At 41.6% G+C, this 144,179-nt stretch overlaps 4 protein-coding genes across 5 annotated transcripts; 2 read left to right on the top strand and 2 right to left on the bottom strand.

The window, feature by feature from the left end:
- Positions 1-3,490: 3,490 nt before the first annotated feature.
- LOC147905264 (protein NODULATION SIGNALING PATHWAY 2-like) lies at positions 3,491-5,163 on the bottom strand. Its single transcript, XM_087383903.1, has one exon. The coding sequence runs from the start codon at positions 4,836-4,838 to the stop codon at positions 3,675-3,677; it is 1,164 nt and encodes a 387-aa protein (XP_087240029.1). The 5' UTR covers positions 4,839-5,163; the 3' UTR covers positions 3,491-3,674.
- A 51,113-nt stretch (positions 5,164-56,276) lies between these two features.
- LOC147905263 (protein-tyrosine sulfotransferase-like) lies at positions 56,277-80,395 on the top strand. Its single transcript, XM_087396757.1, has 11 exons — positions 56,277-56,466; positions 56,798-56,978; positions 57,062-57,133; positions 60,435-60,714; positions 60,965-61,108; positions 64,774-64,878; positions 64,965-65,133; positions 65,830-65,900; positions 66,272-66,391; positions 79,852-79,992; positions 80,173-80,395. Exons 1-11 carry the CDS (start codon positions 56,415-56,417, stop codon positions 80,386-80,388), a joined length of 1,551 nt encoding a protein of 516 aa, XP_087252883.1. The 5' UTR covers positions 56,277-56,414; the 3' UTR covers positions 80,389-80,395.
- An 8,844-nt stretch (positions 80,396-89,239) lies between these two features.
- LOC147905262 (uncharacterized) lies at positions 89,240-136,234 on the top strand. Its single transcript, XM_087378841.1, has 2 exons — positions 89,240-89,354; positions 135,348-136,234. Exons 1-2 carry the CDS (start codon positions 89,240-89,242, stop codon positions 136,232-136,234), a joined length of 1,002 nt encoding a protein of 333 aa, XP_087234967.1.
- A 2,538-nt stretch (positions 136,235-138,772) lies between these two features.
- On the bottom strand, positions 138,773-142,012 carry LOC147905261 (catalase-3). Of its 2 annotated transcripts, none has more exons than XM_087396653.1 (9): positions 141,854-142,012; positions 141,533-141,626; positions 141,360-141,456; positions 140,832-141,109; positions 139,854-140,630; positions 139,662-139,751; positions 139,419-139,486; positions 139,236-139,329; positions 138,773-139,127 (listed from the first exon to the last, which is right to left on the bottom strand). In XM_087396653.1, exons 2-9 carry the CDS (start codon positions 141,545-141,547, stop codon positions 139,068-139,070), a joined length of 1,479 nt encoding a protein of 492 aa, XP_087252779.1. In that variant the 5' UTR covers positions 141,548-141,626; positions 141,854-142,012; the 3' UTR covers positions 138,773-139,067. The 2 variants fall into 2 exon arrangements, with proteins under 2 accessions (XP_087252779.1, XP_087252698.1); XM_087396572.1 differs by having other exon boundaries at positions 141,533-141,615.
- Between the last annotated feature and the right edge of the window lie 2,167 nt (positions 142,013-144,179).

Here is a 144,179-nt window from a genome sequence, read left to right as displayed (position 1 = left end):
TGTAGAGCAATTATATGGCTTGAAATCTCATGATTGGCACAAGATGCTCCAAGTAAGTATTTTTTATGCATAATATCTTTTTCCTTTCAAATTTGTGAGTGAATAGCTATAAGCAACTAATCAACCACCTCCTCGCAGGTTCAGTTCATACTACCTACTAGCATTTCACGTAGTGCATCAAAGGACGTGAAAGATTGTATTTACAAGATGGGCGAGCTTGTGAGGTATGTGAGCTCAAAGGAAATAGATCCCACCACGCTTGAGAATGCTCAAGTTATGTCAGTGGAGGCGGTTTGTTTAGTGGAGGAGACATTTCCACGTTCTATTCTCACAAGCCGACTACATCTCATAGTGCATTTGGTGGATGAGATTGCTATATGCGGTACTATACATGCACGATGGTTGTTCTTCCTCGAGCGCTTCATGAAGACCTTGAAGGGCTTCGTGAGACAAAATGCAAGACCCGAAGGTAGCATGGCCGAGGGTTGGTTGGTACAAGAGTCACTTGTATATATTTCTGAGTTTCTTGTTGATGTGGATAGCTCTCTCCCACGACTATGGAGAGAAGATGAAGACCTAAGGATGACCTCTATTGTGCCTCAAGGAAGAGGACGCAACAAAGTAATAGACACGGAGTTGCGTAATAGTATCAACCTCTTTTGCGTGCTTAATAGTGATGTGATGAAAAGATGGGTGACAAGATACGAGGATGCAAAGGCAAGAAGACAAGAAGAAAGGGCCCTCTTTCGTACACACCACGGATCTCGTGTGCCATACCCTCAGCGTCTAAGAGCACTTCCAAAGGATATTCATGTGGATTGGCTACTTGATGAAATGGAGAAAGCAGAGAAAGACGAGGGGATGCATATCACAATGGAAGAATGGGAGTATGCTAGGGGATGCATGAGCAAGGTCGGTATATAGAATGTTATGCATAAGTTAGGAGGTTTTTATAATTTAGATTGCTTATTTAATTGATTTTTTCTTGGTGTAGTGCACTATGTTCAATGCTATATGGTGTGAGGGCAAGCATTTTCGAACACAACGGATTGATGATAAGAGAAACACACAAGATTGTGGCATCATTGCTAGCTTTGAGGGAGCCAATGGAGTCATGGATGATTATTGTGGCATAATCCAAGATATCATTATGCTTGACTTTCGACGCTTCTTTGTGTATGTTTTGGATGTAAAGTGGTTTAAGGACGTGGTGGAAAGAGGCCCTAATGCAACAATCAAACGCCATGCAAGTGGCTTTGTAACTATTGACTCCACAAAGTTTTGGCAAAGTAGGAAGGACACACTAATACTACCGCAACAATGTGAACAGGTACTGTGCACACACATAAAAATACTCGCTTTTAAATATTTGATGCAAGAAAAGTAACATGATTGTATTTGTGTTTGAATTAGGTTGTCTATCAACCAATGGTGGATAATAATAGGTGGTGGCATGTCATACCTATTATGCCACGTTCCAAAGTGATGTATAGTACATTTACTAATATGGAGCGTATGGAGGATGATCATGCCCATGGACGTGATGATGACCGTGATACAAGAGAGGAGGACGATCATGAGATAGGAGATATAGATATTGAGGCCGGCATTACCCATGAGGACGAGCCTACCATTGGAGATCTTGATTTCGATGAGCACATGAGTGGCACAAGTAGTAGTGGGTTGAATGTATTTGTAGATCTAAACACTTGTTTGGATTTTGAAGTAGATAGTTTGGCAAGGGTTGATCTCATTGAGGATGAGATTGAACCGTAGCCCCACAATTGATATTGGCAAAACTATTTTACATATTGTCTCATTCTCCTCATTTCCCTTAATTCTTGTATATGTGGGCTTGCAAAAAATTATGTGCTTTGGTAATCATGGGCAATGTTTGGAAAGCAATGATGTACACCAAAATCTCACTTTCTGTATTCTCTGGAGCGCGTCTAACCCCGCGTCTAAATGCGCGTCTGAGTCTCAGTGTAAACACACAAATAAACGCGCAAATACACGCGCAAATAGACGCGCTAATAGACGGGATGTTAGACGGGCCCATATTTTCTCAGGTCTAACGCGCAAATAAACGCAGTGATTGACGCGCAAATAGACGAGCATTTAGCCGCGCTAATAGACACGCCTGTAATTTCTCTACTAGAGCAATGCCTATAGACGCGCTCGCTATTTTGCGCGTCTACCAAGCGCGTCTATAGTTGCTTTGTGTTGTTGTGAAGGATTTTTGGGCTTCGTCCAAAAACAATAGAAAAAGTCCAAAATTAATGAAATAGGTGTTTTACCTAAATCCTGATGAATCGTATTGAACTTATCTATGAATGACTCAACTGGTTCCGACTCCTCGAAGTCCAAAGGGAAAACATCTGCCATGAATAAGAGCTCTTAGAAACCAAACACAAAATTTCCAAATGGACTCATTACACTTATAGGTGAAAAGTGTACATAGATATAAGAAAGGCTCACAGTGTGATGGTATCCTAGATTGGGGTGGTAGCGCGTTTGGTCGCCGATACACTTTTTGTGCTTAAATGCTTGTGCTAAAAGAACACAATTTTAGCACTTTTCAAGAGGTGCTTGCTTGTGACATATCCACCAGCCATGTAAATTATGATTGGGCATTTGCACATGTGTCCCATGACACTCATAAACTTGTAAGCTTTCATGATACCACTACTTTAGTTGTAACTACTGCTTCATCCATCGCATGTTGTCTCCCTTGTCTCACTCGTGCTTGTGAATGAATTGAGCATTCTTTCCCTCATTAGATGAATGAATGGTCTATTTTAAAAATTCATTCTTACATGTGCTTGTAAAGAAATTAGCATTCTTCCACTCATACATGTGGATGAGTGGATGGTTTTAGAAAAAACCATTCTTTAATCTATAATAATTAAATTTAAAAGTCTACAAGGTTACAAACTCGTTACAAATCAAAATTATGTTTGCACTTTTTCAAACTAGAGATACAAAAGTACATCTACATGCATTTTTTTAAATTTTAAATTAAAGCATATGACTGAAATCATGACTTTAAAATAATAACGTGTTTCATAAAAGAAGTATAAATTAAAGCATATAACTTAAATAAAATAATAATAATAACGTGTTTCATATAGAAGAAGCATATAAACATAAATTCAAATCAAGTCACACATGATTATTTGAATGGTCATGTTATTCATTTAGCTTTGAAATACTTATCGTATTTTTGTCCTCTCACATATAAACACGAATATAAGTAAATAAGGAAATATATAAATATATGGAAACACTCTCTATTTCATGTTTTCATAGATACTTAACAAATAGATAATTATGTAGATTTTCTTCATTAGAGATTATTAATGTTCTTAAACACGTTAAAATCAAGTAAAATTAACCAACCTCCCAAATTTATCACAAGATTTCATTCGTAGATCATTGCAGAATACTAAAATTCTCGTGTAAATATCATTGTATCTAAAGTCCTATGTATCTACTAAAGTATTCTGAAAATAATATAGCAAAGTGTATTTCTTGTAAGTTTTCCTAAATGGCTATAAACTTACATAGAAAAACTTGATTGAAAGATTTTGTAAAAATACTTTTCGTTTGAACTACTTATCTGCATACAAAAGAGCCCCCATGTGGCTTTGCATTTGGTGGTAGTGAGGAGAAATTTAGCAGGTCCAAACGCAAGCCGCAAATAGGCCTATAGAGTGCCATCGAAGAAGCAAGCGATCGCCTTCTATCCCCGCAGAAAAACCATCTGGATATAGACTCAGAAGAAGCCTCGCCTGACAGTGGTTACTGAGCGAAATTGGAACGGACTCGAATCCTAGGGAACGCACGAAGCAGGACCAATGCCTGTTTTCAGGATAATCCACCGGATTTTCTGGGACGTGCAAGACTGAACCACCAAACGTGACCGTGCTGATGATGTTAGTTGCAATGTAGTTCCTCTCTACAATTATGCAAGTGTCGTTCTCGTCAGGTAAACTGGCGCCGAGTGAGTCAATCAGGGCAGAATAGTACTGAAGCGAGCCGAAAAAATGATCAACAAAAGGTATATTGCTGCTGCAGCCCAGATCTTCCTCGACAACAGTCAAAACTTTCGGGCAAAGTTTTCTGATGACTTCAAGGAATGTTTGGACCGAGCACTCACTGCGGTATGACATGTGGGGAAGATGTATCATGCAGTTACCTGCTAACGTTTCTCCCTTGACAAGCTTTATCGTTGATGGATGGAGCTGGTCTCCAGGACCAACCTTAACTTGATTGAAGCTGAAGGATAGGTTTATCGAGGAAGCAAAATCTGACAGGCGTCTTCCTGTTTTCGGCAAGGCAGATGACCCATGAGTCCAATAGATGGCAGTTATACTTAAGTGCAGAGGGGCTTCCCCTTTTGTTGAGGCAAAGCTACTCATAAAAGAAGACCACTGACTGCCATCCGATACGTCGTAATCCACAATATGAAGCCTAGAACACCCCTGGGTTGCTTCGAGGATAGCTTGATTAGCTGTGAAATGGCTGAATTTGATATAGGGAGTCCACTCGTGGAGTACAAGGAAAGCGGCAAGGGTCTGTGAAGAGCTCAAGTCCCGGTCCACATTCCATGCCAACCGAGGAATGAAACCGTCCATGCGGCAACGCAATGCATGGCTGAAATAAAATGCTATTCTTTGCATCGGATCACTTCTGGTGGAGGACAAGTCCTCGAGGCGGTCCACGATAATCTCTGCGAGGTCATTGTTCTGGGTGGCCACAGCCTCGGCAGCTGCAGAAAGAAGGTGAAACAACCTCATAGCGTGAAAACAGTGTTCAGATGCGAGAACGTCGTCCATGGCTGCAGCTGCGTTTGGCGAAGGGGATGAAGAAGCAATGGAGTCATTGCGTGCGCAGTCGAGCTGTGCCTGCTGGTTGCAAGCTTTAATTCCGAAACACTCATGGCGATCGGAGGATTGCGACAGAGGTGGGGAAGCAGGAAGGTGATTGCAGAAGCTCTCTTGATCATCAAAGAGGACGCCATGACAGGCAGAGATGAGGCGTGCAGCGATGGAGGATGGGCCTGAGAAGCGGTCGTGCAAACAAGAATCTATGCCTGAGTGTACTTCTTATTGTACACGTTATTTGACCATGCTTTCCCCTAGAGGATGCTCCTGACGACAATCTTTCGTTTTCAATCAACGTTCATGATTTCATTAGTATTCCTTTAAGAGCCTTAGAGGATGCTCCTGACGACGTGCAATCCTTCGTTTTCAACGTCATTACGTATTCCTTTAAGAGCCTTAGAGGATGCTCCTGAGTCCTGACGACAATCCTGAGACAAACATGTGTGACAGTGTGGGTCCTCGGCAGCTATGCCCCTCTACGGTACTTTGGGTGGGCGGAAAAAACCGGGCGTTTGCACATTGAGACTACCATGTGTTTAGGCTAGGAATCTATTTGTCAAAGGACCTTTGCACATGGAGCCAATAAGAATGCCATGTGTTTAGGCAATGAATCTATTTGTCATGGTTGCTCCCACCCTAGACCAAAAGGCCTAACTAGATAACGTTGAACTATTGCCTTCAAAGAGCGTTCAAACTTTGAATGTGTGATTCATACAAGTGATCTATGACAATCATAGGACAATCGTTGAAAATGCAACCCTTCAAAGGCATTACAAACCTTGGAATGTGTGATTTATAAACAAGCAAAATTCTAATTTAAGTGATGTGAAGCATATGCCACCATTGAGGAAAATAAATGTTCTATCAAATGGTTTGAAAAATATGCAATAGAAGTTCCATGCCTAATATTTTAAAGCTTGTTAAATTGTGCATGTAGCCTTCATGTAGTAACCAACAAGTACGACTCTTACCTTTACCACTAATTCTTTTGACAATGTATAAGGAATGATATTTAAAGATTGCTTTCCACTTTACAGGTCCACATTCTATTTTCAAATGTTCTTTTTAAAAATGATAGCCCAAATTGAGATTATAAATTGCTAAACACATACATATGCACACAAACGCGCACGTGCGCACGCGCACACACACACACACACACACACACACACACATACACACACACACACACACACAAACACACACACACACACACACTTCCTACACCTTCCTCTCTTTTTAACCCTGGCCCCTGTGGTTGTCTCTCTCTCTCTCTCTCCTGTTTTTTATATTCCTAAATTTCTCATTATTTTTTATTTTCCCTAATTTTCCTTATTTTTTTATTTCCCCTACTTCCCTTTATTTCTCCTAAATTTTCTCCCTTTTTCTAACACTATATCCCCAATTTTTAAATCTAGTTTCTCAGTGGCTTCTTTATTTTACCTACCTCAAATTTTTTCTTTTTCCTTATTTTTTTCCTTTTCCCCTATTTTCCTTTATTAATGGCCTTTTACCTTTTCTATAAATTTTCTACTTTTTTTCTTTTCCATATAATTTTCGTATAATTTTTCTAATTTTAATGATTTTTTCTAACTTGTTACTTATCTCCTAATTTTTTTAATTTTCTTTATTAATTTTGAGTAATTTACCTTATTACTTTTCTTTTCTTGTTTATTATCCCAATTTTCTTTTCCCCCTATAGGTTTTGCTTATTTTGTTTCTTCTTTTCATTATTTTTGGTGGATCTATTTGAAAACTTTTCCCTACTTCCCTTTAAATGTTTCCCTTTTTAATTTTACTAACCCCCCGAGGGGCCCCCCTCTTATTTTGCTACCTTTTCCTACTTTCCTATGCCCCCCCCCCTCTTCTTAATTATTCCTAGCCACTCCTTAACCTAACCTCACTACTGTAACCCCCAAAATAACCCCCCCTCGACTTTCAAACTCCCCATTTTTATAAAACTGATAAATGATTATTTATAACCCCCTCCTCGTGGTTTTTGCCAGCCTACTATTCATGCCTTTTTGTGCACAACCTAGCCTCCCTAGCTCTCTTTCTCCCCGACTGACCGACCCTCCTACCTATTTAATAGATGCTTCCCTTCTATTCTACCCACCTCTTCTACTGGTTTCTACCTCGTGCGGCCCTACCTACGTGACTGCCCAATGCCCACAGCCCCCACTCACATCTCCTACAGTATGTACTCTGCCCCTTGAACTCCGTTTTCTGCCCACCTCCTCCGGCTTCCATGCTACAGTACTGCCACCAGGCTTTGATGCTAGCTTTGCTCGACGAGTCGACCTCCCAATCGTGCATGCGTAGTCTAAAGAAATCCCCTCTTCTTCACTCGGATCTCACCCACGAAGGATTACCAGGTACTCCTTTCTCTGGCTTGTATGAGAACTACCTTGCTTTTAGTACACTGTAGTACCATTCACAGTATCTCCTCCTCCTTCTAAATCTTTTCGCCCTTTTTCTTTCACCCGGTCTTCCTTCACTTATTGTAAAACTCTCTCTCCTTTCTATGTTTTGGGTTTCCTTGCCCTCCCCCTTTGTAGTTACCTATTCCCCACCCCCCCTTTATATGTGATAATACCCCCCTTCTCTATTTATTCATCCTCTCCTCTCTCTATCTATATTCCCCCCCCTCTTCTAGTTCTTAATGCCTTTTTCTTACATTAATACTATCTAACAAAATGCGTATATGTCCCTATATTTTTTAAAGATTTCTTTCTATAAATACTTTTATCCTATGCTTTCCCTCCCTCTCTGTAGATTTCTCTATACTTTTCCCCCTTACCTCTCTATAGATCTATCTAGATCGATTTTCCCTTCTCTATTTGTCTCTATAGATATATAACCCCTACCCCCCATCCCTAATAAATATTTACCCTTAATTTTCCCCTCATCTCTATTTCCTTTTTTTCCCTCCTCTTTCCGTGCTTCTCATATTCTTAAATTTGTACCGTAAGTTTTTGTCAACCCTTCATCCTAACCCTACATAAATCCTCTTCCTATCCTTATCTTATTTGTGATTCTAGGACAAACCCCCCCTACTTCCCCAAATTTTCCACCAAACCTTTTTTCTCTTACTAATCCTAATACTTCATTTCCCCTTCCCTAGTTCTCCCATTTAATTTCTCTCCTCTCCTATTTTAAGTAAAGATGTATGTTTTCTATCCTCCTTCCACCCTCCATTTATTGTTTACGAACTTCCCCTCACCTTTGTATAAAACTCAAGATTGGTTCACTTCATTCCACAATTTACAAAACATTTTTGGTTTCACTTATTTATACTACATCGAGCAGTTTAAGTTCTTGGAAAAAGCATCTAATTTATTGTGACTCCGATAATAAGGAAGGGGTGTTTATGACATCTGTCTTCCCAACCTAAGCTGAGATGGTTCTTACCATGTTTTCTTGTTGGATGGTGACAGGTATGCAGACCCCCCTCTTCAATAAAGGTGATGCTGGCCAAGACTTATCCAAGCTCTAGTTTTATAAAGTTATGCAAAATCATTTTTTGGCCCACCACCTGGCAACTTTTAGAGGTTCACCTAAGTGGGACCTTGACCTCGGAGCTTGGAATACCTGACAGATTTGTCATTTTTTCACCAACTTTTGTGTTATGAACACCCATATAATAAATAATGTTTTATCCACCCTTAATTGAGTTTCGTGTGCCGTGTTGTTAAAAGGTTTTTTTATTTAAAACACACACACACACACACAATATAGAAGACTGCTACTCTACCCTGGCTACACACACACACACACACATTTTCCTATTTTTGGAACCTCTCATGAGATTTTGGTTCATTTATAAGCTTGGGAATAAAGTTGATCATTCTTACGACTGTTCCATATGTCTAATAATCTCGTAATGGCCTCTTGAAACTTAAGGAATTTTACAATCTCAAAGAACATCTCAAAGAACCAACCTCAAGATGCTTTTTGAAATTTAGTATAGGTTAACCCCCCTCCCCCTTCCCCTTTCCCCTTAATATTCACACCCGTACTAGCCCCACACATTAAATTATTGACCTTTTATCTTTGTACTCTCTCTTTGCCAATCAATTGATGGCACTCTATATTCATAATTCAAGCACCCCTCCTAATTATTTACACTATGCTATGACGCCCAATTAAATTATTGACCTTTAATATCTTTGTAATCTCTTTTCATTTGATGCCACTCTATATCTATAATCCAAAAGAAACACCCTTTCTAATTATTGGACTTTACCCTGTGAACCACCCCCCTTATAAATTATACATATTTAACCCCTTCCCCCCCTCTCCCCTTTTACCTAGCTACCACTTAACCTAAAATAAACCTTTCTAAAATGCAACCAAACCACCTAATGGCACTAAGAGCATCCCAAGTGAATATACCTCCCCACTCTCCTTACACGTGCCACCACTCGTGACATTGCATGGTTCTTTGTGTTGGTTTTTTCTCCCCTTTCTTTATTAAACTACCCCTCCATTTACATGCACGACTGCATCCACTCTTACTAATACTTTTCTTTGTCCATGTCTTCATCTCAGGTTCATGGCGATTTCCCTTATGAAATGATGTTCTCATGTAGCTTTTCATTGTGTAAACTTTGTAAGTTAGGCTGTCCATCTTATGGCCTTCTTTACTATTCAGTTTCTTGGCTCTGTTGCCTCCCAAACCTTTCGTATGCGTCAACTCCCGACTTGATAGCCTCCCACTTGGTCCTGCATGAATCTTACCTATGTTGAGGTGCATACAAATTATTGTACCCATTGGATATGCTTTGGATGGTTGAAGTCACCACAAACCCTATTTTTCACCAAGTGTTATGCACAATCGTCAAAAAACACGCTCTTAGGTGTGTTATTCGAATGTGCGCATACCCAATCGGCACGATAATCTTCATGTGCATCAATCCCACATACTTTGAGGTGCATGAAAATTATCATGCCCATCGAATATTCTTTGGATGGTCGAAGTCGCCATAAACCCTATTTTTCACCAAGTCTTATGCACTTCAAAAACACGCTTTGAGGTATGTTAGTCAAACACGCACATGCCCGATGGGCATGATAATTTTTATGTGCATTAACCTTACCTATTTTGAGGAACCTACAAAGTATTATGCCCATGGGATATGATTATGATGGTCGAAGTCACCACAAATCCTGTTTTGCACCACAATCACCAAAAAACATGCTTTGACGTGTGTTATTCAAAATCGCACATACCAGATGGGCATGATTCTTTTCACACACATCAATCTTACCTATGTTGAGGCACGTGCTGAGAGTGCTCTCAACGGAAGCAAAACGGAAGAGGGAGAGAGAGAGAAATAGAGAGCCACACAAGTTTTTGGTGGGTGTAGAACACCCTAATCTTCTTTTTCATTCATTTATATATGTGTTTGAGTATTGTACATAACCGGGGTAAAGGCACAGTGACCTTTAACCCCCACAACCTCCGACTTAAAGGACAATGCAACTTTAAGGGAGAACAACCAATGAGCATACTATCCAATGCCCATCAATACATGACAATACTCAAACCGCTAACCAGGTAGACTCTTCGTCAGCATATCTGCAGGGTTATCATCTGTATGAACCTTGACAAGCTCTATGTGCTTGTCCTCAAGTACCTCCCTAATGAAATGGTACCTGACCTCAATGTGTTTGGTCTTTGCATGAAAGATCGGATTCCGTGCTAGCTGAATAGAACTCATGGAATCACTATGCAATGTTGGTATATATGTTTATTCCACAAATCTCCCACTAGCTGATCAAGCCATATAGCCTCCTTGCAACCCTCTGTGGCTGCAACATACTCAGCCTCTGTGGTAGACAAAGCAATGCACTTCTGTGTGCAAGACATCCACGACACTGCACCACCTGCAAAGGTGAACACATAACCAGAAGTGGATCTCCTACTATCCACATGCCTTGCATAGTCCGAATCTGTGTATCCAAGTACACGCATGTCTCCTCTACCAAAGCAGATGCACATCTCCTTGGTACCCTTCATGTACCTCATGATGCACTTAACTGCCTCCCAATGCCTCTTTCCTCGATTAGCCATATATCGGCTAACAACTCCCACTGCAAATGCAATGTTTGGTCTAGTAGCTATCATAGCATACATAAGACTCCCAACCACTGATGCATAAGGAACCTTAGCCATCATGGTCCTCTCCTCATCTGATTTGGGACTATCTGTATGACTCAGTTTCACTGCCTTCCCCCCCTCCATATTGAAACACTACAATACTTTTGTAACACATACTCCTTCTGTGAAAGCCAAAGGAGTTTCCTACTCCGATCACGCGTGATGCTGCACATACCAAGAATATGACCTGCAAGTCCCAAATCCTTCATATCAAAGACCTCATGCAACTTGGCCTTTAATGCATCTTGCTCATAAGTATTCTTGCTAGCCAATAGCATATCATCCACATATAGTGCTAGGAGTATCACGCTATTATCCTTCTAAGCCCTTTTATTGTAGAGGCAGTGATCAATTTCACTCCTTCTAAAACCCTGGGATCAAATGAAAGCATCAAACTTCTGATACCATTATCTAGGCACTTGCTTAAGACCATAGAGACTCTTCTTCAGCTTGCAAACTAAATGCTCTTTGCCCTTTTCTTCAAAGCCTTCCGGTTGCACCATGTAAATTTCCTCATGCAGATCCCCATGCAAGAAAGCTATCTTGACATCCATCTACATAAGCTCTATATTCTCTGCTGCCACTAGTCCAAGCATGCACCTAAGTGTGGTCATCTTCACAACTGGAGAGAATATCTCATCAAAGTCCACACCCTTCTCTTGCTTGAACCCTTTAGCGACCAAACAGGCCTTGTACCTAGGCACATCATCACCTGTGACCTTCATCTTGTAGACCCATTTACATGGCAATGCTTTCTTTCCATGTGGCAAAGAAACCAAGTCCCAAGTCTTACTCTTCATAAGTGAACTCATCTCTGATTGCATAGCATACTCCCACTTGCGTTGATCCTCGTGCATCATAGCCTCTCTGTAGCAAGAAGGCTCCCCACAATCAATAAGCATCACATAGTCTACCCCTGGAACAAACCTATCAGGTGGCGGTCTAGACACTCTAGATAATCTTCTCAAGGGCATTTTAGCTTGCTGTCCCACCTGCATATCAGCCACATTTGGCTCATCATTTCCACCAATAGATGATCCATCATCTACCCTTGATTGTATACTTGTGGGAGTACTTGGTAGTACCATTTCTTGCACATTTGGTGCATGGACAGCTTGCTGTCTATCAACATATGCAGGTGATTCACATCCTGGAAAGTGATTCTCCTCATTTCCACATCCCTCATGGGTGCCTTATGCATCTTCTTCTCATTGAAGACTACATCATGGCTGCGTATGATATTCTTTGCTTATGGATCCCAGAGACGATAGCCCATCTCTCCACTTCCACCATAACCCAGAAAGGTGCATTTCCTAGACTTAGGATCTAGCTTCTTTCGAAGCTCTTTTGGCACATGTTCATATGCCTCACACCCAAATATACGCAAATGAGAGTAAGAGGGCTTCTTGCCACTCCATGCCTCTTCAAGAATACCACCATCCAAACTCTTACTAGGTGATCTATTGATCACATGCACTGCAGTCTTCAGCCCAAAAACCACTAGAAAGACTTGCATTAGAAAGCATGCATTGCAACCTTTCTTGAATGGTACGGTTCATCTTTTCTGCAACAGGATGTTGCTCTGGAGTACGAGGGGATGTGAGCTCCCTCTTAATCCCACGTGTATCATAGAAATGCTGAAAGTCATGAGAGAGATACTCTCCACCATTGTCAGTCCATAGGCATTTAAGCGTTCTACCTGGCTGGATTCTCAACCAAGGCCAGCCATTTCTGAAATACCTGGAACACATTACTCTTCCGAGCTATAGCAGAACGGAAGCAGAATGGAAGAGGGAGAGAGAGAGAGAAAGAGAGAGCCACACAAGCTTTTGGTGGGTGCAAAACACCCTAATCTTCTTTTTCATTCATTTATATATGTGTTTGAGTATTGTACATAACCCGGGTAAAGGCACAGTGAACTTTAACCCCCACACATGCAAAGTATTGAACGTTTTTACACCAGAAAGGAATGCTATTAAGTCAAAGTTAGCCACTTTCGCCAAATTCACGCATTAAAAAGACACTCTGATCAACATTAACCTGGTTAACAAGTTCCTGCTTCTCCACGGTAATGATAATAAGCAGATCTATACAGTGCACGATTGTTTCATAACAAATCACACCATGTCTTTGAAGCTACTAGATCTATACAAAGAGACACTCTTTGAGTCACTTGGTCATCCTATAAGCCTGGTAAACATCTTCCTGTTGAAGAACCTAATGCAACTAGTCTGCCCTCACTACATGAACCCTAAGACCATTTCATACAGTGACAATACCTTGAAGCTAACGGATCTCCTTAAGATGGCGTTTAGCCTTGAAGAGTTTGTCGACACTAGTCCTAGCGAGTTTAGGGATGAAAAGTACTCCATATATCCTGGAATGATCGATAAAGAGTATCACAGGGTCTGCCACCCAATTCTGACTGAGCACTTCAAATTCTTCTTGAACTAGATTGTACGGTCTTTGGAGCGCAAGAAGGCCAGTAAGTTGTCGGAACGTGGTGAGGTATTGATACATCACTACAATGTACACGTGATATATCTATGTGGTTTTGTACTCGATAAGGTCCATGGCAATAACGATTACTTGAAGGAGGTTTCTCTCCAACGTGAAGCTCTCAATAAAAAGATGATGGAATTTAGGAGGTTATCCAGTGACTCGAAACATCCTGGGAATAATTATAGATTGACATGAAACAATACCAAACATTTGATCCTTTATGGATCTATTTAATGAAAAATTTCTTTCCTTTTGCTAATGATCATTCAGGCCACCTAAAGTACCTGGGTTGGAAATCAATATATTCCAATCTTCTCTTATACCAAAATCCTATCTGATCAGCTTGGGTGGAACTATTGCTAATAATGGCAGTTACTTTGGTGCTGGGGTTTAGACTTTGATATAATACTCACAGAGATATAACTACACTGCACCAACAAATAAACAAATGTTAGATCATTAGATTTAATTAAAAGATTGAAGTAGCAACCAAAAAAAAGATAGTATCAAACTTGAGGATGGCCAAGATAGCATTGTCATTAACCTATTTGGAGAGGATTGAAACCTCCTCTCTACCAAATCTCAAATATTGAGCTTCTTGTTTCAAAATGGCCCTAACTTCAAAGAGCTTCCCATTTTATCCAATGTAGCGAAATTTGCAGAATGGGTCTATGTCATAGCTTGTATTCTATGTTTGTGGTTATTCTACTTTTTTATCATGTCTTTAAGGCTCTTCTACTCATGGGATTCTTCAACCAAAGTTAGAGGTGATTGCACTGCTGAAGTAGAAGGGAGTGTCTCCATATTGACTTCATCCATTTCTTCTCCCTCTATTGCCTACAAACAAACATGAAAGATTAGATTCATTATCTTTAAAGTTAAATATTATTTAAAAAATGGTATTTAACTGAGAAATAGAGATTTCATACCACTAAGTACTCTGATCAAGTCATGTGAGTCCATTTCTTCATCATCATCATGTGGGACATTATGATCTTTGAGGTCATCATCCATGTCATCAGTCTCCTTGTGCTCTACCTCTTTTTCATAACTTGTGGGGTTAGATCCACTTGAAGTTGAAAATAGGCCATGAAATGCTTGTTTTCAATAATATTTGTGGAGTTTCCTTTTCTGAGGAGATCCTCAAATAAATATCCCATCCTGCATAAGGTGACCTCCCAACCTGTCGACAACAAAGTCTTCACCATGGTAAGCAGGAGACTCCCACTTTTTGCAGGACTTCCGTAGTTGTTTTTTTTATAATGTATGGACTTGGAAATATCTTGCTCTTTTAGCATCAATTGAAAACTTTTTGAATTCCCTCTTATGTTCTTTTGTAGGGAGTGATCAAGGTTGGGACTCCGCATACACAAGAAAATGATTCAAGATATTGAATCGCTATGCCACATTCTCTCTTGCCTCTCTTTGTTGCATAAACACGGTACTATAGATCTTCAAAGCTGAAGAATATGCTCGCTCTAGAGTAACCTACATGGCTTCTTTGTCTTGTTTATCAATAAAAATGACAATGTTGCAAATTGCCACTTTGCTAATGGTAGTATATACTATTCTATCAATGAAGTTATGGATCTCATCACTAGAAACTTCATTGATGAAGAATAGTTATGGCTTGTCCCATGCTGACTCATTCTTGATGAAGTCATCTTCTAAAACTCCCCTATAGTCCACAAGATTTCTAGACTCTGACGTAACCTCTACACTGAACTGAAAGCTTTGGTGCATATTTATTGGCATCCTTATCTCATTGATCAATCTTTCCACATATGCAACCACCTGTTGTGGGATTTCTTTTCTCATGTAAGAGGTTACTACTTGTGACCCATCTTCATCCTTTTTTATCCACTTGTTTGCCCATAGCTTTATCTTGGTTGTTGACAAAGATGCTATATGCTTAACAACATTATAGTCAATGTTACAATGACTAAGTGGGATGTCTTTCTCTGTTAACAAATACTTAATGGCACTATTCGCTGTATCACGCCTCACCTATACATTGATGCATTCCTCCAAGCAGTGGTCTTTTTCTTTCTTTCTGAAAAACCATTCTTTCTTTAAAAGCTTATGGGCTGCCATGGATGCATACTTGTTAGGTAGGTACTTTAGAGGTCTCCACATCCTTGCGGTCAACTCCTTCTTATCCATCACCTTTGACTTTCTTGAGATAAACAAAGGATCTTCATAAGTCAACTCTCCATGCTCACATGCAATGCACACTTCAAGCATCTCCTCATGGACACTTCAAGAGGATGAAAAATGATGGAAGTGTAGTGGACATATTTGTCTCTCACCACCTTGAGGCTTGTCATATTTTCTTCTTGCTCTTGAGTTCCCCTTTGGAAGCATGTGCATAATACAGTTAAAGATGATATGGCAGATGGTGTTGCTCGAAATGTTAAACCAGATGTATGGAAATGCTTAGACAAGCTTTTCTAGCTTTGTGACAAAAAGACATGGACCAAGAGCAATCATCGTGCAGAAGAGGAGCTTAAAACTTTTGGAAAATCAATGAAACAAGCATGGACAAGCTGCAATATATGCATAGTTTGTACTTTCAAACATGGTTTACAAAATAGTGACTTAATATTTTTTGTGATTGTAGCATATTCTATATAACCACCATCCATATTTTGTTAAAAAGTATGGCTGCCCTACAATATGGTCCACACAAGGAATGGAAAAGTCTCATTACACAGCAAGAAATGCTTTTTTTTTACATACATAGCATTTTGGAGGAGCACATAAGGCAAATAGTCTCAAAGAAGTATTTCAATGGTTTTTTAGAGCTATACTTCAAAGGTTGCAAAACCATAAAAAAGTTTCATTGTCAAAAGTTAAACTTGCCTTTAATATGGCACAAAAGAAAAGAAGAAGGCAGATCCTTGATAATTCAACAGCTGCACAGAAACACGCAGAGTAGAGGTAGTCAAAGGTCTTTGTGACTCACAAGTGGATTGATGGAGTTGGAAACCTTGTGGAGATTTATAAACCTTATGGAAACCTTTGTAATATTTTCAAGAAAAAATCAGTACAAATTCTGAGCTATCTTTTCTTGTAGGACTTTGTGTCCTTTGTAACTTTTGACAATACAATATATTTGACTTTACTCTTGTACTTCTTTTACATCGAGCTGCTCTCCTTTGATCTGTTTAGCCTCAGAATCTAGTAGAAGCGGCTCTCTAAACCTAATCAAATGATGCTTTCCATAATTATCTAATTGGCTAGGATCTTTGATTCCAAGTGCTAAAGTGTAAACAGTGCCGGACAATGTCTCTGTATTGGAGATATAGTTGTTCTAAATATGTTTTTAAATCATGTTCAGTTGGAGCCATTGGAACCTATGAAAATACATCGTAATGTTAAAAAACACATTAAAAAACGAAGGGGATGGAAAGGGAGTGAGAGAAAGAGAGAAGGCACCTTCAGAAACTTCGACAGTAGGCCAAACTGGATCACACCTGAGTGAGACGGATTCGACCAAATGAAGAGAATTCCTCCTCTTCCCCTCTCTGTCACTCCACCTCTTTCTCTCTGCTTCACGAACCAGATTCCTCCTCTTTTCCTCTCTCTCTCTCTCTTTCTACAAAAAAATTAGGAGGTGGATCTATAGAAGTTGGAAAGGATTGATGTCCATATCTTGAAAAAAACGAGTGTTAAAGCTGAAGGAAAGTGATCTAGGACATAAATTATACAAAAATTGAAATAAAGAATTGACAAAAAGTGATCGAGGATAGGACTGCCTCAAAGAGATCCTCACTTTTCATCACTCTCAAAGCTGGGGTAGCTCACTGTCCATCCCTCACTATTGCTCCCTCACTTTCCTTCCCAGAGATGGCCAATTACTACATGACTACATTTATCAAACTGAAATTTTGTCTTAAATACCTTTTATATGGACCCATGAGCAGAAAGTCATTCGAGGAGGATATGTTACGGACGTGGCTGCTTGAATTGAACTCAGCAAAAGAGATGAATATTTCTAGCTTTTTTTTTTGTTTCATTGAATCACGTAACTCTGATGCTTATGAGCTAAATTTTTGTACAGGATATGGCGGTGGCTAGAAGCTGTATTGAACGAAAAGGTGAAGATGAGGAAATCTAGGGGTGAAAAGAGAAGCTATTGTATGCTTATAAGTCGGAAGAAGCCTCGAAGTAGCTTGTGAGGAGAGCCTATGATGAGATTATAGATGCCAATCCTGGTGATGAATGGTTTGCGGATTTAAAGTCTGCTTGTTTTCACAAAGCCAATGTGATAGTAGGCACTTTCGAGGACATTTGCTCTCTCTAATGGTGTAATAGACAAGTGATAGATATATACTTACACAAAGACATGTGTTTTCTAAAGTTGTAATACAAGACTTTTCAGTTCTTTAATGTAATAGAAAATGGATCAAAATATATTTCCCTCTCTCTTACACACACACACACACACACACACACACACTCTTTATCCTCTCTAGTCTACCTCTCTCTCTCTCTCTCTATCTATCTTAAAAACATTTTCTTGCTTGTGTGTGTATGTGTGTGTGTGTGACAGTCATAGCAGTGTGTTTCTCTCTCTATCTCTCCCCCCTCCAACCCTCTGTCTCTCTCTCTCTCTTGGTGTGTGTGTGTTATTAACTAGAATTGAAAATGAGGCATGAGGCTAGATGCTAGGCATGGCGACGCTCGAGGGCCATGGAGGAAAAGGGAACGTGAGGGGAGAAGCGTTAACATAGGTGGGGAAAAGGGATTAAGAGGGGTGGGAATGAAGAGGGGGAAGAGGAGTATGTACATGATGGGAGATGGAATGTAGAGATGGAGACATCAAGGGAAGAGAGTCATGCTTTATTTGAAAGGAAGGATGGAGGGAAATCAAAGTACTAGCTAGGTGGCTTTACAAAGAATGAGCGTGTCCCATCAAGGAATAGCCCCCTCCTTTTATAGCCAAGAGAGGGGGTCTCTCCCAATCGGTGCATCCTCCCACATGCATGGTGTATGTGGAAAAGTCTCCCATGTGGGCTAGGTGGGTACGCACTCTCAATTGTGTGCGACAACCCTTTGCCTCATTTTTCCACATAAATCAAACCCCATATCCCAAGTCTAAGATACTCCCTTGGTTTCCTCCCAATTTTATAATACGTTCAAACATCTAGGAGGACAAGTGGAGGGTTGGCACAAGAAGTCTTGCCACCTCATCCTACTTTCCCCATTATTTAACTTGCATTCTTGGACTATCCACCCCCCCCCCCACATGGGCCTATCCTACATGGAGGGAATAATCCAATATAATATCCATCTCCACCTGTTTTATATTACTTCTCCCATGGTCCTTGGGCCATGTCTCACTAAATGCAGGCATGGCACCGCCTAGGTGGAGGGGTGGCACATGGAGGAACCATGCCACCTTACCATTTTATAATATTACTACCATGGATTATGTACAACACACCTTATGGGTCCTCTTATGTGGAAGGGTGGCACATGGTCATGCATGCCCTGCCACCTCAACCCTGGGCCCTATGCACACCATATTTTATTATACTATTGCCACACATACAAGCACACACATATATTTATGCCTTTTACTTTGGTGAAATTTATCCATAATAGTCCCCCCCCCAGGTAGGGGATGCACAACATTTCCATGCCTGGGACCATCACGAACAAAGAAGGGCTTGAGATAACGCTTGTTGATCACCTTCTTGCCATATGGCTCATGCAGCTCCTGTACTTGTACAAACCCATTGCTATGTTCCTTGATGACTTTGTATGGGAGGAACTTTTTATCCATTTGGTGGTCCAATCTGTTATCAAAGCATAGCACAACATCCCCCTCAGCAAAGTGTCTTTCCCATCCGTTGCAAATCTTAGCATCCAAGCGGGCTTTTGTCGGTATTTTTGGGCCTTTTGTCGGTATTTTTGGATCTCTATTTGATGTAGGGCAAGGCATCGGGTTTCATCTAACTTCTCAAGTTGTACCAACCTGGCCTCTACATGTTCATTTTCTGTCATCCTCTATTCTTGTGCCAATCTCAAGGCCGAAATCTCTATTTCTAGTGGTAAAACGGCCTCAGTACCACACACCAACTCAAAAGGAGTGTGAGCTGTAGACATTTTATGAGTGATGTTGTAAGCCCACACGGCTTTAGTGACCTTCTGATCCCACTGGCTGATCCCACTGGCTCTTGTTCCCTGTGGCCATTTTTTCCATGGTTTTACAAAGGAGGCCATTGGTCCGCTCCGTTTGTCCCATGGATGCTGGACAATAGATGCTAGAAGTGCGATGATCAATACCCATGCGATCCATGAGCAACTCCACTGCTTCATTTAAGAATGGACTCCCATGGTTAGATACTATTTCCATGGGTGTCCCAAACCTTGTGCAGATACATTCAAATATGAAATTTGAAACTACCTTACCATTTGTAGTGGGGAGGGCGATAGCTTCAGCCCACTTAGTGACATACTAAGTGGCTACTAACTTCTTTTTGCGGGTAGTTATGGGTAGGGGCCCAACAAAATCTATTCCCCACTTCTGAAACGGATGGATGGACATCACTGGGTGATGTTGCCCAGGACGCAAATCCTTCCTACCAAAGAATTGGCATGGTTCACAGGTTTTGCAATACAAAGTGACATCCTTGAACAAGGTCGGCCAATAGTACCCAACATGTAAAATCTTCTTAGCTATATAGTCATTGGCATAGTGGCCTCCACAAAATCCATCATGATAATGCTTCAGTACCTTAGGTACTTCATCTGCATCAATGGCCCGTCTCAGTACCCCATCCATGCCTTGACGGTACAACACCCCATCAAAGAGAGTGTAGCACCTACTATCTTTGCGGATTTTCTTTCTCTCATAGCTAGTACTTTTTGGAGGAAAGGAGAAAGCGGCCAGAAACCTATAGATACCACTATGCCATGGATCCCCAACTTTTATGGCCGCTACAAGGGTTACATCGAGGCACTCCTCTAAATAAATCAAAGCATTCTTCCAGTTGGAACAACCCTCTTTTACAATTTTGAAAGAAAAATCATATTCTTGTAAAAATGCCAACCATTTGGCCAACCAGCCCATGGGATTTGGTGATTGAAGAACTTGCTTTGCAAGACAATTGCTACAGATTATAATGGACTTTCCAACCAGATAATGCTTAAATTTCTCAATGCAGAACACGAAAGGCAAAGCATGCTTGTCAGCCTTAGAGTAGCGTCGTTCAGTTTCGAGCAATTGTTGACAAGCAAATCGAATGGGATACATGAACCGATCCTCCCCTTGTTGGAGAAGAATACCTGCCAGAGTGTGCTCACCAAACCCAGGATTGATATAGAAAGTCTTTGACCAATTAGGATTGCGTAGAATGGGTTCTGAAGCTAGAGCACTCTTGACTTGTACAAACCCATGATCACAATCCTCATCTTAAGAGAAATCAACTCCCATCTTTTAATAGCATAGTCATGGGTCACGTCAAAGCAGCATATTGATCAATGAAGTAGTGATAGTGTCCTGCTAGATTGACAAATGAGCGTACCTGACGTTTGGTTGTTAGCGGGGAGAGCTTGAGGATAGATTCTACCTTCTCGGGGTTAGGCTTGATGCCCTCGGATGAGACAATATGTCCTAGTAACCTCCCTTGAGTGGCTCCAATGGTGCATTTATCAGGGTTGAGGCTGGCATTCGCATCATTGACCCTTTGGAAGGCCAACCTAACCTTCATGACGTGCTCCTTATGTGCCAAGAATATACAGAAATCATCTAAAAACACCTCTAAGAAAACCCCCAAATATGGAGCAAACACCATCTGCATAAATCTTTGAAAGGTGGCAGGAGCATTGGTGATGTCAAATGGCATTACTTTGAATGCAAACATCCCCCAAGGTGTGGCAAATACAGTTTTAAGCACATCCTTCTCAGCAACTCTGATTTGATAAAACCTGGAGTAATCATCACAGAAAGTATACATCTCATGACCACTTACCTTCTCAAGAATGAGATCTTGAAGGGGAAGATGATGATGGTCCCTCTTGGTGGCCACATTGAGTTTCTTATAGTCGATGCAGACCGGCCACTTGTTGTTTTCTTTGGAGTGACTACCACTGATGAAACCCATTCAGTATTGTGAATCGGAACAATAAACCTAGCTTCTACAAGTTTTTGCAACTCTGAGCGCAAAGCATCAGTCTGTAGGGGTCCTAATCTTCGATACTTCTGAGCCACTGGGGCTTTGCATCAGGCTTCAGCTCTATCTTGTGTTCTATGGTAGTCACATGGCAAAGGTGGTGGTAGCTAGTTGCGAAGAGGTCATGGAAATCTTTGAACATTTCTAAGAACTCATCTTTCTCACTTGGAGTGAGGTTAGGGGAAAGCATAGATTCAAGCTGTTGAGGACTAGCTGTGACCTTTTCCGCAAGTGGCGGGGTCGGAGACACCCCCATCATGTAAACTTTCTCCTCTGAGAACTCCTCCACCCCGTCTGACTCTTCCATTGATTTAGACATCGAGGATGAGAGAGTATCACTGTCTTGCTCCTCCTCTTGTTCTGGTTCAGTGGCACCTGGTTGCACCGGGATCTTCTCCTTAGAAGCACCAAAAGACATGTGTCCTATCTTCGAATAGCTAACTACATCACTCTTTCTCAGCCATGTCCTCCCAAATATGGCTGGGTAACTCCTGCCTGTATCTTCAATGTCCACTCCATAGAAACTAACGGTGGTGGTTAACCCATTGACAGTGATGGGCAAATCCTCAATGACTCCCAGGGTGGCAAGTCGTCGACCATCTACTACCTTGATTCGAGTGGAGGAACGCCTTGTGCATTTAAAATTCAATTTCTTCATGATATGGGGCACCATGATATTACATGCAGCTCCCCCATCAACACACACACTTTTGACATGGCAGTTATCTATGATGACATCTACTATATGCAGGTGCCGATCAACTTCTTCAAAGATGGAAGAAATCTCTCGTACCTTTTCCTTTTTCTTGTTCTTCCTTGTTGAGAGGCCTTGTTGTAGCTCACGTCTCACCTTAGGGCTTAATGCTATTAGTTGAGGAAGCATGATGCTGACTTTGCATCAGGCTTTAACTCTATCTTGTGTTCTATGGCAGTCACATGGCAAAGGTGGTGGTAGCTAGTTGCGAAGAGGTCAGGGAAATCTTTGAACATTACGTGCGGATGCACGGGAACTACGAGCAGGAGTTTTGTAGCCACGAGAAGAAGATGCACGGATGCAAAGCATGAGCAGAAGATGCACGGATGCACAGGAACTGCGAGCAAAAGACACGCAGATTGGAGGCGCAGAAAGAGAGAAGTTTTGTAGCCACAGAAACAGAGAACCATGAGCAGAAGATGCCGCAGAGTCGCACATAGAAGATGCACATATGTCACAGATTAGAGGTGTAGAAATAGAGAATCATACACAAAAGATGCCGTGGAACCGCACACAGTCATAGGAGTAACAAATGTCTATGGATTTTATGCCACTAGCTATGGAGACCTCGTATCCCAGCAGCCACACCAATTCTATTAACTAGAAAAGAAATCAAGGCATGCCGCTAGATGCTAGGCATGGCGATGCTTGAGGGCCATGGGGGAAAGGGAACATGAGGGGGGAAGCATTAACATGGGAGGGGAAAAGGGATTAAGAGGGGTGGGAGTGAAGAGGGAGACTATGGCACAAGGGGGAAGGGAGAGGGGGAAGAGGAGCATGTACATGATGGGAGGTGGAATGTAGAGATGGAGACATCAAGAGAAGAGAGTCATGCTTTATTTGAAAGGAAGGATGGGGGAAATCAAAGTACTAGCTTAGTGGCTTTACAAGAATGAGCGTGTCACATCAAGGAATAGCCCCCTCCTTTTATAGCCAAGAGAGGGGGTCTCTCCCAATAAATGCATCCTCCCACATGCATGGTGTGTGTGGAGGAATCTCCCATGTGGGCTTGGGTACACACTCTCAATTGTGTGCGACAACCCTTTGCCTCATTTTTCCACATAAATCAAACCCCATATCCCAAGTCTAAGATACTCCCTTGGTCTTTCCCAATTTTATAATACATTCAAACATCTAGGAGGATAAGTGGAGGGTTGGCACAAGGAATCTTGTCACGTCATCCTACTTTCCTCATTATTTAACTTGCATTCTTGGACTATCTACACCCCCCCACATGGACCTATCCTACATGGAGGGAATAATCCAATATAATATCCATCTCCACCTATTTCATATTACTTCTCCCATGGTCCTTGGGCCATGTCTCACTAAATTCAGGCATGGGACCACCTAGGTGGAGGGGTGGCACATGGAGCACCCATGCCACCTTAACATTTTATAATATTACTACCATGGATTATGTACAACACACCTTATGGGTCCTCTTACGTGGAAGGGTGGCACATGGTCATGCCCTGCCACCTCAACCCTGGGCCCTATGCACACCATATTTTATTATACTATTGCCACACATACAAGCACACACACATATTTTACCTTGGTCAAATTTATCCATAACAATATTTTCATATCCAAGCTATCAGCAGGCTAGATTGTTCATCTAGACCCAAAAAATCATTCTATCAATTTTCATATGTGTTCGAAACATACCTACTGCTTGCTGATTTTATGTCTCTACAAAAAACCCCCCAAAACCCACTTGATGAACTATATTCTTGGAAAAATTCTTGCTTTATGAACAAGTGATGAGGAGAAGCATTGCTTGCCCAAATGATTTCTTAGCTCAACTAGTTAAGAAAACCTTTTGGTAGTGGATTTTAGGTAAATTTGCTATCGGACTTTGAGTTATCTGGACCTAAAAATGTCCAAAGCGACTAAGATGTGCCATAATTTAATCCCCATAATTCAAGGACCTACACAATTGGAATTCAATCGCCAACACAAATAAGTAAATCAATTTATAAGGCCAAGCATCCAAATAAAGCCAAGCATACAAGTCTACTTATCACAAAGAACCAAAGAAATGCTGGAAGGATGATCAAAGAATCTAATAAAATATGAAGAGGGGAGAGGAGAAGACTGGAGATGAGGAGAGAGGGCACAGCTAGAGAGCGCACCACAAATGACTAACTGTACACTAGATTGTAGAATATATACAAACCCATTTAGGGTTAGAGTTAGGGCATCTAACCCTTTCCTTTATAGCAATCTATTGGGTTAGTGCTATGCACATATGATCACATGATGTTGAGGGTGAACTCTCAACACCTTCCCTCAAGATCAACATCATGAAGTAGGCCTTCCCTCAAGATGATGAAGAAATGGTTGGATATTTGTTTGACAACCATGATATAGCACCTTGACCAAGGAAAAATGCATATCCCTATGTGGATCTCCTGGTTTCATGATCTCCGGCATAGTCACAGCCATAGTATCCGTGCAACTGTGGATGACTTCCTCTGTATTCTATCCCAAATTGTCTAGTACCTCTGATTTATCTCAAGACTCTTTTGGCTGCATTCCAGTGAGACTGTTTTGGATTTGCCATAAACTATGCTAGTAAGCTTACCTGGGCTGCCAACTCAATATGTATTATGATACTACCCTCTTCCAAAATCCAGGGTATGGGGGAACAAGGTCCATATAGAATATGCATGGATTCCCTTGAAAATTTTCAAATATGCAAGGGAAAAATATGAAAATCTCATGTCCTCCCTCCCACAAAATATAAGGCATATACCTTGAAAAATATGCAAGATTTTACGATTTGTACATATTTTTCATAATATGTGAGGTCCAGGGGGGGTCTTTTGGATGAGGGGGGGGGGGGGTAACAAAAAATACACTAAAATATGAAAACCCATCTCCTTTCAAATTAATATAACTTTTTCATGTGTTACCTAAATTTCAAGGTGTAAAGACATATTTGAAGCTCTTTTAGTGTAGAACACATGTTAATTTGACTAATTTCTACTAATGGCATATTTTTAAATTCATCTCATACTCAAGATTTTGATAGGTTTTTATTACTAAAGGGACTTGGCACCCCAGGTGAGCTTAATGCATAACAAATATTTGTCCGTGTGATAGTCAGATATATAAGAGATCCTATAAGCTGCCTGTAGTACCTGTCATTAACTGTAGGCTTTTCTGAATCTTTTGTAAGTTTCAAACTTTGTTCCATGGGAGTGGTTACAATCTTGCAATCTACCCTATGAAACTTCTTCAAGAGACTATCAACATACTTGTGCTGACTCAAGAATGTGCTATCCGAATCTCTAAAGAACTCAATACCAAGACTATTAATAATGCATAAGTCCAAGATCTTTCATGTCGAACTCTGTAGATAAGTCTTGTTTTATCTTTTTGATGAAGCTATCCTTGCTTCTTGTCACAATCAGATCATCTACGTACAAAAGTGCAATAGTAATGTCTTCCCCTTGAACTTTGTAGTAGAGAGTGTGATCTGCATTGGACTTCATGTATTCCAGATCAGCAAATCTTGTCGATTCTGCTGTACCAACGTCTGGGTGCTTGCTTTAAGTTGTAGAGACTTTTCTTGAGATGGCAACCCTTATTCTCCTTTCTTGGTTCAACATAACTTGTTGGTTGTTGCATGTAGACTTCCTCATTTAGGTAACCATTGAGAAATGCATTCTTGACATCAAGCTAATACAAATTCCATCTACTGAGTGTCGTTAGTGATATCAAGAACCGTATGGAATCCATCTTTGCTACTGGAGCATAAGTCTCATCATAATCTTGACCATATTGCGGTGCAAATCCTTTTGCAACTAGTCTAGCTTTGTATCTTTGAATACTGCCATCTAGATTATACTTCACTTTGTATACCCATTTGTTTGATATGGCCTTATTTCCTAGTGGAAGGTCACATAATTCCCAAGTATTATTCTTATACAAAGCATCCATTTCTTCATTCATAGCAGTTTGCCATTCTAGATTGTCTACTGCATCTTCAAAGTACATTGGCTCTTCTGTAGCCATGATGGTAGGCATAAGAGCATAGTTGATGGTTTCAACTTGAATCGCTTTTCCTTTCTAAGGATATGTCAATTTGATTGGAGGTTTGCTTTTCCTAGTAGACCGTCTGAGCTGCTGTGGCTCTGCTTGGGGTGTTTTTGGCAATTCTTTCTCTTCACTTCATCAATCTTTTCTGTAGATGACTGTGAAATCGGTGTGTCTATCTCCTATGCATTTGAGGTTTTCCATTCTAATTCCTCATCAAAGATTACATCCTTGGAGATAATGACCTTTCGATTGATGGGATCATACAACTTGTATGCTTTGCTTTCTTCACTATAGCCAACCATGATGCATTTGCATGACTTCGCATCCAATTTCTTGTGATGATCATTATGTATGTGGGCATATGCTATGCAAGCAAATATGTGGAGATGCCCAATGTGTGGCTTGTGTCCAGTGAATGCTTCATAAGGTGTCATACCCTGAATCAGTTTGGTAGGAAGCCAATTAAGCAAATAGTTTGTAGTGGCTATTGCTTCTGCCCAATACTGATTCGGAAGATGCTTCTCACTAAGAATTGCTCTAGCAATATCTGCTAAAGTACCATTCTTCCTTTTAACTCTTGCATTTTGCTGAGGAGTATCTGCACATGTGAATTGTCTTTGAATACTTTGACTTCTGCAAAAGTTCATGAATGCTGAAGACATGTATTCACCTCCTCTATCTGATCTCATGACTTTGATCTTTCTGCCTCTCTGGATTTCTACCATGGCTTTGAATTCTTGAACTTTAGATTTCTCTTTCAAAAAGTAGACCAAACAATATCTGCTATAGTTGTCGATGAAAGTCAAGTAGTAAAGTGAACCATTGATGCCGCGGGTCTGGGCATAACCCCATACATCTGTGTGTATCAAATCAAGAATACCTCTTGCTCGAGAGATGCTTCTGCCAAAGTTGGTTCACTTTTGTTTGTTGAAGCAGCATGCTTCACAAACTTTTCCAAGAAACTGTAGCTTTGGAATCCTGATTGCCATATTCTGATTCCTGAGATCTAGCAAGCTCTTGAAATTAACATGACTATATCTCTTGTGCCATTTTGTGGATAGTGGCATCTATTGCGGTTGAGCTGACATGGCATGATGATTTGGTACTGAAGCTAGCATTCTGTACAAGCATCCTTCCTTGACACCTTTTCCTACTAGTTGAAATCTTCTAGATTTTTGTCTCTGCTAGTGCATTCATCTCCGTCAAAGATGACTCGGTAGTTGTGTTCCATCATTTGACCTACTGACAAGAGGTTCTTGTTGAGCTTTCAAACATAGAGTACATCTTTCACCAATACTTTCGTACCAATGAAATTGTTCATAGGGATAATGCCTGTCCCTTGAACTGGATTCAGTGTATATCTACTGTGTAGATGACATTCTTTTGACCTTCTAATGGTTTCATCTCTGTGAGCCATTCCTGATGATTTGTCATGTGAGATGATGCACTGCTGTCGATGTACTAAGGATCTTGTTTTGCTTGGTCGACTTGGTAGCTGAAATCCTCTTTTGGATTGCAATAAGTGTCTAGGTACACTGTATCAGTTTGCTGCATTTCCTCATTTGCAAGATACATATTCCCATGTTCATTTGCAAAATGACTGTGACTAGAATGTCCACCACGATGATTTCCTCTACCACAAAAATTCCCTCAAACTGCTAGATTGACCGCCTTGGTCGTACTGGTAGCCAAACATTTCAAAAGCTCTATCTGGAGGTGATGATTTGCATGATCTGAATTTGAAAGAAGCATTCTAGCTAAAGAATATGTGAAGGATAAGAAGGGAAGGAAAAGAAACAAAGTGACTTTGAATCTTTTACTGAGATGCCAACTCACTTTCATGTGGAATTATTAGAACGAAATAGTATAATTACTTTTGGAGCAAAATCCATCAATTTCAGCATCCTAGATTACAAGAGAGACCATTGAGGACAACAAGTTTGATCACATGGGTCAATGTTTGCTTGGGTATAGCTGATCATGAAACTATTTTCGGGGCCACGAAGCGATGCAATCTAGGGTGAAATTTTGAATTTTGCATGGATCCGCACTCACGTCAAAAATTTTTCCAGCGTCATGATGGCGCACTGGCATAATAATGAGACGCAATCTATTTATTCTAAACACCGCAGAGCCTTTTGCCGTAGCTTTGCAGACTATCACTGGGCACCGCACCCATGTAGATCATTAAAATTCAAGGTTGTCTTAGAGAGACCATTGCACTGGTTCTTAGTGTAATAATGAGATCCAATCTATCATTCTGAACATTGTCGCTGTAGCAAAATCTCTGGCCTGTGATCACGTAACCTTTTGCTGTAGCTTTGCCCATGCAAATCATAGGTTGTCTTAGAGAGACAACTGCACTAATTTTTGGCATAATAATGAGACACAATCTATCATTCTGAGCATCACCTCCTTAGCGAAGTCTCTAGCTTGACGACCTGTCATCGCCCAGAATTCAAGGTTGTCTAAGAAGGCACACCTATGGAATTGGAAAATGAGAAAGTTTCTATATACCATGCTTGTGCAGATAGTAAACCTTTACAGATGGCCAGCTTGGGAGAATAGAAACTTTACATAAACGTTTCCTGATAGGGGAGTTAGGGGTTAAGGCACAAACACTCTATCCCATCCTAATGGCTGAAATAGGTATCATGCCTCTAGAAGGGAAAGCATTACGTCAATTCATGGCTTACCTCAACAAACTTAAGAAGATGGACGCCAATAGGATACCACACAAGGAGATGGAAGCTATGCAAATCATAGGTTGGCACAGAGAGGGCATAAAATGGATGGAATAACGGGGTATAACAGTCGCTGATATACTAGAAGATGCATGTGAAATAAGGGAGATTGTGACGCTAAAAGTGCTACAGAAACTATGGCAAAACCTGAGGACAAAAATGCAGCTCTATAAACAGGAAATTAATTCAATGGGAAGCTGGAATGCAAAAATACCTTGAGGAAGACATATCAACATTTAAAAGGCATCTAATCTGCAAAATCAGAACTAGTTCACATGATCTCGAGGTGAGAGGGGTTGATGGGCAATACCCAGGATCCCCAAATAGGAAAGAACCTACAAAATCTTCCCCACAAGGGAGGTAGAAAACAAGTAGCAACTACTCCTAAGATGTAGAGCCTATGCACAGATCTAAGAAGGTTATGGGAAGAGCAGAGATAATCTAAAAAATCTGCTAGAGCAGCCAGCCCAAAAGCAAGGAAGCTACTTGACAGAGATATTGGAACACTGCAACAAGGTACTAGGACTGACTTAGGATAATGAGACGATTAGAATTGCCAGAGACGTGGACCTAAAAAAGGCATGGTGGATAACCTTCATATCCACTCACTCGACACATGTTGGCATGGATTTTATTCCTGATGTGTCCTACTCATATTCTTTTTGTTTTGAATGAAAATAATGGAATATCATTGCTTTGAGTGGTATAGTGGCATATGTAACACATACGAAACTAGGTTTTGTTGCAACGACAAGAGATAGAAAAGGATCTCATGGATGAAAAAGAGAAGGCCATTAGAAAGGGAGACATAGTTGATAATTCGCAATATAAACCTGATATGATTGTTAGACATATATTAATCATATGAGCAAGATTTTGGGCGGATGTTGTTTGATCTTTTTGGAAGTGGAAAGATTCACTATATGCCGAGTGTTGTGGATATGGTGAATCTGTGTCTCTATGACTCTCCCATCTCTATCATGTACGAGCCTTGAGGTCTGTTGCAATCGTCTGCTATCAAAATTTGGGGCTACGTGAATTTGGGGCTACGTAACTACCATCGCCTCTGCCTTCAAGGTGCTCCACAGCTCTCTCTCTCTCTCTCTTTCTCTCTCTCTCTCTCTCTCTTTCTCTCTCCCCCTCTCTCCCTCTCTCTCTCTCTCTCACTCTTTCTCTCTCTCTCACTCTCATATCTCTATATGCCTCTCTCTCTCTCTCTCTCTCTCTCTCTATCTATAGATCTATCGATCGATCTATCTATCTATCTATCTATATATATATATATATACCGTTCACATCTCTGTCTCTATGTCTCTCTGTCTCTCTCTCTCTATCTCTCTCTCTCTCTCCCTCCCTCCCTCCCCCCCTTCTCTCTCTCTCTATCTCCGAAAGCATGCTCCCTCCCTCCCTCCCTCCCTCCCTCTCAAGGGGTGCACTACTAAGAAACCTTATGTATCATGTGCATTCAAGGGGTATTTAAAAAATCCCTCAAGTAAAATTTTCCCCACAATAAAAACACCCCTATTTACTTATGAACTAAGTGATTTTTTCCTAAAATTGAATAAAAAAACCCCTCCTCTTATTGTAATTCTGTTAAATTTTTTCAAAAATTGAAATTAAATACCCCTCCTTTTGAATGCACGTGGTATACTAAAATTGTGTGAGGTGAATCCCCCCCGATCCCTCCCTCCCTCCCTCCCTCCCTCCCTCCCCCCCTCTCTCTCTCTCTCTCTCATATGTCTATATTCCTTTCCCCTCACTATATGCCTTTTGCATCAATGACTTTGCAAGCCGGAGGGGGAGGGGGAGGGGGAGTCTTTGCAATGATTAGGTAGAGGAGGTCTCTGTCTCTCTCTTTCCCTCCCTTTTTTTGAATTATGGTTTCAAAATTCAAGTTTCAAATTTGAATCTCACAACTCCAACTCTAGTTTCAAAATTCAAATTCAAAATTTGAATTTGAAATATGAACTTTGGATTTGAATTTCATATGTAATTTCAAAACATAATATGTATATAAATAAATAAATAAATAAATATTATTTACCTACACATGAATTCTTATCACTAGGAAGTCTGTCAAATTTTATTGGTACACATGTGCACCTACACACATATATATTTACACACACACACACACACACACACACACACACACACACACACACACACACACACACATTTGTTCATAGGAATGCATGAGTGGGTACCCTTAAAATCCACGTTTTATTAGTATGCTCCATTAATGTCCTATGGAGAATGGATAAATGTGGATCATAAATCATGATGATGCTTGATTTTTTTATGGAGTGTGTTGACACAAATGCATGAGTATCTATGAAGGAACCCTAAACCTTTGTATCTGTAGATTGGACCCCTCTTGAACCTTTGTCAATTTGATAAACTTCACTTTCTCTACTTTCACATAGAGATTGGCACCAGTGCCATTCTCCATAAACCAATTTGGAGAATGGAACTAGTGCCATTCTCTACAACTCCACATGGAGATTGGATCTGATGCCATTCTCAACAACCCACACAAAGATTGGCACCAGTGCCATTCTCCACAAACCATACCTACACAATGGCAATTGCAGGGCAATTGTCCCATTCTCCACTGACATTCTCTATAATCTCACACCAATATCCATGTGGGCGGGTAGAAAATGGCAGTATTACCAATCTCCATGGGTGTCTGAAATTGCTAGCACAAATGGAGATTAGCACCAGTTCCATTCTCCATAAACCAGCAATGGAGCAAATCTTCATATGGTTTATGAAGAATGGCATTGGTGCCATTCTTCTAAACCCACATGGAGAATGGAACAAGTGCCATTGTACATCTAGGATTATGGATAATTGCACCAGTGCAATTAAGTGCCATTGTACATCTAGGATTATGGATAATCATTAGGGGAATTTTGGACTCAAAAAGGGCCTCATAAGGAGTGGATTAGCAAAATGGATTAAGAACTAATAAGGTCTATAAAGGCTCCCATCACCCCCATATGAGTCTAAAAAAGTACACATCCCTAGGATTTGGTGGTCCCAAAAAGTGCACCTCCCTCTCCCACTTGGAGGATCCCCACCATGTGCAAGAACTCCACCCTCTTTATACCCCAAGGTGGTCCCCGCTCCTAAAAAGTGTCTCATGGGTACTACGCCCCCCAAAAATTTGAAAATTTTCAGAAGTGCCAAAAATGACCTGAAACCCTTCCAAAACTTCCCCCAAACCATGCATATGCACCCAAATCCCTTTCTAACCCTTGAATCCTTCTTCTACTCACAATAGTCACTTTCGAATGCCTTAATCCTTCTTTTTCTCACTAAATCACTTTCTAACCCTTGAATCCTTTTTCTTCTCACCATACGCTTTTCTAACCCTCTCATGGCTCCATTGCAAGATTCTCCTACAATGTGGGGCTTGGTAGTTGATAGTGTAACAACAAAGCTATTTTGTAATCTTTTTTTTTTAATTACTTTCACTCAGTAACTCAAATCTATTTTCTCACATCTCTCATTGTTCCATTTCAATGTTACCAACAAGAAGTAGAAGTGTTCCCTGAGTTACAAGCGCATGTGACAAAACGTCTTCTTGGCAGGTTGCGGTGGAGCAAGCAATCAATCAAAGGGTGTAAGCTACATGGTGCATGAGGGCTACGTCTAGGAATTATGAACCACCTTCTCCCTATAGCTTATTGGATAAACATTATTCAAATCTTTTCAAATATGTGGAAGTAATCTCGATTGGATTTCAAGGAACTTGAGCATGGATGGATAGAACATTGAGGCAATCAAAGGTAGAGGTAAGAATCTTCTTTAACATGATGGAAGTGGTCATTCTTTAGCATTTACCACTATACCCATCAACATTTATCTGTCTTGTATGTGTTCTTTTCCTTTAGAGGACACCTATTATATTATAGTGTGTCCTTTTGTAGACAATATATTTTGGCTCCCCAATGGATGTTGCTTATCTTGCCCTTTCTATGGTAAACGATATTATTTCATTCTAAAATGAATAAATGTTATCATTCTCATGAAATAAAGTAAAATCATAATCTATGTTGTTTTATTATTGTTGTCTTGTTCTTGCTGCTTGTTAAAGTTTACCCAAAACTCAATTTCAAAAAGGCCTCTTGGCCTCAATGTGCATGTGGGTGTGCAATTGGATCAAACAATGTAAGTTTGGTGCAAATGTGTGCTTGGCCAAGAGGACTTTGTTGTGTCTTATGAGGTTACTTCTTGCCCCTAATCAACCCCTTCTTGGTGATTAGCAAGTTTCTCTATAATGAACACCAGTACACCCCATTAGCCACACATCTATACAAAAAATCAGTTGAGCCAAGAAGAACAAGTATTGTGTAAACAAAGAAAGGCAACCACTTGAACTAGGCTTCAACAAGATTGAGCCCCAAATAGTGGTTCCCAATAAATAAAAGAGAAAAAAGATGATTTGGAAAAATATTAGGCAATCTTGACCCCCCCTCCCCCTCCAAAAAAAACTATTAGGCATCCTTGATTTGTTAGGAACCAATATTTGGGGCATGGAGAGACATTCCCCCAAAAAAAATTTGGAAAAAAATGGCCAGATGGCCCCAGGTGTGAGCAGGCGCGACTTTTGGCCAGACGGGGAGGCCAAAAGTCGCGCCTGCTCACACCTGGGGCCATCTGGCCATTTTTTTCCAAATTTTTTTGGGGGAATGTCTCTCCATGCCCCAAACACTGTTCCTCAACATTATTTGGGATTTGAAAAAAAATGGCCAGACGGCTGTAGGTGTGAGCAGGCGTGACTTTTGGCCAGACAGGGACCCTGTGTGGCCAAAAGTCACGCCTGCTCACACCTAGGGCCATTTGGCCATTTTTTTTCAAATTATTTGGGATTTGAAAAAAAATGGCCAGATGGCTATAGGTGTGAGCAGGCTGTCTGGCCGAAAGTCACGCCTGCTCACACCTAGGGCCATTTGGCCATTTTTTTTCAAAATTTTTTTGGGGGAATGTCTCTCCATGCTTCAAATACTAGTCCCCAATAGTATTTGGGGCATGGAGAGACATTCCCCTTTTTTAAAAAAAAAGACCAAATGGCCCCAGGTGTGAGCAGGCGCGACTTTTGGCCAGACAGGGATCTCTTCTGGCCAAAAGATCCCTGTCTAGCCAAAAGTCACACCTGCTCACACCTAGGGCCATCTGGCCATTTTTTTTCAAAATTTTTTTGGGGGAATGTCTCTCCATGCCCCAAATACTGTTGGGAATAGTATTTGGGGCATGGAGAGACATTCCCCTAAAAACAATTGAAAAAAAATGGCCAGATGACAGTATTTGGGACATGGAGAGACATTCCCCCCAAAAAAAATTTGAAAAAAAATGGCCAGATGGCCCCAAGTGTGAGCAGGCGCGACTTTTGGCCAGATCACATTGGGGGCCATTTGGCCATTTTTTTTCAAATTTTTTTGGGGGGAATGTCTCTTCATGCCCTAAATAATGGTCCCCATGCCTACATGCAGGTGCAATTGATTTGATCTAGCAAGTTCTCTCTTTTTTTTTAAAACACTGGGAAAAAACAGCCCGGTTTGGAGGCCCATATCTTCTAAATGGTGCAAGATATGAAAATAATTCATAGTATAACTTTTAATAGTCTTTTGATTCCCTACAACTTTTATCATCATCTCTTTCTCCCAAACTTGCCATCTAAGGCTTTAAATTTGCATTTAGAATTGGGCACACAAATCCAAGCCAAGAAAACACTTTAGAGTGCCTTTTTTACATCTTTGGGCCATTATTTGCCCATCTGAATGGTTGAACCATGTAAATCACAAAGTATCAAAGTTGTAGCTTGGTGTAAAAATACTAACCAACAGATATTATAATTTTTTGATTTGGTAACAAAAGGGATAAATAAAGATAATAAAAAGAATAGAAAAGATTCTAAAAGAACTAAGAAAAATGATGGTTTCAAGGGATCAAGCTGTCAAGTGTCTCACAACACAGTGAAAGAGAAGGCTACAAGGACCAGTGAGGATGAAACAACTGGTGAGATGGAAAAAAGTTTAGATGGAACAACAAACATTAGGGATAAACTAGACATAGAATTTAAAGATAGAGAGACAACTTTAGGAGGAAAATAGGGAGGTAATGAAATCGGACTTGATGGAACAGATAGTGGAGGTGATGAAATGGGGTAGTGGTGGGACACAGGTTAGAGGATATGGTGAGAAGTTATTTGAAGAAACAATCATATAGTATAAGAAAATCTAGCACTTTAAGGCACAAGTATGACATGCTTGATGGGAGTACGCAGAGTAATTTCCATTTGGTCTGGAGTTTGAAGTTTTGATCCCAGTGATGAATTGCTTCATAGTACCAAGGCAATATGTCTATAGGACACTGACGCACAGCTACGTCAGTGAATTGGTCAAGATCTTTGTAATGAATGCAAGACTTGTAGCAACGTGTGCCTATCTTATGTGACACCATACAGGCACAAATACTCCTATGCGCAAGAAAGAGATAAAAGTGAAAAAGTATAAGTATTGGATTCTCGTTAGGGCAGCATTCGATATATGCTACAAAGATGTTTATAACTAAAAAAGAGGGAGAAGCCTTCAATCAACAAAAGGGTTTCTAAACATGGAGGTGTGAAATAATCATGGTCAATGTGCCAGTTGAAGCAAGTTGCAAGATATCATCACTGGCCAACATGGAGGCATAGACCGTTTTGAAAAATCAGCCATACATTGACATCTTGCAACACTTAAGGGCACAGTGGGTTGCATTCAAAAAACTAGCCCAAGGCCTTGTCAAAGGGCATAAAGATCGACAAAGTTGGGATGTGACTAATAAAGTTTGCTTTTTTGCATTATTTACTTCAAGTATTTTTATGACTTTGTAAAAGAAGTGATAGTAGTATTTTTGACATGGTAATGGGAGAATGGCACTAGTGCCATTCTACTCTCTATTACATGATTTGGATTAGAATAATTTCTAAGATGCTTTTGATTTTCCTCAAAATTTTGTAGGAGCCACAAGCGTGTCGATGGCCTCTAGCTTTGCTACCAAGGACACTCACATGGTCACATATGATGATGACATCTACAAAAAGTGGATTAGGATTTTGACCTTGGTTAGGTAGGGTGATTTTGAGAGTCAAATTCGTACAATAACATACATGAGTTGTTTGTTGGGATCGGAAGATGACCATGTACATGCACTTCAAGCATAGATTGAGTTTGAACAAATTGTCTTGGTAAAGTCAAGTAAGGACAAAGACTCCATTGAAATCTCTCAACAGGCGATGGAGATAAGCATTAAAAAACACTAAGAGAAGCACTCATCAAGGAGTTCAACTTATGCCACCCTTTGCCCAGACATCAAACATGGGACACCCTTGCAAGCTAGTTCAAAATTGCTTCAATTTTTTGTCAGAGCTTGAAGGATCATGTGAGTCATGGGTCATAGAGAAGCTGCAAGTTGGTAAGGCCACACTAGAATTTTTGGGGCAGCTCCTTGGAGTCTTGAATAAACTTTATATATGATGTGTTGTCAATGCCTTGGCATTGTGATTGCACTGGGAGGACACACTACAACTTCAAGGTAAATGGATAGGATGTGTGTTTCAGAGCATGGTATGAGATGCATGGAATACCAAGGACATTGTTTTATCAATATTGGGAGCAATTTGAGAGTGGTGTGCAATGATATGTGCATGGGAATATAGGGATTGTGAGGAGGAGCAGAGATCACACAGGTCTGGGTAGGGCTCTCATTCAACACTAAGTCTTTGTGGATAATAGCACAGAGCATATGCATCACAAGAGTAGAACCATGCTAGATGGTTCTAGAGAGACACAACAAGTGTGATACCAAAAGTATATAAGAAGATAGACATCCTGCGTGAGTTCAACACTTCGCTTAATCAACATGGTTATGAGAGCCTATCCACATCCACATTTGGCAAGATTTGGAAATTAGACTTAAAAAATGTAGCCCTTGCTAAGACAAGTGAATTCTCAAAATGTATCTTCTACAGCGAGATTAAGGCTCAGTTAGCAACCACAAAAATTCAAGATGAGCACAATTCACTGATAGAGGAGAGAAATATGCTTATGATACAACAACAAAGTTGTATTGAACCCGTACTATGCATGGTGTGGATACTCCAAGATGGATCCACAAAAATATGTATGCATAATCCATGATAAAATTGACCAAAAAAAGATGGTGATTCCAAGACTTTGGGTGAGGTCCAAGGACATTGACTCCAGATGGCAATTACAAGTTTCACTCATTGGAATGATTACACATGGGCATGGACACAGTCATTGTGAACACTTCACCCTCAATGGTTTATGGCCGTCTGACCCCAACTTGACAATTGTATTTTTTGCACAACCTTGAGAGGATGGATCTGCATGACCTCAGAGACCTTCCTACTAATGAGATTCCAAGAAGCAGTGTTCGCCTTTTGAATGCTTTATGCTCAAGAAATGCTTTGGAATCCAATTACAGTTCTAAACGTGCACATATTGTCACAAGGTGACCTAGCTTGTGTGAAATTGTAGATGCTATGATCACAAGTCTAAATCTAGAGATTGTATCAAATGGTGACCCAAAGTCTACCTACCTAGATATAAGCTATGAGTACCCTCTCACCTTGGAGATGATGGTTATGATTTTGCAACCCTGCAAAGGGGGATTAATTAGATTGGTCAGCTCTTATACTTGCCATTTGTAGGGGTTCAACTTTTCCTCTATAGGGAAGGAACATAGACCCCCTCTCTATTTGATTGTATAATAATGAAGGAACATGTCTATTGCATGATGGAGGAGTGGATCAGCCCCTAGGGAGTCAACATGTGGCTCAACCATGGTAACTTTGCTACTTTCTAGCTAGGTTTCTCCACTGAGAGTCTAGGCATAGGTTATGCCATGGGCATTATCCATCCAGAGACACACCATGGGCATTATTTATCTAGAGACACATTATTCACAGCTCATGCATTGGTCTTTAAAATAGTGTCCAACCAAGTTGGGGTTGGAGATCTCTTTCATGATGCAAAGATAGGTGTGGAACCTGTTATTCCATTGGTATGGAGACACATAGATATGGATTACTTCCCTTCTAAGCCACCCTTAAAGTCTCAAAGATCAGATGCAGTGGTGTTGGCTCCTATTCACAAGAGAGATCTATTTTCTCAGGCCTCTTCTCCATGAGCTAGACATTGTGAGTTGTAATGTGCATATGGAAGTGTTGTTGTTGAGCCACCATATCCAAAGTTGCTGGAGAGCTTGCTACCCCAGCTAGATAATTGTGGATCTGAGAACAAAAATAGATACTTGTTTGTATACCTTTCTCTTTTTGTAGCAAGGGGCATTTTCAAGACCGTTTAATTAGGCTTCTTGATGGTAGGGCACACCCATGAGGACATTGATGTAATGTTTAGCATGTTCTCGGAGAGTTTGCGAGTGGGACAAACATTCACTTTCCCTATTTTGATGGAGACATTCAAAAAATGTACATCATCTTCACGAGTACCATTTGTTCTTACATGTGTTCCTAACTTCAAGGATTATGTGGATGGTACCTATGTGATGGGAAAGAAACCCTAGTTGGTCATGCAAAGCCATTGCAATTTCTATTTTTCATGCAAGGTGACAAACCTATGATGCAATACAAGGTGCTTCCAAAATCGCCAAACTGGATGCCCATTGAAGGGGGAATTGAGTCATGGAAGAAAGATAGCGAGGGATGACCATGGTTGCCAAACAGGTTGTTTGGCCGTATCTCACCCTGGAAACATATCTTGATCATCTACCAAGCTTCCCTTCTCTTTGTGGTTCTGATAACAATATCCTTGCTTTGACTCCACCAATTGATGATTTGATAGGAACATCCTTTCCATTTGAGGACTTCTTGATGTCTATTATGATATGAACATCTCCTCCATGGAGATCCATGTTCGATAATACTTTTTCTAATGCAGCAATTGCTTTTTTCCTATGTTTTTTTGATCGAAGCTTCCAAGCAAATCCAATATATAAAAAGAATAATTTTTTGATGATTCTACATAAAGCATGCAATGTACATATATGTACATTGCACAAAGGAATATCAAAAACTGCTTTGAATTTGGGATCAATCTTGTCCCTATTAGGAGCTTTTCTCCACCATTTAGGATCCATGACATGGGCTGGCTCCTTGCAGTAAAGGCATAGAGATTTTGAATTACCTCCTTTGCTTATGTTGAACATACATTTGAGGGTCTTGAGGTCCCCTGCCATATGCCAATCAACTTGGAAATCACCCTTGCCTTCAACATGAAGTTGCCCTCCTTGAACCTGGTTTTTGATGACTTCTAGTATTTTTGTATGGTGAAACACCCAAAACAAGGTTTGGTGTCCTCTCTCTTTACCTGCCATTAAGAAGAAACTCTATTGAAGCACCTCAAATGAAAGTTCATGCTTACCTCAAATGCTCCCAACCACCAAATGTGCTTCTTTGATTATTGTACACTGTATCAATGCCCTATTCATAAGTGTGATGGTCACTTTTTCAATCTTTTTCTCTTTAACAATTTCACATTCATCCAACTTTATGACAATAAATCTAAGCTGTCCTTGACACTTTTCAAATGTGATTCCATAGCATTCAACCATTATTTTTTGTAATTGTTCAAGATCAACAAAATAATTATTCCAAGGATTATACACAGCGGTCCCCTTACTACCTTCATCCTCAATATGCAACCACTGACCAATAAAATCATCTACTTGTTCGTTGAGTGAAGCTCTTAAATTCCAAACTTCTGTAGGATTTGGAAGAAGCACACGTTTGATCCTTTGATCTTTAAAAGTTGATGACACTGCTTTGAAAATAGAAGAATAACCTTTTTTGCTAAATCCACTCTCGTCAAGAGCCTGTTTACATCAACTTTATTGCTTTCCACCACGAACTATTGCACAACATTGCATTTGAAGGTTTTAAACTTCTTTTCCTCAATCATCCCTTTTGCAATAGTCATTGAAAATGGACCTTTCATTTGTTTTATGGGAAGAGCTCTCGATCAACATTTTCCTTTTGGGGCTCCAAAACTTTCTTATAAGCCAGATGCATAAATAAGAGTTAACATAGGAAGATTTATCATAGCCACATTGAAAATAGCAAACACTTTAAACAATCTCTTCTTGCTACTTGTACTCGACGCTTGCACCCTCCACTTCCTGCTTTCAATTCTACAAGGCTGTGAAGTTTTCTTCTTGTAACCTTATCTCCCAAAGAGGTCACTTTCGATCTTGCTTTACGTAACTTCTCCCTCATCTTTGTATGTTCTTCAATTTCATTATGTAACTGCTCTTTCAATTTGGAGTTGTCGGCTATCTACTGTATTTGTATGTTTGCCTCTTGCTCATAAAAAGACAGACATGTGCGCAACTTGAGACTGATCCATGATGTATCCATGCCTACCTTTCGTCCCATCGCCCACAAATTTCAGAAATGTTGTTGGATTTAAGAATGGCGGTGAAGAACTTTGGACTAGACATTTTGGATAAATCTTCCCATCACACCATAAGTCGATATGTTGTAAACATTCTTTCCTTATGTTTTCTCTTTGCATGGCACCTACGTGTTGTCGTTTTGGAAGAGGCACATACTCTTCAACTAAATCAATATGAAGATGGTGTTGTCATCTCTTGTTGTCTTGTTCTATAGAGTTGTAGTTCGGTGTTGCCATTTTGAGTGCAGTGTTTTTCCATTGCTTCACGATTTCATTACTCTTTCATAAGGCAAAGACTCTTGATGGCGTTAAACTTTGAAAAAAAAGCCTATGGTGAGATTAGTTACGGTGTTCTAATGGAGAAGCTTAACGATCGTGGAGATGGCTAGAAAATGATTGAGAGAAAGACGTGGCTTGTAGGAGTATTGAATGTTAAATCTCGTGAGATATGGGAGTGAATTTAGAAGAATATCTTTATTCTTTCATCCTCTGACATTTTTACAGTACTTATGAATATTTTATTGAGTATTTTATTATTTCCCCATATTTCAGACTCACAAAAAAAGAAGAAATTGTGGATTTCTCTCAGGGCCCCAAAATGAGCTCCCTTTTTTCCTAATGAGAAATGAATTGCAAAAGAGGAGAGAGACTACAAGGGATCTCAGGGAAAATCCCCTAGTTTTTAGGCAAAACCTCTCCTCAATGAGATGATACAACAACGGAAGGGGAGGCCTATAGATAGTCTCACCCTCTTCCAGTCGGTTTGCTATAGTGGTCTAACTAGTTGCCCCAAGGGGGCCGACCAGGCTTCCAAAGGTTGTCGACCAGTTGGTCGGTCCACTCTACCTATGGCCTGGGTCCTTAGCCTTGGAAACCTGACCAGACAAGTCCAATCTACTATCCAAGGGGTCCCACATATGCCTCCCATGTTAGCCCTAACTAGGCATAGCCTAGGGGCTACAATCATGCCAACAAATGGGCCCACAAGAGCCCTAAACAAGAATATGGGCTAGACTAATCTACATTGGAGTGCTAATCCCTTGGCTCATGCACGAGACCTTGGCATGGCCTCTAAACAGTCAGATCTGCACTAAAGGTGCCTAGATCCACCACAAGACTCTAGTAGACACACATGCCTAGGTATGCATCCAACCCCCCCACACTCTCCTCAGTAGGGGCGGTCACACCCACAACAAAGGCCCTCACTCCTACTCACACCTGGTACAACTAGAGGTGCTCAACTCCGATAGGACACTCCGATAGGACCCTAGTAGTCAAGGATAGTGCTAAAGAAACTAGTCAGGAGCATGGTATTTAAGAGCTTTGAACTTCAATGTAAAACAAATATTGGAAGAAATCAATCTACCTTTTGGCTCTAGTTAATGTGTACACACATTGTTTATGAGTTTGATTTTATACTTAAAGGGTGTATATGAATGTGTCTTCCATGTTCTTTAGTTATATTCAATGTCCCTTGAGGAGAATTTAATAATTGTATCAATCCTATGTCCAAGCAGCAACCTGAAAGAAGAGTTTGTTGTGTAGAAGCGGCAAGTGAAGGAGGCACTTAAGAAAGTAATACACCATTAGTGTATCAATACTATGTCCAAGAATTTAATAATTGTATCAATCCTATGTCCAAGAAGTTTATTTAGAATATTTCACTTTGTTTTGAAAGAGAGAATGAGAACCAGGCACAAGATGAGAAAGAAGAAAAGCAGCAAGTGAAGGAGGTGCTCAAGAAAGTAATACACCATTAGTGTGTGATGGATGGCCAATTCATTATCAAATACTTGACCTTTGAATGTGGCATTATCCGCTTCCGTTTCCATATCCCAATCAAAATCTTCACCATATTCTTCAATGATGGCCTCTTCATAATCACTATCCCATTCTATACCTACCATGAAGATCGGTGCATCCACCTCTTCTAATTCTTCATCCCAAATGGGTGGTTCTAGCTGTATCATTGTGCATCCACATCCGGCAACATTGGATGTGTTGTAGTCAATGCTTGTATCCAATTGTTGATGTCGCTTTGGCTATCACCTTCTATGGGTTTGAGTTCATTTAATGTTGAAAGTGATGAGTGACTGGTAGCTCTAGTGGAAGATGTGTCATCAATATTTCTTGGTATAGTGGGCTTGATTTCCCCATATCCCAGATTACTTTCACAGCCATATCCCTATTCTAGATTGTGATCCTGTCTGTACCCCAATCATGGAGTAGTAATGCCTCTCGAAGCCATGGTCTTTCCAAAAATTTCAAGTATACGGTCGATCCTTGGGGAAGATCCAATATGGTAAATTGTATGGTGAACTTGACTCCCGCAATTTTTTTTGGCACATTGTCAACAATTCCTAGTGACTTCATATTAGTGTGATCGGCTAGGCGTATGTTGAATGTGGTGCTCCTCATTGGTGGTAGCCCCCATTAGTGTGGTCGGCTAGGTGTATGTTAAATGCGGTGCTCCTCATTGGTGGTAGCCCCCATTCTTATAGAGATATTTTGCGAGCATGTTGACACCTACCCCACCATACACTATTGCAGAGTATTGGCCAAAGGCTTTATGCTCAAGCGGGATGGTTACATTTTTTATGTCATCCCTAGCATCAAATTTCACTGATATAGCCTTACACAGTGACCACATTCCCTTTCCACATCATCTAGCCACCTAAGGAAAAAGAGACGTAATTAACCACGTGTCGTTGCCACATTATACGTGGTGATAGTTCTTAATGTACACATCATTTGTCACCTGCCACATCATTCCACATCACGTTGCTAGCTAATTTTTCCACCTCATACATGTTAACACATCATGAAAGACATGTCATCAAGGTGCTTCTTGCCACATCATTCCATGCAAGGCCCCACTTGCCACCTCATCTTGCCATGTCATATAAGGTGACATATCATGAGGGAAACACTCTTACAAGCAACTCAGTGATTGGAGAAGCTTGCTGGTAGTTGTCAATGATGCTAGAAAAAACCAACTATTCTTCACATGGTTATATATTTGTAGTGTTATCTTCTATCACTATGCGTAGTGTCATTGCTGTTGTGACCAACTATTTAAGAGCTTGTGTGTCATGAGATTTTAGGCTTTAAGATTGAATGTGTGTTGCCATTGTTGAGGGAATCTTTGTAAGCCTTTGTGGCACGTTATCTCATCTTGTATGCTGGGTCTTAGCATGGGAAGGTGACACAAAAAGCACTGTCTAGGACATTTACTGCATTTAGTGGTATAGGACACCTATTTCAAACCTTAAAAAATTAGTACAAAGATAAAATGTGCTTTTTGACTCTTACAATATTGTAAGTTCATTAAAGAATATTGATATTTAAAAAAATTCATATATTAAGGTACATAATTTGTGCTATAAGTAATGTGCGATGTGCTTTTATAAAGCACAAAAAGCATGTCACCTAACCATGCTTAGACCCTGCTGCAACAAGCATGGTAGTGCTGAGTAGTAGTTTGTCAATTGTCTTGAGTCTGTGTCTAGTCTCCCATCTTGTATAGGAGTTGTCATTTTATGTGAAGTTCCTTCTATTCCTTGCGAGTATAATATTTTGGGTTGAAGAAATGAGTATTTGAATCCTTGCTTGGACAACAATTGCTATTAGAATGGTTCCTCCCTCTATGAGCTTGTGAGTCAAGTGGTGGTGATCCTTCAGTGAAGTCATGACGGAAAGTTGGTCTAAGGCTTCCACGTCACAATCTAGATTGGCAGAAACTTCGGTTGTAAAGTTTGAGAGAAAGAAATTTCCATCTTGGCAATTGTTTGTATGGCTATTACTTATGGACAAAGGCCTTTGGGGAGTTTTTTAAGGCTCAAAAAGGAAACCTGCAAAAAAATTGAGGTGTCCAAAATAGCTGCACAGAATTGGCATATACTAGAAACTTTATTTGGGTCCAAAGTCAAAAATTCATATATAGTTCTGAAGCAGGAATTGTTTGGACTTCAGATGGTGGACATTGATTTGCTGGGGACTCACTTGAACTGGATGCAATTGTTATTGAAGCAACTGCAGGTGTTGGGAGCATGTGTATAGGATGGTGACGCAAAATCCATTTTACTAACCAATCTTCCACCTAGATACTCTGATCTTGCTACTATTCCAAGGATGAACTCAAATTATCTCATCTTCCATCATGTACTCTCGATGCTGATAAGTGAAGAAGAAGGATCGAGCCTAGAGGAGAACCTACATATACAATCAAGGATAAAGGGGAAGGTAGGAAGAGGGATCTAGTCCATGATTACTATGGGAGAAAAAGAAGTTTTGTTACAAATGTTCTTTTAACATTAAGCAGAAGGACTTAAACAAGAAATGTGAAGAAGATTTGGTAGCACTTGCTAAGACGGAGATGCCAATTGTTGACTTGGACAAAGATAATGATTATGTCTTCTGATGTCTACTTGTGGCCAGGGTTTCGTGTTTTGTGGATGGTGACAATTTCGGCTTTCATCATTTTACATGGAATTCTTCTTATCTATGTTTGTCTCCCCCATTCAGCTTATGGAGGGCTATTAGCAATCTTTGGCCTTGTTAAGCCTCATGGAGGGGCATTTAGGTCAAGAAATCATGACACTTGTCGTGTCAACATGCATGCATAGATGTAGTCTACTAAAGGCGCCTTGTGAAGGTTCTAGTCCTCTTTTTCCTTATCGATTCATGGCTTATGTATAGCTTAATGAGAGTCGTGGAGGTTAAGTCTCTTGGCAACAGCTATGGGACACTCTTTTACAAGTAGCTCACTAATTAAAGAAGCTTGCTAGTAGTTTTTAGTGATGCTGGAAAGGACCGACTCTTCTCCACACGGTTATATATTTGCAGTTGTTGGTGATGCTGGAAAGGACTGACGCTTCTACACATGGTTATACATTTGTGGTTGTTCGTGTCACTAAAACAATTGTCGATGATGTTGGAAAGAACCGACTCTTCTCCACATGGTTGTATATTTGCAGTGTTATCTTCTATTAGTATGCATAGTGTTGCTACTATTGATGAGGGCTTGTGTGTCATGACCTTTTAGGATTTAAAGTCGATTGTGTGTCACCATTATCAAGTGGATATTTGTAAGCTTTTTGTGGTACATTATCTCATCTTGTACGGTGCAACAAGCAGTGCATCTCTGTGAGCCTTTTGTGGCATATTATCTCATCTTGTATGCTATAACAAGTAGTTTATGAGTCATCTTGAGTCTGTGTCTAGTTGCCATCCTTTATGAAGTTACAATTTTATGTGAAGCTCCTTTTTCATGTGAGAATAATATTTCGGGTTGAAGATTGAGTATTTGAATCCTTGAACACCATAAGTACTTTGAGATTTTAGTAGAGCTGCTTTTGATGTAATGAAAAAACCCCATTTATAAACTTTGGTCTTGAAAGTTATCTTTAAAAAGTACATTAGCACCTATTCATTATTAGCATAGTATTTATCATAGAAAGTATTTTAGTAAGTATTTGGTCTTTTCACTAAAAATTTTGAGTAGAGTATTTATGATCTAGTTTGGATATTAGGAAACATACATATATGGTATTTTAAAAACATGTTGTAAAATAATAAGCATTCTTTGCAAAATGTTTATATTACTCAAGGTCTCCTTAGAGTTGAATTCAAAAGAGTGAACCTTTTGTAAATAGCCTCATGATACCAATGAAGGTGTAGATATATTAAAGGCATACCATTTACATATGATTGCAAGAAATAGCATGGAAATGTATTCAAAAATAGATTCATGTTAAACTACTACAACTTAAAGACTAATATCAAGTTGTTTAATGATTTCTTCTTAGTAATTACTACTACGTCTCAAAGAATTGCTACAATGTACCCTAAGAACTTTATATTTACATTCCAAAACTAGATTTTGAAATGACACCTTTTTACAGATTGTTATAACCATATATTTGAAAATTAAAGAAGCCTAATCTAATTCCATTTATATAATATAGTTTCACAAACTTATTTCAACTAGCTTTATTTTTAAAACTAATTTTATTGAAAAGTGAAACACTGCTAAAATTCAACATACAAAGCTTGGGATTTGAATTCATGGATCTAATGGAGGGGGGGGGGGGGCAAAAGAGGAACATGGGATGATATATAAGAAGTCCACGTTTGCATTGCCACTTGGTTTGGACAAAGACAAAGCAAAGCATTTATCAATCTTTAACATAGAAATGCTACCTTTTTTAATTTTGCAGTTAAGAAGACACATATAAGTATCACTTCTTTATCATCATGTCTTTGGTCTCACAAAGTAACACAATATCTTTAAATGATGCTTTGTGCTTGCAATTATGAGTGGTGCAATGATAAGTTGCATTTTGTAATGCTCATAGTGTCTGGACATCAAATTAGCAAGAGAGAACATACAAGTGTGTTAAAAAGGATCATTTTTCTGGTATACATTTACAATGGCCAATACTCTTATGTCCTTCATAACTAAGGTCTTTCAGATAACCTTTTCAAGCCTTAGTGATGCTTCATGATTTTTCATATTTTAGTAGAGTTTGCCATTTTGAGTTTAGTAGTAGGTGGAAAGTAGTTGGAATTACTCTCAATATTGTGTGCACCAGTGTATCCTCTAATTACAAATTCCTTATGCTATTTTGCAAACATCATTAAACATAATCATTGGTCACATCACACATCAATGTAGTTGTAACTACTATGGTTAAAAAAGAGTGAGGCACAATATTTATGTAAAATTGTGATTTGTCCCTAAGCTATCAAAGTTAATCTTTGATAGTTAACTATCAAGATTGATAAAGAGAAACAGAATTTTCCTGATACTGTTAATGATGTGTGTCTCTCACTTAGCTCCCTCAGTAGACTGAAGTGCGCATGTGCACCGCGTGTTGCTTGGATGGGGAGATGGGAGGTAGCCCCCACAAGCGCCGTCGAGCATGAGGTGATCCCCATTCCCTGTGAAGGAGATAGTGTTGAAGCAATGAGTGGTGAACCCGAAGCCAATGATGAAACAAAGTGGGAAGAAAGACAATAGGAAAGTTCTCCTCCTGAGGACTCTAGTAAAGAGGATGATGCCGCCCTTCCCTCATACGTGCAAGTCTTGGCAATAAAGCTGCAAGCTAGATTTTCCCCACTACCTGATGAAGACGCATAGAGGATTCTGAGAGCAACAGTTGAGCAAAAAGCGAAGGAAGTGGAGGGTAAAGGCTAGGCAACCCTCCTGCGCCTGCGAGCTCCTTGTGGACGATGCCAAGCCATAGTTGGCCAAACTGGCTAGAGGAGGCATTTATCTCTTCTTCATGGGGAGGATCCCCTCTGTAGATGAACTAGTGCAGTTCCTGCTCTTCGAATGTGAGCTACCCCAGATTAGCTACTACACGGCTAAATACGTGGGTAAAGGTTTCTTCCTTCTCAAATGCGCTTCTCAATCTATCCGGGATGAAGTGGTGGGAAGGTCTTTTCTATTTTCAAGCACATCGGTCCTGGTTATTCCTTGGGAGCTTGCATTTAGTGTGGATGAGTTCTTATTTCACGACTGTCCTGTATGAATCAAATTCCCGAATCTCTCGTCTTGGCTGAGAGAATCAGTCGAAAAGGTGGCTACCTCCCTTAGAAAGGTTCTGCTTGTGCCGCATGCCTCCTGTTCCCCCTCAGGTCAGAGAAAAGCTTGGATCCTCTGGGACCGCAGTCAAAATATGCCAGATTGCATGGAGATCAAGCTCCCGGAAGGATTGGCGCTGGTACAACAGGTCAAGTTCGGGCCTTTTTCTGATACATGTTTTATCTGCAAAAAGCAAGGTCACTTGGCCAGAGAATGCCCGTCAAGATTGACAAACACCGCCCTTGCATGGGGTGATGCTAAGGAAGGATTGGAGGACGCCCCATAAGAATCTCTTCCCTCGCCTAGCACAAGTGACGATAAGACTAAGCAACCAACCCCCTACTGAATAATGAAGAGAGGAAGAGTGGGGAACTCGAAATCATTTCCATCAACCCCCCATACTCAGAAGATGCATGGAAGAAAGTCGGCAAAAAGGGAAAGGCCATCCCGGACTCAAATCTGTCAAAGATGTATGCAAGGACGGAGATCCCATCTCTGATTGACAACAAAGATGACAAACGAAAGACCCACTGAGTTGACATGCAAGGTGAGGGAATGCAAATCCAAGATACAAGTTCCCCAAGGCCATCAACCCCCAAGCTGCTCACCAAGATGACGAAGAAATTCTAGATGCTACGGGGAGGAAGAGAACCCATGAAGCTAAACCCTCCATGGCCCCGCAGGCTAAAGAAAGGGGACCCAAGGAAAAATCATCCGACCGCAAGTCGTAGTCTCACTAAGAGACTCAAGGAAGTGGCACGCCATGCAGATGGAGGTAAGGAAAACTGCTTTAATTTCCTTAAAGATGCGTATAAAGCCATTTCGCAGTATTATAAGGCCGAGGATGGAGATGATGTCTAAGGTTTCCATAGTTTCGTGGAATGTAAGAGGGTGTTGCAATCTGTCTAAGAAACAAGGATGTTTAGCAGTAATAAGAAAACTCAACCCGACAGTAGTGCTCCTCCAAGAGCTAAAGTGTGGTGTTAGCGATAACTTTGTTCACCGTTTGTCAATTGGTGTTTGATACATTCGTAAATAGTCCTATTAGAGGCTTAAGTGGTAAATAAGAGGCATGTAGTAGTGAAGGCATGTGGATAGCAGTCTCTGTCAGAGTAGAAGAGCTTAGATTCAAGGTGGTAAGTGTTTATGCCTCGAACAGTCTAGCGGAAAGGGTAGATTGCTGGCAAGACCTCCAAGACTCGATGCATGAAGGGAATTGGATTTGGGGGGGGATTGAAACTTCACAGAAGGTGATCAAATAGATCTCATCTAGGCAGGGGTAGTCAAGGAGTTGAAAGCGAGGTTTGGGAAAGAGGATGTTTGAAATTTGGGCTCATTGACTACGCTGAGCTAGAGCCTCAAAAACTCAAATATTTCACATGGAACAATAGGCACAAAGGTGAAGATTTTTGAGCCAGCAGGCTTGACCACTTCTATGCCTCAAACGAAGGCTAGTGGATGAGGGGCCCTTTCAAGGGGGAAGTTCTTACCTCCACAAGCCTTTCAGACCATCAACCGGTTCGGTGGGAATTCTTTCTCCCAAGGAAGTGCACCAGATCTAAAGATGTGCCATTTTCATTTAATAAAAAATTTCTCGCCTATCATGACTTTTGCAGGGACATCAGGATAGCGTGGAGACAAGCCCATAGCTCCAAGTCTGATCCATGTGCCGCTTGGGATACCATAATCCGTAAAGTCATGGTCTTGGCTAGAGACTAGGATAGGGAAGACAGGCAGATGAGGAAACGCAAAGAGTCTATGCTTGAAGCCGTGAAGAAATCATTGAAAGTCGCCCAGAAGATGACATGCACCTCAAGATTCAATTTTGGCCACGTTGATCATCAAAACAGACCAAGAAATGATGAGATGGGAGCTCGAGGTAGTAGAAGAGGCAAGGCTCAAGATCTGGCTGGAAGTTAGCAACTGCTCATCAAAACTCTTCTTTCAATTAGTAAAAAGAAAGCACTCGCGTGAGCTAATCGACAAAGTCCAAGATGTAGAAGGTAATATAGTTTTTGATTTCTGGCACATGGCTGACGTATTTCGATGGGAGCTAAGTCTGATAGTGGGTGGGCCTACTGTAAAGAACGTCGCCTAGACTAATAGCATCAAAGACATCACATGCGACATGACACCTAGAGTCTCCGAGTACCAAAGAAAGCGGCCCGATAGATAGTTCTTTGAAGAGGAATCAAAGGAAACTGCAGAGGCCTTGGCCAAAGAAAAGTCTCCGGTTCCTGACGGCCTTACAACCGAATTCTTCTACGCATTTTGGGACGAGATGAGAGAGGACCTTATCTAGATGGCGAATGCAGCAGCGACGCAGGGTACCATGTCAGTGGATGTTAATGTGGGCTTAATGAAGCTTTTCCCCAAAAAACAAGATCGCCTTAAAGTTGCTGACTGGAGACCAATAACAATGCTCAACACGTCCTACAAGATCATCACTAAGGCACTAGCAATCAGAATCAGTGATGTTTGTTCGAAGATCGTGGACAGAGAGCAAAATGGATTTGTTAAAGGCCGGGATATCTTCGAGAATGTTCTAAATGTCTCAACAACACTGGACTATGTAGTATCTTCAGACCAGAAAGCTTTGTTCATCGAGGTCGACCTAGAAAAAGTCTACAATAGGATCCGGTGGGACTTCCTCCTAGGAGTCATGGCGTCCCTAGGATTTGGCACTCCCTTCCTCCAGAAAGTCTCAACGCTTTTCAAGAATGCCTCAGCAGTGTTATGCTTGAACGGGGGAGGTGTTGGCAACTTTGAGCTCCACCGATCTGTCCGTCAAGGTTGCCCCCTTGCCCCACTCCTCTTCACCATTGGCACTATTCCTTTGATCCACCAACTCAAATCGGCCATCAGCCCAGGCGAAATCAAGGCCTTGTGGCTTCCAACTGGAGCTCCATTCAACATTCAACTCTTTGTGGATGACATGATGGCGGTAACTCAAGAAGACAATCAAGCACTGCTAAATTATTCGACATAATCGACCAATTCTGCCTCGCATTGGGGCCCAGATGTAGTTGGACCAAGTCTTACTCCCTCCGCTCCAACTATGGCCCACCCCCCAGTGGCTCACAAACTGTCAACTCCAATGTATCCCCAGAGGAACAATAGTGAGATACCTGGGTGCTCCCATAGGCCTAGGTATTATCCTTCACCAAAGATTCAACTGGCGCAAAGAAAAGATGAGAGAGAAACTCCACAGATGGAGTGGTATGCCCCTAGGGTGGAATGCCCGTATCTTAATTGTGCAACACATTCTCGCAGTAGCCACAACCTACATAGCCACTACTAAGAACTTCAAAAAGGCTCACTGGATGGAAATCGAGCGATTACTGCGAGCCTTCATTTGGGCCGAAGAAAATGGCAAAAGAAAGAGGCTCTCAAAGGCCCTAAACTTCAGGGAGGAGTCGGCCTCCCCGATATTAGCAAAGCATTGCCCTAGCCAATAAGTGGCTTCCTGCTCTATTCGAAAAATCAACTCCATGGGTGACGATTGTCAAGGATTTTGTTACTAGAGGGAAAGGTAAAGGGGTTGGTCCATGGAGGGACTTGTTTTGGTATGATAAGATTTGCTCTGCATTCCCCATCTCCATCGGCGGCTCTGACTTTGTTACTTGGTTAGTGACAGCCTAGAAAACCACGCTGGCGGGGGTCACCTGGAAAGGTCGACTAGGACTCTGCAGTGATGCCAGTCTACTTGAGAGTATTTGGTGGAGCACAGCCTCGCGAGATGAAGCAAAAACCCCTACGCTAGACTTGACTTGGCCAAAGCCCATAGCCTCTCCACGAAAGGAATCCATGCTTGGATCGATATTTGGGATGCCTCTAAGGTAGACTGGATCCCGGTCGATAGTCTCAAAACCCAATTCAAACTCATGCAAGGCGAGACTGACCTCATAATGGCCATCCTTGATAGCATTCTGAATTCCTGGCCTTCTAATACCTGCCCATCCCCCAGCTGGAGGTCAAACCAATGGGTGCTTAGGAAACAGACTCTTAGTAAGATTTCAGCTAGAGGACGGTGTATAGGCATCTTGCTCATGACTTTTCTACCATCCCCGTGCTCAATAGGAAATGGAGGCTATGGCGTGGAAGGCAGTGGTGGACTAAAAGACTCAAGAGTATATGGAAAAAAGGGGCCTCGGGCAAAGCCCGCTTCTTGCTTTGGAAAGTCATAAATCAATGGCTTCCATTGAGAGGAAAACTCGCCAAGAGAATCCCGATGGACTCATGCTGCCCCCTTTGTGGTAAAGCAATAGAAGTAACAAATCATCTCATGTGGCACTGTGTCGTCTCCTATGGGATTTGGTTCAAAGTAGAATGAGCTATTCACACTTCTGGAATCATGAAATCTTTCAAGCTTGGCGCTCAATGGAGGGTTTCCTTACTAGGAGACGACCTACAGAATGCCGTCCACGCTCTTAGCATGTTGGGCCTACGTCAGAGCAGCGACTATGCTTGCCATTTGGGAGACCAGAAATCAAGTTGTGTTCCATCACAAACCTGGCACAGGTCAACGAGAATCAGCCATCACCTCGCGCATGCACCAGAACCTGAGAGACTTCAGCTGGACTACAATGATGAAAGTCTCACTAGTGAGTCGCCTCCTTCTTGAAATTTGGGACTGCATTCCCGTCGAGTAGATACCTTAAGACTCTAAGTTCCAACTTCGGGGTTTTTTGATGTTGCTTGTAGCACAGGTCGAGGGTGGCAAACCCCTAACACGACCAAATTTTGTTTTTTTGTATCAAAGGTCACTTTTGCAGGGTTGACTACCCACTATAATGTATTTGGCCTTTTTCAAAAAAAAAAAAGATTGATAAAGAGAAAATATGTGATTCCCAGTTTCCTCCACGCCTCGTGCATCCCCCCCCAAAAAAGATTGAGGGTTTATATGTCGCCTCATGCCAGATAAGTGCAAATGTTACTTATCTTGTACTCTTTAGTAAATATAGATATGAAAAGAGAGCAATTGCTTTGTTAAAGGAATAGAGAGCAAATATTGGGACATGTGCTTTTTAAATTAACAAAATGACAAGGTGGAAATCACAAGCTATTGTGGGGAAATGCATTCGAATGACTTGAGCCTCTCCACATGAGAGTAGGAGAGAAACTATTTCTTTTGGGTAGATGTTTTAATAGCCAATACTCCAAGTCCTTCATAATTAAGGTTGTCTAGATAATGTTTATAGCCTTCAACGAGGTTACATGAATTTTCCTAGTTTAGTAGAGTTTACTTTTTTTTATAAAAAGTAAAGTAGAAGGTCAAAATTATTTGCAAATTACCTTCAATACTGTGTGCCAACATATCCTCTAATTACAAAAATCACTTACCCTAGTCATCTCACAGATCACTGTAGTTGCAATTATTATGGTTAAAGAAGAGGTAAGGCACAAATATATAGGAACTTGTCATTTATGCCTAAACTATCAAAAGTCAAGTTTTGATCATCAACTATAAAATTAACAAAGAGAAAATGTGTGATTCCACTCTCCCCCACGCCTTGTGCGTTTGATCTTGGATAAGTGCAAAGGATAGCTACCTTGCACTTTTGAGTAAATATAGATATGAAAAGAGAGCAATTGCTTTGTTAAAGGAATAAAGAGAAACTAATGGGACATGATGCTTTTTAACATGAAGAAAAACGAGAAATATAAATCTGACAAGGTGGAAATCATAGCCTACATATGGGGAAACTATTTCTAAAGACTTGAGCCTTCTCCACATGAGACAAGAGAGGGAGCTAGTACTTTTGGGGAGGTTTACAATGGCCAATAGTCTAAGTTCTTTTGGGGGAGGTTTACAATGGCCAATAGTCTAAGTCCTTCATAATTAAGTCTATCTAGATAACGTTTTATAGCCTTAACGAGGCTACATGAATTTTCCTAGTTTAGTAGAGTTTCTTGTTTTTGAATTTAGTAGAAGGTGGAGAGTAATTGGAATTACCTTCAATGTTGTGTGTGCCAACGTTATCCTCTAATAGCAAAAATCCTTCAGACTATTTCACAAGCATCGTTAAAATAATCCCTAGCCATCTCACAAATCAATGTAGTTGCAATTACTAACGTTGAAGAAGAGGTGAGGCTGCCCCCATTTTTTAATGCAAGTCGGCTTTTTATTAAAAAACAAAAAACAAAAAAGAAAGGAGAGGTGAAGCACAAATATATAGGAACTTGTCATTTATGCCTATTATCAAAAGTTAAGTTTTGATGGTCATCTATCAAGATAGACAAAGAGAAAATGTGTGAATCCCACTTTCCCCCCATGCCTCCTGCATTTGATCCTAGATAAGTGCAAATGTTAGTTATCTTGCACTTTTGAGTAAAAATAGAGCAATTGCTTATAAAGGATTAAAGAGCGACTATTGCAAATGTTAGTTATCTTGCACTTTTGAGTAAAAATAGAGCAATTGCTTATAAAGGAATAAAGAGTGACTACTATTGCGACATGATGCTTCCCAAAATAGGAAAATATGAAAAAAATTAATCATCTAAGGCATCTTGGTTTCAAGGGAAGATAGGCTAGTGGTGAGACGAGACAAATTGGAAATCATAAGCTAGCTTGTAGGAAAACACATTATAAAAGACTTGAGCGCTCTCCACATGGGTTGTGCGATAGAGGTTTTGGCTACCTACACGGGTTGTGCAATATAGGTTTTCCTACCTACTACTCATTTAATGTGCATGCTTTGACAAACTCCCATACACTAGGAAGAAGAAGAAACTAGGTGTGCAATTCTATTTGGTTTTCATAGATGTGGCGGGTTGTGCGATAGAGGTTTTGGCTACCTACACGGGTTGTGCAATATAGGTTTTCCTACCTACTACTCATTTAATGTGCATGCTTTGACAAACTCCCATACACTAGGAAGAAGAAGAAACTAGGTGTGCAATTCTATTTGGTTTTCATAGATGTGGCCATGCGTTAATAAGATTCCCAAATCCATGTACCCAATGTGGGTATCTTTGTAGGCAAGATAGCCTATGATAATGAGTGGTGGCTAAGGTTTCCTTATGGCACATTCTTTCTTAGCCTTTGGGCTATATGGATGAGCTTGTGTCCATGTGCTTTTGTGTGGATATAGAAAAGACGTTAATTAAGTGTGATTATAGGTGTTCCGTGAAAGTAGTCCAAAATATTTTCGACAAGCTTGGTCATTTGACTTTTGAAACAAGAGGCAATGCACTCCTTCTCGAGCGAGAGTCACTTGGGCAAACACGATTCCAACTCTTGTTCTTCTTGAGGGAGCTAGTTTGACTGCGCTTGCATGTTGCATATCTAGTACATTGCACAACGAGGGTGCCTTGTGCCGCCTTTTCTAAAGAGAATCGAAGGTAAAAAAGGGGGCTACACACAAAAAGCAGGGGACAAAAAGTAATTGTGGGACTAGAAGTCGAGACCTAAAGGAGGAACTCAAAGTTTCCATCAGCAGTGCATCAAGGGCAGCACAAACAACCTTGCTCTAGGGATGTTTAGTTGGACGAGAAGAATGATGTGAGCACGAAGGGCTAATGCATGGATATGAGGGAAAAACGAAGACCACAAAGGAGTGTTCATGAGATCCGGTCACAAGCATGTGGTGTGTGCACACGGGTTGCGCACTGATGAGCATCAATCTGCTTGTAGTTTATGTTGCTAAGGTTCGCAAAGGAATCGAACGCAGGCAGCCAGCTCAGATGAGGTGATGCCCCAGACACCCAGGCTCCACGACGAGGGGCACATCCGCCTGGGGTCTACGCCGAAGCGATTCGAACGTAGGCAGCCAGCTCTGGAGGCTGGTTACTGGTGACTGGTGCTGTAACTCGGTCAATGGCCGTTGACTGATGTGGTGTTCGGCTCTCTGGTCAACCGACCCTTCTTCTCCGTCTCCTTCATCTTCTTCGACTACTAGTTTGCTTTCCCGACAACTATGGCTTCCATAGCTTCTTCTCCCTGTCCTCCTCCCATTATTATCCCTCCTCCCCCCTCCTCCCTCCCTCCTCCCTTGCCTCCCCGTTCCAGCAATCGGCTTCGCTCCACTTCCTGGTGAGCCTCTCATCCCCACCATGAGGACCGTACCTGTCGCCGCCTTCTTCCTGCTTTTCCTCGTCTCCCCAGGTAACTCGTGCCTTCCTGTCTCCATGGAGGCATCGTTTGAGGCCGTTCTCCATTTGAGAAGGTGGAATGGCAAGTCTTATACGAGGAATAATAGGGATGGGGAATCGATAGCGATTAGTCGACCGAACAAGGGAGCGAGTAGAAACAGTCAAACAAGTGTGGCGGGAGAGGCGAGTAGTAACGAATCGTTTTGTAATGGCGAGTCGTCGGCGTTGAATATTGCTTCGGTAGCGTTGTCACAAAGGGCTTTTGCGTCGGACCAGAATGTGATGCTTGTTGAGTGTCCGGACCTTCTGAATTAGTTTGCGATTCGCCTATTGCGGTGTTGCAGTCCACACGATCAGTTCAGCAGCAGACGAAGAGTACGATAGATGCAATGTGGCTTTGGAAGCTTGGGCTGAAGAAGCCTTACAGGAATTGGCGGATGTTCCAGAGAAGGACTCGCAGGAATTAAAGGAGCTCTTATTTTTTTTACATGTGCCAAGGACAGGAGGGCGCACGTATCACCAATGGTAAGCCTTTGCCAACCTAAATGCTCGTTATGAAAGTCCTGCACAGTGCTTCATTAAGCTCTTATCTTGTTCGTGGTGTGCAGCTTGCTGCGTCATCTATTTCCGCTAGAACAACACTGCGACCGCTCCTATGACAAGCTCAGATTTAATTCAAGGTACAGTACATTAGATTATGCTGGAAAAATTTTTAATCGCGTTTCCGTTCTCGTGCTCACCCGAGTTATGTCAAATTCTTTTTTGTGAACCCCGTCCATATGCAATCAGATAACTTCTTGTGAAGAGAGACATAAGGCACGAAGAACGCACCGCTAGATTTTGCCGTTGGAGCAACCAACACCAGTCGGGGGCTGACTGGATCAGGTCATGTACGGGAGTCTCGCTGAAAAGAAGCTCAACTAGAATTAAAACCAGTTCAAAACGGCCACGGCAATTTAATTTTGTCCACGCTTCCCTTCTGATAAGAAGGGCGCAGTGTTCTAAGAAGTATTTGTTGTACTGTGTATAATTTGTAAACTGAAGTGGAAGAGCCAGAAGGACCCGATGTGGTGCCTTGCTCTCTTTTAGTACTCTCATGCTACGTGTTGATCGCCATCGGCTTCTGAAGTTCGCCATCGTGCAAGTAGAGCGGATGCTCACATGCTTGTTATAAAAGATAAATTGCTTGGGAGGATTGGCAACACTGGCTCAAGCAGAGTCTAACCTTGTTGCTTTGAATTGACTGATCATCCATTGTTAGACTGTAGAAGGACCCTTCCTGGTTTGTATAGATCTCCCTACTGTGTGGAGGAGCGGCTAAGTGGTCGGCTTTAAATGGGAGCAAGTAGCCTTTTCGGAGGTGGATGGCAGTGCTAGATCTGGCCTGACTCTCACCTGCCCCCACACCTGATCTGGTGGGCGTGGCTGCCTGGTTGGCCCCTTAGTTGGCCTATTTGGGCTGCTGATTTTGCTGGCCCATTGGGTCGGGGCTCCTATCAGGTTGGTGGCTGTCCCCAAATTTGGTCCTGCCCTGGGTTCACAAAATTAAGCCTCATCTCTACTATATGCACTGCATGATGGAAGAGAAGGAGCATGGTCACTCCATTCATACAGTTCATAAACTCGTAAATTTGTATATATCCATCAGCAAAGGTTTTCATGAACGCACCTTTGCTTTGGTGACCTGCTAGGCTTGTGCGACGGTGTTTAGTAGGTTCCAAGATGAACCAGGTGGACGTGCATAGTAGGCCAGGTTCCAAGATGAACCAGGTGGACATGCATTATCCAAGCAATGCATGCTGGTTGCCATGAGCCTCACCTAGCTCGAGGTGAACTCCCCTTATAACTTTGAAGATAAACCAATTTGCCTTTACAAAGTTTTTAAAACTGTGCAAGTTTTTGTCCCCACCTCGGGTGCAACGTAAGACATGGCTAGGATAGTACATGGCAATGCATCCTTTGTGAATGCTATCTGTTATGATCCCTTTGAAAGTAAATCCTTTTACAAGAAGGAATATGAGTGGAGGAGGAGAAGGAAGAGCAGTGGCTGATTGCTGCAAATACACACAGAAAGTTTGCAAACACCCTTGCTGTAGAAAGAATAGAACTCAGCGCGAACCTGAGTTGAATTGGGGTCCGCCTTTGTTGAGAGGGATTCCTTCCTTCTATGTGAAGAGCTAGGGAACATGTGCTATGATACCATGCTGGAAAATGAAGGAAAGAATCACTCAATCCTCACACATGCAGCGGATAACCTTCAACTCTTCTCAACACACAATGATCTGAAGACAGCAAAGAATAAAGAGGAAACTCAGGCTTTATTCTTCCACAAACTGTGGGCAAAACCAAGCTCAAGATTAGCACAAACACTCAGCCAAAGGGGGCTGCCGAGAACTCCTCAAAACTGGAACGCTGCCTAGTGGAAAGGCTTCAGTTCTGGATGAGGAAAGTGAGAGGGGAGGGGGATTTACGTAGGGAAGGCAGCCCCCCCAACCTTGGTCAGGTTTCCTGGGGCTGGACCAACCAGTCCATGGTTGGCTGGCCAACCAGCCAGGTCGGTTCTGGCTGACCCCAACGGACCTCTCGCGGGCAACCTATATAAGGGGCTGTCACGGGGACGTGAATTTATAATCTTTAGGAATTTACGGTGACTACCCTAGCCTCCAACTGATTAAAACAGTTCAAAGGACACTTCAGTGAAATTAATTCCATGGGCCAAGGCAAGTGACTGAAGGTTAGAGAGGGGTAAAAATCCCTTTCGCTAAAAATAGCACGTTTAGCTAGCTGGCTTGGAAAGCAAGCAGAAAAGTCAAAATTTGCTTTCAGGTTGTTTTCGGGCCACACAGACGCAAGTCACAGGCTGGAAAAGTGCTCCAGGACTATTCTATGACATTGCCTTGCTGATTTCAACTACGAGGACCGTATGTGAGCTGCTGGTGGGCTGCCAGGGCTGCCAGAAGCTCAAAAACGAATTACGAAATTCGTTTTTGTGCTAGGAGCCTCCAGATCAGTTCGTTTTTGCTGCATGCTTGCTGCTCATGCCTTCCTAGAGACCCAAATCTGATTTGCATTTCTTCTAGGAGCCTTCTAGGCTAGGCAACTCGATTTGGAGCTTCCAGGCAACTCGATTTGCTTCTAGACTTGGTGGTTCGCTTCCAACAGGTTTTCCAGATCTGCTTTTGTTGATTTTCACCTGCCAGGGTGCTAGAGATCTTGCCAGGGAATTTCGTTTTTCTATGCTTGCTGATTTTCTCAGGGTTTCTTGAGCTTTCCAGGAGCTTTCCTACTGCCTCAGAACCTTCAGACCTTTTTCTTTGTGTAGCTGGCCTTTCTGTTTTCCAGGATCAGCCAGGTGTGGTTGTTTTGCTGGTCTCTGTCTTGCTAGGACTCCCTTGATGGGTATTCAAGTCTACCGTAGCACTCCCCCTCTCAGTCTAATGTCCCCTATGTCCTCATATGGGGGTTCACAGGTTGGGGCATTGACTTCGAACACTGCTGTCATCGGAAATATTTCTGGTTTTCTCCAAGAATAGCTGCCTGTAGTGTGTGTCAGTCTTCTTTGACACAGGTTTCTTTGTATACCTTTAAATAGGAAAGGCTACTGTGCCATTTTTGCTTCTGGATATTAATATGGTACTCATACTGCACAGGTCTGGTTATAGGTCACCAGAACATTACTTTGTTTGATCTAGAAGGTTGAATATCATTATGTTATGCTTGGAAGCTGCGCCCTCAATCTTAAATTTCCTCTTTTCTGTACCATAGGTGCCGTTTTTGAACGTTTCTGTTGGATGAGAGTGGATCGTCGAAGTTTTCCGTTATCATTGTGGGCAATAGGAATAAGAACGAATAGGACAACAAATGGATTTTGTGTTTCTGATAGGTTTTAAGATAGCATTGTTTACATTGATGAAAATGCAAGGACATAGTTCCTAAGCTTTGCTACAAGTTCTAATGTGTGGTATTTTGGATCTGTCACAGCCAGCACTGTAGACTTCTTGTCACTCATAATGATTACAGTGTCCTCGCAAAGCTCCCACTGGTGTCAACATCAGTTATCACCAATGTGCGTCATCCTGTTGATCGTATTTTCAGTGCTTATGAATTTTCTGTTGAGGTTGCTTCGCGGTTTTTGGCAAGGACTACACAAAGAAAAATTGCAACTCTAAGAGCTAATAAAAGAAATGTGGGATCAAGTACACTGGACATATGGCCATGGGAGTTTTTGGTCCCATGGATGCGTGCAGATCTTTTCAGCCGTGTAAGTTAACTTGCTTTTATGGGGTTTTATGCTGTTATCCTGTGTAGCCTGTGTAATATGGTTGACTTGTGAGGATTGTGGCTTTAGCTTTTAACATTTTGTGTGCTTATCCTCTGCTTTGTTTTGCTTGAATCAAGCTCTGATTAATTGTTACTGTTGAGGCGAATACTTCAAATACTGAAAGGAAGGCATAGGGCCACTACCTTATGTGAATAAATCTATTTAATACCTTTCTATTTCTCCATTGCAGCGAACAGCCAGGCAATCAGGAGAGCTATCGCCTTCATTGGGAGATGTCCAACATTATAATGTTAGCTCCTTTGTGATGCCATTGCATGAGTTCATAGACCAGCCCATAGTCATGGACCTGTTACATAATGGTGCTACATTCCAGGTAATCTTTAAGTATAGATTGCCAGGTCTTCGTTCTTTTGCTCACTACTTTTGGGTACCAACTTGACATAAGAGTGCATGGTATGGCATGTCACAAAGAAATACGTGCTAATATGTTGGTTGGTTCATGAATATTTCTAAGGGTGCTGGGAATCTGGTTGTTTGTAAATATGTCTCAGGTTGGTGGCATCTGTTTAAGAATTAATAAGAGCTAGGTGGATGCGCTTATTGTTCAGCCTGTCCGCTTGGTTAGGCAGGCCAGGTGTAAATGATGTTGTAGACTCTTCCTCAAAGCAGAGTGGCCACGGAGTAGTTTACATCCTGCATTACAACTTATTGGACTTGTGTTCATCTTGACTTCCCCAACTGTAAATTGAGTTTTGTTTTGCTGCTGCAAACTTGCCTTCTAACCCCCAGACTGACACCTTTGGTGACCAAGTTTCTGATGGTTCATCCTCATCTTTGTAAGTCTCATGTAACCCAAAATTGGGTTGCTGTTTCAAAACAGCATGACAACACTCCACTAAATTTGAACGGTTGGATATATTCTAGTCTTTCAAGGGTATATCTTTGAAAATGATGCTCCTCAGAGCAGGGTGGCCACGGAGTAGTTCACATTACAACTTATTGGACTTGTGTAGACGGTGTTTACTTGGCTTCCCCATCTATAAATGGAAGGTGAAGATCCATAGCCATCTTGTGGATCGGAAATTTTGGAAGCTTGAATTATGCCACTGGCCCAAGCTTTCTCAGCTCCTTGCCCCGACCTATAGGGCATCTCGTTGATGAAAGGCTGGAGGACATACTGGATAGGAAGGGAAGATTACTCATGCCGGTAGATGCGGATGACCTCACAGTGTGGGAAGATAAGGATGCCCAGGCCGTAGCCATGCTGATAGGGACGACGGCAGACACGGTGGTTTCCCATATTCAGATGGTGGAGACGTCTGCAGAGGCGTGGGCCATATTGAAGGATATGCATAAGACAGACAATATGTCTCGGATCCTCACTCTCCAGGACTAGTCGTACAATCTGGACATGAGTGAGGGAGACAATGTACATGACCATTTGACAAAGATCAAGATGGTGAGATACTACTCGCTTCAATTGGTTAGAAGATACACTCGAGTCAGTTGGCACCGCTTACACTTCACAAGCTACCTAGGAGTTTCAAGAGCTTCGTGATGACAATCACTGTGGGATAGAGGACCAAGCCTCTCACGTTCGAAGAACTTGGCCCTTTGCTGTTGCAGGAGGCGGCTCGGGAGAAATTGTTCAATCAATTGGACGAGAATGCACTTGTTGTGAGGGACAAACCTGGCAAAGGCAACTCTAAGGATTCCAAGACCAACAAGACCGAGGATGTAGGGAGGAAGAAGAAGATGAAATGCTTCTATTGCAAAAAGCTTGGTCATTCAGCCAAGGAATGTAGGAAGAAGAAGGTAGATCTAAAGCGGCAAAGGGAGTCCAAGAACAAGGAGGAGCCAAAGATTGACTCAGCCAACGACAAACTTCTCTTGATTAGTGAAAATTGTTCAGCCTATGTAGTGAGCGATGGCAAGGAAGGCTGATATGTCGACAATGGAGCCTCAAAGCACATGTCAAACAAGAAGGAATGGTTCAAGACCATGGACTAATCACTCCTACACTCAATTCAATTAATTATCTTGCCTATTCACTACTAATCCATGCATTAAACTAAGCTAAAAGGCCCCAATTAACTCAAAATTCATCACGACTGCAGGAGACGAGAAGCTGATATCCACTGTACTCTATGTACTGAACTTGTGCAAAAATCTTTTGTCTGTCCGCTAGATGGAGTCTAGACAAACACAACATGTCGGCACTGTTCGACAGTAGCAAAGTCACTATCACATCTAAGGAGAATCGACAGGTAGTGAGTGGCTCATGGTGTCGAAGGGCATGGGCTTGGGACAATGCTTTGTTGGTACATGGGGACCATGGAAGATCAAATTATGGCATGAGCTATTTTGTCATGTCAATTATGGCACTCTGGCTGAGATGCAGAAGTCCAAGATGGTGGATGGACTTCCACCGATTGCAAGCAATGATCGTGTCTGCAGGGCTAGCTTGGAGGACAAGCAACATAGGGACAACAGGAGGCCTTGGTGGACCAAGAAGCTGCTAGAGTTGGTTCACTCCGATGTCTGCTGCGCGATGTTGACAAATTCATTTGCGGGATCCCACTATTCTTTGTTATTTGTGGATGATTTCAGTTGGATGATGTGGATATATTTCCTGGCCAAGAAATCTCAGGCTTATGAGAAATTCAAGGAATGGAAGGCCAAGGTAGAAAAGGAGACCGAGGAGGAAGTCAAAGCCTTTTGCACGGATAGGTTCACTTCTACTGAATTCAATGGTTTCTACAAGAAGCACAGGATCAAGCGGCAACTTACTGCAGCCAGCACATCATAGTAGAATAGAGTTGCTGAGTGGAAGCACAGGGAGGGCTGAACATAGGCCTGACAGCAGCAGCTCATGTGCCCAGCACATGGGCCTTTTATAGGCTAGGCTAAGCCAAGCAGGTTGGCCCAAATAGCCGACCCAGTAGTCTGCTAGAAGGTGGCCCAAAAGTCGGTGCAGCAAAGGAGCAAAGCCGGCTCCCCTAGTCGACCCCTAGTTAGTTGGTTTGGCCCTGGACTGGGGCTATATAAACCCCCCCTCCCCTCATTTTTTTCTCATCGAGTGCTTGATCAAGCCTCCACCACCAAGCCTCCACCACAGGTAGCACATACACACTAGTGAGAGGCTAGTTTTGGTAGAGAGACTTAGACCTGGTTTAAACCAGCACATGGTGGATGTTTTAGATGCTTGTTTGGGAGAGACTAAAATGAAATTGTTTAGACGTCACAAGCAGTTGTAGCTTGAATGAAGAGATTTGGACTACTTTTTGATTAGCCTTCTCCTTTAGTGCTAGCCTTCGTCATGGCTGAGTTTGCCCTCCACCTCTGGAGTGTTGACAAAAACATTGTACAAAGACTTTGTCTAAATGGATACTCAAGTATGTGTGGGTGTGTGGATTTGTATGTGTGAGAGCATATTTTTATACTATGGTGTACACCCACTGTTGGGCGCTGATGACGTCAGTGGGGATGTCATAGTAGCTAGTCCCTGCTATGCGTGATGGAGTTTATGGTTTTCAATCTTATGAGTGACTATCGTGAGATTGAAACTGCACTATGGTGTGTTTTTAGAGGATGAGTTTGGGAATGCTCCTGGATTCATCTAGGTATATGCTGGATGTTTTGTTGAGCTCATCTTGAGCCTGTTTTCCCACTGATTGGTGGATGTATCTATTCTGAGTTCTCTCTCATCTCTATGCTGTCTTTTGTGAGTGAGGTTTGCATCATTGTGATCATCTGCTAGAGTGTATACTTGGAGCTGAAGGATCCGGAGGTGTGAGTGATTCTATCCTCCTATTTCCAACATTATTATCTTTGGAGCCAGGCTACATGCACATTCCACATTTAAGATACGTTTGGAGTTTACTTGGATGCCTGTATTTGCTGGCCAGTCTAATCTGGACATGTTACTGCTGCACAGAGCATGTGATGTGCATAATGCATTGGTTTTGAGTGTGCATCGTAAAACCTTTGCAATACAGGATTGTATTGATTTTTCTTCGTGTGCATGGTCTGTTGTAGCTGGCTGGGCTCACGAACAACTCGTATACCAAAGGGGCTGGGTATCTCAGGAATTGTGTTATTGATCATCAAGAACTTGGCCATCACGTCCTGCATGTTGCAAAGGTGACTCGTTAAAAAGCTGAATTAAGGTCTCCTTTTCTACAGTCATATTGTCTATTTCCTAACCAACACGAGTCTTCCTTCCACAGCGGCGAGTTGATAGGATGATATTCGTGGGGCTCACAGATAAGCAACAAGATACGGCCAAGCTCTTTGCACATACAGTTGGAGGACAAATACTACCACTCGGGCAACCTTCAATTAATTCCTCTTCGAATGTGGCACATAACATGACTCCTGTTTCTTTGTCATCTGGAGGTGGTATTTCCAACTCAATTATTGGTTTAATAAATTGAAATGTTTGAGGTATGCTTTCAAAGAGTTGTGCATTGTAGGTTCGACTATTTTCCTTATTGAGAGCACATGTATTAGGATGATCTCAGATTCTTTAAGTAGCCTCTACAGTGGAAATACCATGCTATGGTTACTGTGCAACCTATCACTAAATTTGTATCTAGATGAATAAAACTAAAGATCAAATCTAAGCTCTAAGGAACCATTAAGTAGCATGATTTGCAGTAATCAGGATTCAGCCAGGCACAGAGTTTTAGTCCTTCAGCTGTAGCTTCCCTTTTTTCTGCTGTTTAAACTCAACCTGAGAGCATTTAAAAGATGTCAGTAGTTTCCACTGTTATTCTCATCCCATTGGTAAACTTAACCCTTACCGCAGACTTCTGACACCAAAGGACCGCGTCTGCTTTTGGAAGTTATACTGTTGGTCAGAACACAATCTTTTATAAATGTGATCATACATTCATGTTCATTTCTTTTAATTTAAACATTGTACAAATGTGTATAATTCTCCTTGATTTCATAAAAGTTGTAGAAATATTGGATGAATAATGTGACTCTTGGCTTTGTTCATTTTGTGTATTAGCAAGCTGTACTATTGAGATGCAGGTAGCTATAAACCAAACCCTTATTCCTTTGTTTGGCTCATTTTTCCATGTGTAGATTTGATGAGTCCGCCCAGTGAGACATCTGAACAACTTGTTCCTCCCAACAACAATGTCCCTACTGCTCAGGTGCCTTTGGGCTTTCTTTAGATTCTTTACTGATTCTTGAATGTAGCATCGTTTGCTATGTATCCTTGATTGTGTGCTGTTTGCATTCAAGTTGTCCATAACGTTCTCTAGAGAATGATGTTTGTTGTGACGTAGTGCAGGTTGGTTCTAAAGAGTTGTTGAGAAGGCCACCTTTAAGATATTACATTAGTGATATCACATTAGCAAGAATGATGTTTGTTGTAACATAGTGCAGGTTGGCTCTAAAGAGTTGGTGAGAAGGCCACCTTTAAGATATCACATTAGTGATAGAAGAACATTCTTTTGTTTGCTTGCACTGTGGGTAGTACGCTTGCCTATAAGATGAGCAGGAATAGGTTTTTTTCCTGCAGCTCACAGTATATGGTCTCATAGAGAAGTATGAGAACTGTGTGGGCCATTTGCGAGAGACACAACGCCACCGGCGTGTTCTTTCACTGCAGAAGGTTTTACCGGTCAATTTTTCTAATGAGGTATGGTCACATTCTCTGCCCTTTCTTATCATAGAAGGATACTTTAAATTTTAAGATGCCTTAATATGTTCTGGGAGCTGAAACAATGTTTTTATTGTTCAACGATCTGAACCAAAATCTGCACTATGCTGCAACTTTCTTCTCGACTTTGCTTTGGTGCTGCTTATTGCTCTCCTTCCTCCTGTTTCTGTTACAGAATTTTAGTCATGTTTTGTTTTGGAATTGACTAGTACATAAAAACCTATGGCATGAGTTTGCTAATATGTTTGCAAGCTCGTAATAATGTAAAAATTTGCAAGAACTCCAAGTTCATCCTAGGCAATATGTTATTGGATTTCTGATATTTTATTCGTATATCTCAAACAATTAGATCATTCATCCACTAGCTCGCAAGGCTCGGATACCATGTCAAAACAAGAGAACTTTGAAACCAGCCTCAACAACGTAAAGGGTGGTAGGATCCACTTAATAATTATGCACCACAGATCAAATCATAGGGGAGCTAGAGCGCTCCTACTCAGAAACAAGGACACCGATTGGCCCCAAACATTGGCGCCCCTTGCGGTATTTATTTAATATTCATTTGAAGCCAAGCAGCTGATTACAAAGGTCTGTGGGAAGCTGCACAACAAGCAAACCAACGCCTGCAGACTCCCCGTCCAGCCCACCCTGTAATTCCCTGCTCAACTCCAAACGATGCATCCAATTACTAGACAATCCTGTATCCTCAGCCAACCAAAGCATGTAACAGAGACCCCAATAGCATCCACTGTCTGTGCCACACCTGCAATTGCACAACCAAGTGTCCAACCAGCCAGACACGGCTGAACAACTGCCAGACAAAGCCTTCAACAGCCAAAATCTTGTGCAATCAATCGACAAAGCACTCCCAAACAGGTTGCCTCAATCTATAGCCTCTCCAACCACTGCCCTTTCTTCGCAAGGAAAGAAATAACTAGCCAGCAACCAATCAGGGAACGGCAAAAGCATGTAAAGACAAGCCTTCTTCTACCCAGTATCCACAGAAGTAGATGCAGGGCACCGAGAGAAGAGCATCCCCTTCTTTCGTTACACGGTCAGAAATGCCAGGAGATTCCAGCTCAGTTGTAGAGGTTGGAGGTCCCTTATTGGGATACTTTTCAGATTTCTATAGAGATGCAGGAAAACTTTTGGAGGAGACTTTGGAAATCCCTCAGGAATAGGAAAATCACGTTATTCATCTGGCTTACTATTCATGGAGGGATTGCAGTGAACCTGTGGAGATCCAGGTTCGGGGCTGAACCTACATGTCCTCGATGCACTGAGCAGTTGAGTCAGTGCAACACTGCCTTTGGGAGTGCACTCAGGCGAGGACGATTTGGAAGGGTGTTGTTAGGATACTTTGCATTTTTCATAGAGCATCCTTCTTCATGACCTGGGGATCAGTTGCTTGGTTGTCACTCACTGGTCCACAGGCTTTCTTCAAGGGACATGACATGGACACAACTTTCTTTGTTCAATGACACCTTGTGGAGTCATGCTCGCTTTGGGATGTTCTGTTTACTCCATTCAGATCTCCCTACGCTTCTATAGCCACATCTTGGGAGATTCTGACTAGTATTATAGCATGGCATATTTGGAGAGTCAGATGTACAAAGGCCTTGGAGGACTCCTAGGTTCACCCTTCTTAGATTATGGCCAGTATCTGGGCAGATACTATACACACTTTGATGGCCATTTGGGCGAACATACAGGGAACCTCTAGGACTGCTACTGCTAGGAGGGTTGCCTAACTCAGAGTCTGGAAGAATTGTTCTTCTTGTTTGACTCTCCTTCAGGGATGAGGTGGCATTTTCAGCCGCCACCTGGGATTTTTGTTTGCTCATTCTGAGCTGTTTTTTCTCATCCTTGACATGTACTACCGCACTTGAGCTTGCTCTGCAGTTTTTATTCATACTTAATGAAGTACTTTTCTTGAAAAAAAAAAAATCCACAGAAGATAGTCACGGGGCTGGAAAACCCTAGATACTGCATAGAAAAGCTGATTCTGCCCTGGCATAGTCCCAAAAGCAGCTTAGAAGCGAACACCCACGCCTAGAAAGTTACCAAAATCAGCAGCAACACCGGGAATGCTCCAAAAATCAAATTGCAAGTTTCCCTGCAGAGCCTGAACAGCCTGGAAGCAAAATCACAATCTTCTGTAGCAGCCTGGACAGCTTGGAAACACTTGGAACAGCTTGGAACTGGACGTAGTCACACGGCACAGCCCGGAAGACCTGCAGATGAAATCGCAAACTGCAAGAGACACCCTGGCTAAAATCGCAATCTGCAATAGGCTCCTGGATCAGGTGCGATTTCCTCTGGCAGGTCTTGGATGCACTAGAATTGGCCTTGGCTGATGGCGTTTTTCCCTGGCAGGCTCTGGAAGCTTCTGGCAAATGACGATTTTGCTCAAGCAGCACTTGGTAGGCTCTGGCAGCTCACAATTGATGATCTGGCTCTTTTGGAATTGATTTTGGTCTTCTACCCCAAAAAATAGAGCACTGTGCTCTTTTTGGACTCCTATGCTAAAATTAGCAAATTTTAATTGCACCACTCTTTTGGCCCCTCTGTTGCACACTTTGGCCATAGGAATTAATTGCCTAGTAACTGGGTGCACATTCACAATTTGCAAGGGCCCACGAGGGAATTTTTATTCCCCAAGTCCCCCCCCATGGCCGGACCCTCGTGCCCCAGAGGCCCAAGGCAGTCACATGCAAATTATGAGAGTCGCAAATCAAAAGTTTGATAATTTCATGTCCTCGTGACAAACCCCCCTCTTGAAAGAAGGCAAGCGTCCTCGATTGCCATAAATTACCTGCAAAAGAAAACCAAGTGGAAAGACTACAATGTTTATTAGGCAAAAGATGAGCACACATTCCACATACATGCTACATGCACTCACAAACAATATGCTCCCCATGATGTCTGATCCACCTCACCTATGGCCACCCCTAAGGACCCACTGCCAGTGGTACATCATGAGCATATGTAATCCACTGTTTGTGCCACACCTGCAATTGCACAACCAAGTGCCCAACCAGCCAGACACGGCTGAACAACTGCCAGACAAAGCCTTCAACAGCCAAACTCTTGTGCAATCAATCGACAAAGCACTCCCAAACAAGTTGCCTCAATCTATAGCCTGTGCGGCCACTACCCAACAGCATAAATCAACCTTTCTTCGCAAGGAAAGAAATAACTAGCCAGCAACCAATCAGGGAACGGCAAAAGCAGGTAAAGACAAGCCTTCTTCTACCGAGTATCCACATAAGAAAGTCACCGGGGCTGGAAAACCCTAGATTATGCAGAGAAAAGCTGATTCTGCCTTGGCACAGCCCCAAGAGCAGCTTAGAAGTGAACACCCATGCCTAGAAAGTTACCAAAATCAGCAGCAACACCCGGAAGGCTCCAAAAATCAAATCGTAAGTTTCCCTGCAGAGCCTGAATAGCCTGGAAGCAAAATCACGATCTTCTACAGCAGCTTGGACAGCCTGGAAACACCTGGAACGGCCTTGGAACTGGAATCAGTCACCTAGCACAGCCTGGAAAACCTGTAGATGAAATCGCAAGCGAGAAGAGACACCCTGGCTGAAATTGCAATCTGCAATAGGCTCCTAGATCAGGTGCAATTTCCTCTGGCAGGCCTTGGATGCACTGGAACTGGCATTGGCTGATGGCGATTTCCCTGGCAGGCTCTGGAAGCTCCTGGCAGATGACGATTTTGTCTAGTAGCACCTGGCAGGCTTTGGCAGCTCACAACTGAGGATCTGGCTCTTTTGGAATTGATTTTGGCCTTTTGTCCCAAAAAACAGGGCTTTGTGCTCTTTTTGGAGTCTTGTGCTAAAATTAGCAATTTTTAATTGCACCATTCTTTTGGGCCCCTTGTTGCACACTTTGGCCCTAGGAATTAATTGCCTAGTAACTGGGCGCACATTCACAATTTGCAAGGGCCCACTAGGGAATTTTAATTCCCCAAGTCCTGCCCCATGGCGGGACCCTCGCGCCCCATAGGCTCAAGGCAGTCACACGCAAATGCAAATTACGGGAGTCGCAAATCAAAACTCCCATAATTTTATGTCCTCGTGACAACTTAGTTGGTACAGCCAACTCCCCGCAGTAGAGACTTTCTTGAGATCACACAGTTAACATGAAATAATAACTAACTCTTTGGGCATGCATGTAATGAAAGAACATGTCAGATCGTAAAGAAGTACAATCAGATGTATATCCTAGTATAAACATGCCGCAAGAAAAGGCAGCATGGAGCAAGAGAAGTTTACAAGGGCCTGCTGCCTCCCCCTATCTCCTTGCCTTGTCTTCGCCCTCGCTCCACCTCGTCCCTCCTCCCTCTCTGGCTCCGCTCGGCCTTTCCTACTTCACCTCCGCCCCCCGCCTTGCCTTCTCCCCCGCTCCACCTCCGCCTCCCGCCCGCTGCCTTCCCCGCTCTACCTCCCCTTGCTGCTTCCCCACCCCTGGTCCCTTCCCTCCTTCAGCCTCCTTGCCTCCCCTCCTTGCCGCCTCGCACCTCCTCCCGCCCTTCTGCCCTCCCGCCATTGCACCCCCCCGACATTTCGCCTCCCCCACCGTCTTCTTCTCCTCTTTCCCCGCCTCTCTCGCATCCTTCCATTTCTTCATTCCTTCCTCCTCCTCCTCCCCTTGCTCCCTCCTTCCTCCCTTACCCTCTCCTTCTCTCTCCTCCGCCTCTCCGCTTCGTCCTTTTTCATTTGCCTCCCTGTAGCGGGAGCATTCGTGTTTGTTACGATGAAAGAAAATCTTGGTGGTGACCTTTGGTCTGGCAAGAGGGGTTCTATGGCAACACCCTTGACTCCCACAGCCATTAAGGTTCTTCTTTCCCCAGCTAACAAGCAACAGGTATAGCAGGCAGTTCAGTCCCTCTAGGACAAGGCACATGTGAGCCTCACGCCTACACGGATCCAGGTGCGAGAATGGATCCAGGTGAGCTTGACATTAGAGGCCGACCACATCCAGGAGGTCACTATCTATGGATGAGGCGTTTTCCTCATCAGCTGAGCACTCCTGACACCGCCTCGACACTTGTGGAGCAGAGCCCCATACTCCTTGGCCCACACCTTGTCTACCTCTTTCCTTGGTATCATGGGTTCACAGTGGAGGACATGGATACACCACATCATGTTCCACGGTTTTCGGTTACACTCGACTTCCTAGGGCTTTCCAAGGAGTATCGAGTCATCCTCCCTTCCATTGGTTGGGTATATGGCACAGTGCTCGAGTCCCCGCCAGAGACAGCCGCCTCTGTTCTAGCAGATGATGGAGTCTCCAGGATCAGAGTGGTGGTGGAGAGCCCGGAGTCCCTCTCGGAGTTGATCCTTCTCGAGACCCTGGAAGGGGGCACACTTTGCTAGAGGGTGGAGATCTCTGGGTTACTAGGCCAGTGTCTTCGATGCAGACAGATGGGTCACCTCGCTAGAGATTGCCCCCGTGACCTCCCTCGTGCGCCTCCCTCCCCTCCTCCACAGAGTAGGCAGAGTCAGCAGGTCCGAGTTCAGCGCCCTCTCAGGCAGGAGTAGTAGGAGTCTCAGACCCCATGGGTTACTCCCTCGGAAGGGAACTTGACACAGGTTAAAAAGAAAAAGAAATCAAGCAAGCAGGTCCACAAACGCCGTAGACAGAGGGCCAATTGCAGGGAGAGGGATAGGAATGACCAAGAGGCCTCAAAAGAGGAACAGCAGGAGCCACCTCCCCCAGCAACAGAGGCCACTGTCCATCCAGCCGATCCTTCAGCTTCGGAAGTTTAGCCGCCACACCCACCCTTGCAGCAGCCGAGAGCACCAGGAGCTCCAGATGCGGCAATGGCAAAAGCCGCAGACGCTAGCCCGACGAGGGTCATGGAGGAGCCGATCCAGAGCCTCGGCGAGCCTGATCAGCAAGGGGGCCTATGGTCGTCCTTTTCCCTCCTCCTTCCCCTCTAGGATTCCTCGGGCCCCCTCCCTCCCCCTCAGCCCCCCCTTCAATGGTCACTCTCACCACCCGCTCCTGCCCTCCATCTCCCGCGCTCCTACCTCTCACTCTCCCGTCACCCTCCTCTCCGCTTCAGTAGCAGCTTCTTTCGTTTCGACACCCCTGCCATCAGACAAGGGAACGACGACGTTCCCTTTTGCTTCCTCATCGCAGCAGTAGGTCCGCTTAGAGAGGGATCCTGAGGGACGAGGCTCGTCTTCTCGGCTAGCAGCAACTTTCAGCCTGGGTGTCCCTTACCGCGGGACTTCTGGAGGTTAGGACCCTGGAACTATTTAGAGATTCCGGACTCATATCCTCTATCATTGGAGGTCACGCTCATGGTCCTTCAGCCCCGAAAGGGGGGTTGATCAGTGCAGTGGGCTCTCAGACACACCCCGTTTGGAGACTTTCGTTTGCCTCCACAAGTTGGAGAAGTGGTCCCTGGAGGTGTTTGATGCTATTTTGGGTAATCAGATTATGCTCATGATGGACGAGTGGATGGGACCACAAGGACTAGATCTTTGGTACGCCCATGGCGCGGAGGTGAACTTTCAGTTGAGCTTCATGCGCGAGGAGCCGGTGTGTGGTTTGGTGACAAGAGTTATCAGATTGCTGATGGAGGCAAAGGTGGAGCAGGCACATTTCTAGCTCCTCCTGATGTGCGCGGAGTTGTTCGGGGTGGAAGCCTCCTTCATGATGAAGTGGGCACGGAAGATCGGTATTGAGCCGGTATCCACTCTAGTACGACGCCGCACAGACACTGACTATTCGTCCTCCAAACCCTCGGCAAAATCACATAAGGCAGTCTTTCTAGGACAGGCACCCACTCATAGGAGAGCCTTGTTCCCGACTCCCTTGTCCTCATGAGCTAGACCATAGTGAGCTGGAATGTACATGGACTCCACGACTGTGTTCGTAGTTAGCCGCAGTACCTGATGTTTCGGCAGGAGTTGTAGAGGGCAATGGTAGGGTGGGTAGTGGACATCCTTATGATTGAGGAGCACATGTTTTCAGCAGTAGACATTAGATGATGCCATCACCTTCTCCCAGGGAGAGGTCCAGAGGAGTGGTCTCCCGTAGTAGGATGGAGCGGAGGGGTTTGCATCTTAGTCTCACAGACTTTGGCTTCAGAGGTCTATGATCAAGGCGAACTCCTAGGACGGGCAGATTGGATGGGAGTTCGGATGGGAGAGTCTAGGATTGGAATCTTGAACATGTATGCTCCAATGTGTAGACAACACCGCCCGGTCTTTTGGAGGAGGCTGTTAGAGTGTCTTCCGGATGTTGACTCCTGGATTGTTGGAGAACCTAGAGTTTGGGGAAGACAAGCACGGCGGCGCCTCGTTCTCAGAGATGCCAGCAGCAGAGCGTAGTACGTGGGAGCAGTTCATTTTCATGACCAGTGGTAGAGACCCGTGGAGAGAGTCAGAGTTCAGCAGGACTCCTGGTAGCCTTCTCTTCTCCTTTGGATAGAGGAGACATGATGGATTGCTCGAGAGATTAGACCGCTTCTATGTTGGGGACTAGGCATTACACAGAGGCGGTTCCATCGGGATTCTGGCAGGTACCACGATGTCCGACTACTCTCCAGTGGTACTTCACTTGGATCAGCCCCATCGAGGTCTCCTCCAGAAGGGGGTCTGCATTCCAGAGGACCTCTTGCAGGACGAGGAGATTCATCAGGTTAAGATGGCACCGAGTGAGGGCTGGGCTATGTGGTGAGTGTTCGGCGCAAGCTTCTCTATTGGAGCTTGGCCAAACTTTGCCTCGCAGGTCGCGCCTTAGTAGCAAACCAGGTCCTTCTTGCCACTGCTTGGTATATTGCCTCCTGTTGGTGCTTTCACAGAGGATGCATTGGGCAGCTTCGACGGTTGGTACGGAACTGGGCATGTTTAGACGGCACGAGGAACACTAGGGCCCGAGTAGCTTGGCAGACGGTGATCATGCTGCAGGCATTGGGAGGCTTGGGTATCATTGATCCGGAGATGCAGAGCAGGGCCCGTTTGGGCAAGTTGGTGGTTTGTGGCCTCACCCCAGGTGCCGAGCCTTGGAAGCTCCTCTTATAGAGAGGGCTTCTGAGAAACACCCCACGCACTGGGGGACAGTGGCAGCCTTCACATAGATGGGATCTTCTCAGAGGCCCTCCTTATGGGAAAGGGCTCCCCCTTGATGAGGAGTCTTCACAGGGTTTGGTAGAGACTCGTAGGGGGTCTTATCCGTGCTCCGTCTAGATGCAGAGAGGAGTTCGAGCGTCAGCTCCTTATGTGGCACCCAGAGGTCAGAGATCAGGAGGGATCTATGCTTGGGCAGCGGACTCACATTGGTTGGGCACAGTGGGACAATGGTCCAGCAGGGTCATTTGGTCGTTGGAGCAGACTACCTATGGAGGCAGAGGCGAGGCTTGACGTCCTAGCACATTTGAGAGGGGAAGGGCAGCGGATGGGCGACATCGACTTAGCCCTCCTCGAGGATTTTGATGCAGCGCCTGACCCTGAGATGGATGGGAGTCTTGATGGGATACACTGGCATATGATCAGAGTGGTAGGATGCTTGGGGAAGGAGTGGCACATTGATCCTGCCAGTATCTCAGAGCAGGAGATGGCGCCTCTGGCTATGGGAGGGTTGACCCCTGAGGGAGGTCTAGTGGGACCCGAGGGAGTGGTTCTAACTCTCCAGGGGCGGCCTAGCTGAGACGATAGATGAGGTGCCTTTCTTTTCCTACACCACACGGATTGGTAGGAGACTTCAGATGGACTCGTCGAGATGGACTCCCTCGAGGGAGAGACATCGGGTGACCCAAAGAGTGCCCCGGGATGTTCGCTCCAGGTTTTGGACGTGGTTGTGGTCCAGCTTGCGGTCGAGGAAGATTTCATACTTCTTCTGGCTGGCAGCCTACGGAGGCTTGCCCATTGGCCCATGGTTGGAGCAGATGCGAGTGGAGGGGAAGTGCCATTGCTGCTCAGATGGTGTCCTAGAGACTATCCCACACTGCTATGGAGCTGTCATAGCGCATTTGGATGAGAGCCCTCAGGATCATGACACGTATGCAAAGTCTTCACAGAGACTACAGGGATGGTGGCTTGGTTGACAGAGGGAGGAAACACGTTTCAGATTGATGAGATCTCCCTAGCCTACCGGATATAGGGTCAGAGCATTCAGAGGATTGCACTCCATGAGGCAGCCCCCCTGACACCCTAGTTGCATCACGGGTTGGAACATTTGGGTGGCTCGCTGCAGTTTTGTGATGGGAGAGCACTTGGTTCCACCCTCGGCTACCTTGGTTGCCATCTGGCAGGATATCATTTACACTCTACGGGCCACTTGGGAGTGGGGCTCCAGGGCGACTATTGAGAGGCATGCTCGTTTCTGCAAGGCTTGGCCTGCAGGTGTTTTCTACATCTTCACTCTGCGAGGGATTCGCTGGCTGTATAGTACCCCCACTTGGTTGTTAGCCCCAGTTCCAGAGATCCCTTAGGCAGTGAGCTGGGCTTCTCTGGAACAGGCCGGTTTTTCTTTCAGCCTTTTCCGGTTTTTTCATACTCAGCACCTTCGGGGCTGTTGTCTTGTATGAAATCTTTCAAGCATTAATAGAAGGTTCCTTTCTTTGAAAAAAATAAAAATAAACGAGCTGCAAATTTTACCAACACATGTAACATACTAGGGCTGAGGTACAGCACCAAAAATGCTCCCCCCCACTCCCACCCTCCGCGCCCTCTTTCTGAAGTGAAGAGCCCTGAGCTCTAGATAAGTTCATGAAGAGCCCTCATTCTACATCATTTTCAGAAACACAGCTCGGATGCGGCCTTAAAACCAGTAGGGCTTGCATAACACTGCTGTCCTTGGGTCAATGACTAGTACTTGTGGCCTTGTTGCATGTCCACGTTATCAAGAATCTGTGCACCATAATAGGCTCTTCTACCACTGTGTAGATCTACCCCTTTTTTGCTCCTAGAAGGCCTTCACTTCACAAAAACTGAAGTACTCAACTGCCCCCATGGGGGGGCCTTTTACAGGGGCTGGTCTGTCCCCAATCAGGCCAACCTGCACCATAGGTTAGCCGATGGACCCCATCTGCTGCTGACTGAATCTGTCCACCTGGCAACCTGCCATGGCAGGCTGACAGGTCTATGACTTGTATCCGTGCCAACCTGCTGCTGTAGGTTTGATGCTTGCCATGCTCTGGTACAGTGCATCTTGTTGACATTCATAGAGGATACATGGACAAGCTGAGGCGGCTGATGCACAACGTTTTGTAGGTAGGATCAGATGGCACATGAGACCCCACAGTATGTGGCCTCACTTAAGCTCAGAGCCCTGGAAGCCCCTTTTGTAGCAGGGCCTTCTTCAGAATACTCTGAAGAAAGGAGGACAGTAATCACCCTCGCACAAATGGATATTCATGGATGCTTATCTGACCAGGAAGGACTCCCCATTGACACGGAGTCTCATCAAGGTGTGGTATGATCTTTTGACAGGCCTCATTAGGGCCAGCGGGCTGTGCACAGAGGAGATAGAGAGCTAACCACTTATTTGGCATCCGAATGTCCAAGATTTGAGAGACCAATGGTCACACACATCTAAGCGCAGTGGGATAGTGGACAAGCTAGATATGTGAGAGCATGGAGCCAGAAGCAGAGTGCCAGAATGAGGAGATAGAGAAAGCCACCCCGAAGGCATGGAGGAAGGGATTGAGATGGCAAGATGAGGACACCAAAAAAGTCCTCTAAATGGGTTAGATTTTCAGGATTGGAGTCTCGCATTGTCTCCACTTTATGGCCTTCCACTAGGTGCAAGGATGGGGTCCTCCACAACACGTCCTCACTTGTCTTTTTTAGTACGTTTTGGGTAGTGACCAGCCCTTCATCTTGCGCCCTCGGCAGCTCTTAGTGACCTGTTGGATGACCATGTGTTGGACTCCCTACAGGGGCATAGGATTAGAGTGGTGGGATGATTAGGGAGTATGCCTAGTGGAGGCTCTGGCATTGGGAGGGCCATTCCTTGAGAGAGCTGCAGTGAGAGCTGTTTTGGTCTGTCTGGATTGGGCAATCTAAGAGGACAATGCAGATGTGGATTGGGCAATCTGAGCTGCTTGTACATCACCCCATCGATAGACATGAGTAGCTAGTTGGATCTCCTTGGAACCCCTCGAGGGAGACACTGGTTAGAGCTGCAGTACCTCGTGTGGTAGTGACTAGGTTTTAGTCTTGATTGTGGACTACCCTTCTGCCGTGGAAGATTTCCTATTTCTTCTAGTAGGGTGCTGATGGTGGCCTCCCCATAGGTCGATTTCTTGATAGATGACAGATGGTTCATACCATTGTTGTATTCTAAGGGCACCAGAAGACAATTGTTGATCGCTTATGGAGAGCCCTTAAGCACAGGATATGGTATTGCTCGCTTATAATTTTTACAAGGATGTGGTAGATTTCGGCTAGTGTTCACATGGGGTATGGTAGCATGTTTGGCAGAGGGGTGGCATGCGTTATCCATAGAGATGATGATGTTCCCTTCATACCTAGATACGGGGAGACAGTTACAAGCTGGGAAATCCATTACTCCAGCCCATCCTCCCGACAACGTCTTAAGTGATTTATGGAGGGCAGCCCTGCGTTTTTTGTGGAGGATAGTGTGTTGTATACATTGCTTGAAACATTTGGTCACCATTGTGGCTTCATGATTTTGGGGGGCAGCAGATCTATCTGGCTGCAACCCTGGTCAACATCTGGCTAGATATCATCTACACCTTGTGCGCTTTTGGGAGCAAGATATAGAGGTTTGCAAGAAGAGTACTGAGTTGTGTGATCGTTTTCACAAGGCATGGCCTGCAAATATATTTTATGGTGTCTTGGATCAAGGAATCTGTTGGTTTTATCTAGTCCAGCACACTAGGATTTGGCACTTGCTTCTAGGGTATGCTTCTGCTGTATTAGCGGACATGCAAATTTCACCTTGTGAAGTTTTCGTCCAAGTTGTGGCCTGCGTGTATTGCGATAATTCTTTTTATCTTAAATGGTGCATTGCCCTATCAGCTAGATTTAGATGCTCGTTTGGGAGAGACAAAAATGAAATTGTTTAGACTTCACGAGCAGTTGTAGCTTGAATGAAGAGATTTGGACTACTTTCTGATTAGCCTTCTCCTTTAGTGCTAGCCTTTGTCATGGCTGAGTTTGTCCTTCACCTCCGGAGTGCCGACAGAAACTTTGTACGAAGACTTTGTAGAAATGGATGCTCAAGTATGTGTGGGGGTGTGGATTTGTATGTTTGAGAGCATATTTTTATACTAGGGTCTACACCCACTGTTGGGTGTTGATGGTAGCTAGTCCCTGCTATGTTTGATGGAGTTTATGGTTTTCAATCTTATGAGTAACTATCGTGAGATTGAAACTGCACTATGTTGTGTTTTTAGAGGATGAGTTTGGGAATGTTCTTGGATTCATCTAGGTATAATCAGTGAGTGTGGACTTGGAGAAGTAGGCTGCAGGACGGCAAGCATAACTCTTAGGGTTTGATAGTAGTCAAGGGTTCTATCTAGAGAAGAATTTACATAATGTCTGTCCATGGGAAAGAGTATTATGATTTGCAGTACATATATTGGTTTTTATGGATCTTACATTCTTAACGACAACTCTTAGAGACTCAATAGGTTGGCCTGCCTGATGTGTTAGAATTGGGAAAGTAATAATATTCTTTTTTTCCTTTTTTCCTTTTTTTTCCTTTTTCTAGTGAAGGCACTAAGCAGGGAAAAAGGGAAGAAACCCTATCGTTTAGTGATATGTGGTGACATTAGAGCCTGCACCTATTTATGAGACTCGCATGACATGGACACATCATCTTTGTAAATCATATGCATTGGTAATCTCACGTGCTCTCACTTTTTTTTTTTTTTTTTTTTTGGGTAAATCCATGAGAGGTATATTATCAGTCATGCCTGGAAATAGTTTCTCTTTGCTTTTGATTTCTTGTTGAGGCTCTCTGTTTTTTGAGACCCTCATGTAAATCTTGCTGATAATATACCTCACGTGCTCTCACTCATGCGCATGTGCACACGTGCATGTAGACACACACACACACACACACACACACACACACACACACACATTTTTTGGTGAAATCCATTTGCCACTATATTACAAAGAACAGTCCCATGAAAAGGGATGCATGCATGCGCGCGCGTGCACACACACACGCACATGCATGCACAGACCTACAGGCTACCTATCTACCTACATTCATCCATCCATGCATCCATCCTGGCACGCATAGACTTTAAAGATTATTTTCAGCCATGTAATCCAAGTTAATACTTCCATTTTGGTTGAACAGCTGTATACTTGTTATCGGCTATCAAAGCTAAGCATTTTGTCTTCAATTTTTAAAGTGAACTGTCGTATTTCCAACAAATGTGTTTGAATGAGATTGTAAGGGCGTCTTTCATGGGCTTATCTCTTGGATGCTAGCAGGCTCGGTTGCAAGTTGCAGAAGAGACTTTGGAAGCCATAAGGCGGCTGAATAACCTTGACCTGGAACTCTATAATTATGCTCACGAGGGCTTTTCCAAATATCAACTTCAAACGGAGAAAAATTCACAATTAGTGATCCAGGTTTGCTCCTTATCTTTTTATTCTTAGAGTAAGAGCTTGGGGAAGAAAAATATAATATAAAAAGATAGAAGTTGTTCGTAAAATTTATACCATTTCTGGAATTTATTTGAGAGCGTTTGCGGCAGCGGTAAACTATCTCAAGCTACTGACTGTTGTGTGGTACATGCTATGATGTTGCAGGGACGGGGGCCAAAATATACAGAGTTGAAGATGGATGAAAGATTAGATGGGTGGTTATCACCTTGGTCTGGTTCAAGGAAGTTGATGTTGTTGATGCTTCTGTCCACTGGTGGGGGTGTGGTGACTGTTGGTGTAGGTTTATTTGTATTTTTCAATGGAAGCAGAATCTTGAAGATTCATGCACGACAGAACTATGCTATACATGAGAAAAAATAATTTATCATTCTTTGTCATTTGGTTCAGATTATTCTGGAATATATCTGTATGGATGTCAGTGCATTGCAAGGAGGAAAAAGCTGATATGATTATATAGTGAGTAGCTGATTCCAATACTGATATGCAGTACGAGGCCAGCTCTGTTGTTGAGATGGAAGTGGTGGCTGCAATGGCATTCGTAAACATTGACTTCTTGGTGATGCTTCTAGCTTACCAAAACCCTGACCTGACACAATATTCTGTGGCCTTGTGACATCCTACTTAAGCTTCAAATGCTCAGCCGCAGAGATTCTTTCTGGAGACCCAACTTTGGAACTCTGGGGTGCTGAGCTTTTGACGCAGGTTGGAGTTCCCTACACAGGGCTTCATGTTGATTCCAAGCGTGAATCATTGTTCTTTGCTTGTCCAATATATACGAAGTTAAGCCGTGATGTTTGGGAGGATGTAATAGTAACTAAATTCCTGCTATGCTTGATGGTTTTCTGCACTGCACACGTTCGTTATCACATGGTTCATGGTACATCCTGTAGTCCTTGTCAATTTACCTATTGTTTCTACAGGAGGGGACCACTTTTCTTAATGAGTACAAGAGCATCTACAAGATTTGTTCGTAGCAATGGGCACTCTTTTTCCATGCAACAAATCCCTACTATTAGTGTAAATTGACACTTGTAAGAGAACTAGAGCACATGGCATCACTGGATTATACCCCCACTAAAAGGAAGGCGAGATAATTGCTGCCAGAAATCAAGACTCAGCCGATTATATTTTAATAGATTTTTATTGTGGCAATAGGTGGGTGAACTCTCTCTCATGAAATTCTCTTAGACATCAATATGTTTTGTCCGAGATTGAGGTTGAGCTGAGTGAGTATCATAGTAGAATGTGATTGGTGTCTCATCGCAAGGTAATTTGTTTTTGACAACAGTCTTTTGAGCTATACTGCTTCACATGCTCCTGTGGGGCAAGTGATCTATATTTTGCTTTTGTAGGAGACATAAATTGTTTGTTGTTTGTTGCATAGCCATGAAATCGCTCACTGTCCAAGGAAGAAAGCCCAACTTGCATTGATTTTCTTGTATTCAGATCACCAGCATAGTCACTATCACAGTGTGATTTGGCTTCCTCTATATTCTATTTCAAACTATCACAATAGGATATGTTTATGTAATCTATTTCAAACTGTCTTGTATTCTTGATGTACATTAAGACCTTTTGGGTGGCATTCCAATGTGATTGCTTTGTGCGTTTGACATAGGTTGTGCCAATGAGCTAATGGCATAACATATATTTGGCCTTTTGGTATTAGATATATTAAAGGACCGATGAGTCATAGTTGGCTATTCTTCATCTGATGTCAGTTCCAAATTTTGTTTGAGTCGAGAGTGGTGTAATCTTACATATGAAACTCTTTCAGGAGGTAGTTAACTTACTTGTGAAGGCTCATGAATTTGTTATATGCATTGTTATAAAATTCATTACCAAGACAATAATGCATGAGTCCAAGATTCGTCATGCTAGTAGTCAACATACTTGTGTTGACTCAGGAATGTGTTATCTGCATTGCTCCAAGACAAAAATGCATGAGTCCAAGATTCTTCATGCTAGATTGTACAAGTGAGTCTTGTTTGAGCCTCGTGATGAAGCTTCTTTTTACTATTAGATCATCTATACGTAAAAGTGTGACAATGATATCTTTCTCTTACTTTGTAATAAAGTATAATTTGCATTGGATTTTGTTTGATAAAAGTGAGCAAGTGTGATAACCGTCAATAGGTTGGCTTTTATAGAGTTTGATCTCTGGATGGATGTATGAAGCTCATGTAGCATAATCATTCATTAATTCTTACGTCAGATGTGTAGAAAAATTATCGTAAATATAGGAAAAAAAAGATGACATGGGAGTTCTTTTAATATGTAGGGGTGTACTAAGATACCCATGCTTATGGAGCATTGTGTGCTTAGTTGGTACAATCATGGTGTGTATTGATGATGTGCTATGTGCTAATGTGGCATGGCACTAGGTGCTAATGTGGTATGTAGGTGACAGGGTAGTTGATGTGGTAGCATGACCTAGTGCTTATGTGGTATGTAGCTGACATGGTAGTTGATGTGGTAGCATGACATGCAGAAATTGCTAGTGGTTGGCACGTGTAGGCGAGTGGTAGCTTGAATGGGTTGTACAATACAGGTTAACAACATAGTATGTACATTAGATGCAATGGCACATGTAGCAATTGGTTTAGTTCATGGAAAGTGTGCTAGAGGTGCAAAAGTCAGATGATAGGGTTTGCAAAAACTGGGAAAAAAAAAGACATCAATTTTATTCCCGCTTGTGGCAATTATTATTGGCAGCATGATTTTAGTAATTGGCCAACATTGAATGCAAGGAGGTAGGTAGATGTCAAGCCGTAGAGGAAGTTAATAAGTGAGGAATGATCGCTAAATGGTCGATAGTTGCTATTGGTGAAGGCATTCAGGTGTAGGCATGCAAAGATAGGGAATGGAGTGTCGGGTTACTTCGAAGTGTAAATGCAATAATTACCATAAGCCTTTGTAAAAATTTATGAACTTCAACTTAAAAATGTTTGATGAGCCATTATGACCTAGGCCTATTAAATTTGATGTTGAAGGATAGATTAGAGACAAATACTATTCTTGGAGTGGTTTCTTAGGGGTGTATATAGGTAGGATGTGGGGTGATCTTAATCAAATTGTACATCCAATTATGTGTATATTGATGAATAGGGTGGTTGTCTTAGTCCATGGGATAATATTATAAAATGGAGAAGCTATGATGATGTGGCATGCATCTCTCCACTTGTCCTCATAGGTACATTATCATTTGTATAATTTTTATATAACTATCAATGCATATGAGTCACCCAATCTTGACATAGGGTATTGGCCTTGATTTATGTGAAATAGGGGCTAAGGGTTGTTGCACCCATTTGAAGTTATTCAGCCATGACCCTCACATGGAAGAAGCTCTCCCCCACCTTGGAGATGTGAAAATGGAAGACACATATGAGTCACGTAATCACACAAGATATTGGGCCTTGATTTATGTGGAAATGGAGTCTAAGGGCAATCAATGCCAATTGAATATATTTAGCCATTACACTCACATAGAAGAAGCTCTCCCCTACCTTGTACATGTTGGAGGTCTCCTTATTGAAGTAAGTTGGCTAAGAGGATGCTGTGCAAGCCAAGAAGGACACACATATATGTCTTCTCCCATTATCTTGTCTTGTTATATTTACGCACTAATAGATTTCCCCTTTAGCTCCACCATGAGCTCTCATCTCTTCCCTCATACTTGCTTTCCATCCCCTCCCCCCCTACCACCATGCTCCATCTCTCCCCCCCTTGAGCAATACTCTCACCTTTCAAATCTTCTCATTCTCTTACCTAGACACACTCCTTTTTTATACACTTTGAATTTAATCCATGTGAGTCATGATTCCAAGAAGACTCACAAAAGTCGGCATGGCTATTGTTGCGATGAAAATTACTTTTCAAAAATGGCGTCATATCCTTGGCCTTCTTTTCTTGTAGGGGGACTTGTTTCATTTCATTTAATTACGTACTCTCCCTCATCCTATGTTTTGAATCTATCCCCCATCCCTCCATTCTAATTTATGTCCCCCTCTTTCCCATTCCCTTCCCTCTCATGATTGCTCCTTTTCCCATCGCACACTCTCTTTCTATCTACATCATCCCTATGCATTCTCAATTCCCCCCTTTTCCCCATTGGCAACTACCCCTACTCTCCCAAGACCTCTCATCCCACCACATCCCTCTACACTCTCCCTTTCTTTCCTCCCTATGGGCTATTATGTGCCACTTTCCTCTGCAATGAGTTCTCTCCCACAGCACCCCCTCTGCAAAGAATTTGATTATGCGATAGTAGAGTGCTTCATTCTACATGCAACTAGTTTGGTGCTTGGATATATAGGATTCCCTTGATGATTTGTCTTTGGGAATCCCTTGATGATTGGTCCTATACCCTGTTGATATTTTTCTTGATTATTCCATGAAAGTTTGGGAAATTGAAAACACTAAAAACATCAAAGGGGACATGGGATATGTGTGCAATGTTGTATAAATCCAATAATAGTTATAGGATTTTGACATCAAGATGTCAAATCAATTAGATCTTTTATCAGAGCAATGAATAATCACATGCATATGTACTAAGGATCATTACACAACTTGCAACAATAGAAGGAAATATGAATTCTAAAGAATACAGCAAGTCATACTCAATGGTGCAACAATAAGGAATCTCTAAAGTCTAAAGAAATAGTGCAAGTCATCCTCAATGGACTTGGAAAAAAAAAAAAAGAACGAACCTTAAAGATTAACAATTCAAAAGCAAGTACTAACATTGGAAGAACTAAATAAATCTTATTGGGTGAAGAATTAACGAAATAGGTGATTCTAGGAAAGGTTAAATTACAATCAAGTGAAAAAGCTTTTGGCTTCCAATAAGGGTAGAGGAAGGGGCATATCCACAAAACAACAAAATAGGAATCAAGGAAATTATTAACATCAACATGCAAGAGAATATTATCCAAACAGAGGAAGAAATTCTAATAGAGGAAAGGACATGCAAGTGCAAAAGATTTTGCAACCTCTAATAGAGGTAGAGGAAGGGGCACATCAACAATTCAAAGTAGTGGACATCAAGATCAATATCAACAACAAAATGATATAGAATTATCTCATCATAAACATTCAAAAGAAAATTATCAAAACAGATGAAGTAGGAGAAAATTTCTTTAAAAAATGTGTCAAAATATTCAAAGCAACTACTATCACAAATTTGAATGTTATGAAAGAGGATTACAAAAAATTACAAAAAGAAGCAATATGATTGAGTGATTAAAACAACAACAATAAGGGAGTTTTTTGAGGGACAAAGTCATACTCATCATGAAAATTAAGAAATGGAAACTTATGGTGGACCTAAAAGCGAAAAACATCTATATTTTCATTGAAAATATGGATGAAGAAATGTAGCTAGTTACATAATCAAAAGGTGAATGGAGTTACCATGCCAAGAATGCAAAAGAATGGTGAGGATCAATGGTATGTTGAGAGTTAGAGCATCATTTTATGTGAAAGGCATAAGGAATGGTTTACAAAAATGTAACCATTGGAAGTCTCCAAGATTATGATCTACACAGCCAATATTACACCGAATTGTATTTAAGGAAAAGTAGAGTATCCATGTATAATTGTATAGGACATAAAGGATCTTTTCCAAACAACCCTCATAAAGTTGTTTCATTGTATACCTCTTTGGGAGATTTTTTGATGGTTTGGGTTCATACCATAATGCTGTGAATGTGCTATCCGAGCAACACAAATGCAACCACTTCATTTTTTCTATATAATACCACATCTAAACCCTCTTCAAGAGTGAAATCCTGCATTGGAAATAAAGATCATTTAATTTAGTAATGAAAAAATATATTTTTTAATTTCTTCTAAAATAATTGAAGTGTTTAGGATCTAAACCCTAACCCTAAACACTAAGACTAAAATAATATATTTATTTAATATATATTAATTTAACAAGTATTTAAATATAATATTTATTACAATTAATTAAAATAATTTAATGTTTTAATATATTATGATATATTAAGATCCAAAATATATATTGTAATTAAAAAAAAACTTTCATATAAATTAAGATTTAAATATATTTATTTAGTATCAAATATAGATGTTTATTTTCAAATATATTAAGATTTTAATATATTAGCATATATTAACGTTTAAAACATATGGCATTTGGAACTCTGACACTCTGCAACTGTACATGTTGACCTATAATCTCACACGCGGGGACACACACACACACACACACAAAGAGAGAGAGAGAGAGAGAGAGAGAGAGAGAGAAGGAGAGGGGATTATATAACCTATTATGTATTATTACATATTATATATATATATATGTATATATATATATATAATATACATATTTAAAAATTATATATATGTGTGTGTGCACTCGTGTGCATATGTGTGTGTGTGTGTCTGTGTGCATGTGTATATGTGTGTGCACGCATGCATGAGCATGTGTGTGTGTGTGTGTGTGTGTGAGAGAGCGAGAGAGAGAGAGAGAGAGAGAGAGGGGAGTTAGTAAATGTGGCTTGACACACTATGAGAGAGAGAGTATGAGAGAGAGAGAGAGAGAGAGAGAGAGAGAGAGAGAGAGAGAGAGAGAGAGAGAGAGAGAGGGAGTTAGTAAACGTGGTTTGACATACTATGAGAGAGAGAGTATGAGAGAGAGAGAGAGAGAGAGAGAGAGAGAGAGAGAGAGAGGGGGGGGGGGGGAGGGGGGGTGAGAGAGAGAGACAGAGAGAGAGAGAGGGGGGGGTTGAGAGAGAGAGAGAGAGGGGAGGTGTGTGTGTGTGTGTGTGTGTGTGTGTGAGAGAGAGAGAGAGAGAGAGACCCAGTGGAGCGCATCTCTAACTCATCGTAGTAGACAAGTCCTAGTATTCATCTTTCTTTCCATGAATCATGCAAGGGTGTATTTCTAACCTATGTATGTATCTTTGATGGACATGATGCTTTGCACAAGCCTAACTTTAGTGAGATTAAGGCATGTGCAACGTATCAGACACTTGTGCAAAGGATCAGACACCTGGAATATCATTTACACAAGTTGACATGCATATTTCCTTGCTCACTTGAACCATGGATCTTGCATGAGTATTAAAAGCATAAAACATGCTTCTTGTGTTTTGGATGTGCATGATACTTTGCATAGGCCTCCTTGCAAAGAATCATACCCTTGGAACATCATTTGCATGGTTTGACACACATGTTTCCTTGTTTTCTTTTTGAAACCCTATACCCTAAACGCTAAACCCTAAACCCTAATTTAATGGTATAAAATTAGAAAAAAAAATTAAAGTGTATAAGTATTTAAAAAAAACCCTATCTTTTTTAAATTAAATTGAAAAAAAATCGAATTGTGAAGAATTCTTTTAGTAAACCGCCATTTTGAGCTATCAAATTGAAAAAAAAATCCAAATGTGAAATTATATTTTTTTGAAAAAAAATGCAAAAAAGTTCAAAATTCGTAAACGTTTTTTGAAAAAAGCTCATTTTTGCTAGTAATTTAGAGAAAAAATAAAATATCTAGAAAACCCCCATTTTGAGATATAAAATTGAAAATATCCTTCAAAAGTGAATTTATGTTTTTTGGAAAGTAAAAAAACAAAGTAGAAACGTTTTCTTTAAAACCCTCATTTTTTGCTATTAATTTTTTTTCTCAAATTTAGAAATTTTTAGATGAAGGTGTGGCTAAAAGGAAGGCACACCTTCAAAGAAAGCCTTCTCTAAAACAACATTTTTTGCTATTAATTTATTTTTTTCTCAAATTTAGAAATATGTAGATGAAGGTACTTTCAAAGGAAGCCTTCTCTAAAACAACATATTGCGTACGCCATATGTGAATTAATCATTTTGCTCAGTTTTGTATATTTTCTCTAAATGAGCTACATGTTCAAAAGAAAGAGGAGATGTGACATATGCCATATGTAAATTCATCATTTTGCTCAATTTTGTATTCTTTCTCTAGATGAGCTACATGTTCAAAAAAAAGAGGAGATGTGGCGTACACCATATGTTTCACATTACCTTCATTTTGATTTTGGACTTTTTTCTAGAATCTTACAAGAAGTTGAAAGCCTTCTCACTAGCTTGTACTTGTGAAATATATTCCTAGACCTTTCAAAAAAACTCTTCCCGCCCATCTTTCCCTCTCTTTACACAAAATTTTTAAATTTAAAATTTTTTTCTCTTAAAATGGGCTCCTGAGCATTGAAAGGATCTCAGACCTGAGCACTTTCTTGGATCATAGATGTGAGGGCTTGCAAAATCGTGTAGAGACGTAAATCTTTTCACTCGATCTGAAGATGATCGCACAACGAGCCTAAAAATTTGTCCCCCGGTTGAGTCGTTTGCATGCTAGTGAATCTTTTGCCTGGATTGACGGAAGTAAAAAAGAAATTTCTCGTTCTTGGCGGATCCAATCTCTAGTAGTAATCCAGGTGGCGAAGGCAAGAAGAACCAAAATGTCTGGAGTGCAACATCGTTCTTCTTTTCATCAGCTTTTCTTTCTTCTTCATCAATCGATCAAATCCTCCTCATCCATCGAAGCTCCATCTTCTCCATCTAGCCATTCTGATCTTGTGGCTTCCGGTAGTGGGATTTTTGGGGGCATTGTTGAAGACATCCTCTACAGATTCATAGGGGAGCTTGGTGCACGAGAGATGCAAGAATCATCATGGAAGGAGTCACGCGATGATAAAATGTCATTGCGAGCTGAAGCGAGCTGATTATCACTCATGATTGGAGAAGAAATCAAGCCGGATGGAGATCTCTCCTTGGCTCTCATTCTCTCTCGAGTCTCTGCTCATTCAAATTTCATAGTTGAGTGTGCCACAGCTAGGAAACTTGAGCCAATTTCACTGTTGAGTTGGCCTTCGGCCTTCCTCAAATATCTGTCGTTGGGTTTCTCGCCCTCCTCGTGCTTGCCTCCCTAGTCCACTATCACTATATCCTGCTCTCTTTTGTCTCCCTCCTGCAACCCCTTGCTCTGCTTTCACACGGCAGGCAGGCGGCTCAACCCACCCCGCAAAAGCGCTCTGCCTCCTTTGCAGCCCCTCGCATCACGCCAAGCGTGCGGATACCTCCTCTCTTGCCACGCAATTCAATTTTCTCAATCAATCTCGGTCCCGCGATGTGCAAGTCCTTCCCGCGTAGGAGCCCAATGATATGCTGCGATGGCGAGGATCCCACAGCGAGGGAGGCAAGGGGAACCATGGCTGAGAAGGCTCTTATGGACGCTGCAACGAATCTTGAAGCAAAAATAATGACAAGGAGAGAGTTTGTCAAGGGAATCGCTTCTGACGCTGGCAGCAACGTATTGTCACCAAGTTTGGATTTTACACAAAACGTATTTTCAAGGGAGGGGGGGAGAGATGCGGTTAGGTTAGGGGTTAGGTCACAAGCGAGGTTAGGTTAGCTTACTGGTTACATTAGGTTAGTAGTTTGCTTAGGTTAACCTTGCGTTAGTTTAGTTTAAATTAGATTAATTAGATTCACTATATTAGATTTAGTTTAATTGAGTTTAGTTACGTTAATTAGATTCATTTAGTTAGTTTAATTAGATTAATTAATCTAGTTAATTTAGTTAGAGTTTGTTTAGTTTAGTTAGATTTACTTTAGTTTAGTTATATTAATTTAGTTCGATTTAGTTTAATTTACTTTAATTAGATAAATTACATTGATTTAGTTTAATTAGATTAATTAATTTAAGTTAAATTAATTAATTCAAGTTAATGTATTTAAGTTAATTAACCAATTAATTCTATAATCAATTTAATTAATTAATAAAAAAAAATTAATAAATTATTAGATTAAAAAAAGATTACTTACATATTAAATTAAGATGAGAAAATTTAACCTATTTTAATTAATTTAATCTAATGAAATTAACTTAATATATTTAAATTAAACTATTTTTATCTAATTAAATTAAGTTAATTTATAATAAAATTTAGTTAATCTATTTCAATTAATTAAATTAATCTATTTAATTTAAGTTAATCTAAATTAAATTAATTCAAGGAGATTAATAACTCATTAGATTAAATTAGATTAAGATTACTTACATATTAAATTAAGATGAGTTAATTTAACCTATTTTTATAAATTTAATCTATTAAATTTAATCTATTAAATTAAATTTATTTATTTAAATTAAGTTAAACTAATTGAATTAAATTAAATTAAATTAAGTTTATTTATATTAAATTTAAGTTAATCTATTTAAATTAATTACTTACTATTTTTTAAACTAATCTAATTAAATTATATAAATTTAATCTAATTGAGTTAAATTCAATTAATTTATAATAAAGTTTTAGTTAATCTATTAAAATTAATTAAGCTAATCTATTTAATTTAAGTTAATCTAAATTAAATTAATTCAAGGAGATTAGTAAATTATTAGATTAAAATTTAAAATCTAATTAGATTAAAAAAAGATTACTTACATATTAAATTAAGTTGAGTTAATTTAGCCTATTTTAATTAATTTAATCTATTAAAATTAATCTAATTTAATCTATTGAAATTAACTTAATTTAAATAGATTGAATTTTTATAAATAAATTTAATTTAAATAGATTAAAATCGGTTTAAATGGAATAGATTAAGTTAAACTAATTGAATTAAATTGAACTAATTTAAGTTTATATATAATAAATTTAAGTTAATCTATTTAAATTAATTACTGACTATTTTTAAATTAATCTATTTAAATTAATGGAAAATAGTAAATCAATGAAATGACTCTATTTATGTTGATCTACTTAAATCAATTTATTTAAATTAGTCTATTCAAATTAATTAAATCTATTTAAATTAATCTCTAAGTAATTTAAGTAAATCTATAATTAATTTAAGTGAATCTATTTGAATTAATTAAATTAATATATTTTAAGTTACTCTATTTAAATTCATTAATTACTATTTTTAAACTGATCCATTTTAATTAATTAAATTAATTTATTTAATATAAGATACTCTATTTAAATTAATTAATTACTATTTTGAAATTAATATTTTTAATATAATCTTTCTAAATTAATATATTTAGTTTGAAATTAATATTTTTAATATAATCTTCCTAAATTAATATATTTAAAGTAAGATTAATTAATCGCTTAATCTATTCAAAATTATTAATATATGGTATACTATTGAATTAAATTTATATAAGATATATAGGTCAATTGAATATATACTAAGTAATATAAGCTTGATTAGTTTGATTTAGATTAATTAACTAGCTAGATTAATATTAGATTAGCTTGTATGTTTTGATTTAAATTTATATAAGATATATAGGTCAATTGAATATATATTAAACTTATGTTGATTTTTAAAAATCATTAAAAAAAAAATCTTTTAGGAAAATGTTTTGGAGAATTTTTTATTAAAAAATCAAAATTTTGGGAAATTTTTGAAAATTGGAAATTTCGAAAAAATTTGCATTTTTGAGTTGAATAGATATCAAATCAAATCATATATATATATATATCAAAAAGTTCTCTCCGCTACATGCATTTTTTGCTTCCACTTGGATTCCCGAGTGACAATATAGGGGGACAAGCCCCACCCTTCATCATAAAGTTGGTCGAAACAAGCAGGCATCCAATTATAATTGAGAATGGCCTACACTTAAACAATGTATTTTTACACCAAGAAGGTGTATATGTACACCATCTCTCCAAGAGAACAAGTCATCTTGATATACTTACGACTTTGGTTCAAAACTATGTGGTGTCGACCAAATTGTAATTATTTGGTTAATCATAGAAGGTACTTTTGTAAGCTTATCTAGTATTTGGTAATTTGACTAAATTTGGGTTTTCAAAGTTTGCTAGAAAAACTGCCAATGGTTACTCTATGTAAGTGGGTGTGTAAAGTTTCAACCAATATTGCAATATTTGATTTGAAGTATATGGAAAAAAAACCATGGGACTATGATATTTAAAAAAATTGGACTTGTATTTAGTCTAGTTTTGGAATTGGACTTTATACAAGTCCAATTTTTTTGAATACAATGTTTGTCTCTTTCTCTCTCTCTCTCTCTCTCTCTCTCTCTCTCTATCTCTCTCTCTCTCTCTCTCTGGCCTACAAATATATATATATATATATATTATTATATATATTGAAGGTTTGTCCATAATTTCATCTTTTTCTCGAACATTTGTAATTGGTTGACTTTCTTCAATCCATATTTTCTTCATGGCACCGCATGATGTCTTGAAAATCGTTCCTACACCTTCATAACCATCCCAAAAACTTTAATTTGTGCTAGCTTTTGTTGTGGCTTTGCCCATAAGTTTGCAATATTGTATCAACCAAATTGCCTCATCTAGCCTTGCGAGACTTCTCCTCTACTTATCTTGATTGCCCCCTTTTGACGCTTATGTGTAGAATGTGGAGCCATACATTCCCAACTTTGACAACACAGGCTGCCAATTGTTCAAGCTCCTATAACACAAATTGTAAAAGCTAAAGCATGCCCAAATAGGAATAGCATAAAAGCTCATAATGTTTTTGTAAAGGCTTTGCCCGAAGATTGAAAGAGTTTAGATAAAGGTTCATAAAGGTCTTTTGCAAGCTTTTCCCGAGCAAAGGAAAAAGAATAAGCAAGAAGGTTTAGATATCACCATGCTTTCCTTGTCGAGAATTCTTCTCACCATCAGCTTGCAAAATGCATTAGTGTTTCCCATCGTCTACTTCAAATTCTTCTCCTAGTTTATCGTCTCACTACCAAGTGCTTAGTAATACACTACACGGAGTTAATTAGTGGATTTCCCCCATGGGAGTCGACTCCGTTCCTCTTACCCAAATGGTTAGAAATTAGGACCATTCCAATACCCAATAGTTAGAAATAGTATGGGTCATCTTCCTCATTTGGCGAGTCATTATTTGTCTCTCCATTGTTTGTCACTCCATCTGAATGTAGCGGGAGAACTTGAACTCGCTCCCATGTCTTCACAGTTGCAATGTTCTCACAATTGTCATGATCCGCTATGATGCACACGCTGCAGAAACTTGAAAGTTTTTATTGTTTTGATCAGGTGGTTGTTTGAAAAGCCCCATATGATGTGCAAACCACGAACTCCTTTAATTTTCTCGCAATCATGTCGGCTTCTCCTTTGTACTTCATCCACTTTCACTTCATGGAACACTCTGCGTACTACACTATTCTTAAGTCTTTGTTTACTATATGTTGAATGTGCGCCTGTGCAGAGGTTGGCTGTAAGCCATGTTACAGCATCATGGGCATCATTGAGCTTTTCTTGGGGCATGTTAATTGGTATTTAAATAGAGCTTGCTTAATAATGGCACCACATCCATCATGTTCACCCTTGCCATGGCTAGACCCAAATAAATTCCACATCATGTCTAGATCGATCAGAGATTTGAAGCTTGAGACAAAGTAGAATCCATGAGTTGATTTAAATTGAGAGGTGAGCTGATTTAAATTGAGAGGAAGCACCATCTGACCACACCCAATGTTGTATATTTTCTGCATGGGGGTTTTACTTTTTCAGCCATTCTTGATGCAATAGAAAAACATGCTGCACAAATAAGGTGTCATGTTCCCTATCATCTGAAATGTAGAAATGGTATGTGCATTACATTGACCTGGACTCCTATGAGTTAGCAAGCATATTGGCATTAGTCATAGAAGGATCAAGCAAATTATTGTACATGATATGCACAAGAATTGTTATCTGCTTGTTGTACCAGTGAGCACTGTATCTCATCTTATTCTTGAAATGAATAATTTTTAGCGAAATCTATGATAGAGACAATAGTGCCATGGGGAAAATTGGCAAGGCACTGCTTATTCTGCTGGTTGGCCGTGAAATTGTGAAGCACATATTTTAGGATGGATTGAACCATGTGACCTATAAGCTCCCTCAACTGAGTGCTCTCATATGATGTTAGCCATCTCTTTTTATCGGCTCCTTCAACATTGACATTTTCAAATCTCCTCCATTTAGAGCAACATGGTTGTCTTCCCTCATTTAAATTGGATAGACATGAAATGTCTTCTTCTTCATCTTCATACTACAATGCTTGCATATGCCACGATTGCATTAGATGCAGTGCCACTCATGGTTTCCCTTTGGACAAACCATTGGCTCCCATAGAGACCTTAAGCTACAAAACCTAGTCTCCCTTGCAACACATGATGAGGATACAAACTGCGCATTCATCAGGGAGACATGGGCATTGATCCCCATGGAGCAATGCTCCAACATGATCAGATCTCAAGTCGTTCATAGCTTTCCAGTGTCTATGTGTGTTTTGCAACAGCAAACATTCTTGTCTTTGAGTTCCATGATGTACCAGGGCTTACAATGTTCAAATCTCCTCTACCCAATTGAAGTGTCAAGATTATGATCCATAAACTTGAGATACAACTCCGTCTGCTGACCCAACATGTGGGAACAATAGTACAATGAGCTGTCTTTTGAATGGAACAACAGTACAATGAGCCCCCTTTTTTCACTACTATGAGGAAATCAATACAAAACACAGTACGCACAAAAATGTGGTCTAATTAAACTAATCAACCTATGAGAAAACAAAACAATTTCAACCCTCGGGCTAGTTTAACACAGTCACATATAATGAATTTAATAATTGAACTAATCATTAGGATAGTCACAATTTCAACTATCGGGCTAGTTTAAGACAATCACAATTTCAATCACCAGGCTAGTTTAGGTCATGGTCACAGTTTCAACCACCGGCCTAGTTTAGGATAGTCACAATTTCAACTACCGAGATGTTTTAGGACAATCACAATTTCAATCACCGAGTTGGTTTAGGACATGGTCACAATTTCAACCACCGAGCTGGTTTAAGACATGGTCAGAATTTCAACCAAAGGCCTGGTTTAGCCTGACAGTATCAACTTCACATATTAGACAATAACAACTATATTGCTTTTCATTTCTGAATTTCACGATTAGAAAATAACAATATATTTCTTTTCATTTCTGAATTTCACAATTTCAATCAGAAAACTGTTGTTTGTCTTGAACTAGCATCGAGATGGTTTAGGACAATCACATTAAGTCCAAGCCGTCCTCGTCTAGAAATTAAGTGGTATATGACCCGAATAGTAGGAAATTAAATTTAACTAATTTAAGTACTAAGAAATATAGTAATTTCAACTGTTGGGCTGGTCAACTACTAATATTTGTTCAACAACACTAGTTTTAGCCAATCGCATAACTGGTGATTGAGCTGAACTAGCCACAGTTGCATGATGTTCCAACCATCGGGCTGGTTTAGTAAAATAAAAATATATTGGTGTTCTATTGCGAAATATATTGCTGCTAATTTCTACTCAACCATGTTGGTTCAAGACAATCATCACATAACTGGTGTTTGAGCTGAACCAGCCACGGTTGCATGATGTCCCAACCACTAGGTTGGTTTAGGACAATAACAATATAATGCCATTCTATTGCAAAATATATTGTTGTTAATTTTTGTTCAACCATGTTGGTTCAAGACAATCACATAACTAGTGTTTGAGCCAAACTAGCCACGGTTGCATGATGTTCCAACTACCAAGATGGTGGAACAACCACCAGGATGGTTTGGGACAACAATCACATTAAGTCCAAGCCTAGTTTAAGAATGAAAGAAGTAAACTATCCTAAAGCTCAATCACAAACAACCACCAAGTGGGTTTAGGCACCACTGACCTATGTTGTATCAAGTGCTCGTCAAACACCTTTCGTCCCATTAGCTTTTTATAGATGTCCTTTCTATTCTAGAGCTGATTGAGATAACAGATGTGTGATCCTCATGGGTTAGTGTCGCTATGTGTTGCGCCAGTCAATTTGGCAATTGACCACCCAGTACCGAGTTTTGTCGAGAATGACTTGTTCATCCACCATCGCACCTGCATGCATAACATAACATCTACTCGCCACACAAAATGGTTATTTTTTGATATGGTAGTTCTACCCAACCTATTGCGGGTGATATCCTTCCATTCACAGTGCTTATAATGACAAGTGTGGATTCTAGGGGGTTGCCTCAAATTTCAAGACTTCAGTGCACATTTCATAAGATATAAGGTTGTGGCTCACTGAGGGTTGATGAAGGCCTTTGCTGAGCAAATTGTCTTGGAGCAACTTCTGATGGTGGCTCAACTATCTGTAGAGGTGTTTCCTCTACTTTTAAGGATCCTAAGGGAGCCCTGACTCTATCTAGCCTAGCTTACTAATTATTTAAGAACTCATGGTGTGCGATGATAGCATCCATGTACCTTAACCAATGGAGGCTCGTCGTCTTCACTTTTTGCACCCCTTGGACCTCTTCTGGTTCCCTAAGGATGTTAATAATATTTAGGGGGACTATATTTCTAGGCACTTGGGGATCGTGGGCCACCATTTTTGTCCCTATTCCTCTCAACCATATCTATTGTACGTGAGGAAATGCATCGAATTTTGTGAGAAGTAGGGCTCATGCAATAGAGCATACCAGTGCTCATCTCGATCCTCACCCAGGTCCTTCTTGGAGTTGGTTATTTGGGTAGTATCTGACTCAGTGGGGAAAATGAGTTGTTGGTCAAGGAATGGGCCTTCCATGTTTGAATGTCAACCCAAACGATTGGATCATCCTTGTGCAAATAGATCCTATTTGAGGACTACCATTCCATCCACGTGCATGAAGGGCCTTCCTAGGACAACATTGTAACCATCTGGCTGCCCATGGAAATCCATTACCACAAATCAAACATGGTGGGTGAGTCCAAAGGTTTTGATCTTAATATCCCTCAACACCCCTATGGCTGTTGCTCCCTCGGCTAATTTGACAATCAAGTTGGTGTTTTTGAGGTCAAGCCTTCCCCATTTAGCCCAGCATTGTTTAGTGATGATGCTGAAACTAGCTCCTCCATCCAATATTGCCATGGAATTCGTGCTTTGGGAGCATGGCGTTGGTGTCGTTGTTCTTAAAGTATTGCCCTAGCTTATTAACTAGAATCTTTAGCGGGCCTGGTTCCTCTGTGGGGACTTCCACTACCTCGGTGACCACCTCTTGGGGTGTGACCATCAGTACATCCATCCAATTGGATAGGTCTCTCCAACGGAAAAGATTCACCTCAATAGAGTTGCTATAGACATTTTAACTTTTGTGGACAAGAAGGAAGCGGCAAGCCCTACTACATCTCGAGGTTGGTGATGGGTTCTTGTCCTTTTGATTGCAGTTCCTCAAATCCATTAAAGGATGTAGGGTCCTCCTCTTCTGCAGCCTTGTGCCACCTAGTGTCCTAACTCAAACATCTTGTGCCTTAAGAGAGACTTCCTTGCCGAAGTTCCCTTCGAGCCCTCTTCCTCTACCTTATCTAGTGTAGGGGTGGTCTTACAGGCCCTGCTTTGAGTTTGGTGGCTTGGGTGTATGGTATCCCTCCCCCTACCAGTCCTAAGCCTTTCATCAAATCTTTCCTAGAATTTATGGACCAGCTGTTGTGCCTCTTCAAGGCATTGCTTCTCAATTTTAAGGTCGGGGTATTAACTACGCACCATTGAGCCTAAGCCTTTCTCTCATGACCGTCCACCGATTATATTGTTCTCATCGTTAGGCTAATGGTCACCTCATCCTAGCATCAAACGTGTACCTATAGACAAGGTGGAAGTGGATACGGTGGCGATGTCCTCATCTGACCCACTCTGGATGATAACCATATCGAATCCCTTTCTGATCTTGGTGGCTCCTGAACAACTCTTTCCCTTCGATGGGGTCAAAGTTGCCTTATCTCTTTGGGCCTATTTTTTGAGTCCCCAAGCCTTTGCTTGTGCCCTAGTGATCACATTCAAGGGTACCAACAAAATCTGGCCCCTTTCAATGCTCAATAAACTAATACTAGTTTGAAGGTCTGGAGTCGCCTTTGGGGCTCACCTCATTGGGCATCCTTAAAGAGGCGATCCACCCCATCGCTTGTGCTTAACGGTGCATTTGTGCCATACGTAGCTGCTGGGGGCAAGAGTTGATCATCTTTATAAGGGAAGTATCTAAGTAAGTGAGGTCCTTGGCACTTGAAACAGGCAATTGGCTAGTTGGGTTTATTCTTGCAAGGACACTCATTGGCCCGATGTGTGCATTAAGGTATTCTTATCCCTACCCGATTGAGGGGTGGGACTACATTAGAACATACTATTAATCTTGAAGGATGTAGTGACTTATCCGGCCTACTTGGTATGAGGACCCTTTGTATGGACCAAAGTCACCCGCTGGTGGGGGACATAATCCGGTTCCTCCCACTCACTTGGAGGTTCTTCAATAATTACTTGGCTCATAGGGCTAATCCGAGGTGGTGGGGGTTGAGGGCCCAGAACCAATGGTAGCAATGGTAGATTTTGGGCCTTGTATTGCCCTTGATTGGTAGGAGGGGCTCCTTGTATAGCAAGTTGACCTTGGTTGAACTGGTTGGGTGGGGGGTTAAGGTCAGGGGTTGCCTTTGCTGGTACATGAGTAGGGTGTTGACCCTCGAAAAATGACACTAGGAGGTCTAATGATTCCCCCATCTAGCACATTGGGCACAATAATCTAGGAAACATGTGAGGATTGTTGGGACCTTCTCTTACTAATCATCCCTTGAGTTTTAGGGCCACTCTATGCAAGAGATCAGTGGCCATCTCATCTATGTTTGCCCCCTTGTCCATAGGGATGCCTCCTTGGAGTCCCCTGGGATAGTTGCCTTACTAGCATGAGACACTTATGAAGGATCGATAGGGGACTTTACAAGTGGATCCTTATCCTTCATATATTCATCCAAGAGTAAAGAGGTCTTGCTGCACAACTCGAATGACGTGACGTTCAAGGTGTGACAAAATATGAAGAGGGGAGAGGAGAAGAGTGGAGATGAGGAGAGAGGGCATAGCTAGAGAGCACACCACAAATGACTAACTGTACACTAGATTTAGTTGAAAATGTAGAATATATACAAACCCATTTAGGGTTAGGGTATTTAACCCTTTACTTTATCGCACTCTATTGGAGATAAGTGCTATGCACATATGATCACATGATGTTGAGTGTGATCTCTCAACACCTTCCCTCAAGATCAACATCATGAAGTAGGCCTTCCCTCAAGATGATGATTCTAGGGAATCAAAGAAGGACTGAGCATTACATTCCATCACACCCCTATAATGGGAATGTCCTTCCTCTGCATCAAACCAAGACCTAGTCGATGTTTCTCGAAAAGCTCTTTACCGAGAGGTTTGGTAAAGATGTCTGCAACATTCCCTTTGCTATCACAATGCTGCAGTCAAGTAACACTCTTTCTTTGATGAAGTGCTCTCTTACATCAATGTGCTTTGTCATGGAGTGATATATTGGATTCTTGGCCAATGCTCCGATTGATTATCATAGTAGATTATTGTTGGCTTTGACTCATCAAAGTAATCTATTTCTGACAATGGTCTTCTGAGCCATATAGCCTCACATGCACCTGTAGTCAGTGCTCTATATTCTGCTTCAGTCAAAGACAAAGAGAGTTGCATGTTTGTTTGACAACCATGATATATCACCTTGACCAAGGAAAAAGGCATATCCCTGTGTGGATCTCCTAGTCTCATGATCTCCACCATAGTCACTGTCACAGTATCCATGCAGCCATGGATAACTTCCTCTGTATTCTATCCTAAACTATCTTGTACTTCTTATGTATCTCAAGACTCTTTTGGCTACATTCCAGTGAGACTATTTTGGATTTGCCATAAACTATGCTAGTGAGCTTACTGCATAACAGATATCTGGCCATGTGATAGTCAAATATATAAGAGATCTGATGAGCTGCTTGTAGTATCTACCATTGACTGTAGGCTTTTTTGAATCTTTTGTAAGTTTTAAACTCTATTCCATGGGAGTGTCAGCAATCTTGCAATCTGCCATATGAAACTTCTTTAGGAGACTATCAACATATTTGAGCTGACTGATAAAGGTGCTGTCTGAATCTCTCGAGAACTCAATTCCAAGACAATAGTGCATAAGTCCAAGATCTTTCATGTTGAACTCTGCACATATAAGTCTTGTTCTAACTTTTTGATGAAGCTGTCCTTGCTTTCGGTCACAATCAGATCATCTACAAACAAAAGTTCAACAGTAATGTCCTCCCCTTGAACTTTGTAGTAGAGAGTATGATTTGCATTGGATTTCATGTATCCCAAATCAGCAAAATACTTGTCGATTCTACTGTACCAACATCTAGGTGCTTGCTTAAGCCGTAGAGACTTTTCTTGAGATGGCAAACCTGATTCTTCTTTCCTGGTTCAACATAACCTGCTGGTTGTTGCATGTAGACTTCTTTGTCTAGATAACCATTGAGAAATGCATTCTTGATATCGAGATGGTACACATTCCATCTGCTGAGTGTTGCTAGTGATATCAAGAACCGTATTGAATCCATCTTTGCTACTGGAGCATAAGTCTCATCAAAATCCTGACCATATTGCTATGCAAATCCTTTTGCACCTAGTCTGGCTTTGTATCTTTGAATACTTCCATCTGGATTGTACTTCACTTTGTATACCCATTTGTTTGCTATGGCCTTCTTTCCTAGTGGAAGGTTGCATAATTCCCACGTATTATTCTTTTACAAAGCTTTCATTTCTTCATTCATTTTAGTTTGCCATTTTGGCTTGTCTACTGCATCTTCGAAGTACACTGGCTCTTCTGTAGCCATGATGGTAGTCATAAGAGCATAGTTGGTGGTTTCCACCTGAATTGCTTTGCCTTTCTAAGCATATGTCAATCTGGCTGGTGGTCTGCTTTTCCTAGTAGACCGTCTAAGCTGCTGTGGCTTTGCTTGGGGTGTTTTTGACAATTCTTGCTTTTCTTCACTCATCAGCCTTTTCTGTAGATGACTGTGAAATCGGTGTGTCCATCTCCTATGTATTTGACTCTTTTCCATTGTGATTCCTCATCAAAGATTACATCTCTCGATATAATCACCTTTCAGTTGATGGGATCATACAACTTGTATGCTTTGCTTTCTTCATTGTAGCCAACCATGATGCATTTACATGACTTTGCATCCAATTTCCAACAATGATCATCATGTATGTGGGCATATGCTATGCAACCAAATATGCGGATATGCCCAATGTGTGGCTTATGTCTAGTGAATGCTTCATAAGGTATCACACCCTAAATCGGTTCAGTAGGAAGCCGATTAAGCAAATAGTTTGTAGTGCTATTGCTTTTGCCCAATACTGATTTGGAAGATGCTTTTCACTAAGCATTGCTCTAGCGCTGTCTGCTAAAGTACCATTCTTCCTTTTAGCTCTTGCATTCTACTGAGGAGTATCTGCACATGTGAATTGTCTTTGAATGTCGTGACTTCTGCAAAGTTCATGAATGCTGAAGACATGTGTTCATCTCCTCTATTTGATCTCATGTCTTTGATCTTTCTACCTGTTTGGTTTTCTACCATGGATTTGAATTCTTGAAATCTAGAAAACACTTCAGATTTCTCTTTCAAAAAGTAGACCCAACAATACCTTTTGTAGTCATCAATGAAAGTCAAGTAGTAAAGTGAGCCATTGATGTTGCGAGTTTGGGCATAAACTATATGTATCAAATCAAGAATACCTCATGCTCGAGAGGTGCTTTTGCTAAAGTTGGTTTGCTTTTATTTGCTGAAGCAGCATGCTTCACAAAATTTTCCAAGAAACTATAGCTTTGGAATCCCGATTGTCATATTTTGATTCGTGAGATGTAACTAGCTCTTGAAATTGACATGACCATATCTCTTGTGCCATTTTGTGGATAGTGGCATCTGTTGCGATTGAGCTGACATGGCATGCATTTTTGGTATTGTTGCTAGCATTCTGTACAAGTGTCCTTCCTTGACACCTTTTCCTACTAGCTGAAATCTTCTAGATTTATCTCTGATAGTGCATTCATCTCCATCAAAGATGACCTGATAGTTGTGTTCTGTCATTTGACCTAATATGATAAAAAGTTCTTGCTGAGCTTCAAAACATAGAGTACATCTTTCACCAATCCTTTCGTACTAGTCAAATTGTTCATAGGGATAATGCATGTCCCTTGAACTGGATTTGGTGTATTATCTGCTATGTAGATGACATTATTTTGACATTCTAATGGTTTCAACTTTGTGAACGATTCCTGATGATTTATCATGTGAGATGATGCACCGTTGTCGATGTACCAAGGATCCTATTCTGCTTGGTCGACTTGATAGCTGAAATCCTCTTTTGAATTGCAATTAGTGTGTAGGCTTACCGTATCAATCTTCTGTATTTCCTCGTTCGCAAGAAACATAATCCCATGTTCATTTGCAAAATGACTGTGACTAGAATGTCCACCACGATGATTTTCCCTTCCTCGAAAATTCCCTCGTTGGATTGACTGCCTTGGTCGCACTACTTCTTGTGGCAATCTCTTTCATAGTGTCCAAACTTATGACAGTAGTTGCACTGAATGTTTGACATGTTGGTGGATGCATTCCCTCGTCCTTGGAATCTTCCTCGATTGGAATGATTTCCTCTTTGCTGATTCTGATGTTGCTGAGGATGATGCTGATATTGATTATGACTCTGATGATGATTTTGTTTGTTGATGATGACCACTTCTCTGGAATGATCTACTTGTGCCTCTGCCTCTGCCTCTTGTGAATGCCTGATCATTAGAATGACCTTTGCATGCATGAATGGCTTGAGTCCTGAGTTCTTCACCAAGTAAGACTGTTGATTGAAGTTCTTCCAGTGTCAAAATTTGCCGTTGAATGACAATACTCTGGACTAGATTCTCGTATCCCTCTCCTAGTCCATTCAGGTTGACTTGAACCATTTTTTGATGGATTCATAGTGTCTCCTGCTATGCTATGAGTTGATTGTTGTCTTTGATCCAGAGTATGTAAGCATGACCGGTTTTTTTGCTGTTTCGAAAACTTTGGTTGATTTGGTTTCTCAGTGTGAGAATCTTGGAAGTGTTCTTGGACTCGTAGAGAGTTGCGAACATATTGCATGCTTCTTTTGATGTCTTAACAGTGTTGAGATGTCCTAGCATGACATCTTGCACATTCTCCTTGCTCAGACGATATGCAAACTTATCTTTCTTATCCCATTCTTCCTGCGCTTAGACAATGGCAGGATTTGCTACAGGTGTGGGAACTACTGGTGTAGCTGGAGATCCCGCTATAGATCCCGTTGTGCTAGTGTTGTGACAACAGTTGGAGTAGAGCTACTGTTGGTTGGATCGTCCAATGGTCTAGGTGTAGATCCATTGACATACCCCCATTTGTCCTGAAGTACAAGAATGGTCTCCATTCGGTATTTCCATTTGCCATAATTGGAGTTGTCTAGCTTAGCAGATGTCTCTTTATTGAGGTTGCTACTCATAGACATGGTGCAAGAAATGTACTCAAAGTGTCGTGAAAATCCTTGTCTGGATCAACTACAAAAAACTGACTGTAGCAAGTGAAATTTGAACTGTCGATGAAGGTAGAGCTGCAATATATGATCCGATTTGAATTACAAGTCTTGTGGAAAATGATGTCGGGGATAGCCAAGAGGCTTTATGAGGCTTGAAACGATGTGCACAATGCCGTGAAATAGCCAAATAGGCTTTACAATGATGGCATGTGTGTGTGTGTGAAATCAAATCATGTGCTATCTGCCCACCATTGATCAATCGGACAATGCCTTTGAACACTCTGAAGTTTGCTCAGACTGAATTGATGAATGTCAGGTTTTAGGTAATGTGATGATGTGAAACCGTATATGAGCATAGGGACTGACTTGTAAGAAAACAATACAACGTCTGTGCTCAACAGATAACAGATCTTGTATGCAAGAGAGAAAAGCAGATAGTATGGAGAATCAAAAATTTGCTTACTATAAAACTGATACAATAGATGGCGCTGCCTCCCAGCCGTGCGCTCCTATGTGAGGAGCTTTGATGGCGTGCTGGAAACAGTAGAGGATGGAGGCTGGATGCTAAGGAATCAGGGTTGCTGTAGCCAGTGATGAAATGGGCTTCATGGGCTTGCTCTTAAATAGCCACTAGTCGTAGTCAGTTAGACCCAATTGGGTGACCGCAGTCCACCCAAAATGGCCGACTGGGGGTCGGTCCCAAAATAGGCCACTGACCACACGATAGAACCGGTGCGCAAAATAGAGCAACTAACCTATGGATTCTGTTCGGCCCAGAGCCATCCGGGATCATCTGGGGCTCTAAACGGGCCCCACAACCTGAGAGTGGGTTGCCCTAGGAAATGCTCTGTCTACCCTCAATGCAGTCAGTCATGGGATGCCTTCTCGCACTTGCATGTAGCCTAGTTGGCAGTATGCCAACTCCGTCCAGCCATCAGGCCACACATGGCCCCCATCTGGTGTCCAAACCAGGACCTACTGGATAACCGAGCTACTCAAATGCCTTCTCCTCATATGGGGGGCTTACAAGTAGAGTTAGCTGGTTCCTACATAGTTACACGAGAGTGGGACATTGATATCTAACACCCCTCCTCAATGTCCACCCGCAAGTGAACTTACTTTTTCGGGCCAATGCCAAGTCGATGAAGATGCCTCTCCAGCAAGTCTCTTCCAAGAGCCTTCGTGAAGATGTCCGCAGCATTTTCTGTAGTCAGACAGTACACCAAGTCGACCTCTCCATCCATGATGAGCTTGCGTACAAAGTGATATTGAATCTCAATGTGTTTTGTGCGAGCATGGAACATAGGGTTCTTTGCAATCGCCATGCAACTCTGATTGTCACATGATAACTGTGTAGGCTTGTTCTGCACTGCACCCATGTCCCCTAAAATCCTCCTCAACCATATTCCCTCGCAAGAAGCAAAGCATGCTGATTTGTACTTAGCCTCAGTAGAAGAAAGAGCAACTGTGGGTTGCTTCTTGCTGACCCATGACACAGCTCCAGATCTAAGTGAGAAACAATAACCTGTCACTGACCTCCTGTTGTCCATGTCTCCTGCCCAATCCGAGTCACAGAATCCGGTCAAGATGTTGCCCTTGGTATAGGTGATGCCATAATCAAGTGTGCCTTTGATGTATTTCAGTACCCGCATCCCTGCCCTCCAATGGTTCTCCCGGGCTTATTGGAAAACCTGCTTAGTACACCAGTCGCAAAGCTGATGTCCGACCGTGTGTTGCACAAGTAAAATCAAGCTGCCCACAAGCCTTCTATACTTCGCTTTGTCCACAGTGGTGATGAATCCTTGTTTGAGAGCTTCACATCAACCTCCATAGGGGTGCCAACTGTCTTGCACTCAGCCATGCCAAATGCCTTCAGTATCTCTCCAGCATACTTCAGCTGTGAGATGAAGATCTGTTTTGGCTCTTGCCAAACTTCAATCCCCAAACAGAAATGCATCAGTCCGAGGTCTGTCATTTCAAACTCTCTTCCTAGCAACTTCTTTGTTTGCAAGATCTTCTCTTCATGGTTCCCTGTTATGACAAGGTCGTCCACATAAAGAACCACGATCATACACCTGCCTCCTTCTCTGAACATATACAAATTTGCATCAGATGGGCTCCTCCTGAACCCATTTTGCAGAAAGTAGGCATCAATCCACTGGTACCATGCTCGTGGGGCCTGTTTCAGCCCGTAAAGTGCCTTCTTCAGTTTACAGATGTTACCTTCTGAACCGGGGATCTCAAAACCTGGTGGTTGTTCCATGTATACCTCCTTCTTGAGATCTCCATTCAGAAAGGAAGATTTTACATCCATCTGAAACACAGGCCAACTTCCCTGGGCAGCTAAAGTCAAAACACTACGAATTGTGGTTAGTCGAGCTGTGGGAGCAAAAGTATCTTGATAATCAAAACCATGTACCTATGCGAATCCTTTTGCCACGAGCCGAGCCTTGTACTTATCCAACGTGCCGTCGGACTTGTACTTGGTCTTGTACACCCACTTGGTGCCGATTACCTTGCGTTTTGGTGGTTGATCCACAAGGTCCCAAGTGTTGTTCTTCATTATGGAGCCATACTCCGACTGCATAGCCTCCATCCACCTATTATCACCCTGTGCCTTTTCAAGACACTTGGGTTCATCAGCATGGATCACCTCTGTCATCAAACCATAGTTGACTAAGTGTTCTTGCGCCCTTCTTTGCTCCTCTAATCTCTTGGACCGGCGGTGTGTGGAGGATTCCTTCTCAATGGCTAGAGGTTCTCTGCCATCCAAAAGCTGCTTTACCCACTTCGGTAATGGCCATTGCTGTTGTGGTTCTGCAGGCTCTTCTTCCTCTTCTTTATCTTGAGTCCTCCCAAGCACCATTGGGGGAGTTCGGTCTACTATTGGTGGTTGTACTGGATGGTTATCCTGTTCCTGGTTGTCTGGGAAGGAAGCATCCTCCTCCAATTAATGCGGCTGTTCTTAGAAGACCACATTGCGACTTACTATTACCGTCTTGGTAACAGGGTTATAGAGATAGTAATCCTTCGCCTCTTCACTGTAGCCCAAGAAAATGGACTTTCGGCTCTTCGGTTCTCGTTTGGTCCTGTTAGCATCAGGGACATGCACAAAACAGTCACATCCAAAAACTCTGAAATGTGCAGCTTAAGGTTTCTTACCAGAAAAGCCTACAGTGGAGTCATCCCGTTCACAGCCTTCGTGTAGCTACGATTCAGAATGTAAACTGCCGTGTTACATGCTTTAGCCTAGAAAGTCTTTGGCAAATCTTTCCCTTTCATCATACTCCTGCCCATTTCGCAGATGACGTGCATCTTGCGCTCTGCTACTCTATTTTGCTATGATGTATGTGGCGGGGGTTTCTGCCTCTTGATCCCGTGACTTGTGCAGTAACTTTCAAATTCACTTGAAGTGAACTCTCCACCTCTGTCTGATCTCAACTTCTTCACCTTCCTACCCGATTCTTTCTCGACCATTACGTGCCATTCTTTGAACTTACTAAAAGCCTCATCTTTAGTCTTCAGGAAGTATATCCATATCCTTCTACTGTAGTCATTGATCAGCATCATGAAGTAGTAGGAACCACCCAAAGCTTCCGTCTCCATCTTTCCGCAGAGGTCCGTGTGAATGAGCTCTAGAGGAGCCTTTGCCCTGCTGGCCTCTTTAGGAAAGGGCTACCAATGCTACTTGCCCATCATGCAAGCTTCACATACATCGGGCAGATTTGTAATTTCTGGTAGGTCTGCAATCATTCCACTTTTATGCATCTCCTTTAAAGAACTAAGGTTTAGATGACCAAACCTCTCATGCCATAGCTTAGTGTTCTTCACATCGGGTCGAGCACTAAAAGCTGAGAGTTCGTAGATGTTGCGCCATGTATCTTTACCAATGACCTTCCCTTGAAGATCCAAAATCTGTGCGCCATTCTTATCAAAGTGAACTTTGAGGTCCCGATCCGTGATCGTAGAAATGGACAAGTTCCTCTTGATATCTGGCACATAAAGAACATCGGACAACTGTTTTGCAACTCCATCTGACTTGAGAGCAATCGTACCTTTTCCTTTTGCTGGACATTTTTCATCATTGCCGGCTGCTACCAGGATGTCATTCCCTACCGGTTGTAGAGAGGTATACCAATCCTTCCGATTGGTCATGTGGCGCGATGCACCACTGTCAATAATCCAAGGTTCATCCACGGTACATGAACTGCCTCCGTGCAAATCTTCTCAATTGCTACAAACAACTCTACTGGTATTGCCTGTGTGTTGTTGCTGGACTCTTTCTTTACTCTGTTCTTCTCATCTGCAATCTTCTTTTGGCACTCATTCTGCTTGTGCCCTGCCTTATTGCAATAGAAGCACTTGATCTTCTTCTTTCTCTTTTTATCATCAGAAGAAGATGGGTTACCAGAGTCCTTACCCTTACCTTTCTTTGATCCAGTGTAGAAAGCCGAATCTTCTCCAGTCCTCATCTTTTGACGCATCTCCTCCTCCAGAAGCATTGCGTTGAAATCCTCAAAGTTGAGGGGTGGATTTTTGTTCTGCGTATTCAGCGCTATAACAAGACCGTCGTACTTTGGTGGGAGAATCCGTATGCACCTTCGTGCTAGATTCTCGGTAGTGATGGTGATGCCAATCGCAGTCATCTGATCACGCAGATTCTTCACCCTGGTGATGAACTTCTCCGCCGCTTCAGACTTAGATAGTTTCTCGTTCGTGAGTTGAGTCTCTAGATTCTGAATCCGCATCTGATTCGTGGTCTCGTACTGATTTTTCAAGACCGTCCATGCCTTCTCCGCTGTGGTGACATGTTGAATTAACGCCATGACAGAGTCACTTACACTGAAGACAATAGAACACAGCGCATCTGTATTTCTTCTTGTCCACGCAAGAATCTCATCTGCAGTTGGTACTATCTGTTGTCCTGCATTGGCTAGATCCGGTCTCGCAACCGGCTTCACGTCCACCCCAGTAGCAGTATCCCAAAGCTTGTATGCGCTTAGGATGGTCTTCATCTTGAACTTCCAAAGTGGATAGTTAGTGCTATCCAACTTTTCGCTTTCGCCGAACGATGGGATTCGCAGTCTTGCGGGCTGGGCCATCTCTCACAATCTGCTCGCAAACAAAAACACACTACCAGATCTTCTTGCTAGAGTCCAAGCTCTGATACCATGTAAGAAAACAATACAACGTCTGTGCTCAACAGATAACAGGATCTCGTATGCAAGAGAGAAAAGCAGATAGTATGGAGAATAAAAAATTTGATTACTATAAAACTGATACAATAGATGGCGCTGCCTCCCAGCCGTGCGCTCCTGTGTGAGGAGCTTCGATGGCATGCTGGAAACAGTAGAGGACGGAGGCTGGATGCTAAGGAATCAGGGTTGCCGTAGCCAGTGATGAAATGGGCTTCACACGCTTGCTCTTATATAGCCACCAGTTGTAGGCGGTTAGACCCAATTGGGTGACCGACCCAGTCCGCCCAAAATGGCCGACTGGGGGTCGGCCCGAAATAGGCCACCGACGACACGATAGAACTGGTGCGCAAAATAGAGCAACCAACCTATGGTCTCCGTTCGGCCCAGAGCCATTCGGGATCATCTAGGGCTCCAAATGGGTCCCGTAACTCGAGAGTGGGTTGCCCCGGGAAATGCTCCGTCTACCCTCAATGCGATCAATCATGGGATGCCTTCTTGCACTTACATGTAGCCTAGTTGGCAGTGTGCCAACTCCGTCCAGCCATCAGGCCACACATGGCCCCCATCTGGTGTCCAAACCAGGACCTACCGGATAACTGAGCTACTCAAATGCCTTCTCCTCATATGGGGGGCTTACAAGTAGAGTTAGCTGGTTCCTGCGTAGTTACACGAGTGGAGCATTGATATCTAACATGACTCCGAGTAGGAACTAGTCGGGAATTTTGGGCATGGCTTAAATTGGCAACTTGGAGAAATTCAAAGTATCTCCTCTATGGCAATCTAGTCAACTCTGATCTAGATCTATACCAACCGTCAATCGATGAAAGGACAACAAATAATTTATTTTCTTTAGTTCTTTTTGTGTGCTGGGTCAGATGCGTTGATGTAGAGGCTAAGAAGTGGATTTGTTAGATGAGGCTTAAAAGTGAATGATACTTGCGCCAAAATGTGCACATGGATCAAGAGATACAAGGTGGATGGGCAAAAAGGAGTGAAATGTGCAGTGATGATGTGGCACTGTGAGTCACATGCAATGATGATGTGACAGTGTGCTTAGCAAGAGGTGTTTCGATGGAGCACTGTGGTGATGTGGCAGGTAGGTGCACATGAAGTGCTTGTGGAGCACTGTGTGTACTTACAGAGGGTCAGTGACACATGGCACTACTGAGGTGGCAGATAAGCTGACATGGCAGTCGACTGCCACATGTTAGAATCTTGAACAAATCTTACTGTGGTGACCCAACCAAGGGTTAAACTGACCTGGGTTAACTTGACCAACTCTATCCTCACTTGATTGTACCTGGGTTAACTTGACCCAAGATGGTTCAACTTAACTCCTTATCTGCAGGTGGGGTCAAGATATGGCCACGTGTCAATCAATTGACCACCCTTAGGTGATAAGGTTTATGGTGACCTTAGGATAAGGTGGCCACCACATGTCGCGGGGAGGCTCACCGGAATCGTCTTGATGCTGACGGAAATTTACTCCGTCCATTGTTAGAGCTCTGGATATTCCGTTGCAGATGCGTGGAGTGAGAGCCTGGATATTAGTTGCGTGGAGCGAGAGCCTGGCTTGTGAGGCTTGGAGGTGGTGCACCCCGCTAGTAAGTCCTCATTGTAAAGCTAGTCGCTAAGCCAGCGCAGGAGGTGCTCTTTTGTGTTTGCGGTGATGAAGATGTGTGGAGGGGTTTGTTGTTGATAGAGGCTCGTTAGTGCGGCCAGGGGTTGATGAGCTCGTTGCAGGTTGCCCGTATTGAAGACGTGTCCTGTTCATTGCAAAAGGACTGGTTCGAGATTGTGAGGCTTTGGTAGAGCCGGAAGCTAAATTGACAGAGTAACTTGTGAGCTTCCTTGCTATTGCTGTCCATTGTCGAAAGTTAGAGTGTGGCTGAATGGAGAGTGCTCGCTCCATTGTGCACGGAGGCTCGTCTTTTCTGCCACAGTCGTCTGGTGTCGTAGAATCTCTGTCGATGGCAAGCGTGAGAAGGCTTTGGAGCGGTCCGAGGTCCCGTGGTTGTCCAGCGACCAAGAGTAGTAGGTCGTTGATTGAAGCATCGTTTGGAGTCCATGGGGCAGCTTAGTTGGTTGGAGAGGCTTCAGGGGCTTTGCTTGTGTCGGTTGGCTTTGCTTGTGATTCCTACTGAAGCGGTTGGCTGGGCTGTGCCGCATGTGGCTAGCTGCTTTGCTTGGAGCTGTTCGAAAGATGGCACATGAGGCTGTAGTTGTAGAAGCATAGAAGGAGAGCGTTTAGTTAATGCTTTAGTTCGCAGCAAGCATCACAAGAGGAGTAGCATTGCTATTGTCAACTTTAGAGCTTGTTTTCGGATTGAAAAACATCACGCTCTTGCTCTCATACCTTGGTAGTTCTAGTTCTTTTTCTCAATGGAGACCTCGTAAATCTCTCAAGAAAATACTATCAGGAAACCTATGAGCGGAATCTATGTCACTCACTGAATGAAAATGAACATAACTTCTAAATCTCTCTTTCTCAAGAAATGAATTGTAAGGAACATAAATCTCTCTCTTTGACAATAGATCTCTCACGAACTCTCGAAAGAGATGAATGAAAATCCCATGGACAGAAGTTTCTCTCACTCTATGGAAGTGAATAAACACTCAATCTCTTGATCTTTCAATCTCACAATCACTCTCACAAGAAGGATGGTGCCTTCGCGGAACGCACCATGACAAAATATGAAGAGGGGAGAGGAGAAGAGTGGAGATGACGAGAGAGGGCACAGCTAGAGAGCACACCACAAATGACTAATTATACGCTAGATTTAGTTGAAAATGTAGAATATATACAAACCCATTTAGGGTTAGGGTTAGGGCATCTAATCCTTTCCTTTATAGCACTCTATTGGGTTAGTGCTATGCACATATGATCACATGATGGTGCTATGCACATATGATCACATGATGTTGAGTGTGATCTCTCAACAGGGTGAGCAGAGTGTGATGCAATTTTGCATCCCTTAACTTGAGAAGGGATTGAGATAGGAGTTGTCCATCGCTAATATTCTCATGAAGCTCGCAGTGGGAATTCAGATGTTTAATCGTTGTAGCGATATATTCCCTTATGGTTTCATGCATCTTTTCTTAGCCTCGTACGACTAGTTGATCAAACTCCATTTTGTGCCAGTGGGAGCAAATCCCACTATAAAGGCATGACATGTTTATATCTACCCTATTTTTGAAAGTTTCATCAGTCTTCAACCTTGGCCGGATCATCGTAACCATGTTGGTTTCCCTCCTTGGCTGTTCTCTTAGCTTGCTCTAGATGATATTTTTTTGACATTGCATGAAGATTTGGTACTAATGCTAGTACATTAAATAATATGCCTTCTTTAATTACTATTCGAACAAGTTGATATTCTTTGGATTTATCTTGGATTGTGCATTTATTTCCATCAAACTCTATAGTTTTCTATGTCATTGTCCAAATAACAAGATATTCTTTATGGGATTTGTAATATAAAGTACATCATTTATATATACATATATATATGTATATATATATATATATATATATATATATATATATAGATAGATAGATAGATAGAGAGAGAGAGAGAGAGAGAGAGAGAGAGGGAGAGAGGCGAGTGTGTCTCTACACACATACAGGCGCACGCGCGTGTGTGAATGTGTACACCAATTAAAGCTAATGATACAATCAAGATATTCATTGAAATTGGGAAAGTGGTGGAGTTTGGAATGTTCAACATTGGAAGCATTGTTATGGTCACTGATCATGATAATAAAAGAACAATTAGTGTCATCAAGCATCATGAGAGTCATAAGGCAAGATTTGAAATAACTGATGTGCAAGATGTAGTTGGACAAGTGTTCCCCACTTGATTGGGTAATGGGTTTACAGCTTCTTTGTTCCTCTAAGAAATTTTAAATCACAAGATGAAAAAGATGTTAAACGGAGCCTGGATTTTTCATGTCGGGTGACCTAAGCTACAACATAAGGTTGGAACTTGAATGTAAAGCCCTGTGATACATGCTTTGTATGTCTTGGCAATAGCCTCTGATTATTATCTTTGAATTCTCTACAATCTCTAGATCCTATCATGTTGGGAAGTTATCCAACAATCATGTGTAAGTTGGTGGGAGATCGCATGCCTTAATTTTTAGAGGAGATTAATTTTGAGAGAGAGAGAGAGAATTTATAAGATATTTATTTATAGTTGAATATCTTGTGTTTTTGTTTGTGTGTATGTGTGTGTTTAGAAGTTTGGTTTAATGAAAGACAAGTGAAACTTTGTGAATATTTGTGTGTGTGTGTGTGTGTGTGTGTGTGTGTTTTTCACAAATTTTCTTAGAATTCCTCAACATTTGAGATTTATAAATGAAACCTTAAATTTTATTAAGCGCAATCCATGATCGCAAATATACATATATAATGTCCAAGTGGTGAATTATTTTATGATTTTCAAATATCCTTTTTTTTGTTTCATAATTGGATAGATCATGAAATTTTGAGTAGCTATCCTCTTTACAATTCCTTAGGGTGAGCTAGGAAAAAGATATAATCCCTTTTTGATAGACCCTCTAGGTGTATTCTGCCAGAGGAATATGGTTTCAAGAACTTGCCCCAACCCAATTCTATCCACGGGATACCCTTGGAGGGCCTACATAGAAGGGGTCATAACTTTTCCTTCTTAGCTCGGATTGAGGAACTGTAAAAGGAAAAATGTTTAGAATTTCATGATCTATGCAATGGTAGGATTAAAAGTATAATTTTAAGGGATCTAGAAGAGATAAATTGGGAATTTAAAAATGTATATGAGAGTTACAACTTCTTCCTAATTCATATTATGGTAGGAGGGAGTTCAGTAGGGCCACATTTCCTTCAAAGTATTTAGGCTTGGAGAATTGGGAATATTTTAAAAATCCCATCGCTCGCCTTCCCATATTTAATAATGCAGTGCAAATGAATGTATGATCGATTATAATGGCTTCAAGTATGAGGGTTTTCAATATCTCTACTCATCAAGGAATATGGTATACCTTCTTTCATGAGAGCTTCTCAATGTTTGAAATATGGGATTGCTAAAGCTAAGGTAAATTGAATTACCATAATCCTCAAAAGGGAGTATGGTAGGGAGGCATATATAAGAGTTTCTAAAGTGTTCACTATTTGTTCATATATAGATGATGTTCACTAAAATGAGGGTTATAATGATAAATAAGCAAGTATATGGTTCCATAAATAAGGAATTAAGAAAGAATTGTATATTCCTTTGAGAAATATACTAGAATGGTTGGTGTAAAATATTATCGCTTGGACTTTTTGCTCATAGGTTTTTACTAAAAAATTATACATATCCCAAGGAGAGCAAGCAAGGCTAGACAACATGGCATGCTTCTTTTGTGGAAAGGCTTCAATGAATAGAGTCCCCAAGTAGGCATCGTGATTGCCAAAGTGGACACCCAAGTGGTCACAAGATTGCAAGGTTTGACCAAGGCAAAACCAAAAAAGAAAAACAACAAAATGAGAAAAAAACAGTGGCAATGACCAAAAACCATGAGCCAAAGTAGAAGAAAGCACTCGCTAAAGTGGAAGCCATGAATTTGGTAAAAAGAAGGCAAAGGATGAGTTGCATGAGGAAAATTCAAGGAGCATGGGAAAAATTCGAGGAATTTAACGTAACAATCACCATTGGCTAGCTAATGTAACTCATTCCCCATTGTGCGATATTATTCTAAAACCCAACATTAGAGCAAGGAACCAAAGCTACCCTCTTGCATCAATGATCTAGGTGACTGCGAATCTAAGATCTAGAAGAAAGAGCTTCCTTTGATCAATGTCAAATTTTGGAATCATAAGGTGCAGTGTGTTGTAATTGATGGAGGGTCGAGTGTCAACATCATGTCAAATGAAGTCAAGAAAATGCTTAAACTAAAGAAGCTAAAGCCTTCGCTAGAGTGGAGTAGTAAAGAGGGTACCTCTCAGAGAGTAAGTAGCCTGATCATGATAGAGAGAGGTGTCAATGGCGGCTCAATAACGACTATTAAAGAGATCAACCCAAACACACTATTCAAAATTTTTGGACTTTCTCTCCTGGTTTGGACTTTTTTTTGGAGCATATCTTCTCCACTCAAATTCACTTAGTGAGCTCAAAAATTGGGTTTTTTACAGCACTAAATGTGTCACTTATATACAAATATGGCCTTACTAAGCTAAAAAGTCAAGTGGTGACCTCTAATTTAAAAAAAAATGGCTCAGTGAAGCTATAATTCCCAAACTCGTGCATGGTGCCCCCATCCAATAACTATAATAATAATAATAGTAGTCTCCTAACTCTAGTTCAATTTTAACACTATGAAGTGAAAATATGACACCATATGAAAAGAGTTTGTTGAATTCAACATATAAGTGGTGTATAGATACACCATTTTTTTGAAAAAAAAGAGTTTGTTGAATTCAATATATAAGTGGTGTATAGATACACCCTTTTTTTGAAGAACAAACCATACAATAAATTATCTTATTGGTGGTGTATAGATACACCATTTGTATGGAAAAAAGCATACAAAACATTATCTTATGCATCTGAATCTCGTTTAGAGTCATCAGATTCATGTAATGTATTTGTGCTTGATGGGTCAAGTCTTGCCAAATGATGTTTAATATGGACACGACTTGGATCAGGGATTGTGATACATTTTTCAACATTGTATCCATGCTTCTTTTTAAAACTTCGTGTCCTCAATTTCCAGCAATGAATAATGCTACTGACTTCCACCTCTGTTAAAATCCCTCATTATTTGGAACCCATTCACATTTCTTTTGCAAGCATCCCTCATAGAGTTGTTTTATTCTATATCTTCTCGGGAGATTTTTCAATGGCTTTGGTTCATATCATAAAGCTGTAAATGTTATAGGAGTTCCCTTGTCATCCCTTTCTATCTTAGCAACCTTTGCAACCCAAATTGGGCCACCTTGGTCATCCAACTCTGAACCTGGATCAGATGCTCAAATTGCAACAAATAGATCCTCTTCAATCTCATTAAATGGTATAAACTTTGGTAAGGGTTTGTCTCCCTTCCTGCCACAATATTTTCGAGGTAAAAGGCATTCCTCTGCTTCCTCCATATCTACTAACATATTTATATCCAAAGGAAAACTTGCTGACCTAGCTTGTTCGGGCCAAAAGGATTCACACTATTCAATGCTCATTAAGTTTTCTTATCTTTCTAAAGATTGGATAAGTGCTTCAGTTGATTTAATTGTCTCCAAATTCTTAGTTGATTGCTCAGGATATTTTTGCATCATACTTTGAAGATGTTTAATGAAGGCTTTCAAGCCTTTCATTTCATCTATGTTAAGTGATTTGTTTTTCGCAAGAACAAATCTAGTTTCCTCCAATGGAATTATTTGTTGTAATAAAGCATATGACTCACTCCATAAATGATCTCCATCTATTGAGTAGTGCTTCCATTGCATCACTGGAATATTGTTATGCATGTGAAACCGAAAGTAGTGTGGATTTGTGTGTCCTAGTAGGGCATCATCTCGTGTTTGTAAATGTGGCTCTATGAATGCTCTCCAATCTACCATCCTCTCTAAGATAGCCACTTCTGATTCTTCCTTGCGAGAACCTCCAATTTTTTTCCCAATTCGAAATAGCATATCCTCCATTGTCAAAACATCCATTGCCTTCAACTCACTAGAGATAACACTGAAGATTTGATCTATGTCTTCATGTGTATGGCTGACAAGAAGAAAGCCAACTTCCACTTCTTCAAATATTTTCAAACCAACCAGCATAGAGCATAAAGCAAATATATATTTATTCTTGTTCTCTCTCCAACAATTATCAGCTTGTATTTGCAATGTGTTAGGTAAACATCCGTGAGCATCTCTGACCTTTCTTATTGCTTTCATGATTGATGTAACAAACTGGTTACTATCATGGTCATGCAAACTATCAATCCATACATCACAAAAGATTCGGTATCTAGGTACTAATACTCCACACAAGTGTGTTTTTAGTCCACATTTTCCCTCCAATGCTAGTGGGATACGTCTATATCATGGCAAAGTGGTTGTATTCTGGTCCATGCCATCAATGGTGATGCACATGGACTTATCGACATGTGAAATAGCTTCCTCTCTCCAAGAAGCATACAACTTTCGAGCATCCTGCACATGACGTAAATGGATTGATCGCCATTTAATATATCTTCCTTGCTGCTACTCACATTTACTATGTTCAATGGCATTTTTTAATTCATCACATGTCTTACATTTTGACATCCTTTGCTTTGATGGTGTCTTGACATGGCAAAAATATCTATGCCAAAATTTGTACAAGGTTGATGGTGAAATCATGCTCTCGTCTCTGTCTTGTAAAGTTTTATTGACAGTTTCTAGGATGACCTTCTTTGTCATTCCCAAAGGAAGATGTTGTTGGCATTCGACATGTCCATCTAGCATTGATTGTTGAAGATGAGGTTGTGGTAATGCATGGTCTTCGAGAACTTGCTTTAATGTTGCGGTTGCATTTATAGTGCTTCCATGGCATTTAAGCTTGTAGGTATTCCCATGAATTGTATGAACCATTTTTTCTTTCACCTCTGCCCAGATGGTCCAGTATGTGCCATGTGATAGTCCAATTAACCATTGATATCCTCGATTGCAAATGGGTCTCCCATCAACCATGGGTTTCAATCTAGGTTTACAGTGTCTTGTGCTCAAATCTTGATTAGTGCCTTGATGAAGAAAGCATGAAAACTCTTGCAGAAGATAGTTATGTTTATTAGGCACTGTCTTACTCCAAATACCAAGGCGTATGGCTGCACAATCATCTTTCCCAACTTTTTTAATGCAAAGTCTCTTGCAACAAACTCGCATAAGCATCCTTTCCATATTCTCCTCGGATAGCATTACATGTCTCTTTGGTTCTGGAATTGATGCCATGATTCTTTGCCTCTTCACACTCACATACTTTCTTTTTGTAAATAGTGTCTTGCATTTTCTAGTTGTAAGACGATCAAACCTCGACTCCATTTCCCTTGAATCTTCATCTTTATAATCAAATGTTGTGTGGGCTTGAGAATTATTTGATACCTTATAATATCTTAGAAATGGCAATCTGGTAGACATGTTCATTGATGTCAATTTGTTGCCAATGCCTCTTGAATTTTGTGGTTGAACTGTTTCTCCTTCGTAACTTAAGATTCTCCCATCTATATTCTCTGGCAGGCTAGCAACAATATTACGAACAACATGACAAGTCTCAGATTCTCTACCCCTTTTGCCTTGTGTTCGAGTGGTAACATCATGATCATTGTCACTAATATCATCAATTCCTATTATTGCATCACTTATCCCATCGATCTTTGCATGTATTTTTCTTTGTGGTCCCATCTTATTATTCTCAACACAAGACAAGTCTTCTATATCAGTAAGCATGTTTGAGTCACTTGCAACACAAGACAAGTCTTCTATACCAGTGAGCCTGTTCGAGTCACTTGCAACACAGGACAAGTCTTCTATACTAGTGAGCCTGTTCGAGTCACTTGCAACACATGACAAGTCTTCTATACCAGTGAGCCTGTTCGAGTCACTTGCAACATAGACAAGTCTTCTATACCAGTGAGTATATTTGAGTCACTTGCAATACAAGAAATCTTTTCTACATCAACATCTGTTACTATAATGTCCTCAATACCTATGAGCATGCCACTATGATACTCTTGATTACTACTATAGCTTCTTATCAATTTGGATCCCATTTGTGTTATAGTCTTTTTCTTCTGATAATATTCTGTTGTCTTCCATGACATTGAAGGAAACTATCTTGGGCAAACTTGATTTCAAGAAAGCTAACCCCCATTTACAAGTACCATGAACTTGTAGTTGAGACGTAGTATTATGGACGTCTAAATGTGAAGTACTATCCATTGCATTTTGAATGACACCTGTACTAGTCAACTTAATTATCTCCATTATACAAAGAAAACTCTGAGCATAGCCCTTAAAGTTGCCAATTGCTAAAATTCTTCGGAGCAAGATAACATCTCTACTTTTTCCCCCTCAAAATAAGTTTTCTTGATATCTTGAAAGTATGTCTTTAGAACAATTTCGTCTTGGTCCCAGAGTGTTATGTGTGCTTGCCTATCAAATATGTCACATTGTAAGATATCTCCCAATGTTTCAAAGTCTCCATGTGGATATTTTAAATGTACTTCAAGATTTACAACGTTGGTGATTATCACTACACATCTTCTCTCACCACAATATTGGAAATGACACACATTCATAGGATCAAGACTATGAATTCGGCCAAAAGCCACCACTTCATTCTTCTTATATAACACCACATCCATACCCTCTGTTAGGGTGAATACTTCTTTTATGTACAAAAATAGATTAGCAACTCAAAATGAACATAATAAATAATCATTGAGCTTATTATTACTTAATAACTTCTATATCAAAACTAGCAGAGAAGGCATTAAACCTAAACCCTACATCCTAAACTTTAAATAATTAATACTAAAACATCTTAACCACTGTAAATCCTAAACTTTAAACATTAAATTCCTAAACCCTAAACCCTAAATCCTAAACTCCTAAACAATAAATCCTAAACCTTAAACCCTAAACTCTAAATCCTAAACCCTAAAATATAACCAAAATTTAATGAATTTTTTTAATTTGTGCAACAGGTTGGATATATCCCCCAATCTGTTGCTTGAGCAACAGGTTGGGGGATATATCCAACCTATTGCACAAATCAAGAAATTTTCTTATTTGTGCAATAATTTGATATACAGTTGGGGAATATATCGAACCTGTTGAACTCAAGAATTTTCTTGATTTGTGCAAGGTTGGATATACCCCCAACTTGTTGCTCGAGCAACAGGTTGGGGGGTATATCCAATCTGTTGCACAAATCAAGAAAATTATATGAAGCAGCCACTAGGTTATGTGCATGCTATTCATCCTGAGTTTGTTTACAGGATGCAGAAAGCCTTGTATGGCTTGAAGCAAGCACCCAGAGCATGGTCTGACAAGATAGGATAGTATCTTGTCACTATTGGTTTTCAGATTTCCATGACAGATTTCTCACTTTATGTGAGAAAAACAGAGAAAGGTATTATGCTGCTTGTCATTTATGTTGATGATTTGATCATTACAGGTGATAGTGATGAAGATATCCTTCATGTGAAAATGCTATTGAAGTAGAAGTTTGAGATGAAGGATTTGGGAGAGCTGCATTACTTCTTGGGCATTGAGGTGAGGCTGAAAACAATTTTCCTCTTCTTAGTTGTGAAAGCCAAAAATAACTCTCTCTCTTAGTACAAAAGGAATAGATGAACCCTATATGTGGGTCTCAAACCAAACTCCGGCCCCTCCCTTCCCCGCCTCCCCCTCCCCGCCGGCCCCTCCCTCCCCGCCGTCCCTCCCTTCCCTTCCCTGCCGTCCCTCCCTTTCCCTCCCCCTCCTCCTCCCTGCCGGCCCCTCCCTTCCCCGCCTCCACCTCCGCCTCCCCTCCCCGTCGCAAGTGAGAGGGAGGGAGGGAGGGGAGGGGGCTAACGAGAGGGGGAGGCGGGGAAGGGGGAGGGGAGGCGGGAGGGCGTGGGGAGGGGGCCGACGGAGGAGAGGAGGGAGGGGGGGTTAACCCCCCTCACCCCACTTGTTGTGTGTGCAACAGGTGGGGTGGGGGGAGGCCAGGCGAGGAAGGGTGAGGGGAGGCAGGAGGGCGGGGGGACGAGAGGAGGGAGGGGGGGTTTAAGCAGGAGGGTGGGGGGAGGGGGGACGAGAGGAGGGATGGGGAGGGTTAAACCCCCCCTGTTGCAATAGGTGGGGTGGGGGGGGCGAGGCGGGGAAGGGGGAGGGGAGGCGGGAGGGCGGGGGGAGGGGGGACGAGAGGAGGGAGGGGGGTTTAAGTAGGAGGGCGGGGGGAGCAAGGACGAGAGGAGGGAGGGGGAGGGTTAACCCCCCCTATTGCGCATGCAACAGGTGGGGTGGGGGAATAATACCCCCCACCCCACCTGTTGTATGCAATAGGTGGGGGTAAACCCCCCCTCCCTCCCGCCCTCTTGCCCCCTCCCCGCCCTCCCTTCCCTGCCTCCCCTCCCCCTTCCCCGGCCGTTAAACCCCCCTCCCTTCTCTCCTCCTGCCCTCCCGTCGCCCCCTCCCCCTTCCTTGCCTCCCCTCCCGTCGGCCCCCTCCCTTCCTCCCTCGGCTCCCTTCCCCTCTCCTCCCGCTTCCCCCCTCTTGTCCCTCTTTTTTAAGGTGGGGAGCAGTGAGGAGGACAGGAGGGGAGGGAGGAGGGAGAGGAGAGGGCAATCGGGAGGGAGGAGGCAGGCAAGGAGGTGGGAGGGAGGAGGAGAGGAGGTAGGTGGGGAGGGCATAGACAGGAGGGGGAGGCGGGAGGGAGGGGAGGGGGTCGACGGGAGGGCACAAACGGGAGGAGGAGGCAAAGAAAGAGGAAGGGAGAGGGGGATGGGGGGAGGCGGGAGGAGAGGAGGGGGTTTAACCCCCAACCTATTGCGCACACAACAAGTTAGGGGTTAATCCCTCCCCTACCCTAAGCCCCCAAAGGGCTTTAAATTTTTATTTTATTTTTAAAGACAAAAAAGTTAATTTAATTTAATTATTAAAAGAAAAAAAAGACGAAAAAAATTAATCAACTTAATTTATTTTAAAAAAATAAAAGAAGTTAAAATAAATAAAACTTTAAAAAAATTTAAAATTTTAAATTAAATTTTAAATATAAAAATAAATAAATAAAATAAAATAATTTTATTTAAAAAAGATGGAAAAAATAAATTATTTTATTTTATTTTAAAAATTAAAAATAAATAAAACTTAAAATAATATTTAATTAGAAATTTATTTAATATTTTGAGGTTAAAAATCATTGTAATTCTCATTTTTTATTTTTGATGGTTTTTCAGAAAATTATGGCTTCTAGTTTTGGTTCCAAGGTGTCTTTTAAATACCTTGAAAATGCTTGGTATTTTATGGAGCGCAAATCAAAGTATTTTTTGGTGATCACTGCAGACAATGTGTCAAGCGTGAAATATTCTCTAGAGGCAGTAAGAAATGGTGGCATGGTCTCAAACATCAACATCAAAGAAAACAATTTGATAGAAGTTGTGTGCAAAGGAAAGAATGATGAGGTGGTTTACAAGTTACGAGTTACGCACAAGCACTTCTTGAAGCCCTTACCAGATTCAATTGAGGGATCCCAAGAATTACTTAGTGCCTTAGAAGCATTGAAGAAAATGTGGGATGCATTTCCAAGTGGTGGTGTTGTACCTTCAGCAACAGTAAGTGCAATAGTAAGTATGCCATCTATAACATGTAATCCTCAAGTTGTATCGCCAATATCTGTGGCGATAACTACAGTAACTCCGGCAAGAGTAACTACAATATCTGTGGCAGAAACTACAGTATCTCCAACTGTACCTACACCATCGACTGCTGCAACTACAGGAACAAGAAGGAGTGATCATGGAGTAGATTCAAGTTCTACAACTATTTCCAGAGAGCAAAAATAACTCCTACTCCACGTGCAGATCATTCAAGTGCAGGTTATTTAAAACCAAGCGAAAAATTGGATAGCGATGAACAGGAGGATCCGCAAGAAGAAGATACAAGTCTCGAAGACTTTTCTATAAGTGTGGCAGACTTACATCCTCCAGAGGATGAGGGGCACATTTGGGGATTTTCACAATTCAGCGTGGCCACAATGCTTATTGATCGAGCTTCATTGTTCACAAATCAAAAAAAGCTAGATAAGACATTTGCACACAAATTGTATGAAGATATGAGGAAAACAAGAACTCCAGTTGCCACTAATATCACTCTTCATCCTATGGCATTTAAGAGACTTCAAGAAGATGATCCTACATTGCCTGATGTCACATTTCAAAAGCGCGTGGACTTTCTTGAAGCTTTTGAGAACTTTAGGAGTGACTTTGTTCATGGAGAGGCTTTGTACCAAAGCCAATATGGGACTGACATCGAGAAGAGATACATGCTGGCAAAGAATAGATTCTTGGAAAGATGTAGGTTTGAGCCCATTGATGGGCAAGACTGTTGTGAAGCTTGCAGGATTGCCCTTGATGAGGGAAGAAAAGGAAACTTGCCACAGATTGAGTGGATGGAAAAGTTTCAACGGGTCATTTGTCATATATGCATATTTAACGATGACTCAAAGTATATTCTAGAATCGGAAAGGCTAAATTCTGCTCCATTTAGGTTGAAAAAAAGCTCGTCTCTTTCTGAGATCTTAATAAAGGCAAGGGAGTTATGGATGGGCTGTGGAAAGCCACAAACAGTGAAGGGCAGGGAACCTACATCTGAGTACATGGCAAAGAGGACTTGATTCTATAGATGCTTGAAAGGTGTTGTAAGTAATACGCAAGGCATACCAAGTAATAAGGTTGAGGCAAAGGATTTGAACACCGCCATTGCAAGATACAGGGATGTTACTTGCATTGTCTTCTGTGAGGACTCAGTGTTTCAGAGCATGGTGAATGTTTGCCAAGCATATGAAACAGGGAAGATATCCTTTGAGGCACCAGAGCACACTGCAACTCAGAGGAAAGAAATAAAGAAACCGATGTCTATTGTTTGGTGGAGTTCATTAAGCAATTTTCTTCACCTTCATGTGGTAGTCATTGATGCTCATATTTTCTCTCTGCACATTGTGCAGCTCCTGCTTGAGCTGCATTTTCCTGGCCTGCGTATTTGTGCTGTACATTTTAGCCAAAGTATCCCATGCCACCTTTGGCGTACTTGCATCCTGAATATGCACAATCATTGAATCTGAAATACTGATAGACAGCCAGTACATAATTTTTCTGGCTCTCTCATGCCATCCTTTAAATGCCTGCATTTCCTGTTGATTGCGAACATTAGGAAGAACTGGTTCTTCTTCATTTCCTGTAATGAACTCCCAGTAGCCTTTTCCCATAAGGAAATTCGTCTTTGTAAACTTCCATGCTTGGAAGTTGTTCTTGTCAAGCTTTTCAGTGACAATCTGTGAAAGAGAATCAGACGCCATTACAGAACACTGCAAAATATTTTGTCACTGCAAAAAACATTAAGAATTTTCTTGATTTGTTCAATAGATTGGATATACGGTTGGGGGTGCATCCCCAACCTGTTGCTTGAGCAACAAGTTGGGGGATATCCAACTTGTTGCACAAATCAATAAATTTCTTGATTTGTGCAACACGGTTGGGGGATGTCCAACCTGTTGCACAAATCAATAATTTTCTTGATTTGTGCAAGAGATTGGATATATCCCCCAACCTGTTGCTCAAGCAATAGGTTGGGGGATATATACAACTTATTCTACAAGTCAAGAATTTTCTTGATTTGTGCAATAGGTTGATATACCCCCCATATATCCAACCTGTTCCACAAGTCAAGAATTTTCTTGATTTGTGCAACAGGTTGGATATATCCCCCACTCTATTGCTCAATCCAACCTATTGCACAAATCAAGAAAATTCTTGACTTGTGGAACAGGTCGGATATATCCCCCAAGCAACAGGTTGGGGATGCACCCCCAACCATATATCCAATCTGTTGCACAAATCGAGAAAATTCTTGATTTTTACAATTTTTTTGATTTGTGCAACAAGTTGGATATATCCCCCAACCTATTGCTTGAGCAACAGGTTGATCCTTCATAAAATTTTGGTTGTATTTTAGGATTAGGGTTTAGGGCTTAGGATTTAGTATTTAGGATTTAGGAATTAGGGTTTAGGATTTAGAGTTTAGGGTTTAGGATTTATTGTTTAGGAGTTTAGGATTTAGGGTTTAGGAATTAAATGTTTAAAGTTTAGGATTTACGGTGGTTAAGATGTTTTGGTATTAATTGTTTAAAGTTTAGGATGTAGGGTTTAGGTTTAATGCCTTCTCTGCTGGTTTTGATATAAAATTTATTAAGTAATAATAAGCTCAATGATTATTTATTGTGTCTTTTTTTAAGTTGTTAATCTATTTTTGTACATAAAACAGGTATTCATGCTAACAGAGGGCATGGATGCGGTATGGATGTGGTTTTTTAAGTTCTTTTAGGTTCACCATAAGTAGAACGTTCTTCATTCTCTCTTTCATTCAAAGTTCATTCTTTCACACTCCATGCTTCTCTCCTCTCATCAACCTGTTGCAGGATCCTCAAAATTTTCAAAATGTTGCAAGAGGTGAGGTCATTTCCAACCTATTGCATAAGCAAGAACTTCTAAGAATCAAGTTTTTGTAAATTTGAATTTTTTCTCAAATCCAATTCTTTTCTCAAAAACTTGTTGTGTATGCAACAACTTCAAAAAACCATCTTTTGCATTAAATCTTTTTTCACACAAATTTCCCTCTTTACCTTAAACTCTCACAACCTATTGTCACAAATTTCTCTCAACCTCAAACTCTCTCAACCTATTGGGCACGTAATAATTTTTCAAAAAAATAAATTAGAAAACAATCTATGACAAATTTCTCTCTCAACCTCAAAACCACTCAAACCTCGCTACCTATTGCGTATGCAAGAACTTCAAAACAAAATTTAACCATAAATCTCTCCAAAAACTCTTCTCACGACACTTTATTAATATAAGAAATCCATTTATAATATTTTTGCTCCATAATATAATAAATTTTTATTAACTAATATTAAAATATAATTTTGCTAAAAATATATATTGTTAATCTATAAATTAGTATAAATATTATATAATTATTATATAAAAAAATATATAAATACATTAATTTAAAAAATATAACAATGAAAATATTTTTGAATGGAAAGTCTTCTAGCATATGTGCTTTATAAAATACTTATGCTTAAAACAATGAAGAATTAGTGAATGTATTTGTAAGGTAGTTCTTAATATGAAAAATCTCTACAATATTCTTCTTGCTATTAACTAGATATTAAATTTTAGTTTTAATAGAAATATACATTATTAACTTAAAAACTAATATAAATATAATGTATTTCATGTATAAATTTAAATAAATATATAAATTATTAATATTATACATTAATAACATTTAAAATTACCTATGTTATATACTAATAACCTTTAAATTTTAAAAACGTATTCAATCAAAGAATTAAATTAGTTTAAAAAATAAGAAAAGATTAAAATTTACACGAGTACTTTTAGCATGTATGCTTTTCTTCCATGTGTATAATACTTGTTAGTCAAAGAATGAAGAATTAGATAATGTATTTATAAGGTAGGTATTTAAAACCATAGAATCTGGAAGAGGTTTAGGATACTTGCTTATCTTTGTTACAATATGTAATAATTTGCAAAAGCCTTAAACTTTGTTTAAGGCTTTGTACAAAACTACAGTATCATTGAATCCATATCATTTTTCTACTTTAGCAACCACTAAATATCCATGGTATGAATCCATGATATGGAATACATATTTCTTATGAATATTTCTTATCACATACTTCTTCATTTCTTCTGATACACCATGCAGCATGAATGTAAGAAAATATGAATCGGTGTGCTTTTAGCCTATGTGCTTGTCCCTAATAAGTAGGATACTTTAACTAGGTAGACTTATAATTACTTAAAGTAAAGCCTTTGCAAAGGATCATACCTAGTATTGGATATATCCAACCTATTGCACAAATCAAGAAAATTGTGCAAATTAAGAATTTTCTTGATTTGTGCAACAGATTGGATTTACGGTTGGTTGGATAAACTTTAAACAATTAATACCAAAACATCTTAACCACCATAAATCCTAAACTTTAAACATATAATTCCTAAACCCTAAATCCTAAACTCCTAAACAATAAATCCTAAACCCTAAACCCTAAACTCTAAATCCTAAACCCTAAACCCTAAACCCTAACCGTAAACCCTAAATCCTAAATCCTAAACCATAGCCCTAAACCCTAACCCCTAAACCCTAACCCTAAAATACAACTTGTTGCACAAATCAAGATTTTTCTTGATTTGTGCAACAGATTGGATATACGGTTAGGGGTGCACCCCCAACCTGTTGCTTGAACTATAAAACTCTACTTCTCCTCATTCTCTCTCACAACTTTCTTGGAGCTCCTCCACCACCTTCCCACCCAGGTACTCCCTCCCTCCTTTCCCTTCCCCTCTCCTCCCTCCCCTCCCTTCCCCTCTCCTCCCGCTTCCCATCCCCTCTCCTCCCTTCCCACCTCCTCCCGCTTTCCATCCCCTCTCCTCCTGCTTTCTCTCTCCCCTCCCCCCTCCCTCCTTTCGCTTCCCCCTTCCCCTCTCCTCCCTTCCCCTCCCCTCCTCCTCTTTTCCCCTGTCCTCTCCCTCCTCCCGCTTGCCCTTCCCCTCCCTTCCCCTCTCCTCCCACTTCCCCCTCCCCTCCCTTCCTCCCTTCCCCTCTCCTCTCGCTTCCCCCTCCCCTCCCCTCCCCTCCTTTCCCTCCCCTCCCCTCCCTTCCCCTCTCCTCCCCTCTTCTCTCGCTTTCCCCTCCCCTCCCCTCCCCTCCCCTCCTTTCCTCCCTCTCCTCCCGCTTCCCCTCCCCTCTTCTCCCATTTTCCCTCCGAGCGGGAGGGGGAGGTGAGGGGCGAGGCGAGGGAGGAGTAGGGAGGGGAGGCGAGAGGGGAGGGGCGGGGCAGGGAGGGGAGGGGCGAGGCAGGGAGGGGAGGGGAGAGGGGAGGGGCAAGAGGGGCGAGGCAGGGAGGGGAGGGGAGGGGCAAGGGCAGGAGGGGCGAGAGGGGCAGGGCGGGGAGGGGAGGGGAGAGGGGAGGGGCGAGGGGGGAGGGGAGGGGCAAGGTGGGGATGCGAGAGGGGCGAGAGGGGAGGGACGGGACGGGGAGGCGGGAGGGGCGAGAGGGGAGGGGAGGGTCAGGGCGGGGAGGCGGGAGGGGCGAGAGGGGAGGGGAGAGGGGAGGCAAGGGGGGAGGGGCAGGGAGGGGAGGGGAGAGGGGATGGGGGGGTTAACCCTGCCTCTCCCCTCCCCGCCCCTCCCCTCTCCCCTCCTCTCCCTGCCCCTCCTCTCGCCCCTCCCCTCGCCCCTCCTGCCTCCCCGCCCCTCCCCCCTCCCTGTCGCAGGAGGCGTCCGGGGAGGCGTGAGGGGTGGGGAGGGGAGGCGAGAGGGGATGGAGGGCGGGAAGGAGGATGGGAGGGGCGGGGAGGGGAGGGGAGGCAGGAGGGGAGGCGAGAGGGGAGGGGGGGAGGGGAGGCAGGAGGGGTTAGGGGGGGAGGCGAGAGGGGAGGAGGGGAGGGGAGGCAAGAGGGGAGGGGAGTAAGGACGACGGGAGGGGCAAGGAGGGGAGATGGGCAGGGAGGAGAGAGGAGGGGCAGGGAGGGGAGACGGGAGGGGAGGGGAGAGATGGGGAGGCAAGAGGAGAGGGGAGGGGCGGGCAGATGGGAGAGGAGGGGAGGCGAGGGCAGGGGATTAACCGAGACAGGAGGGGAGGGGAGAGACAGGGAGGCGGGAGGAGAGGGGAGGGACGGGTAGATGGGAGAGGAGGGGAGGGGAGGGCGGGGGATTAACCCCCAACCTCTTGCGCACGCAACAGTTTGGGAGGGTAATCCCCTCCTCTCCTTAAGTGGGGGTCCTTCAGGGCTCAAAAAAAAACTAAAAAAATAAATTTAATTAATTTAATTTTAAAAAAATAAAAAAATGAAAAATAAATAACTAAAAAATAAAAAAATGAAATAAAAAAATAAAAAAAATAATTTAATTTTTTTTAGTTATTTATTTTTCATTTTTTTATTTTTTTTAAATTAAATTAATAAATTTATTTTAATTTAAAAATTAAAATTAAATAAATTTTAAAAATTTTAAAAATTTTTAGTAAAAATAAATTAAATTTTAAATATATATAGATATATAAATAAATAAATTTAAATAAATAAAATAAATTTTCTTTAAATCAAATAAATTTTTAGAAAAATTAAATTAAATTTTTTTATCTGTTTATAAAATATTTTGAATTAAATTATTTATGTAAAAAAATATTAGATTAAAAAATAGCATCTATAAATATAAAAATATATTTTTTTAAATATATTTAAACTTGTAAATTTTTAATTAATTTTTAATTTTTAATATTTAAATATTTAATTAGCAATTTTTTTAATATTTTGAGTTTGAAAATCATTGTTATTCTCATTTTTTGTTTTTGATTGCTCTGCAGGAAACTATGGCTTCGAGTTTTGGTTCCAAGGTGTCTTTCAAATATCTTGAAAATGCTTGGTATTTTATGGAGTGCAAATCAAAGTATTTTTTGGTGATCACTGCCGAGAATGTGTCAAGCGTGAAATATTCTCCAGAGGCAATAAGAAATGTTGGCATGGTCTCAACCGTCAACATTAAAGAAAACAATTTGATAGAAGTTGTGTGCAAAGGGAAGAATGACGATGTAGTCTACAAGTTATGAGTTACACACAAGCACTTCTTGAAGCCCTTACCAAATTCAATTGAGGGATCCCAAGAATTACTTAGTGCCTTGGAAGCATTGAAGAAAATGTGGAATGCATTTCCAAGTGGTGGTGTTGTACCTTCAGCAGCAGTAAGTACGCCATCTATAACATGTAACCCTCAAGTTGTACCACCAATATCTGTGGCGATAACTACGGTATCTCCGACAAGAGTAACTACAATATCTGCAGCAGTAATTACAGTATCTCCAACTGTACCTACACCATCGACTGTTGCAACTACAAGAACAAGGAGTGATCGTGGAGTAGATTCAAGTTCCACATCTATTCCCAGAAAGAGAGCAAAAATAACTCCAACTCCACGTGCAAATCATTCAAGTGCAGGTTATTTAAAACCAGGCGAAAAATTGGATAGTGATGATCAAGAGGATCCGCAAGAAGAAGATATAAGTCTCGTAGACTTTTCTATAAGTGTGGCCAACTTACATCCTCCAGAGGATGAGGGGTACATTTGGGGATTTTCACAATTCAGCATGGCCACAATGCTTATTGATCGAGCTTCGTTATTCACAAATCAAAGAAAGCTAGATATGACATTTGCACGCAAATTGCATGAAGATACGAGGAAAACAAGAACTCTAGTTGCCACTAATATCACTCTTCGTCCTATGCCATTTAAGAGACTTCAAGAAGATGATCCTACATTACTTGATGTCACATTTCAAAAGCACGTGGACTTTCATGATGCTTTTGAGAACTTTAGAAGGAGTGGCTTTGTTCGTGGAGGTCTTTGTACCAAAGCCAATATGGGACTGACATCGAGAAGAGATACATGCTCGCCAAGAATAGATTCTTGGAAAGATGCACGTTTGAGCCCATTGATGGGCAACACTTTTGTGAAGCTTGCAGGATCGCCCTTGATGAGGGAAGAAAAGGAAACCTGCCACAAATTGAGTGGATGGAAAAGTTTCAACGGGTCATTTGTCATGTATGCATATTTAACGATGACTCGAAGTACATTCTAGAATCAGAAAGGCTGAATTCTGCTCCATTTAGGTTGAACAAAAGCTCTTCTCTTTCTGAGATCCTGATAAAGGCAAGGGAGTTATGGGTGGGCTGTGGAAAGCCACAAACAGTGAAGGGCAGGAGACCTACATTTAAGTACTTGGTAAAGAGGACTCGGTTCTATAGATGCTTGAAAGGTGTTGTAAGCAATACGCAAGGCATACCAAGTAATAAGGTTGAGGCAAAGGATTTGAACACTACCATTGCAAGATACAGGGATGTTACTTGCATTGTCTTCTGCGAGGACTCAGTGTTTCAGAGCATAGTGGATGTTTGCCAAGCATATGAAACAGGAAAGATATCCTTTGAGGCACCAGAGCACATTGCAACTCAAAGGAAAGAAATAAATAATGAAACCGATGTTTATTGTTTGGTGGAGAGCATTAAGGTTTGTTCCAGATGCAATAATAGAAGTATGCAAGAAGATCCTAAGTGGTGACTGCTTCTTTGGAAAGAAGAGCAAGCATAGCAACTTGGATGAAGTGGTCACCCGAATGATTCAAAGTGAGGCTGCTCTCTCAGCACTATTGTTTTTATTGAAATCTGATGATGAGTTAGCTGGCAAGTCAATTAATGTGGATAAGAAGAAAGCACTTAGCCTAGGTCAACTCCTTGATAAGACATGGGCTAGAAAGTGGTTGGCTTCAATGGATGCAGATGCCACACCAACAAAGGATCTAAGAGCTAAAATGCCAAAGATTGTTGAGATAGAATATATGGACATCAAGAAAAAGGCCTTGCAGTTCAGTGCCCAAGGTAGAGCAATTGGTGGTTTAGATGATGGTTCTCCATTCAGCTTCTCCTATGATATCTTGCCATCAAAGAATGATACAAATTTTGCACACATCAATGGCATTGATACAACGCATTTCATAACAATGAGTGGTCATGCTTGGGAGAAGCCATGTGTATTTTTCATAGCTGAATTGCAAGACCTTGCAGTGTCACGGATAGTTGAACTTGTGCAGTTTATCATAGAAGGTCCTATGGCAGATCCTGTTCATGATAGAATCACAAAGGGATGCCTTGTATGCAAGTTTGACATCTGCATTTGGGTATTTACTTTCAAAAGTATACCATGGTATAGTCCTACGCAATCATATGATTGTCTTGGAAGGCATTGCCATTCAAGTCTTGCAGCCTTTCTTGATGTGCTTCTTATCCAAGGGTGGTGGCAATCTAATCAAAATTCCATGCTCCAGACAATATTTGGTTCCCACGGCTAGCGAGGTTGCCGCAATCATGCCAGGACAAGGGAATGATCTTGATGTTGGAAATAGGGACATCCAGATTTTATGCCGCAATGGCCATATACGGTGAATATCTAACTTGCACCACAATCATACATGCTCCTCATGTATGTTCTTCTATTTCCTCTAGGGAAGGATGGATGGCATGTATGTATCCCATATGCTGATGATCCTGGTCACCGCGGGTACAAAGACAGAATTACGTGACGCAGAGGCAATACTATGCTTGTCGTCAAGCGAAGTCTGATACAAATGCATGCCTTCTATGCAAGGGGTGATTACTACAATAGTACATGGTTGATGCATATAGTAGTATGGAGGAATCGAGATTGTTGTGGATACGTAATAATCAAGCATCTTTGCATGTAGAAGTTTACCAAGGATTGACGGACATGGTAAATGCATTTGATGGGGTGAACACCTTATTTGGCAATGTTGTAGGCAAGATTGTGTTGCCATCTTCTTTTACAGGAGGACCTCGATATATGTGTCAATTGTATCAGGATGCTATAGCCATTGTATGAAAAAGGGGTAAACCATATTTGTTCATTACATTCACGTGCAACACAAAATGGCCCTAAACATCTAAAGCATTGCTACCTTGCCAAAGTCCACAAGACCGCCCCAATTTAAATGCCCGTGTGTTTCATGTAAAGCACAAGGATATGATGAAATCATTCACAAGGGATGACTTGTTTGGTAAGGTAGCTAGGTATGTTTCTATGATTGAGTTTCAAAAGAGAGGCTTACCACACTCGCACATATTGTTGATTCTAGAAAGTGCCTTCAAACCTGTAGAGACTACGCACTATGACATATTGAAATGCACAGAGCTTCCTAATGTTTCATTGTTTACTGAGTTGCATGACATCATTAGTCAGTGTAATGTTCATGGTCCATGTGGGGCATTGAATCCCTCTGTCATTTGCATGATTGATGGTAAATGTTATCATCATTACCCACGTGCCTTCTCTCAATGTACTTTGGTGGGAAATGATGGTTATCCTATCTACATGCGTCGGGATAACGGTAAAAAGATATGGGTGAAACATGGTGTGGTAGACAATCGATGGATTGAGCCATTTAATCCTGTTCTTTCAATGAAATACAAGGCACATATAAATGTCGAGGTTTGTTAACAGATCCACGACAAGGATGTTCATTACATTCACGTGTAACATGGATCGGTTCTGAAATATCTGAAGCATTGCTACCTGGCCAAAGTCCACAAGACTGCCTCGATTTGACTGCCCGTGTGTTTCATGAAAAGCACAAGGACATGATGAAATCATTAACAAGGGATGACCTATTTGGTAAGTAGTTGGGTATGTTTATGTGATTGAGTTTCAGAAGAGAGGATTGCCACACTCGCACATATTGCTGAGTCTAAAAAGTGCCTTCAAACCAGTAGAGACTGCGCACTATGACAGATTGGTATGCGCTGAGCTTCCTGATGTTGCATTTTTTCTTGAGTTGCATGACGTCATTAGTCAATGTAGTGTTCCTAGTCCATGTGGGGTATTAAATCCCTCTATCGTTTGCATGATTGATGGTAAATGTTGTCGTCATTACCCACGTGCTTTATGGAGTCTTACAGTATGCTTTATGGAGACTTTCCAAGTGCGTAGGTTTGGAACAAAAATAGAAAGACGTGGGCTCGAAGAAAGTTGGAAAATACCATTGGCCGCATGTACAATGTTTCACCATCTACACACGAGAAATCTATGCATGTTGCTTAACATTTGCAGGGGTTGTAAGCCTTTTGATGACCTGCACACATTCGGTGGGCAACTTTATCCCTCTTTCAAGGCAGCATGCATTGCTAGAGGCTTACTACTAGAAAGTGATGAGGAGTGGTTTGTGTGTATGCAAGAGGCTGCGTTTGTTCAGAACAGTGAATAGTTGAGACAACTCTTTGTGATAATTTTCCCTCCTGTGAGCCAACATCTCCTCGGCTTTTATGGGAAAAATGATGTTCGGAGCTTTCAGATGATTTTTTTCATGCATTGGAAGTAAGTGTGGAGAATATGGTTCATTGTCGCACAATGGCAATAGGGTAGTGCCTTGCACCTTTAGAGACGAGCATTGGCAAATTTTGGTGGTTTGCCTATCGTGGTGGATAGAGCAAATGATTTTGTTATAGATGTGTTGTTTCAAGAGGAAAGGATGTTTGATGTTCAGTAGCAGGCTAAAATCACGTGTACAATGGAAGCAAGCCGGAAGCAAGCCAGAATCCCTATCAGATGGTCGCTTACAATGAAATTTTAATAGCTGTTCATGCAAAGGTGGGTGACATGTTCTTTCTGGACGCAGTCCCTGAGGATCTAGAAAGACATTTGTTTATAATTGTTTGTTTTCTCGGTTTCGTGGGGAGGGACACATTACGTTGCATGCGCATCTTCTGGTATTGCGACATTATTGCTGTCTAATGGACGTACGACACACTCACCTTCAAGATACCATTGAATCTACATGCCACTAGCACTTGCAATATTAGTTTGAACAATACCCTTGCTGATGTTTTGAGGCTGGCAAAGTTAATATATGGGACGAGGCTCCCATGACTTATCGACATGCCTTTGAAGCACTGGACGGGACTCTACAAGACATCATGTCGAGTGATCAGCTATTTGGTAGCAAAGTAGTGCTACTAGGAGAGGATTTTCGATAAATTTCACCAGTGGTTCCAAAGATTGGACCGGGGTACATCATAAATGCTACTTTATGTCAGTCGATAATCTGGAGACACACAAAGATCTTGAAGCTCACACAAAACATACGGGTGCTACAACGAGGTGACGGAACATCAGAACGTGAGTTCATGCAGTGGGTTCTTGACAATTGAAATGGGAAAAGCATGGGCGCAAAAGAAAGTGTTGTCGTAATTCCAAAGAAAATGCTTTTGCAAAACAACTCCATGGAGGGTCTAATTAAGTGGGTGTATATTGGACTTTCATGAGTTGTGAACTTTGCATCGTACTTTGGAGAGCGTGTGATTATTGCACCTCGGAACCTTGAAGTTGATGCAATAAATAATGCAACACTAAATGCAATGTGGCAGGGGAGAGAAAGGAGTATATAAGTGTTGATTCGGTGAATAGTGCAGACGCAGATTCATTTCAATATGCAACAAAGTACCTCAATAGCCTCAACCTTGGCGGTGGTTATCCACCTCACCGATAAATGCTCCAATCATTTTGCTATGCAACTTGGATCCACGGAAGGGACTATACAACAGCACTCGATTGATATGCAAAGAGTTCCACACCAAGGTGTTCGAGGCCGAGATCATCACTGGTACGCAGGGTGTTCATTCAGAGGATAATCTTCATTCCAAGCAATTTGCAACTACCGTTTGATATGAGGAGGCACTTCCCCATTCAATTGGCATTTGGCATGACAATAAATAAGACCCAAGGCCAAACAATGTCCATTCTTAGCTTATACTTGGCAACACCGGTATTCAGCCGCAAACAGTTATATGTGGCTTTCTCACGTGTACGATCATCAAATGTTGTCAAAGTATTTGTTCAATACAAGGCCGACGAGGCCAGTGTCGAGGATTCAAGGGTACTCGTGTAAGGGCACATCTTCTTGGTATCACTGGAAAGGGTGTCAATCCATGTGTAGGAGAAGTTCAGATGATGTAATTCTTTCCTTGGGAGGCACACCAAGTGGCCCGTCAAAGAGGGCATGAGTTGAGGCCTCATCAACACTAATAGGTCCTGGATCACCTCCCAGGAGTCCCATTATATATGTGACAGCTGGACCCCCTCGTCGACTTTCACCACCTACACAAGGGGCTTCTTTTTCTATTGGTAGTGCTTCCACTTGATAGGCATCCATGCGAGTTGTGAAGCCTCCAAGGTTTCCAAATTCAACCAGGTTACCACCCAGGCTAGGGACTTTATGAGCCAGTTGGGTCACAACTTTGCTTGCATCTGCTCGTCGGGCAACTCGCAAGCTCTTTTATGAGTGTGACCTTTCCTTTAACCTTACTCGTACTCCAGCCTTTCAAGAGTTTGTTCAGGCAGTGGCCGAGGTTGGCCCTTCATTTAGGGCTCCATCTTTAGAGACTTTACGCAATCGGGAGCTGAAAGCAGCGGTCTTGCAAGTTGAGAAGGAGCTGCAGCCTATTAAGGCATCATGGGGTAGATACGGGTGCTCCATTTTGTGTGATGGGTGGTCAGATACTAGGAGGCGCCCGCTCATTAACATTTTTGTATCATCTTCCATGGGTACTATGTTTTTGAGATCCATAGATGCATCAAATGAATCTCATATAGGTGAGTACATTTACAGCCACATTAAGAAGGCAGTAGAGGTTGTGGGGCCTCAGAATGTAGTACAGGTGGTTACAAATAATGCAAGTAACTGTCAGCGCATGGGTGTGCTACTTGAGAGTGACTATCCGCACATCTTTTGGACTTCCTGTGCTGCACACAGTTTGGATCTTCTTATAGAGGACATAGGGAAGCTTCCTTGGATTTCCTCGGTGGTTGACAAGGCACGGAGCATGGTGACTTTCTTGACAAGGAAGCATAGAGCCCTTGCAAATTTTCGGCAACATAGCTCCCATGAGATTCTGAAGCCCTCAAAGACCCGCTTTGCCTATCTCTTTACAGTTTTGTCACGCTTGGTAAAGGTGAAGCCTAACTTAAGGCACATGGTGGTCAGTGAGGAATGGTTGAGCTGGGATAAGTCCAATGAACCGAAGGCACGTGCCTTTGAGGACATTGTGTTTGATGGTGATTTTTGGCATGTAGCTAAGGAGATTGTGGGGATTGTGCAGCCCCTTTTCAGTACCCTTCGACTTCTTGATAGAGAAGGATGCACAATTGGACTCGTGTATGAGTTCATGGAGAAGGTTGGAGAGGCATTGAAAGGGTGCACATAGCTTGATGCAACAAGATAAATGCAAATCAAGCATCTTGACTTTACAATTCACTGTTGGCTGCAATTAATTTTCTTATTTGCAGCTTTAAGGCTTTGCATGTATGATGTAAATCTGGAATCTAGATTCAAGGTTTGCAGCAACCTAAATATGTTTCATTCCCTACAGAGAGCAAGAGCTTATGGCCTTGTGGGGAAAAAGATGGACATGGTTCCATAGGCCTATTCATGCAGTAGCACACATTTTGCATCCTCTATGGAGGAGGAAGGACCAATTAGATGATGCTGAGTTGGCTGCAGGGTGGACAGGTTTCCTTGAACATGCATATCAAGATGCAATATTGCAAGATGCTTTGGAGGACCAACACCTCTCATTTAGGAACTCCTTTGGGGAGTTTGGATCAGCTCGTGCATGTCTCCGTCATGCTCAATTGAGGCATGTAACCTGGTGGGAGAAGTATGGTCGGGGCACACCGGAGTTGAAGCACATTGCCCTCCAAGTCCTTTCACAAGATTCCTCATCTAGCGCCTGTGAAAGGAATTGGAGTGTGTTCTCACTTATACAACTAAAATAAGGAATAGACTAGGCACTGGACAACTTGACAAGTAATTCATATTCGCATAGATAATTTTGTGTGTGACCTCGACATATCTATTTTCTTTTATATGCACTCAGCACACAGTTCATTATTAACATTTGCATTATAGTTATGCTACAACCTACATGTATTTACTGTTAATTCATTTGGTGTATGGTAGGCTTGAATATGTCCATGCCAACGACTTATTCGACGAATGAAGACCATTGAAGGTCCACAGGAGGTGGATGCTGATAAGATACGTATACAAGTCCTTGAGGATGAAATGCATCATCCTACGCATGAGGATGATGATGCATATGCATTCATTGCTGTGGAGCGGGCATCATTGGCATATGCCACACGATCTCAGGCATGCAGACGAGCAGGGTGAATAGAACCAACTTTAATAGCAGCTGATCCGGAAAGAACAGGAGACTTCATCATCAAAAGAGGATTCATCCGCTTCGGCAAATTTTGACAGTGATGATGGGGAGGAGGAGGAGGGGGCTGAGGGCCAAGGAGAAGATGCCCAAGCACTTACAGATCTTGATTCTTACTGATTAACTTGCTACTTTCTTTCAGATTTCAGCAGGGTTTGACTTTAGTTTTGTTTGAAATTTAAAGTTGATGTCTTCACTCTTGACTCGAGTTATGTAATCTAGATTCTAGTCTATAGACTAGCAGACTATTTACAAGAGTGAAACTGAGCACTTCATTTATGTCTACACTCCATGTTTGTGATTCCTGAACTTATGACTGAAATATGATAAAGTTTAAGGCTTGAGCTTGTAAATTATAATCTGAAATCTGATTTTTAGAGACCTATCTTGTATCTATTCAACTGAAATCTAATTTCCAAAATTTAAAGGCTTAATCGAGCTTTGTAATCTAGACTCTATTCTGATTTCTAGCATTGGCCATTATAGACTTGTAGATTAAGTTGAAGGCTTGATTGAGCTTTCTAATCTGGAGTCTATAATCTATTTTACCATTGGCCATTGTAGGCTTTGTCAAGTCTTTTTCTGTGTTTTTAGCTAGTTTTGCAGAGTTTTGGCATACCAAATGTATGCAAGCATATATTTTATATTTTCTAGACCAAAAAAATACAATCTAGTTTTTTGAAACTTCACCTATTTTTTTGAAACGTTTTGAAACGTTTCAAAACATTTCACGTTTCAACATTCTGAAACATTTCATTGAACTATGCTTGGTCTACACTAGTCACGATGAGAAACACTCCCATCGAACACTCCACTTCAAAGCATGCCATGTGTATCATCAATTAATGTGAAAACCCTAGTTAAAGCTGCTTGGGGGCTCTGCGGCTTGCATTTCACTACCCTTTTAAAAAGCTGGCACTGTATCATTCAAGAGCTTATTGACTGCTGGAATCCACAATGGAGTATCTTTATCCTCTAAGAACTAGTACTGAATTATTCAAGTGCATCGTAGATGCTGCAAACCAGTCAGATACACCACCTTATTTATATAGACCATTAACCAAAGCGAAATCATGCTTTGGCTAATACGGTACTGGTCGGAATTCTTTGAAAGATGGAAAATTACCCTAAGAAATACCATCAGCTATCTATCAATCTTATTTTCCGAGTATGGCCCAGCTCGATACAACACTACCATCAAGTTACTTCAGGTATGCAAATTCAACCTCAAGGATACTCTGACAGGGCTCAGAGTAACAAGATACTTCAATACTAACCACCTGCTTTGATTAACACAGCAAACAGTGACATCATCCATGAAAAAACATTTCTCATCCAAAAATTGTGCACTTCGTACTATTTTGATCTGAAAAGAGACTGCAGAATTGCTGATTCGCATGGGAGTAGCTAGTATATATGACATATGCACCTTCATTCAGCTGAAGCATGACCTTTTCTTTTTCTTTAATGCAGAATTTCATATCCTGCTAGCACTTGCAATAATCGATAATACCACAGTCATGCTACTAAATCCTCATATATTTATTCTCATATATCAGGATACAAGTCCTGCACCACATCTTGCCTTAATCATTAAAAACCCAAGTGCCATGTGTATGCAACACACCACCCATTCATCCTACCTTACAAAACATTTCTACAACTGTCCAAAAGTTCGTAACCTTTACTATCCATATATAACCATCCCTTTTGAGTCAGGAAATAGCAAACAAGAACTGACACTCGAATAATACAGCTGCCATGGGATATTTCAAGGTCCTGTAAAAAACTCAGCTGCTGAACAACGACAAATGCTTCACATGTTTGATTTCAAGTTCAAACGTGCTGCGATCTTCTGGCCCAATGATTTGTCAGCCTGTACATAAAACCAAGTTTTGGCCTCAGTCAACAAGTGGAAATGAAGCACAATGTCTTTCACAGGCACGTCCTGTAAATAAACAATCCCCCCCCCCCCCCTACTTACTTGGGACCAATATGACAGCCAGATATTACGAACTTCATGAGTGACCCTCGGGTCAGACAGGGCATCTACCCACATATTGACAAATCGCTCCTGCCTGAATATTGAAGCCCACGTGTTAAAAAATCATGCAAAGAAGCCAACACCACTTTCAAGACATGCAAGATGCCTGATGCAAAGCCCTACCTGTCTGGTGCCCATGATCTGTATCTCACTCCAGGCTGGGCAAAGTTGTTTTCCTTCTCAATCATCACCTGAGGCAACAAATCAGACAGAAGAACCCACACAAATTAGATGATATCAGAGATAAGACCGAAAATGACACGCACACAGCTAGAGAGTATACACATATTTGCAGGTACAACCCAAACAGCAACCAAATATCCCACCATCTTGCTCAACTCATGTTCCTCAACTCAAATTACACACCTTCTCCCGTCGTCCTGATAAAACATTCGACGGAATTGGAACTTTCTCAGAGTGGCGAACTGGGTCAAAGCGGGATGGAAAATAATTGACCTGACAGGAAAACAACGTTAACGGATAACGTAATCCCCATGACACAACCTCGTGAATATTTTCTATAATCAAAACTGAAGTAGGCACCTGCAAACACCTTACCTCCTCATCCCTGTGCATGAAGTTCATAAACCCTTCATGGTGGTTGTTGTGATATGCACTCTTTGGGGAATTGACAGGTAGCAGTAGGTAATTGGGCCCTAGCCTATGTCTCTGAGTGTCTGCATAAGAGAAGATTCGAGTCTGCAGTAACTTGTCGTCAGTGTAGTACACACCAGGAACAACAATCGCTGGACAAAACGCCAGCATCTCATTCTCTGCGAAGAAGTTGTCTATGTTCTTGTTGAGCACCATACGCCCAACGGGCTGGAGAGGGAATAAATCTTCAGGCCAAGTCTTCGTCACATCAAGAGGGTCAAAGTCATACTTGTCTTCATCAGCAGGGTCCATGGTCTGTATGTACAACTTCCACTCAGGATAGTTCCCTGCAGCAATGGAGTCATAGAGATCCTGGGTTGCATGGCTATGATTTGAACCTCCAACAATCACGGCCTCTTCTCCAATCAGACATTTGACACCACAACTTGGTTTCCAATGGAACTTCACATAGGTTGACTTGCCAGCTTTGTTGACAAGAGTGAAAGTGTGTACCCCAAAACCCTCCATGTGCCGGTAGTTCACAGGTATTCCCAAATCATCAAACAGGAAGGTAAACATGTGCAGACTCTCCGGGTGGTGTGAGAAGAAGTCCATAATCCGCCACACTTCTTGAATGTGCGTCTTGGGATTAGGCTTCAAGGCATGCACCATATCAGGAAACTTCATTCCATCACGCACAAAGAAAACTGGAAAGTTGTTTCCAACCATGTCAAAATTTCCCTGCACAGACAAGTATCCTTTAAGTACCTTGTAGAGCCTTACTGCTAAGCAATTACACAGGTTATGCAATAGTATGTGGCACACACCATACACAATGCGATGCATGGATACATGTGCAAGGGATACATGTACAGATATGTAGAGCAGATGTATAATCGGTGGCTGAAATGCCTTTAAAAGCCTACAATGCAAATAGATTACCTCTCTGGTATAGAACTTCACAGCGAAGCCACGAGGGTCCCTCAGTGTCTCAGGGCTACCTCGCTCGTGAATGACAGTCGAGAATCGCACAATCAAAGGAGTTTGTACACCAGGAGCCCGCAGGAAGTCCGCACACGTTAGGTGTGAGATATCATGTGTCACCTCAAAAAAGCCCTTCGCACTGGCGCCTCTGGCATGGACGACACGCTCAGGAATCCTCTCTCGATCAAATTGAGCAATCTTCTCAACCAAGTGATAGTCTTCCAGAAGAATAGGACCTGCAAAGCACCATTTTAATATGAACCGTGAAGGTGAGAGGGTAAATCCGATTAATGCGGTAACAAACATAAGTGTGACTGAAGAGCTTAATCAAGCAAACGATTAATAAGCGAGCAGGTTGATGAAGGTCGCCAAGTAAGGTAGCACACATCGAACAAGCCAGCACAACAGGGATTGAAGAAGCCATGATAGAATCACCATAGCGGAGACCACCCCTCGGAACGGAATAGGGTTCGGGTCCGAGCTTACCTCTGGCGCCAACGGTCATAGACGAATTGTTGTTCCATACTGGGGCACCAGAGTTGGTAGTGAAGAAAGGTGAATTGTATGCGCTAGATGGGCGAAACTGCGCACAGGACGAGAAGATCAGAACGGTTCTATCGTAAAATCATAATCACGAGACGACGTTTCCAGGAGCGTACCTTGTAAGGGTCCATGGCAGAGGGGAGGGCGCAGGAGTCTAGGATAACAGATAGCTACAGAATTGCGAAAGAAGCTCCAGCGCCTGCAAAACACCTGATCAAACTCAGCAGCGACTCGAATTGTGATGAATCATTGGGGGGCTGGCGCAAAAAGCCGAGAACGACATCAGTCTCGAGGCCAAAATCTAGAGCGAAAGGAAGAACGGCAAAAGCAAGGAGGAGGAGGAGCAAAAAATCATCGAAGGGAGCTGTGGGCAAGATGCCGCAACGACAGATAATCTCGGAGAAGATGGCAAATTTGAGGGGGAGGAAAGGAGGAACCTGGATCAAGGAAGGAGAAGGCGAGCGAGCAAAGCAAAGGCAATGGAAAGGAAAGGATAGAGCAGGCTATGGCGGTGAGAGGATTAAATTTGGGTGTTGGGACGGTGAGGAATCAGAGCCACAATTGAATGGAGGGGCAGAAAAAAGAGCCCGTCATCCAACATGGGTGCCGAATTATCCGAGAATTTCTAAGCAGGAATCTCTCCCCATTTATTTGAATTTTTGTGGCACTTGGCATGTGATAAGGATGTTGGCCTCGCCACCTGCTTCCACCTTATTGCCCCCCTCTTTTTATGACCCTTTACATTTTCAAAAATATTAGTGGGGATTGTCGCTTGCTCCCACGTTGGCATATTTGCCACCCTATGCCAACTCCTCCCCATGTTCCGCCCATTCCCAGCACCACAAGTTCAAGAGCGAAACTTTGGCTCTCCACCCTGGCATTACGGCGTCAAGGTTCAATCCAGCTCTTCATTTTCGCTGTGTGACTAGCTAACCTCTGAAATCACCATCATTGCTTTCGAAATCCGTGCCTTTTTTGCTGTGGCATCCATTTCCCTTCTATGCTCCAATTTGCCAGCGCTCCTCACGTTTTCCTTGGCGTGGCCCAATGCAAGAACGGGCTCTTACACACCACCCCCTGCCCAAGCTGGGGCGAGCATGGGCAATGTGTGGATTACACACCAGGCAAACAAGGTGATAAATAAAGAGTCCTCATTTATTACAAGCACATGAAAACGCCTACGTGGTTTAGACTGAGGGACTTGTGATTGGACAGCACAAGTTCACCTAGCAGTGGGTGGGGGGCAGTGGCCCAAGACAAGTGCCCCTTACATCCCATTACCCACTCGTAGTAGGAACCTGCCAAGACCAACAAAGGGCCAATCGAGTTTTCTCTCCTCGCAATGCCCAGATACCGATAACCTACATTTTTCCCACCCCCATAACGAAAAGACCTTTTCTATGTCCCTCCCAACCAAGGTCATTGCTACTTTACCTAGCCAAAGCACATGGTAATGTAACATTTACTGCAACAACTGAGTGAAAACTCTTCCCATGGTGCCACAATGCGAAACCCCAATCGTTTTCGCGCAGTCACCAAAGGACCTTAATTTGACTACATCCATGCACCCTCCTCATATTCAAACCCTCTCCTCCCCTCCCTAGATCACTAATCATGGCATGCTTTATTTCCCACCCTAATGGGGTGTGTTTATAAGTTGTAATGTTATGCAAGGTGATCAGTATATTCCAAGATACCAAACAGCCCCTATTTGTCAAAAGGCTAGAGAAATGAATACCTTGACAAGAAGACCACCCATTCAGTGCTATACATGTCAAGGTCCTCATAGAGCCAATGGGTGTCCTTCTTGTTGTAAATGCCAGGGACCTCATTATCTGAAGGATTGCCCTTACAAGGACAACCAACCTGTGCCAACCACAACTTCATCCAATGCAACCGCACGATTGTGCTCTAGCCGTGGAGTGGATCACCTCTATAAGGGTTTCCCAATACGAAGACCATCCATGCCTACCATTGACCCTAAGGCCAGCCTTAATTTGCTAAGCATTGAGAGAGGCCAAGTGTCTTTGGTATCTTTGAATGCAATCTGGAGGGCCTAGTCCAAATCCTTTAGTAGGGAACTCCATAAGCACTCAACAAAGGATAAGTCTAGCACGTCATAGCACAGGAAGGTAACTAAAAGAAGTACTATGAAAGTTGGAAGAGGTCATGACAAGGTGATCATCACCCATCTCATATAACCACAATACATCTCCCCAACCATGAAGCCAATCATACACCCTACACAATAGGGCCACTAGGTCCCAATCTAATACATTCTTGTGGTTGAGGATAACAGGAGGAGAACAACCTCATCACGAATATGGTAGACCAATTGTGGATTGTTGTCCACCTTTGGCTTTGTTAAAATTCAAGAGTGGCATGCCCCCTACGACCCACCCATAGCCATCCAATGCACCCCCCCACATCAAAAGCAACAAGTGCCCAATGCAAGCGAGTGGTTTCTCATCTCCCAGCCATCACCTACTACTACCAAAAATCGCCCAAGCCGGTTCTAAGTAGCCCCAAGTTAAACAATTAATTAGTATTCACAAAAATGCAATGTTGCTGGCAGTCTCTTAGCAAGGAAGTTGTACACTACCCCACCACTACAATTTCTACCAAGCTACCAGAATGCATTGACCTAGATCACCTAGCATTCCAACCACCACTAATTGCTATAATCTTATTGACTATATCCATCTATGCATGCATCCTTACCAAATCCACTCTCCCTTGTCTATAGCTTTTAAAGATACCTCA

The sequence above is a fragment of the Dipteris shenzhenensis genome, chromosome 1, assembly GCF_047967505.1.
Source record: "Dipteris shenzhenensis isolate YYH24624 ecotype China chromosome 1, Dip_SZ_1.0, whole genome shotgun sequence".
NCBI classification, from domain to species: Eukaryota; Viridiplantae; Streptophyta; class Polypodiopsida; order Gleicheniales; family Dipteridaceae; genus Dipteris; species Dipteris shenzhenensis.
This window is presented reverse-complemented; position numbering and strand designations above follow the sequence as displayed.

What these genes read in the sequence shown, in the direction of transcription:
- LOC147905264 (XM_087383903.1), bottom strand. Translation starts at nt 4,838, where the DNA reads ATGGACGACGTTCTCGCATCTGAACACTGTTTTCACGCTATGAGGTTG.
- LOC147905263 (XM_087396757.1), top strand. Translation starts at nt 56,415, where the DNA reads ATGAGGACCGTACCTGTCGCCGCCTTCTTCCTGCTTTTCCTCGTCTCC. An exon ending in ACGTCCTGCATGTTGCAAAG is followed by an intron (nt 64,879 to 64,964) that starts GTGACTCGTTAA and finishes TTCCTTCCACAG; the next exon opens with CGGCGAGTTGATAGGATGAT. An exon ending in ATTCACAATTAGTGATCCAG is followed by an intron (nt 79,993 to 80,172) that starts GTTTGCTCCTTA and finishes ATGATGTTGCAG; the next exon opens with GGACGGGGGCCAAAATATAC.
- LOC147905262 (XM_087378841.1), top strand. Translation starts at nt 89,240, where the DNA reads ATGGCTGAGAAGGCTCTTATGGACGCTGCAACGAATCTTGAAGCAAAA. An exon ending in CAGCAACGTATTGTCACCAA is followed by an intron (nt 89,355 to 135,347) that starts GTTTGGATTTTA and finishes CTCGTACTCCAG; the next exon opens with CCTTTCAAGAGTTTGTTCAG.
- LOC147905261 (XM_087396653.1), bottom strand. An exon ending in TATGACCGTTGGCGCCAGAG is followed by an intron (nt 141,110 to 141,359) that starts GTAAGCTCGGAC and finishes GGTGCTTTGCAG; the next exon opens with GTCCTATTCTTCTGGAAGAC. An exon ending in GGCTGTCATATTGGTCCCAA is followed by an intron (nt 139,128 to 139,235) that starts GTAAGTAGGGGG and finishes TTTTATGTACAG; the next exon opens with GCTGACAAATCATTGGGCCA.